Source organism: Esox lucius, chromosome 13, assembly GCF_011004845.1.
Source record: "Esox lucius isolate fEsoLuc1 chromosome 13, fEsoLuc1.pri, whole genome shotgun sequence".
NCBI classification, from domain to species: Eukaryota; Metazoa; Chordata; class Actinopteri; order Esociformes; family Esocidae; genus Esox; species Esox lucius.
The window spans coordinates 29,326,157-29,463,664 of NC_047581.1; the positions used below are offsets into that span (position 1 = coordinate 29,326,157).

At 43.9% G+C, this 137,508-nt stretch overlaps 4 protein-coding genes across 6 annotated transcripts; 1 reads left to right on the forward strand and 3 right to left on the reverse strand.

The window, feature by feature from the left end:
- Nucleotides 1-4,139: 4,139 nt before the first annotated feature.
- On the reverse strand, nucleotides 4,140-17,202 carry snx18a (sorting nexin 18a). Of its 2 annotated transcripts, none has more exons than XM_010876974.5 (3): nucleotides 15,660-17,202; nucleotides 14,986-15,455; nucleotides 4,140-6,076 (listed from the first exon to the last, which is right to left on the reverse strand). In XM_010876974.5, the coding sequence occupies exons 1-3, from the start codon at nucleotides 16,715-16,717 to the stop codon at nucleotides 5,823-5,825; spliced, it is 1,782 nt and encodes a 593-aa protein (XP_010875276.2). In that variant the 5' UTR covers nucleotides 16,718-17,202; the 3' UTR covers nucleotides 4,140-5,822. The 2 variants fall into 2 exon arrangements, with proteins under 2 accessions (XP_010875276.2, XP_019908418.2); XM_020052859.3 differs by lacking the exon at nucleotides 4,140-6,076 and adding an exon at nucleotides 12,821-13,777.
- An 84-nt stretch (nucleotides 17,203-17,286) lies between these two features.
- hspb3 (heat shock protein, alpha-crystallin-related, b3) lies at nucleotides 17,287-18,187 on the reverse strand. Its single transcript, XM_034296715.1, has one exon. The coding sequence runs from the start codon at nucleotides 18,185-18,187 to the stop codon at nucleotides 17,744-17,746; it is 444 nt and encodes a 147-aa protein (XP_034152606.1). The 3' UTR covers nucleotides 17,287-17,743.
- A 387-nt stretch (nucleotides 18,188-18,574) lies between these two features.
- Nucleotides 18,575-27,561, reverse strand: LOC105014559 (heat shock protein, alpha-crystallin-related, b3). Its single transcript, XM_034296716.1, has 3 exons — nucleotides 26,767-27,561; nucleotides 26,433-26,647; nucleotides 18,575-18,633 (listed from the first exon to the last, which is right to left on the reverse strand). The coding sequence occupies exons 1-3, from the start codon at nucleotides 26,844-26,846 to the stop codon at nucleotides 18,575-18,577; spliced, it is 354 nt and encodes a 117-aa protein (XP_034152607.1). The 5' UTR covers nucleotides 26,847-27,561.
- A 1,553-nt stretch (nucleotides 27,562-29,114) lies between these two features.
- arl15a (ADP-ribosylation factor-like 15a) lies at nucleotides 29,115-120,030 on the forward strand. 2 transcript variants are annotated; one of them, XM_010876971.5, is made up of 5 exons: nucleotides 29,115-29,385; nucleotides 57,020-57,164; nucleotides 58,653-58,712; nucleotides 70,677-70,909; nucleotides 119,486-120,030. In XM_010876971.5, the coding sequence occupies exons 1-5, from the start codon at nucleotides 29,332-29,334 to the stop codon at nucleotides 119,639-119,641; spliced, it is 648 nt and encodes a 215-aa protein (XP_010875273.2). In that variant the 5' UTR covers nucleotides 29,115-29,331; the 3' UTR covers nucleotides 119,642-120,030. The 2 variants fall into 2 exon arrangements, with proteins under 2 accessions (XP_010875273.2, XP_010875274.2); XM_010876972.5 differs by having other exon boundaries at nucleotides 29,116-29,385; nucleotides 70,677-70,885.
- The last annotated feature ends 17,478 nt before the right edge of the window (nucleotides 120,031-137,508 follow it).

The window sequence follows — 137,508 nt, forward strand, 5'->3', positions numbered from 1 at the left end:
TTAGGCAGCCAATCAGCTTCAGGATATGGGTGTTCCCATTTTCACACCATTGTTGTGTTGTTGTGGAATTTCCTCAGCTAACAAAATATTAATATAGCCTAGCTCTGCTTTTTATTCACCTAATTCATAGATATGGCATGCTGATATGAAGAATGTAGCCTGATGAACCTTTGAAACCTGTTACAAGGATGGGAATGTCATTGGTGTGAGTGTCGTTAGGTGATATATTGAAAGAGACAGGGTTCACCCACAGTAAAACAGTCCAGATGTCGAAGATTTCATGCCTTATCTGATGAATAGGAAACCATGTGGGTTAAGCCAGTGTTTTCCTTCAATGACTAGAACCTGGGACCACAGGGACACTAGCGACTGCCTCTAATGGCAGTTCTAATGCTAGGATTCTGGGGCTAATAAGACCATTGTGCTTTCAAGACCAGGATTGTGGATTTGATTTCTATGGGGCAGCAGTATGAGAAATGGAGAAAAAAGTAGTTTTGGGTAAGAGCGTCTGTTAAATAATATGAAAATACCTATCTTGTACAAGAGCAACATTTTCTTTCCCGTTGTTGTGCAATAGTTTTTGCCTCTCTGCCATGTCCTTATCTCTGCCTTTACAACAGATGAGAAAGGAAACAACCGAGTTGAACGTGTGACAGGACATTGTCAGGAGCCAGCTGACCCCATTCCACAGGACCAGAGGTAGAAAGTGTGTCAGAATGTCAGCCTCCAGGGCATTCAAGGAAATGGCTTCCAGATGCTTTCCAACAGCAGGAAAACAAATGTGACACAATACAACTGTATATGAGCTAGAGCCACAGAAAGAAAGATGAAGCGACTGAAACAAAAGTGTTATTCTATGTCAAAGACAGTTTACAGTAATTTAACATTAATTACAGGGTTCGTATACAATTCAAACAAGACTGAGCTGTTTAAACATACTTTTTACTTTTCATGTCATCTGTTAAGATGGCTGCTTAGTTCCTAAGTCTTTACTTTTGGGCTGCTTCTCTGTTGTAAGAGTATCGATGTCCTATGAATGTCTCACGAAACCCTTGGTGCAAATTCATTACATGTTGGTGTTGTCATTTTGTTATTTGGAAGCGACAGTCTAGACTCTAACGCTGTGTCACTTCAAATACATTTTTCATATGCACAGCAGACACAAACTACCAGTGCAAGTAAATACTTGCAAGTTGATCTCACCAACAAAAAAAATAAAAGCTCAATGGAATACATATATACAAGAAATTACAGAAGTGAATGGTTATAGATTGGTGTAATGGAGAAGTATTCAACCCCGTTTTGAACTTTTCATGTTAGAAACAACATTGGCAGCAACTGAACCTGTGAGTCTGTTTCGGTAAATCTCTAAGAATGTACTACTTCTACCACAGAGGTGCAAATCTGTGGCACATTGTTGACCATACTGAGAGATGCGGGTCCAGCTGGACCAGGGAAATTGCGGACCTGGCTCAGGTCTGGACATCAAATGTATTCTGGATCAAGAAGACAACACAAAAACAAGTCAGCTCCCAGGCTAGAGCTTGGTTAACGAGGAACTGTGTCCCGATGATGACTGTGTGGGAACGGAGAGTGCAGTGAGCGGACATGGAGAGTGCAGTGAGCGGGCACGGAAAGTGCATTGAGCAGGCACGGAATGCTGTGAGCGGGCATGGAGAGTGCATTCTGCCGCTGATCGGCTCACATGTTGACCAAATCAGTCTTGAGATCCTTCCTTAGATTACTGAATTCCTGCCCCACCCCACCGAGATGAAGACAGGGACATAGCCTGAGAACAGGAGCTTAGCTTTGATCTGGTTGCTTATAATGTTGCAGGTCAATCACTGGATATTATTACTGGATATAATCACTGGATATTAGACCAAACACCTGTGTGTCATGGAGTTGACCAAGAAATAGCATTATAAAACTGGAGTACATATGCTATGCAGGTGTGTGTTGTATGAGCTCGTTTTGTCTCGGCTATTTGCATCTAACCCTAATCCCTCACCACAAACAAAAATGAATTTGTGCTGCAAACACTTCTCACCAGAACAGGTTTCATAATCTCCACAGATCTCTGAGAATGTCCTCAAAACATTTTAAGCTAAATTCCATTGTCACATTGTTATGGTCATTTCCTACCATCACCAGAGTTGATAAAGGCCTCCCTACACTCTGATTTGATTCAGGAAGTCGCAATAGGAAGTGAACACTCCACACACCAAGTAATGCCCTACTCCCCATGTAGCGAATCATTCTGACAAACCCCTAAATAGGGAATAGTATACCATTCAGAACACCGATCTCAGATTTCCTCACCCTCAACCGAATGTTTTGGCTTCACTAACAGGAAGTAGTGGCACGAAACACAGGGGTTTCTTTGGAAGGAATTCCTCTGATGTTTTACAGAAGTACTGCTTTTTTACCTTCTCAATGAGGTGTGAAGGATTTGAATCCATATGGAGAGACAAACGACATGTAAGGGAGCAACAGGTGCCTTCCCGAATGACACCCTGCTCCCTTTGTAGTGAGCTGTTTTCTGACCAGTCCCGTGGGTAAATCGGGTGCAATTTCTTTTTCAAGTGCCGAATGTTATGATCCCACATCCTCTGGACAAGCACTCAGAGGAATCTAATATTTTTCTTATAAACTACTCTGTCAGTCTTGCACTGTCTGGCAGAAGGGAACCAAAGGGAAACTGCTGCTAGTCAGGGTTGAATGTGTATACACGGAACCCTTCAATGGGCGGAGCCATACTGGAATCCTCTCAAGAGACTTATGACATGTTCAGGCGCTAATAATTAAAAACAAACCTTAAAGACAATCTGAGTAGTGGGGATTTCTTACTGTATGTTTTTTCTAACTGTACACACTGTATATGCTACAATACAACTCTTCACAGCCTCTGATGTGGATAACATCTTACAATACCAACGAAGAAAAGGTCAGTGAAACAAAAAACCCCACTAGGCTTTGTGTGCCTTAATACTGGAGACATTCAGCAAGAGCGGATTCATTTGTTTGTTTTTCTGTGGAGTTCATTGTTCTAGAATGTGAGGAGTTTGTCCGCACTCAGCAGATTCCATCTGGAAACAGGCTCTGGTCTGTTTTCAATTTCTGTCCATCTTTTGGGCCTCGGCCAGCCTTTGATACTCCCTGCGCCCCACGAGGAACCCTGGACACAGTTAGCAGACCTACAGGCAGCATGGGAGCCACTTCTAGTAGAAGTGAAGGAGCCGACCTGGTGACAGTTAGCAGGCTGAGCTAGGCTGTTTTCATTAGTGCAGGGTGCTATAGTGCTGCAGAACCCATGTTTTTTTAATATATCGACCCTAGATAAAACCTACTACAACCATGGCAATACTATTCAAAAACCTACCACTACTACCAGGCTGGACTCGATACAGTATTAAAACTTTCAACAACAACAACAACCACGCTGGTACTGCACAAAAACCTACTACTACTGTCAGGGAACCCATATTTCACATATCCCACTGAATTAGAAGTGTATATCTCTTATGAAACTGATTAGGGCAGCTCGTTTTGGTCTTTAAACGTTTTGCACACTTACACACTTATTTTCTCCAATTCTCTAAACACACAAGATGTTTAAACAATCCTGCCAACGGATAACCAATGAATAACATACCATGTACACTGCAAATATTTCTGAATATCAACAACTTTCAGAAATTATACAGAGAAATGATTCACAGAACATACCAACACATTCATTGAAAAGATTTTGGCTAAAGCCGTGTTCCAGACATGTTGGACGATGTGTGCTTGGCAGGTCCGTCTTGTCATCATCGCTGGCATCGAGAAACACTGGGCAGATGCCGAAGTTGGCCACCATGATCCTGAGCCAGGCAGCCAGCAGGTCTGTGGGCCTAGCTAGATTACGTGATCCCGAACCAGGCAGAAGGTCTGTGGGCCTAGGTAGATTATGTGATGCCGAGAAGGGGAGCAGGTCGGTGGGCCCTGCTAGATTTCATGATCCCAAGCCAGGCAGCAAGTCTGTGAGCCCTGCCAGATTACGTGATGCAGAACCAGGGTGCAGGTCTGCGGGTCTAGTTAGATTACATGTGAATGAATTTGGATTCCCGTGAAGAACAACACAAACAGGCAGAAACAACAGTGATCTGTGAATACTTTATTTAGGTGCCTCTGCCTCCAGACTAAACGGTTTGTGACGCCACCACCGGCACATTTAAGTTAAACAAGCAGCGAGGCCTGCTGAGGTGTCCCGATCTGCAACCTAAATGTCACCCGAATCCCTATTTAGTGCATCACATTTGATCTGATCTATTTGGGCTCCAGCCAAATGTAGTGCAAAAAATAGCTTGTGATTTGAGCAGGATTAACGATCTGCACTCGATAGAAAGACTGCATTCAACACAGGTAAGGAAGGATCTCCCTAGTGCATTCTCCCAAACTCAGTCCCGGTGACACAAAAGCATGCATATCCTGGAGAACGGTCTGTCAACAAACTGAACCCAACCTAAAAAAAAAAAAGAAGATATATACATTTCTGAGCATTTTGAATAGTTTTAAAATAAGCTTAAAACGTCATTTCAGGGTGGGCTAAAATGCCCGGTCCGTTTCAGTTGTGAGTCAGGCCATTTCCATTTGAGAGTCCTGTTGCGCTCCAGGGCTCAGCGGAGTTCTCCAGTTGGTGTCGACGCCTTGCGGTCCACAGTATGGACCCCAAAACTGCAGCAAGACCATATAAATGAAAGCTGTCCGTGTAGCATTAATCCTCGCCGTAAGATGCCCGCGAGCCCCATCAGGGTGAACCACTGGACAACAGCCCGCTGGGCTCCACGAGGAGCCCCAAATCAGGCTTCAGCGAGGCACTTGGTCCAATGACGGACCACGTCCCTCTAATCAGACAAACACAGGAGCTCGTCCAAAAGCGTCTCACGATTCAAGAGAATCTTTTGATCAATAAGATAGCGAAAAACCAGAGTGTAGCAAAAACAAAATAAGACAAATATATTTATGTAATTATATAAACCTTTAAAATGGAAGTTAAAGTTACAACCCAAGAAAGACAATCAAGAAAAGGCACAGGTGAAGACAGTGGTGACACCTGACTGGTTGTCGTGCCAAAGAGGGTTCTGCTCAGGTTAGGAATAGCCGCACTGATTACAGGCCAAATAGCATCCTATTCTCAACACAGTGAGAACAGGCTGCCATTTAGAACACACGCTATGAAGGTCTGAAGTGTTACTAGAAGGCAGTGTTTAAACTGTTTACCAGGGTAGAGCACACCAACAACCACTCTTATGTTAACAGGCCACTTCGACGGAAATAAGTCACTGTCAGTTTATGTTGAAAGTTAACTTATTGACACTTCGTTAAAACCACTGGATTTAGGCTTCACAGTGAGATTTATAAGGCTAAAAACACCATTCCTTCAATGCGTTGCATGACAGCAGCAGTAGATAAACAAATGTACATACTGTATATAACCCTTGTCCTTCTGTCAAGTAGTGACCTAAATAATAGCACCCACCCACAGGACTATGACACAAACCAACCACCATCACCCCCTGTTATTCAATACATAGCAAACAGCCAGCCACTTTTTCCCTTGTCGTTAACCAACATGTACAGAAGCCAAAGACTTGGTGATCTTTCAACTTTCCTGAGCAGGAAATGTTCACCTGGGGTTTCCACGACTGGCTGGCTGAGGGATGTCAAGGGATAGATCCGGACCTATATTAGACCATCAGGAAGGTTTGAGCTGAGATATCAACCAATCAGTTTGTGGTTGCTCAGCTCTAGGCCAATAAGGGATGTCCCTCTCTCCTCTAGGCATTATCGTACTTCTGCAGGGCTTCCTCGAGTTTGCCGGTGATCTTCTGGAAGAATCCGATCTGCTCCGTCAGATACTGCTGCATCTGGGCCTTGAAGTCCCTCACACGGATCTGGTGAAAGTGCTGGATCTCTGCCAGTGTGGCAAAGGAGATAATGTTGCAGCGCTCTTTCACTCCTTCGGCCTGTGGCGTGTCCATCTTGCCTTCCTCCACGTGTTTCTGTGACTCCTTCACCTTGGTTAGTGCACCTGGAGTGGGGAGGAGAGGACAGAATCATGGTTTACAGGAGGAAATGTAACGACAGTTTGCTGCAGGGTCAAAGATTAACACCTGCTAAACGCCAAATGCGGGTAGATTTTCCGTTTGACGAGTAAATCTCAGAAGGCTTTCCACGACACTGGCAGGTAAATATTTGTACCAAAATAGTCATGTATTTACATGGCATGATGGCTTGGAGGAAATTACGCTTGCCAGCCACAGACAGTCTCCAGTGCTCCTAGCTTCACAGCACTATTTACGTACGGAACAAGCTACTCGATGGTGCTCACTTGCCACCCGAACGGCGGTTTACTGGGGGGAAACGGAACGGCGGTTTACTGGGGGGAAACGGAACGGCGGTTTACTGGGGGGAAACGGAACGGCGGTTTACTGGGGGGAAACGGAACGGCGGTTTACTGGGGGGAAACGGAACGGCGGTTTACTGGGGGGAAACGGAACGGCGGTTTACTGGGGGGAAACGGAACGGCGGTTTACTGGGGGGAAACGGAACGGCGGTTTACAGGATGACATGGAACAATGGTTTACTGTAGGAAATAGAAGCATGACAATCGCAACCACTTAACATCTGTAGGGTCGGCAGGTAGCCTGCTTAGAGCACAGGGACAGTAATTAAAAGGATACTACATCAAATCCCAGATAAATGTGTTCCTCCCTTGGGCAAAGCAATTAACTATAATTAACACAAACAGTTAAATAAGGGAAATTGCATTTCATCAAGAGAACAGTCTGACAGCAAGTCAAAGTTACGTAAGTGATACTACAACTTTTCAACGACAGTGTATAACATTAACAATGTGTAAAAATGTAAAGATGCATTCCACAACTTTTGGCCAAAACGTGTTGAGCCAAAAATAATCCCTGAAAATGTATCCCCGATATATGCACTGCATCATCAAAACTTCAAGGCTTACTGAGGTATGATAGTGATTCTGCTATATGTATTATGCACATAAAAACAACATATTACACATCCAGGCCAAAATGGGCGGTTTAAAAAAAATATTTTATACTGGAACCAAAAATAATCCCCAGATTCCTGGCATGAACTAAGTGTTCCCATCTGCCAGAGAAATCTTGACTGGGCCTCATTGGGCATTGTTACAGCCCATGAGAATGAGCTGAAAGGGGAACTACAGCTAAAAATACCAGTGTATTACATGAAGGCCTGGGGTGGATTCTGGAGACTGGAGTGCAGGTCCATTTTAGGGGTTTAAAAACCCAAGAGACAGTTTGAGCCATTGCATGGCTCAATGGTAATGCTTTGATAACACTAAATATAGCGGAGTCTTGGCCACTGCCAGAAGTGTAATAGAACAAAAAAGGTTTCTGCTGGTCCACTAGTCTACCGCTGTCCGTCTGTGTTCCGGTCCACTAGTCTACCGCTGTCCGTCTGTGTTCCGGTCCACTAGTCTACCGCTGTCCGTCTGTGTTCCGGTCCACTAGTCTACCCCTGTCCGTCTGTGTTCCGGTCCACTAGTCTACCGCTGTCCGTCTGTGTGCCGGTCCGTTAGTAGTAGAAACACAAAACTGAATATGATGGAGCAAAACATTTCACATCTGAACCAATGGCCTGGTCTCCCTCCAGTCTACTTATCTTACTCAGATTAGGCTAGGCAAAGAGGTTTCCAAACCTTTTCCGCTTGAGACTGACAGTTTTCCCATGATGACGCAAACCACCCTGCAACATCCTGATTACGAAGAAATAGGATCCATTGAACAAATATGGTGAAATTGACAATGTACTGTCCCCTAATTTAGCAGCCAATCTGGTAGTAGTAGCTACAAGATACATTTCAAAAAAGGCCAATAACAGTGACCCAGGTCCAACTGTAGGTTCATTGCACACTTAGCCGTCTTTGCCCTTTACATATTTGGCGATACTATTTACAGAAAGGTTACCAAAGTGATCAAATGACACAAAGATTAGATTTTGCAAAGATTTATTATTCAGAAATGCATGTTCAAAGTGTGAAAAACACTACAATGCTGTCTATAATAGCGGGTGTCGCCCCCTGTAGGCTGAAATAAATTAGACTTTTCTTGAAACAGTCTATCAGTCTCTTACATAAACTGGGAGGAATATCTTAACATCACTGCTTCAACTGTATGACGTTTGGGGGCTATCTTGCGTGCATGGCCCGCTTCAAGTCCCCGCACAAAATTTGGATAGGATTGAGATCTGGGCTTTGACTCTGCCATTCCAAAACCCTCCATCTCCATTCTGTTGTAACTTTGCTGGTTTGTTTTGGGTCATTGTCCTGTTGCAAGACCCACGTTCGGTTCAGCTTCAGGTTTTGGACAGACGGCCTCAAATTCTCCTAGAGAATTCTCTGGTACAATATGGAATTCGTGGTTGAATCAATGATGGCAAGTCAACAAGGCAGAGGTGGAAAAGCAGCCCAAAACCATAATGCCACCACCATGATGCTTTGTATTTGGTATGAGGTTCTTCTGTTCTAAAGGCATTCATTGTGTCAGACATGGCGTCTGGCACTACAGCCATAGATCTTTTTTTTTTTTTTTAATAGTTGACATATGCACTTGGACACTGACGGCAGCAAGAGAGGCCTGAAGAAGCCTTGATATCATCCTGGGGTTCTTCGAGACTTCTATAAGCTTGATTCGGTTAGCTGCTGGGGTAAATTAAAATACAGCAACCACACCAGACTGATAGACCAGAACACGAAGACAGTGACCAACAAATTCCTCGAAAGAAAGCCACCCTTTCCTCCCATCTCTTTCTCATGTCAAGCTGACCACAGAAACTACAGACACTTCTCTCACTCAGGACAGCCTTCAGGGTCATGTGATGTATTTCAATCCTATTGGTTTATTCAAGCAACATCCAAGCAGGGTCGCCTGTAGCTAAGTGAGTGGACCATAAAGCTTGCAATGCTGGGTTTCAATTCCCACAGGGGGATGGGTGTCTGCTAAATGGAGATTAATGGTCAAGGTAATGAAAACACAGTGGTTGGTTCAAAAAGGGAGTAAAATACCCAGATAATTTCCTGAAGAGCAAATGTTCTGTAGGTTCTAATGTAGCAAACTATTCTATTCTGATAATTAGCTGGACGGAACGCTAAATCAGTTTAGTAACAACTAGGGTTGGACCTTCAGGAACTGGGTTGGGTAGCCCGGTACCAAACTACCCAAACATTGTCAGAGAACTAAATAACACTACTTCCTCTTAGTATGAAGATCCCACAAGATCCTACATGAAAATGAACAGTGGTGTTACAAACTGAATTTGCCTTTGTAGGCAGGGTTTGACCTTTACAGACCAGTGTTTTAATTGGCTGGGTTAATTATTTTGACACCAGTGTTCTAATTGTCAGAATTTGACATTTACAAGACCATGATTTTAAAACTAAACTAAAATAGTTAGTTGACTGACCTACCGCTAGCAGCTATGTTCTAGTTCCCTTTTCTCTTTTGGGGTGGAAGCATCAACCAAGACCTACAATAAAACAGACTATGATAGCTTTGGTCAACAAAACAGCGACTATGATAGCTTAGGTCAACAAAACAGGGACTATGATAGCTTAAGGCAATACAGCTCGGGCTACAATATTTGTTGACAAAGGTCAAGGGTAGCTCATTTCTGAAAACCAGGTCAGTGTGTATCTGCCCTCAAATTTCATACAATGACATTGTGCAACAATTGTTGAGGATGTGTTGTAATTCAGTGAAGTCGTTCACCATACGTAATGTCCTATGTCGAAATGGAGAGACGTGGTTGATCAGTTATTGACAGGATGAGTATTTATCGGTCAATCGTCAGTTGAAAGAAAGTAAACATGATGACACTGCACTATTACATCTGCCCACCCGCTAAGACATCATAAGGAACAGGAAATAGCTGTTCTTGGACTAGGTCCTTATTTCTTTCTCAATGTCATGAGCAACAAAGTGACCACTTGGCACGACATGTGGATTTGGTCAAGCTTACAACAAATTTTTAGCACTATGGATCTCTTTTTGTATCCAGACTTAAAACTACACAAACAAACCAAAAGAAACGCTGAACAAAAGAATGAATATCTACACCTATTCTGTTTCCTGGCACGGTCTCTGTGTCACTGCTAGATTTTACAGAGAAGCAGTACATTCCTCTAATGACAGAAAGAGACAAAGGGCCAGAGAGCGAGAGGGATCCATTTCCTGATCAGTTCATTCTGAAAATGGACCAAAGTGGAAACTGTATCTTCAACCAACACAGGGCAGGTAACCAAGGTCTGTCATCATTCCCCCAAACCATTTCAGGTTTGACAAAATGTATTTCAATATGCCACCACAAAGCGTGTGCGCGCACATGCACACACCTGCACGCACAGCACAGGGTTTGGCATAGCTGCACCACAACAGAGGCGGAACTAGATTCTATAGCCTTCCTCAACAACAGTATTCCTTCACAACAGAGACAGAGCTATGCTGAAAACAAAGAGAAGGTGGTTCGCAAGTGCCCCATTTTAGCCATCAGTCAACACAAGTGATGAAGGACCTACCGTCTTGGCGGATCAATAGTGTTCTGCAGCCTGCAGGGAGGCTCACACGACCCTGGTTATCTCCAGTAGGACCGAGAGATAAGGGGCTGTCAGATCCCAGGCTAGAATCAAAGATATTGTCCAGTAGTTCTAAAACAGGAAAGCCAAATGATTCTTGGATGTGAATTCCTATATCTATGCATTTGGTGAAGGGTTTTAATCTTGTGTGTGTCAGTCAGTCTATGCATCCTGACAGTCAGTCGTCCAGTCTATGTAGCCTGACAGACAGTCTATGCATCCTGACAGTCAGTCGTCCAGTCTATGTAGCCTGACAGACAGTCTATGCATCCTGACAGTCAGTCGTCCAGTCTATGTAGCCTGACAGTCGATCGTTCAGTCTATGTAGCCTGACAGTCGATGCTGCCTGACAGTCATTCGTTCAGTCTATGTAGCCTGACAGTCGATGCTGCCTGACAGTCATTCGTTCAGTCTATGTAGCCTGACAGTCAATGCTGCCTGACAGTCAATCGTTCAGTCTATGCATCCTGACAGTCAATCGTTCAGTCTATGTAGCCTGACAGTCGATGCTGCCTGACAGTCATTCGTTCAGTCTGTGCAGTGTGGCAGACAGTCAGTCTATGCGGTTAGTCAGTTTGATGCCCTGTTCAGAATGACAAATGAACACTGTCTCATGGTTCTAAAACAGTACACCCAAATGATTCCTCTATTCATGCATCATGTGAAGGCTGACACAACCCCAGCCCAGCCAAACATGGAGAAGAGCACTGAGTCAGCCAACACACACCGTTCCCCTTGTCCATTTAGCGGCCTTATCCCTGGGTGGAACTGTGGCACTGCAACGGGGCAGATGGAGCAGAACACAAACAGAACCCACAGAACCTGTTTGAGGCATTCTGTGTTCTACACATAGGGACCGTCTGGACTAGGCTGCTTCCCCAGGCTGAGGCTTCATAGAGTCCGTCCTAGTTCTAGAACAGGAAAGCACAGGAGCAGCAGTGTTCTAGAATACTGGACTGCTGCCTTTCATGCTTTTTCAAATTGTCAGCACGGCTGAAGCTGTCAACCCATTCAAATTGATGGAGGACACACAGCAGAGCCCTGCCGGATGGGAAATGTGGCGATGTGCGCAAATGTGGACCGCGATTTGATCACCTGACCAGAGAAGTAAATTTGTGAATGTAATTAGCAAACTGGAGATAGACTAAGCATTTTTTTACACCCCTTACCCAATATGATGTAGAGTTAAGTTAGTATGGCATGAAGTATGGTAGATTCGGCCATCACCACAGAAGGAACAAACCCATAAGGTCAGTTTTGAATTTCCTTAAAAACACCTAAATCACTACAACTCTGGAAGGGAATGACCGATCCGCATGTAACCAGGCATGCGGCACCATTGGTTGAGGTACCACAACATGATATTTTCCAGACTACGTAATTAAAAAAACCTGGCCACTGCTAACCAATTGCTTAGCGTGGGCGGGATTTAACACACAACGGCCAATAAATCAGGCACTAATAATCAGATGTTAACGGAATTTGGTGAAACGGTTCCTAAAAATGTTAGGACACGACATGCACAAGCACATTCGGATCCACCACACAGTGGCACAATGAAGACCATGTGTTCATATCTTCTAGACTATTTGATGGAGGGAGTGAACTCTGTGTGCAAGCTCAGGGATATACGTCTCATTAAACTGTAAAGTGTGATTCTATCTGACCCAGTGGTGGCGCCTTCAATGCAAACCCATGGGCTCCTCACGGACATACTGTTTCAGAGTGCAAAATATAGCATTGCAAGACATGGGCATGTGGACACAGCACACAAACTCACGCAAATCGGTTCTGGAGGAGTAGCATTGTATCATTTCAGAACGGCATGGAAAAAGTAAACACAACAGCCAGTCAGTCAGAGATTATTATTATTACTATTATAACAGTGTCCATGTGTGATCCGCCCCCTCTCTTAAAGGGGAAGTTATCAGCTAGTGCTGAGAAGGCCACTTCTATAGCGGAAACATCTGCTCTTTGAAATGTTAACGGATGTTGACTGGTCAGTGATTCTGCTCTAACACACACAGCCAGACAGGGACCACACACACCCAGACAAGACACAGACCCCCCCCCCCCCAGACAGAGACAAGATGCATGTACCCCCCCACCCAGAGACAACACACCCACCCAGACAGAGACAAGACACACACCCAACCAGACAGAGACAAGACACAGGGTTATTCCCATGGAAGGTAGCAGGCTGTTCCCATGGAAGGTAGCAGGCTGTTCCCATGGAAGGTAGCAGGCTGTTCCCATGGAAGGTAGCAGGCTGTTCCCATGGAAGGTAGCAGGCTGTTCCCATGGAAGGTCCCTGCAGTCATCTTTTCATACCACCCCGCGAAGCTACTCCGTGTGTCCGCCCTTACGACTTTGTCTCTAACATCTTTCTGCAATGCAGTTTGAGCAAAGTTTTCACAAAATTGTATCGTCAGGTGACACAATTGTCAGGCTGGCTCGAGGAGGAGCTGGAAATAGACCAGAAGGTTATGTCTAGAAGATAGCAGACTACTGTGACATTGAGATAAGACAGCTAATGCCTGGTAAGGAATTTTAACGGCCAATCCTGATTTCGGCTAAACCCCACTCAGTAGCTTCTGACACAGCAAGGTTAGGCCACAAGTCCCTCATTAGTGGACACAATAACAGGGAAACATTTCTGAACCGGTTTGGTTCAAGACAGTGGTTCCACCTCCACATTGTAACAAGCTAATAAAACAAAAAAAAACCCAACAACAACGACCATGAACTCTGAAAACAGAGAAACAGGTTTTACAACCTTTCGATGTTTGGCTGGGCGAATGCGCTCCGATTGTAAATTAACATCTGATAAAAAAAGTTACTGAACAAGTCACGTAATTGGTTTTGCAGCAGGCCGTCTGTCTACCTTTAATCCTAAACCTTGGTGAATCGAAGTAGTGGCAATGTAAGCGGGTCACTAGGTCTGTTGCATATAGTTATTTGCTGGTTGCCAGCAGTTTATGGGCCTTGAGTCCTTGAGGCACCGGGTTCTGGACTGGACTTAGCCCGTCTTTCACACTCCGGCCATTCTACTGTGTGGTGCTTCATGTCCTCCGTGTGAAGGTCAACCCGGACTCCAGCGCTGCAGGTCTTGGATAAAATAATATGGATTAAACATTGGAACCAGGTTTAATCCACATTATCCTCTAATCCTATCTAACTCCAGTGACGTGTAGCAGGGTATAATAATTTATTACATTACACCCAAGGGGACCGGCTGAAGCACAGCCCCCCATCAGACCTGGAACACAGGTAAGACGGACATCAGCTTACAGCAGCAGGAACACACAATTACAGCGACTGACTAATGTTTAAACAGAAAGTGTGTGTGTGTGTGTTTCTGTTTTAGTAATGTGTGGGAGTGTGATTGTGTGTGAAAGAGAGACAGACAAAAATGGGGGAGATGCTGTCTTTTCTAACTACCAGACATTTTTCGTTATTTAGGGTTTTAAAAGGTGTGTCATCCAAAAAGGGGTGTGCTACACACACACACACACACACAGAAAAACCCACCTGTACCATACCATGCACCATGCAGACCACGTCAGGATAACCAAAGGCTGGCTCCCATGTGATTTAAATAAAACCTTTGTGTTTGGGAGTCAATATCTCAATGCAAACATTTCCTACTCTCATGCAAACTAAGTCCAGCCCCTTGGCTGCCCTGGAGCAGATGCCAGCCCCCAATCAGTTGTTCCGACCCATCCAAACGTCAGATAATGTTGGTTCTGTGTAACCCAGGTCACGTGACACAACACTGCGTCATGGGTTGAATTCCCACTGTGGACAAGTAACAAAAATATTTGAAATGTATTCTAGATAATAGAATACATTTCAAAGATAAATAAATGTTTCTAGATAATAATGTCCGCTAATGAATGAAATGTACAACAGAGATAGATCAATGATTGACAGCCCACGCATCACATTTAATCACACCTCGATGAATCTCATGACAAATCTACACCCATTCAACTGTGCGCGCACACCTACACCTGCATTCAGCTAAACCGACAAAAGATGGATCTGTTGTTGTCACCATGTGACCACACAGCAACACCCATTCAACTGCGATCGCGCACGTCGAATGTGTCAGACAACAATGTGACGACACGGGAATTTGGTGCGGGATGATCTAGATATGCTGCAGCAAACCAGCACGAAGCACAGAGACAGACAGCACGAGACTCAGGAGACGGATAGCAACATGGCCGAACACAGCCGTCGCGACCTGAGCGCGATCGTATGTTTTGTTGGTTATATTCCCATGCAGACGGGCTATGTGTCGGCATGTTTACCTTTCTGCACGTGGATGATGTCCGGGTAGTTAGCCAGGTGGCCCTGGTACAGCTGGAGCAAATCCATCAGGGGATCCACATCCTGCTTCGGCTGCTCCGCAAAGTACTCCCCGACGGCGTCGTACGCCTCCCCGGTGAAGGCGATCGCCTGGTTCAGGCCCAGAGAGTACGCCTGCTGGTCCAGCTCGAAGGCCTGGCCCAGGACCCTGAAGGCCTGGCCCACCTTCTGGTACTCCTTCTTGAACCACGTGATCTGTTTGCGGGCGAACTCGTTGGTGGTGGCGTTCACCTGCACCACGCTTTCGTCCATCTTTTTCGTGAAGGCCCTGAAGCCGTCGATCTTGGACTCGACTTCGATCAGGTCGAGTGAGGGTCCGGAGGGCGTGGAGATGGTGAGGAAGAAGTTGGCCCCCACCATCTCATCCCTCTCGGCCTTCCTCTTCCCCTGCTTCCAGGCCTTCTCATCTGTGCTGATTGATAGAACACAGCAACAAAAGATCAGTGCTATCCGGCAGTTGAATCACAACATTCCAGGTTTCATATAGGTTTTACATAGTTCTACACGTTTTTACATGGCCCCTTTTAATGACCCAAGAACACGGTACTATTCGAAGTCCATCAGGACAACAGAGAGAGAAACATAAAGGGAGAGGACAGAAAAGCGGAGGGGCTACCTGTTGCAGGTGAGAAAGTGCTGAAAAACGTCACACTTGGAGAGGACTGGATGGCTGGTCATGTGATTCATCCACCATATCAAGCCCTTTCTCCTTTTGGAGATGAAGTCCTCCTCGAACCGTCCCGTGGCCTGCTTTTCCGGGATGTGGGGCACCGAGATGACAGGGAACTTCTCCACCAGCCGGGCATAGAGCCAGTCAAAGTGTTTATATCTCCGGTTCACTTGCGTCTGTGTGTGAGTGGGCGTCAGCTTGTACGCAATGTAGCTCTTCATTCCCTTGAACTTGGTCTGTTTAGTGGGGTCGTCGATGGTACAGGCAAAGGGGTACGGGTTCTCCTGCCACTCCGGGCCGTATTGTCCCATGACGACACAGATTTTATCCCCGTCTTTCACAAACCCGGCAGCCTCACCCAACACAAACGCCTCCCCTCCGGACTTCACAAATGTTGAAAACCTATTGAGGTTTCTACTGACCGTGGCGGAACTCTTCGCCTGCTGGGCATTGCTGCCTCTGGACACCGAGGAAGTCGACACTCTGTAGGTAGCCGGTCCGTTGGAGTCCAAGTCCCCGGAGTATCTACCTCCAACAACCCCGGGTTCGTCCGCCACCGTCGAGCTGTCGTCCCAGTCATCGTCCCAGTCATCATCGCTGCCTTGGCTGGCTTGATAAACGTGCTGCTGTTGTACCGGGATAGGCGGCGAAAATGCAGTAAAACCAGGAGAAGTTGCTGGTGTTTTGGTCAAGTTGTCAGTTTGATTCTGGATTTTATAGGAAGTGGGTTCTGCGAAGCCCCCGGCTGGAATATTGCTGTATCGTGATCCTTGGTACGTGTCGCCAGATGTGCTGTTGTTATTCAACGTGGTGCCAGTATCGCTCTTCACAACCTCGACGTAGGACGCTGGGAAGAGACCCCTCTCACCTTTGGTGTTGGATCCTTCTAGCCAGCCTTCAATGTCCTGCTCGCTGTACAGAGTCACTATTTCATTTTCCTTTACTGAAATCTCGCCGGGGTTTTCGGAATTGAAGTCGTATAAAACTCTCGCCTTGAGCGCCATAGTTCAACAGCTGGAGCGCTTAGCGCACAACAAAATACCCAGCTAGCCAGAAAACTCTCGCGGGCGAGCTATCCAAACTAGCGGCGTAGTGCGTTTTGAAGGTACATTGCTTGAAAATTCCTTCTGAAATGTCCCCTTTTCAGCCGACAAACTTCCAATCCAATGCTGCTTTGAAACTGTTGAACCGGGCAGTAAAATCTCGTTATTTCGTACAAGTTCCACTGTTCAAAATTGAAGTACTTGGTGTGTGTGTGTACACTACTGCTCTTGCTCTCTCATCGCACTCACTTCTCCCACTCGCAACAACCACACGTAACCAGTCTGAGTAATCGAGGGAGGAGCTATAGTTGGGCGGTGAACATTTTATCAGGCAACACCAATGAAACCCTAACTGTTGTAGTTGATGGGGGTGGAATTCAAGTGGAGTGATTTGATTTTCAGCACGAGATTTTAAGACGGCATTCAGTTTTTAAAATAGCCGACGTCTATATTTGAGCAATAAATTATAAACGAACAACGGTTAATTCATATTTAAACATGATCATACTTGTAATAATGTATAATGTTGATTTGCATGTTCACCTTTGCACTCTTTATTAGATTGTCAGTGTATTCATTTTACAACAACTGTCTTTCATGTGTTTGATGGTTCAAAGCTACATGTCTAACATAGAAATGCGATTCAGCTATAAATTAGCTCTCAGCTTTCTCACAAAACAGTGTAAGGACAGTGTTTAACACTTAAAAACACGATTTAGATATGAGTAAGCAAATATGCAATGGTTGAATAAATATTTCAGTAATATAATTCATTTCACAAAGTTACCCAAATCCCCCATGTTAATGACGGGTAATACTGTGGCATCAGATCAGGTCAGGCCAAACCAATTGAAAAATATTAAATTGCACATTCATTGTCAATTTCTCTCTTCCTCCTACACAGGTCTCCACTGAAGCAACCGGTCAAGTTTGTGAGTAACTCACATCCTTACCTAATCAATAACCTTCATTATCAATAGTCACTAATCAGCAGGGTTCCTCCTCTGCATCACTGGGCGTACCAACAGGTCTCCTGTTCTTTGATTCCACCACCAGTATTCCATCGTGACACAGCAGAGCCCTCAAATCCCCCGCCAGTTGCAGTTTCTCAGGCAGTGGATACTGCCTGATGAAGCTGCGGGAAACTGATCCATGTTCATCCATTCTGGCTCCATGTTGAGCCCTGATCAGGAGCCAGCCCTCGAACACCTGGATCAGGATTTCCTCAGGTCTGAACTGGGTAACGTCTAAAAGCACCTGGTAAACAGGCTCTGTCCGCAGTCCAAGCTCTACTCCTGGGTCTGCTATGGCAGGGCCAGGCAGTGCGAACAGGTCGTGGTCCTCAGCACAGGCGTCCAAATCCCTTCCTTGGAACAGGGCCTGGTGGCGAACAGGGATGTTCACCCAGTGGGTTATGCAGACCGTATCCATGGTTCTGTGTCCCCGAAACCCTCTCTCGTGTCGCTGCGGAATGACCAGGGCGAACTTGGCGGTCAGCTAAAAAATAAAAAACGAGACAAACCATTTTTCTCTAAAACCAGTGTCCGGGCTACAAACCAGGGAGACAACGGAAGACAGAGAAGATACCGGTAAAGAACACTGAAAGCTGTCTTTAAACGCTTCTATTCAAACCCACCGGTCTCCCACTGCTGGTCGGTCACACATCCACATCCACCCGTTGTGTCCCCAGAGCAGGGCAGAGTACTGGGTCTAGCGTCGGGCAGAGGGAAGCGTTTCATGCAGCTTCTCTGTCTGAAATCCTCTCACTCTGTCGCTGTGGCAGGAGTCCCTGGGAATTGATGGACAGTCAGATCACATTCAGGCGATCATGCAGGGGCCTATAATAAGGAACGCCTGTGGTGACCTCGCATGCTGCTCTGTGAGGGTAGAGGAGGGAACATACAGTCACTCTGCAAGTCTAGTCTGTCTATATTAAGGTCAGTCTGTGATCCAAAGGAACCCCTGACTGCTGGGTCCTGATGGGGGCGGGTCTCCACCCATAACAGGGTAAGGATTGGACCCGGGCTCAAATATCTCTTCACCCTTTTTTAAACCCCTTTGAAGTTCTCTTTAACCAGCCAGGAGTAAATGAAGCAGCGGGGTTTGTACTTATGCAATGGTTCAATTTGTTTATTGTGCCAGGCAAGCTCCATGAAGCCTAGTATTCTAAATGATTTTGAATGGTATTTGAGGCCAGGTCAGATGGGAAGGGGAGAAGGTTGTTTTTAGAGCTGGCAGATACTGTATGTAGCAAGGGCAGATAAGATTCCATATGGGTGCCGGTTTGGACTATTCCCATAGAGAGATTCAATTATATTTATCTTGTTTATTCTGTGAGAATGCTCAGTCCTCGTGACAGGTTGTTGTGACGGGCGAGTCATGGTTCTTGTGACTTTGTGTGTACTGATTACGTCGTGTTTGATACTGTTAAGCAACAACGTCACAGTCTAAACTGCCCCAAGACAGAGTCACTGTACCATTTCATGAATTTGTACAAAGAGAATGTAAAATATTAACTAGCCTAAAATACAAAATTAAATACATGAATAAAAACCAATTAAAACCTAGTTATTTAAATTGTCACTGACTTGGTTCTCTGAAGGTTTTACATTAAGTTTTATATCCAAAAAGCATTTTATTGTATTGCCAAGTGAATTATTTAAAGAGTTGTTTTGAGGATAAATCCGTTAACACTGTTGTCATACTGACAGTTGAATACTGCCTCCTAGTGGTCATGGTTAGTCATTACTTATTGCCAACTAATTTGCCAGGGATAAAAGAGTATTGAAGCTCATAAAATGTTGATGACATTAATAGACATACTCCTTGTTACATTTAGATTAAAACTTCTATTCAAACCCACTGGCCTCCCATTGCTGGTCAGTCACACATCCGCCTGTTCTGTCACCAGAGCAGTGCAGAAGGAAACGTTTCATGCAGCTCCTCTGTCTTAAATCCTTTCCTTATGTCGCTGTGGCAGGAGTCCCAGGGATTGATGGACGGTCAGATCACATTCAGGCGGCCACGCAGGGGCCTATATTAAGGAAGGCCTGTGACGACCTTGCATGCTGCTTCGTTAGGACAGAGGAGGGAACATACAGTCACTAGGCAGGCCTAGTCTATATTAAGATCAGTCTGTGATCCAGAGGAACCCCTGACTGAGTCACATAACGAGGCCAATGCATCATTATGCCTTACTGATATTGGAGGGAATTTGCTGGAGAAGCTCTGGACTAACAGCAGACTAACAGGCTGCCTCAGAGGCAGTGGTTTTGAACACTCGGGCCCTTTAAGCCACCTCCTTGTTCAGTTTGATGTGTAATAGTAATGTCTGCTTCTTCATTATTTTATAACATAGGGAATAATATATTTTATTATTTGTATTTGTAGGCCAGCACTAATGGGTGACATTGATTTACCTTAGTCCTACACTTTGAAACACATCACAGTCCAACCGATGCATCCAGCCCTTTTCCCAACATCATCCTTAGAGCAGGAGGATTTCATTTATAGAACAGCGTCATCAGACTACAGCAGCACATTAAATATTGAACAGGAGGACGGCAGAGCTCTCCACTGGGAGAAGGAGTAGAGAGTGATGAGAGGGAGGGAGAAAGGGAGGGAGGGAGAACTTAGAGAGAGATTGTGAGTGAGAGAGATTGTGAGTGGACAGAGATTTGGAGAGAGAGGTGGATTTAGAGAGAAATTTGGAGGTAGAGATAATTACTTCAGCCTGCTGTATCAGTCTGCATCACATTATAAAACGTGATTTATTTTTCTCTTTGATGTTGGTTGATAACAGTCTGGTTAAACCAGACTTTATGTTGGTCTCGCCATTAAGACAGCTTTGAATTACTACTGAAGAAACACTGAAACACCATTTAATAACTACATAAACTCCATTAAAATCAACAAAACACAACTGTAACACCATGGAACCATTATTAAACCACAACTGTAACACCATGGAATTATTATTAAACCACAACTGTAACACCATGGAACCATTATTAAACCACAACTGTAACACCATGGAACCATTATTAAACCACAACTGTAACACCATGGAATTATTATTAAACCACAACTGTAACACCATGGAACCATTATTAAACCACAACTGTAACACCATGGAACCATTATTAAACCACAACTGTAACACCATGGAATTATTATTAAACCACAACTGTAACACCATGGAACCATTATTAAACCACAACTGTAACACCATGGAATTATTATTAAACCACAACTGTAACACCATGGAACCATTATTAAAACACAACTGTAACACCATGGAACCATTATTGAACCACAACTGTAACACCATGGAATTATTATTAAACCACAACTGTAACACTATGGTACCATTATTAAAACACAACTGTAACACCATGGAACCATTATTAAACCACAACTGTAACACCATGGAATTATTATTAAACCACAACTGTAACACTATGGTACCATTATTAAAACACAACTGTAACACCATGGAACCATTATTAAAACACAAATGTAACACCATGTAACCATTATTGAACCACAACTGTAACACCATGGAACCATTATTAAACCACAACTGTAACACCATGGAACCATTATTAAAACACAACTGTAACACCATGGAACCATTATTAAAACACAACTGTAACACCATGTAACCATTATTAAACCACAACTGTAACACCATGGAACCATTATTAAAACACAACTGTAACACCATGGAACCATTATTAAAACACAACTGTAACACCATGACACCATTATTAAAACACAACTGAAACAGATTTGAACAGAATTGAAAAAACCTTGAAACACAATTGCATTATTAATCATTTAGCAGACATTTTTATCAAACGAGCAACTTCCCTAACAAAAACCACTGAAACACTATTCAAATACCAATTCAACACCACGGAATATGGCTAAAATACAGCTGAGACATAAGCAAATTACGCATCCTGACATTCCCTGCAGGACCCTGAACAGCATGCTACGTAAAGCCATGGCAACAGCCACCCACTGTTCCTCTGGTGTTCATCAGATTGTAGCTAGTGTATGTCAAAGGTGATGTGTTGTCCTGGCCACTGTGCATCAACTCTGTTGTCACTTGCTCTTTTTCAGGATTCAGGCTGGGTGTCTGTAAAAGCACATCGGTGTACAACTGCTGATGTAAAAATGGCTTTGTCAAATACATTTGATTGGTTGATTTGATTGTGTGGACCAGTTGTTTTATTACAAAGCATGACCAAGTAATTAGCCAGCAACAGCAATTTAGAGAAGAAATTAGGAAGAATTGCATACATTATTTTACAAACACACACACACACACACACATTCACTTTGCTAGCTAACACTTAAAGATACAGGCTGTGGCTTTTGATATTAATTAAATAATGTTTTAATTAAACATTCCATTTTGGTCTAGATGTGTAGTATGTGGTTTATGTGTTCATCATATGTAAGTACAATCTCATTTCAATCATTCAAGTTCAAGTTTAATCATTCATGCGGTTTTGAGGATATGAGGCACACATTGGCCGAGAAATAGTACCCAATTTTGGCTCCACAGCTTGACTTAAACACCTACTTAATTCAGAAACACTTTGGGTTATAGGCCGCTTCCAGCGTAATCACAGGCGTTAGGTACAGTATATAGGTAGTTGTTTTCTAGACCCAGTTGTTTTAACTCAATCAGAAAACGTTATCTACACATCGACAAAAAATGACTATCGTGGTAGGAATCGATATTGCTCCAGTTTATTCTGAAACTAGTTCAACAGGTCCTTGGATTCGACGCTGTTTTACGTGATACAGGCTATGTGTTGTGTTAGATAATTTTTCCTAATCTGATAAGTGTGCCTCTAAGGGCGCTGTTGAGTCATTAACCGACTGCTCTGCTAAACCGTTCTTGATGTCAGTGCACATTACATTAATCTACGGGTCGCTGTACCGCCCAGAAAGTCTAATTTCTAGTGTTTCCGTCAAGTGTATTGTTTGCTTATCCTCTTTCTAACGTAGTTTCGAGTTGTTTTTTAACATTGCCAAGTGAGCAAAGTTTCAGTGTCCTCTTTATGTAAGGCTCACTGAAAATGATTTTATGTCATTTCATCAATAAAAGACACTGGGTTTATTTCTATATGGCTTGATCAAGTCGAATGCTGATGAACCATCATATCGTTTTTGTACGGACGGTGAAACTGTAATGTACATGAAAACAGTGGTTTTTGTATGCGTTTTACAGGCTTGCATGACCATAGGTTATCGCCATTAAATGATAACGACACAATAATTGTAAACCTTCAGAATTGCAATAACCCGACGACCGCGGTTGCCAACCCAGGACCAAACTCGCACTCACAAATATGGGTAAATAATCACCGAAAAAAGTTATTATTTCTCATTTCGAATTTATTAATTTGAACATATCGAAATAGCCTACACATATTATTTGCGGTAGTTTTTTAGTCATTATCACATGTGGTTTTGTTAGTTTCACTCATTCACGCCAAATCCCACTGAGCAGTTAGTCTACTAATAACGAACCTACAGCAAGAAAATAGCTACAATAAGTAATAAACTGCAAAGTGCGCTGGATGCACGTGAACCTTTGCGTAACCATGGTTGCATGTATTTTACATACATTTGAATATGGGTTCCGAGTGTCTGACGTGAGGTAGATGCATTGATATCCTGTTTAATCCAATATCCTAGTGTTGTGTCATGTATTGTAAATAATTTACACTGGAACCTGCAGCGCCAAATCTTTGTAAAATAAACTTAAAGGCTGATTTGACTTGCAGATATTTCTTATATTTCCCATCGTCCAGGCATATTCAATGAAAACTATTGATTTGAACAAACTGTAGCCTACAGTGGCATAACGGCATCAGCTTCGTCCAGCCCCCTTCCCTGTTGATAATGTTTATATAATAAAATAGCGATATCTTTTCGATGCATGACGGATATCTACGACATGCAATTTGAGCACAGCGGCCGGTAGTCGTGGACAATCTTGCTTGCTGCTTTCGCCTTTCTACCACAATAGCATAACAAAAACGCGGTAGCCTACCCATTCATGTAATTAAACAGTAACTGACAATAAGCAGCAGTATTTTAACCATATTCCAAGCGGTTGGATGAAATTTTGTCCGTTGTTAAGGCGGGGAATATAAAGCTTTCCGGGCAGAATCAACATTAAGAAGACGACTAATCAGAAATCGTGAATTAATTTAGAGTTCATGGATTATCAGGTAAAATGTTAAGGTATTGTCTCTGTTATTGTATAGCTGAGTCGCGGTTGAATAGTTAATAATACTGTCCTGTTCTCCTGTTGAATATTTAATAATACACTGTACCTCCAGTTAAACACACTGAACAAAATTATAAAGGTAACACTTTTGTTTTTGCCCAAATTTATCATGAGCTGAACTCAAAAAAGATCTAAGACTTTCTCTATGTACACAAAAGGCCTATTTCTCTCAAATATTGTTCACAAGTCTGTCTAAATCTGTGTTTGTGAGCACTTCTCCTTTGCCGAGATAATCCATCCACCTCACAGGTGTGGCATATCAACATGCTGATTAGACAGCATAATTATTTCACAGGTGTAACTTAGCCTGGCCACAATAAAAGGCCTCTCTAAAATGTGTAGTTTCACTCTATTGGGGGGGTCCGCGGGGGTCTGAAAACCAGTCAGTATTTGGTGTGACCAACATTTGCCCCAAGCTGTGCAACAAATCTCCTTCACATAGAGTTGATCAGGTTGTTGATTGTGGCCTGTGGGATGTTGATCCACTCCTCTTCAATGGCTGTGCGAAGTTGCTGGATATTGGCAGGACCTGGAACACGCTGTCGTAAACGCCGATCCTGGGCATCCCAAACATGTTCAATGGGTGACATGTCCGGTGAGTATGCTGACCATGCAAGAACTCGGATGTTTTCAGCTTCCAGGAATTGTGTACAGATCCTTGCAACATGGGGCCGTCCATAACACACACCTGCCCATACCATAACCCCACCGCCACCATGGGCCTCTCGATCCACAACGTTGACATCAGCAAACCGCTCACCCACACGATGCCATACACGTTGTCTGCCGTCTGCCCTGTACAGTGAAAACTGGGATTAATCCGTGAAGAGAACCCCTCTCCAAAGTGCCAGATGCATGTGAGCATTTGCCCACTCAAGTCAGTTACGACGATGATCTGCAGTCAGGTTGAGACCCCGATGAGGATGACGAGTATGCAGATGAGCTTCCCTGAGATGGTTTCTGACAGTTTGTGCAGAAATTCTTTGGTTATGCAAACCGATTGTTGCAGCAGCTGTCCGGGTGGTTGGTCTCAGATCTTGGAGGTGAAAATGCTGTATGTGGAGATCCTGGGATGGTGTGGTTACATGTGGTCTGCGGTTGTGAGGCCAGTTGGATGTACTGCCAAATTCTCTGAAAAGCCTTTGGAGATGGCTTATGGTAGAGAAATGAACATTCAATTCACGGGCAACAGCTCTGGTGGACATTCCTGCAGTCAGCATGCCAATTGCATGCCCCCTCAAAACTTGCAACATCTGTGGCATTTTCCTGTGTGATGGAACTGCACATTCTAGAGTGGCCTTTTATTGTGGCCAGCCTAAGGCACACCTGTGCAATAATCATGTTGTCTAATGAGAATGTTGATATGCCACACCTGTGAGGTGGATGGATTATCTCGGCAAAGGATAAGTGCTCACTAACACAGATTTTGACAGATTTGTGAACAATATGAGAGAAATAGGCCTTTTGTGTACATAGAGAAAGTCTTAGATCTTTTTTTAGTTCAGCTCATGATAATTGTGGGCAAAAACAAAAGTGTTGCCTTTATAATTTTTTTCAGTGTAGTTAATAATAGACTGTCCTGTTCTCCATGTGAATAGTTAATAATACATTGTCCTGACCTCCAGTTAAGTAGTTAATAATGCTCTGTCATTTCCTCCAGTTGAAGAGTTAATAAAACTCTGTCATTTCCTGCAGTCAAATAGTTAATAATTTTCTGTCACGTCCTGGTTATGCCCCTAGCCATCTCTGTGCCGGGCTGGGGCCATAGCCAGGACCGGACAGAAGGTGGTGCCTCTAGGCACCTCTACTCAGTTTGGTCTCCCCAATTGGAGGCAGGTGTAGATTGTTGCCTCCAATTGGGGAACCTATTTATGTTCTATGTTTGGCCACACCCGATGTGGTTCACTTTGGTTTTATTTGTACTTAATGCCCTATGTCACTGCTATTGTTTTGTTTCTTTTTGATGAAACTATGGATTACTACCACATTTTCGTCTCTGCGCCTGTGTCCTACCACCACAACCGTGACAGAATTAACCACCGACAAGAGACACAGTAGAGATGGACGGTAGGGGAACGTCTTGGTTGGCCCGACAGTGATACAGAGGAGGACGACCCCTACCGTCCCCTGCTGCAAACCTGGCCAGCCCAGCACCGACCGCGGAGGAGACCCACCGTGTAAAATATCTTTTTTGGGGGGTTCTATGGGGGCAGGCGGAGGACCCTGAGGCTCGGCTGCCACCCCGGAGGGGGATGACGAGCCCTTGCCGCTCACGTGGGGGGAGATCTAGTGGGGCCGGTGGAGGCCTTCCCGGATGTTGGAAGGAGTGAGGACTGGTGGGGCTTCAAGGATCCGCCGTACCTGTTCTCACCACCAGTGGCAGAGCCCCCGGCCAGCCTGGAGCAGCCAACTCCTTGTGTACGGCCAGTGCCATCTCCAAGGTGCCGAGCGCCCCCTGCTGCCCGGGTCTGGCCGTTGCCACCACCGCCCGGGGACTCGCGGCCGCCTCTGCCTGTTCCGGCCGCTCCGGGTGCTGAGCCTCCGCCTGTCCGGGTGCCGTCGTCCCACCCTCCCCCCTGGGTTGTTTTGATCCAAGAGTAAACAAAGGATATAAAACAGTGATGAACGTCTCCTCTCATCTGGGAATAGGAGATGAGCAGAATGACAGATTTACATTTGCTAAAAGATGGTTTACAATATGTTCTGCTTTGTTCTTCGGTTATCTCGGTTAAGTCCTGGCAATGACAGTGAATTGAAGTAACCTGTTCTGCTCATTTGGTCCAGCTGTCACATTTCAGGGAATGCAGGATGCATGGAGCAGAGCGAACATGGAAACTTTCTTTATTAGTTATACTATCAATTGATTGCAAAATAATAAAGAAGAGATGCAAACATGAACTGAATCAAAACAGCATACATTGAACCACAAAACAGAAGGCAAACCAGGGTAACTTAAATAGGGTCCCCAATTAGAGGCAACGAGGGGCATGCTGCCTCTAATTGGGGACAATCAAAAACATCAGCACAGAGATGCCTAGAGGCACCTCTGCGGGCAGGCCCTGGTGCATAGAGATGACCAGAGGCCCCCAGTCAGGACCTGACACCAGCTGTTCATGACCAATGCACACTTTAGAAGTGCCCGGAGAGTCTACCCATCCTCACACCCGTGTCTGTCTGTCTGTTAGTGCTTGTATGTTTGTGTGGTGAGTAAAGACACAGCTGTATCTCTGAGCGCTTTGCTGTCATGAGAAGATTAGCCAGTCGGATCTCTGGGCCTGGTTCCATGCTGGTGACGCTCCTGCTACCATGTTCCGCTGGAGAACAGGCATTCTCCCCAGGCAGCAACATCCTCTGATGTTTTTTTTGTCTCAACACCATCAGAAAAACCTCTTTGAACACACAGTTATCTGAAATCACCCCAAGGAAGATGGTAGACTCAGACCTACAACACTGGTCTAAAAAGTCTATAATGCACCATCATCAGAATGCATCTAACCACAGTATACATTATGAATGCACAATAAAGCTTTATAACAACACAATACATTTTAACTCTTGAATGCGTTATAACACATTATAACCACATAACACAGTATAAACATATAGTAATGCATTATAATGCATTGTAGTACATTATAACAACATAAGAATGTGTTATAACCACTAATTTCTATTCCATTGATGAAGCGTGCATATTAAAAATATGTATTAATATGCTCATTTGCAATGCTTTTTAGGAAATCGATTGATGTTTGTCTGAAGAACTCCACAAGCTGCTCATTAATCTGAATCCACCTCTGAAGTCATAATGTATGAGAACGCAAGCATTGGGGTTCGACAGTGTGTATCTTGCCATCCACCACATTTAAAGTAAAATATCCAAAGTACATATATCTAAGCTTGCTGCCCCGACCTCATCACATTCTCTCTTAGTCAGCATTAGCTGGCTAGCTAACCAGTTAGATGGGTGAATGAGTGAATTATTTCCAAGTTATTTTCTTTGAGGGTCCCCTCATCTGAGCTGGGGCTTATTAATCTGGGTATACAGTGTACTTGGTGTGGAATTCAAAGTATGATTTTCTGGCTGGTGTTCAACAATAACATCCGGCCCTCAGTGAACCCAGACTGTTGCAGAGGGCGAGACATAACCACACCACTCTCTCCCCATTGTATGAGACATTCTGGTGGTGAACTGTATGAACTGGCCTCCCAGATATCAGACATTAAAAGATCTGAGGTTCTTAAAAAATAACTGGGGGTCCCTGAGCTGTTCCGTGAATTACAACTGAGTCACTGTGCCAAGGGGTTTGAATCCTCGTCTTGGCATACCAATGATCCCCTGAGGACCCGCAGAGGGTGGAAAGTCGGTCAGGGCTGCCTTGTCATGTCACGCTACAGTGACTCCTTGTGGTAAAGATGGTCTCCTGCAGTCTCAGTCATGGTTGTGAAGCAGGGGAACATGTGTGCCAGCTAAACACTTCCTGGTTGAGCATGCGATGGGTTGTGGTGTCTTACATGACCATTGTAGCATTCCCGTTCATGGCCGTGTGAAGCAGCCAGGGTTTGAGCCTTAGCACGCTGCACCCTGATGTAACTTCCTATTCATGAAAAAACAGTAATTTTTTTAATGTGCAAATCAGATGTCTCTCGACAAAAAGTCTACCATTTCTTTCAGAGCATTGCAGCTCTCCTTGAAAAACATAGCAACTTGCCAATACCAAGCAGACAGATGGACCGACAGAAAGACAGTGGTGTCAATCCATCTCCTGTGTTCACTGGTGTGTTTACAGTGTGTAGCTGTGTGGAACTGTCTCTAATCCTATTTGTAGTCTAAATTTGGTCCACGCCTTAATCTCCACACAGAGATGCTCCTCCCCCTCGTGTTTTCTGTGTAACAGATTATAGTCATCCTCTCTCACTACAGCTTTTTATGAATGAAAATGAGAACTCCCTCCTCCAGCTCCTCCTCCTATTTCTCCTCCATTTCCCCACCTCTTCTCCTCCTGCTTTCAGTTGGTTTTTAAAGGAGGACACCGTTTCTGTTAGCAGTCGGCCGGTTCTCCTGACTGACCACTAAGTGTCTGCTTGCACTCTGAAACTGAAGTGCGATTTTCTCGCACCGCTGCTCCCGAGCGCTCGTCCCTCCCTTTTTCCCTCCCCCCCCCCCCTCTCCCTCCCTCCTGCCTGGCCTCATTCAGTTTCCTCGCTACAAGCTTGGCTTGTTGTGTTGTCGGGGGGAACGCTGTTGCTGGGGACGATCATGTCTGAGCACATGCAGCTCTCGTTGGCTTTGTGCCGGATCGGCATCTACACGGTAAGGCATGGAAACGCCCCGCGGTTGTCTGTTGTGGTCGCTGGACCGGTTGGTGTGGTGAATGACGGGGGGAGACGTTTGTTAACCACGGTGGGAGGGAGGTGGTGCTGACATGTATGACCAGCTCTCTGTCTCTCTCCGGTCCCTTGCTCTCTCCTCTGTCAATGGGAATAGTGCAGAAATTCTGCGACGGTGGTGGATTGTCTCAGTGACAGTCACCCAAACTGGAAAATGCGTTCTCAAACTTCCCACACATGGCTCTAGTATATACACTCATAACAGTGTTAGAGGTAGTGACAGGTTGGTATGGTGCCTGTTAATAGTTATCAGTTTCCAAGCTTTTTTTTTTGTGTGTGTGTATGTGATGAGGCTATACTCTCTCTCTCCCTGTGATACTTGTTGTGGTGAAGATGTGCTGATATAAAGCCCGGGAACAAGGCAGTCATGCCTGGTCTGATTCAGCTGAGGCACCTTATACAGAATATAGTCTTCATATTTATCTAGTCTCTCTCTATATATCTTCCCTCTTCTTCACCACCTGTACCTTCTCCATTTATCTCCCTATCTCTGCCTGCACATCTCTGTCTCTCATTTATCTCCCTATCTCTGCCTGCACATCTCTGTCTCTCATTTATCTCCCTATCTCTGCCTGCACATCTCTGTCTCTCATTTACTCCATTTCTGTCCGTCCCTCTCTCCTTCCCCCTGGTGTGGTTCTGAATACACCCTGAACAGTGTCTTTTATCATGAGAGAGGCTAAGACCTATTTTAGAATGGTTGCTGTACTATACATTTTATAATGCACGTAGTGACAAGCAACAGTGTCAGGCTGGATTTCTCTAGTTGTTTTGGTTTTGAGGAGGCTTAAGAGGTCAGAGGCCATTCTACTCTGTCCAGGATATGGAGGCTAGCCTGGGTCCAACTGGGGCCACATCTACTCTGTTTTGTCCAGGCCACATCTTTGTTTTGAGTGATTGTGTTTTTGAAACATACACTCACCTACCAACAGCTCTGTTCTATAACACCTCACACCCTGTAAGCAAGAAAAATCTGACCGGTTTTAGGTCCAAAGACTCTACTGAGTTAATCTGAGACATCTATTAGTTTGTAGCTGTAATTATTCTTGTTTTTGCCATAGATCCATGTACAGATTGGACTGTCGATCTGTCTGTATACTCTGTAATGCAACTGAACAACTAAACATGAGACGGTTGTTTACAGTATATTAAACACCTTGAAATCAAAGGGTATATCTAAAAACCAGGGGGTTTTTCAACTGAAAAACTAACCGCTGTCCCCTAAACTAAACTGTTCCCTAGGTAACTGAAGTGATATATCCCCTATGTAACAGAAGTGATGTCCCCTAGGCAACAAATGTGATATGTCCCCTAGGTAACACAAGTGATGGGTCCCCTAGGTAACAGGAGGGATGTGTCCCCTGGGAAAAAATTGTGATATGTCCCCTAGGTAACAAGGTAACAGGAGTAATGTGTTCCCTGGGTACAAACATGATATGTCCCCTAGGTAACAAGGTAACAGGAGTGATGTGTTCCCTGGGTAACAAACATGATATGTCCCCTAGGTAACAAGGTAACAGGAATAATTTGTGTGTCCTCTAGACATTTTTGGTAAAATAGAATATGCCCTAAATCAAACAAACAAGAAAAGAAAGAGAAGAAATATGTATTATATCCTGTGTCTATGTGCCTGTTACTGAAGGGTTCTAGTGTACTCCATCAGTCACTGTTCTTTCCTCTCTTACATCCTTCCTGTCGAATTTGTCCCTTCTCGCCAAACACACACACAATTAAATAAACTCATACACAAACACACAAATGTCTTCTCCCATCATGGGCCTGACATGGGCCTCTTCTCTCCTTTTCCTAGACTAATATCCTGTCAGAATACTTTCCCTCGGTCACACACTCTCTCTCTCTCTCTCTCTCTCTCTCTCTCTCTCTCTCTGTCTGTCTTCCGTCCTCTTCCTCCTGTAGCCTAAAATCCTGTCAGAATACCCCCCCCCCCACGTCCTCTTCCTCCTCTAGCCTAATATCCTGTCAGAAACCCCCTGTCCCTCTCCCTCCCTCTCTCTCTCTTTTCTCTCTCATTCCACCTCAGTATCCCGTTCTTTTTCTTCCTCTTCTTGCTCCCTCGTCTGTTTCTCTTGAATCCTTCTCCTTTTTTCACTCCCTTTCTCTCCCTGTATTGTCTGTGTGTTTGTGGGGTGAATGGTGAGAGAGCACCTTCTCCACTAGAATACCAATGATGCTATCAATTCTGCCTTTTGTTCAGTTATTCAGCAACTCTATTGTATCAGTCTATCTGCCTCCTGATCCTCTGAGGATCTCTCTGTGATGGTCTCCCTTACCTGATCCTCTGAGGATCTCTCTGTGATGGTCTCCCTTACCTGATCCTCTGAGAATCTCTATGTGATGTTCTCCCTTACCTGATCCTCTGGGGATCTTTCTGTGATGTTCTGCCTTACCTGATCCTCTGGGGATCTTTCTGTGATGTTCTGCCTTACCTGATCCTCTGAGGATTGCTCTCTGATCGTCTACTTCACCTGATCCTGACCACAGTGATCTCACATGATGACAACTGTCTGTGAGTGGGCAAACTGATCTCTGACCGGAAATGACAGGTATTAGGCTAATTTATGCCTGTGACCTTTTCAGTCTCACCTCCATAGCATTACTCAGATTGTATTATTTGATCCCCTGAGGCCCACAGCTTCATGAAATAGTCAAATGTTGGTTTTCCAAAGCAAACTTAAGAGGAATGCACTTATTGTAAGTCACTCCGGATAAGAGCATCTCCTAATTGACTAAAATGTCAAATGTAAATGTAAAGCTACATGCCCACTGATCACAGCCGGAACCTGGCTTATATTCAGTTGTTTTAGGCTAATTGGAATGCAGCATGGCTCACCCCAACCACACTAGTTTCATGTATGTATTTATTGGGCCTATATTCATAGTGTCTGATATCAGCTCACTTAAATGAAGTCTTTTAAATTAGTTCTATATGGCCAAACTAATCATAGATCAGTTCTCTTATTTCAAGACTGTTAGACTTTGTTTTTCCACATGCTGGCCAAACTAATCATAGATCAGTTCTCTTATTTCAAGACTGTTGTTTTTCCACATGCTGTGTCATTGTTTAGCGTAAGCTCTTTTCCGGAGTGACAAAGTAGTGCATAAATACATTTTCATAGATTGTTGTGCGGAAGCTCACAACCCTGGCATTGCAGTACGCTCTAAGAACTGAACTTAACGGGACAGGGAACACTTCACAGCCCATACATTTAGAGGGAGGATGTCACCACTTTGTCGATGGACTGACTACTGTACCATCATTTATTGTTTTGTGATTTATCGGTTGTGAGGCAAAGCTTAGCAAGGTCAGGTATTTGTGGGTTCCAGTGCATGAGAATTTAGAAATCCATAATATTTTATGAACACATTCAGTTCTCTGGGGTCTGTCCTGTTTCTAAGTTATATCTGAAGCCCATTTGAGAGCTTTTTGCAGCAGAGTGAATCCACAGAAAGCCTTTGTCATTTACAATAGCTTTGTTGTGTCCAGCATGACAAGGGAAGAGTGCATCCTCACATTGAGCAGTGCGTTAGCTCACACATTATAATGTGGATACCCAGCATGCATTGTTGCACTGGAGTGGACACCCGAGGAAATGGGAACATGTTGAAAGTAACAGATGTTGATGGTTACTGCCTGCTGAATGTAGGATATAACTGACCTGCTTAATGTAGAAGGTAACTGACCTGCTTAATATAGGATATAACTGACCTGCTTAATGTAGGACATAACTGACCTGCTATTGCAAGATATAACTGACTTTAATGATTTGCACTGGCGTTCCACCCCTTTTAAACGCGTCTGTTAATGTGTGGGGAATACAGTGAACTAGAAAAGGTGTGCACTGCCTCCTACTGCTGGGTTGGAGTACTGGATGCAAGATGAGTCGGTGTCCTGTAGATGCCAGAAACCATGCAAATCAAAAACATGTTTCAGAGCACTGAAAAAGGATGTCTTTTACCAGATCAAAACAGCACATCTCCACCTGTGGTCCTGGATGTATCGTACCAGATCAAAACAGCACATCTCCATCTGTAGTCCTGGATGTATTACACCAGGTCAGAACAGCTCATCTCCAGCTGGGAGGAGTGTGTGTATGACTGATTGATGTGATTGATTGATTGAAGTTGGGGATGAGATCCTTTTTAGGTTGAGCGTGGGGATGAGATACTGTTTGGGTGGAGTGGGGGATGAGGTTCTGTTTGGATGGAGGGTAGGAATGAGGTCCTTTGTGGGTGTAGTGTGGGGATGATTGATTTGGTAAATTGAGGCTGGGGAGGAGGCTGTTTGCGTGTGGATGGTGGGAAAATGTCCTTTGTGGTTGGAGCATGGGGATGATTGATTGGTTGAGGGTGGGCGTGAGATCTTTAGTGGGTGGAGGTTGGTGATGAGGTATTTTATGGGTGGAGGGTAGGAATGTAAAAGGTCAAAAATAATTGAAGAGAGGCAACAAGGATCATGGACAGTAGATGTTCTGTTTGTTTCTTGTCTTAAAAACAGTTACAATGGAAATGTGAACTTCTTCCAGATGTCTAGTTTAATGAGAGGATAAGAGCAAACGCAGTGAATCCAAACAGGATTACACAACCCTTTACCAAACACACCGACCATGCATCTGTCGGTCTCCACTCTCTGTCTGTGTGTTCTCTGGCTCAGCTCAATACTCTTTGAAAGCCCTGAGGTAACAGTTTGGAAATGAAATACAGACTTTTCTGTAAAGTTTCCATGACAGCTCATTCATAGGGTTCTTTCAGGGTAATGTGAATCAGACTAATATGATTGCTAATATGAATTATACCACTTAATGTGTACCAGAAACGCAGAATGGTTTTGTGGCAGCTATTTAACCCAGAACAGGTGGCAGATAACCCAGTGAATAAAGCGTTGAGGCGGAAACTGAAATTTGGCGGGAAGATTCAATCATTGAGCCACAAAGCTGAAACAAATCTGGAAGTGCCCTTAAGCAAGGAAACTTTTTCTCTGGAGTCACTCTGGATAACAACAACATTTATTAAAGGACTATAGTGTAAATATCCCGACACTACTGATTGACAAAATCATTGCAAGCCATTCCAAATCATTTGAGCTGCTCAGTATTGCCTGCTTTATGAAGTCTTCCTGGTCCTGTGAGATTTAGACACAAATGACTGGCTGATAACAACAGATCGGTTGCTGTTGACAGCCGGTCAGCTTCATCAGTGTTGCCGGACCTTGGGACCATGTGGGTGCAGTTGGGGTAGTTGGACAGTAGGGGGCAGTGTTGTCCCAGACATCCAAACAGTGCTGCGTTGTGGATGTCGTCCAGTCTGTCCTGCTGAGCGCCATAAGCCTTGTGACAGTATCTGTTTGTTCCAGCCGGCCAGCTGACATTGTCAACCCTGCAATCACCAAGTACTGATCCAGTGTTCAGTCATTAGTTACTTGAAAGCCAATATTAGCCCCCAATATTAAGAACGTGAGTGAGAAACAGAGAGCATGAGAGAGAGAGAGAGAGAGAGTGAGAGACAGAGAGAGAGAGAGAGAGAGAGACAAAGTGATTATCAAGAAACACTAAAATGGTGCAGAAATACAGTAAAGAAAAAAGGAAAGGACAGCATGCCTGAAAACTGCTCAATGTGATTTAATTAACTATACAATCAAATCACTTCTGAGAAAACTTTAAAATAACAACAACATGAAGGTCTAACTATCCAAATGGACAACAGAAAAATCACATATCCTACCTCATTTGTAATATAATGAATACAGAGCAAAACAAAACATACTTCACAATTTACAAAACTCAGATTTAGCTTGAATTCGCCAATTAAATTGAATGAACTACAGGACAAAATACAATATTTCTAAGCCAAAGAGACCTGTTCTATGGGCAGTGTCCTAAATGCATTTCTGAAATAGACAAACAAATTTAAGTTGCCTGAGCTCAAACTCTCAGTATTATTATCCTCAACTTGGCATCTTCCCCAAATATCTGGACCCAACCAGTTCAATCCACCGAAGAGGAGACAAATTGTACCCCAATAATTGAAAAGGGAACGGTAATCTCTAAAGTATCCTGCTGTATCATGGACAGCAGACTCCAACTCTTCCTTTCTGAAAACGATATCCTGACCAAATGTCAATTTGGCTTCTTCCCAGAATGCCTTACGCCCCTGTCACACTGGAAAAACCCCAAACCAAAAACAGTCTGATCATGTTTTGGTGATGTATAAAAAAACTATTTTGGGCATGAAAGTATGCTGTATACTGCTGGAAACTGTTGATGGGTGAAAAAAAACATTATACAATCTTAATATACAAACAACTTGTATTCATTAATAATTTACAATTAAAACAATGAATCAAGACCTGGGGAGAGACAAGGATGTAGCTTGAGCTCCAGCCTCTTCAACATTGATATTAATGAATTAGCGAGGACACTAGAATTATCCGCAGCACCAGACCTCATCCTAGTAAACTCAGTCCTCATCCTAGTAAACCCAGACCTCATCCTAGTAAACTCAGTCCTCATCCTAATAAACCCAGACCTCATCCTAGTAAACTCAGACCTCATCCTTGTAAACTCAGACCGCGTCCTATTAAACTAAAATGTTTACTATTTTATGATCTGTTACCAAGGAGGGCCTACAGCTGCTTCCTCGATGCACAGTGCAAAGCCCCAAATAGTTAATGCAAAGCAGAATCTGGTGCTATACATTTTGTTCGGCATTCAGAAAAGAGTCTTTAAATTCCATAACCACTTAAAGAAAAGTGATTCTCAAACCCTCCATAAAAAAAACGGTCCTGTACAGAGAGTTGGAACAGGACAAGTGATTCTCAAACCCCCCATAACAAAGAGGTCCCATACAGAGAGATACAACGAGACCAGAGTTTCCTAAGCCAGCTGGTTTTAGGGATCTGTTCACAAAAACAAACAGAACCACAGAGCCCCAGGACACCAACACAATTAGACCCAACCAAATCATGAACAAAAAGAAGTACACTATGTGATTCATTGGAAAGAATCAACACCAATTGGAGTGTTATCTTGCTATAAAAAGAGTGTCCACAGAATATCTGAACATGGAGAGAATTGCTGGCCTCTCCTTCCCTCGGTTATGCCTCTCCTTCCCTCGGTTATGCCTCTCCTTCCCTCGGTTATGCCTCTCCTTGCCTCCTGTTATGCCTCTCCTTCCCTCGGTTTTGCCTCTCCTTCCCTCCTGTTATGCCTCTCCTTCCCTCCTGTTATGCCTCTCCTTCCCTCTGCTATGCTTGCCAATAGACATGCGTCCCAGACACCCATTGTTAAACAGCACGGTCAAGACTCAAACCTAGAAGGTTGTAGTCAGCTTGATGCTGAGATCTCAATGCCACCTGAGAGGCTCAAGCTGACTTTCAAATAGCTAGTTTTTATAACTATCAATATAATACATTATACTTTGTTATTTTTTTTATTATTGTGTGTCAGGTCTCTGTTAACTTTTCTCCCTTTCTCGTTTTTGTTGCATTTTCTTTTTGCTTGTTTATTGTTGTTGCTATTCAATTAAAAAAATGTTTTACTGGTCTTGGCAATATTAACACTATTCCCATGACAGTAAAGTATCTTTGAATTTATTGAGAGAAACAGAGACTAAAAGACAGATTAAAAGATGAGACTGAAAGAGATTAAACGACAGAGAAGATAAACTTAAAGACAGAGAGTGAGGGAGGGACAGAGAGACTAAGACAGAGCGAGTGATAGAGAGACAGAGAGAGACAGACAGAGAGAGAGACCGGTGTGTTAGCAAGATGCACCTCCTTCTATACAGCTCTCCGTCCTTCAGTTGGGTGGGCTTGGCATTCGAGAGGCAGAAATCTGGTTCTTATTTACCATTACACAAGCATTTTAGACATTGTTGTTTCTGGCATGTCAGGCTCTAGCATCAACAAAAAAGTAAAGAAAAATAAAATAACAAACAAAAAAAGTTCCAACAACAAATGTGGCGTGTAAATAATGGATTACATTATCTCTCTCCCTCTGAGTCTCCCTGTCTTAGTCTCTCTGTCCCTCTTTCTCTCTCTCTCTCTGGGTCTCTCTGTCTTAGTCTCTCTATCACTCTTTCTCTCTCTCTCTCTGAGTCTCTCTGTCTTAGTCTCTCTGTCTCTCTCTCCAAGTCTCTCTGTCTTAGTCTCTCTGTCCCTCTCTCTTTCTGAGTCATTCTCTGTTGACTGGCTGCTTGGGACCACCTCACGGTCACTCCCTCTGTGATAGATGAAGGTTTAGAGGGAGGAGGACAAAAACAATCTCTCCCACATTAATGTAAAACAGTGATAGTGGGAGGGGGTTACTGTAGTATTAGTATTGGTGGTAGTAGTAGTAGTACTAGTGGTGGTAGTAGTAGTAGCTGTGGTGGTGTAGTGGTAGTAGTAGCAGTAGTAGTAGTGATAGTAGTAGTTTTAGTGGTGGTAGTAGTAGTGGTAGTGGTGGTGTAGTACTGGTAGTAGGAGTGGTGGTGGTAGTAGTAGTAATGGTGTTTTAGTAGTAGTAGTAGTAGTGATATTAGTAGTTGTAGTACTGTAGTATTAGTGGTAGTAGTAGTAGTGGTAGTTGTAGTAATGGTGTTTTAGTAGTAGTAGTAGTAATAGTAGTAGTGATAGTAGTAGTTGTAGTACTGTAGTAGTAGTAGGAGTAGTAGTGGTGGTAGTAGTAGTGGAGGTGGTAGTAGTAGTAATGGTGTAGTAGTGGTAGTAGAAGTGGTGGTACTACTACTAGTGATAGTAGTAGTTGGAGTACTGTAGTAGTAGTAGTGGTGGTGGTAGTTGTAATAGTAATGGTGTAGCAGTGATAGTAGTAGTTGTGGAACTGTAGCAGTTGTAATAGTAGGAGTGATAGTAGTAGTAATAGTGGTGGTGGTGGTAGTAGTACTTGTGGTAGTAGTTGTGGTGGTAGTAGTAGTGGTGGTAGTGGTGATGAATCTGATTAGTTAGACATGATCCACTGGGGATGAATGTTTACTATAAGAGTTGTTCTAAAATGTCAACTTACTATTTAATGAATGACTCGTTCAAATACATTTGTAGCTTCATCTCTTCTGAAGAGAACAATAAGTTGATTAACAGTTGAATTTTCTGATGTATATAGTCTTACAATAGTGAGTCTAAGATATAAAATCCAGATACTGTACAAAGGCAAAATAATGGCCAGACATTCTGAAAATGTATTTAAGCATTTTGTCATCGTTGTTTTGGTACTTTGAATGACAGTTCTCATAAAAATGCTTGTACAAGATTGATTTATTTTTAATTACCAATGTAAGTTTTCCCTCTCTGCCCTTTCAATCGGGCCCTTCAGGGGCCACCACTCTTTAAATGTGTGGCAGGGTTGTAAAGGGCCTGTCATTACCTTCACTGAAACAATGAACACATCAAGCTGTCATTACCATCACTGAAACAATGAACACATCAAGCTGTCATGCATTTCTGCCTAATTGACTGTGTTGATGCAGGTTTTTTTTTTTTTGTGGGGGCCACTGGGGGCCGAGTGGTGGCCCCTTCATTCCTCGTCTGTCTGGTCGGTGGGTATAGATGAGGTGGGTATTCAGCTGCAGCACAGCAAGAGCCTTCCGGAGGGACTTTGATGGTTAGAGAAAGCTGTGGAGTAGCAGGGGCCACAATGCCCCCCATTTATACTGTAGGAGCCACCCTTGAAAGACACACGCAAGTGGGAACACACACACACTCACCTCTGAAGCACGGCACGGTGATGAAGAGTGGAATATCCCTGGTGTGTGTGTGTGTGTGTTTGTGTGTGTGTTTGTGTGTGTTGTTTTTGTGTGGCAGACATCAGTGAAGTGTGATGAAAGGGGGGCGGTCCGGAAGCCACTCTCAAACCACATGAAGGGGCTCTGGAGGTAATTTGCATAATTAACTATTGACACTAACGGAGCTTAATGAAGCCCTATTGAAGTCCCTGACCCTTTTACACAGCCACCCATGGGAATGAGACACGGAGACACAGCCTCCCAGCGCCTGGAAAGGTTAAAATAATGTGTCTGGATAACTTCCTACAAACGTGCCGAAACGCCCCAACGTCTCTTGTCAGTTTTGTTCTATGGCGGCGGGGTTGGGGGTTACGGCTACGGAACGACCTGTGATTTCTCAGGCAATCCCGAACAAGGCGACCGTTTGCGCTCTCTGAAAGCAGATGGTTAATCACAGCCCCCTCCTTATGATGCATGGGACATGGTGGTCATGATGGTCATGGTGGTGGCCTTGATGGTGGTAATGATAGTGGTAATTATGGTCATGGTGGTGGTCATGATGGTGGTAATTATGGTGGTAACTATGGTCATGGTGATGGTCATGATGGTGGTAATTATGGTGGTAATTATGGTCATGGTGGTGGTCATGATGGTGGTAATTATGGTGGTAACTATGGTCATGGTGGTGGTCATGATGGTGATTATTATGGTCATGGTGGTGGTTATGATGGTGGGAATGATGGTAGTAATGATGATAATGGTGGTGATCATGATGTAAATGATGGTTGTCATGGTGGTGATCATGATGGTTGTCGAGGTGGTGGTAATGGTGGTGATCATGATGGTAATGATGGTGGTCATGATGGGTGTCATGATGGTGGTAATGGTGTTGATCATGATGGTCATGATGGTGGTCATGGTGTTGATCATGATGGTCATGATGGTGGTCATGGTGGTGGATATGGTGATGATATTGGTGGACATGATGTTCTTGGTGGTCATGATGGTGGACATGATGGTCAATATATTTAGTTATTATTATTATTATTATAGTATATTTGTTACTATTTGGAACCATTTTAAGATTACATTTTTTAAATTTTACATTAAGCCCTTTTTCATCAACAGTTGTCACACAATGCTTATAACGGTACCCAGCTTGAAACCCCAAAGAGCAAGCAACAACACAAATTGATGCACAGTGGCTAGGAAAAACATAGTAGTAGGGTTGGAACCCAAGAAGAAACCTAGACAGGAGCTGGCCTACGAATAGTTCCTTGAAATTCATAGGTTTTTGCTCTGACCTCTGACCTTTCTACATCATGTCCCAACATTTGACCTTTCTACATCATGTCCCAACATTTGAGTTTACCGCAGGTGTATTCCAGTCAAATTCGGTAGATGTCTCGAGGAAGATCAGAGGACACAAAATGCATCTGAGCTATTGGGAGTGTCACATTATATATGATGTGTCATTTCTTTTATTTTCAATAATCTAGCAGATATTTCTAAAAGTGTGTTTTCGCTTTTATGTCATTGTGGGCCATTGTGTGTATGTTGATGGCAAAAATATATGCAATTAATATTAAGTTAAGTCTATAACAGAAAGTCTGAACACTTTCTGAAGCCACTATGTAACACAAGCAAGACATCCACCACTGGAGGATTTTAAACTGTAGTGATTTGATCATTGATGTTTTAACGTGTTTTGAAACTGTGTTCTCCTATGTCAGGCAGGACTGTCCTGAGATATCAATTCTGACTAACCTGGAAAAATGTATTGAATCTGTTTGCTCCAGATAACATTTCCATGAAGAGAAACACGTTTTTGCCTGGCTTGTGTGCCTGCTTTCTGTTGCCGTACTAGTCTCTTGGTCTCTCTGAACAATATAAGTCCTTAAAAAAAAGTATTGCAATGCTCTCTGGACCCTGTTCTTCAGATGAAACTTTCAACTCGACTTGCACAAAACGTGTCTGGTTGTCGCACCACACTGGCAGGAACAGGAGGATAATCAGGTTTTAATGAAACATTCGAGGAGAGGGCCCCTGTGGTGTCTGAGGCTGTGTCCTGGTGAGGTTCAAACCAGAACTATTGTGTTGTGGTATAATGAACTTTGAATCAGGTCTTTGGGTGATTGGCGTAGCTAGCAGGATCTCTGATATGGATTCTTGGAAGTTATATAAGGAGAAAAAAAAAGAGGCGCACCCAAATATTATCTGGCTAAAGAGAGGATTGGGATCTAGGCTGGGAGTAAAATCCCTTTCACATATGATTTGTGTTGTTTTTTCTGAAAAGTAATTATGCAATATTAATATTTTCCCTTTTATACAGACAGATGTTTACCCCAATCTTATCACCATGTCCCCCAAAACGAACTATTGACAGTGTTAAGGGAACCTAGCTCGCATGATAATGTTAGCTAAGCCAGAAACTCACACAGTCATTTAGTGCCTTTGGAAAGTATTAAAACCCTTCACTTTCTCCACATTCTGTTGTATTATAGAATTCCTTTATAATTCATAGCATTTTTTTTTATTTTATCATCAATCTACACACAATAACAATGACAATGTGAAAACCCATTTTTAGACAGAAACACATAAGGGTTAGGCCTGAATGCCGAGCACTATGTCAGGCAAAATCAATGTACTTCTCATGCTTCATCGTAAGGGAGGGCTACTATCATCCCTGTCATGAATCATGGTGGTGGGAGCCACTGGTTGAGGGAAGTATGAACAAAACACAATGCTTTGAGTACAGGACTTCAGACCACGAGTGATGATTCATCTTTCAGCACGACCAACCCAAAGCAAACAGCCAAGACAACAGTGGAGAGACCTGAAGATTGCAATTCACCAATGCTACCTAACCAATCGGACAGAATTTACAGGATCTACAAGGAAGTATAGGAAAAACTGTTTGAATTCAGGTGTGCAAAGCTGGTAGAGGCATACCCAAGAAGACTGAAAAGCAAACCTAAGAGCAAGCTGTTTATTTCAGAAGGTGTACAGTTAGCTAACAAGTCTGGGTTAGTAGCTTGCTATAGTAACTGGTTTTGTTATCGTTGTTGCCATCACACTGCAGTTAACATTACAAGCTAGCTAAACATAAGTGTGCTAGCTAATGCACGTGGTAGTTCAGAGATGTAAATGTGCATATTTCACCATACAGAGCCGACACACATGATCCATAGGCCTACACTGAACGAATACGGGGGGCAAAACAGAAAGCAGCGAGTGCGACGTGTTAGTGTTACTCTACAGAGTTGTAAATGCTCTCATTTAGCAAGAGGCGTTGTCCTGATAGGAGCTGAGCAGTGAGAGGAAGCAGGAAGGAGCCGTCCAGGAGGCAGGTCTTGTGCTGACCCTGTAACACAACGGCAGCCTAAGAAAAGAGCAGGTCGCCCACCTGTCGGAGCTTGAGGTGTGGGGTCGTGGGGGGGTTGACGCACTCTTTCACACGGTATAGCTCTATACCGAATGGTTAATGGGCTCATTCACCACTGACGGAAAATTCCTGTTGGAAGTGGGGGGGGCTGGTGTCGGTGGACTTATAATAAACGAGGTCGCTGTTGATCAGAAGGTTTTAAGCATGCGTCAAAAATATTTCGGTTCAAGCGAACCCAAGTAACTGTTTGGAACAGACTGTAGTAGGAGGAAAGTTCAGTTTTTTTTAGGCCTGTGACGATACCTGCCAATGTTACAGTATTTTCTTTGTGGCAAAAATTTAAACACGAAGCAGACTAAACTTAAATATAATGCTATGTAAAATATTGTTACCTAGCATGATACAGCATCATGACATACTGATCAATCAGTATTATTGAATGTTTTATACAGCACCATAACTTATTGATCAGTCAGTATTACTGAACATGGTATTCAACACTATAACTTATTCATCAATCAATATTACAGTATTATTGAACATTCTATACAGCACCGTGACTTATTGATCCACCATTATTATTAAACCCTTGTCCTTCTCGTCCCTGTAGTACATTCTTTGAGCCCAGGCCAAAAGTTGCCCCTGGCAGCTGTCCTTCAGGGAAGTATCAGGCTAGCGACTGTTCATCTGTTTCTGTTTGCTCTGAAAGATGAATCCATTGTGAAGGTGATCTGCTTGGACTGTCGGTGTGAGATTAAAACCTCCGTCTGTCACTGATCCCTGCCATGTACAGTTGTCCCAGTCCAAAACGGCACCCTATTTCCTGTAGAGGCTAGATTGCACTACTTTTGACCAGGGTCTATAGAGAAAAGTGTTGATACAAAAAGCAGAAGTAATCCAAACTCATAACGCTGTTAAAGGGTCATCTTGAAGGACACCCAATCTAACTGAGACTGCTTCCTGTCAGGAGATGTCATGGGTTTCCATACACACACACACACACACACACACCTCTCGTTGTTCTTTCACAGTTGATGGCAGGTGGTGTAGATGCCTGGTATGTCAACAGGTTTAAACGGATGTTACTCACGTAATGAGGGCAAATCGGGGCTCCCTTTAGATATCCTGTCACCACTGGAAAGCCATGCATCTTCACCAGTGCGAGAATTCTCTCTGTTTTTCTCTCCCTCGAAACCTTCTCAGTTTCCTCTTCCTGACTGTTTCTATCTGCCTGCCTGCCTGCCTGCCTGTCTGTCTGTCTGTGTCTGTCTGTCTGTCTGCTTACTTGCTTGACCTGCTTCCTGTGTCTTTTGTCTGACTGCCCTGTCTGTCAGTCTGTCTGCCATGTCAGTGACTTTGCCAAAGTTAGAAGAAATTAACAAAGCTAAGTTAAAGTCAAAACAAAAGCAAGTCTAAGTAAAATTTCTGATGTTTTCAGAAGTTTTGTAAGGATAAGGTCCTTTTCCTTCCCCCTGTTATCTTCTCTTTCTCTCACTGTGTCTCTTATCCACTCCAGCTTTCTCTCAGTGTCTCTTATCCACTCCAGCTTTCTCTCACTGTGTCTCTTATCCACTCCAGCTTTCTCTCACTGTGTCTCTTATCCACTCCAGCTTTCTCTCACTGTGTCTCTTATCCACTCCAGCTTTCTCTCACTGTGTCTCTTATCTACACAAGATTTCTCTCACTGTGTCTCTTATCCACTCCAGCTTTCTCTCACTGTGTCTCTTATCTACACAAGATTTCTCTCACTGTGTCTCTTATCCACTCCAGCTTTCTCTCACTGTGTCTCTTATCCACTCCAGCTTTCTCTCACTGTGTCTCTTATCCACTCCAGCTTTCTCTCACTGTGTCTCTTATCCACTCCAGCTTTCTCTCACTGTGTCTCTTATCCACTCCAGCTTTCTCTCACTGTGTCTCTTATCTACACAAGCTTTCTCTCACTGTGTCTCTTATCCACTCCAGCTTTCTCTCACTGTGTCTCTTATCCACTCCAACTTTCTCTCACTGTGTCTCTTATCCACTCCAGCTTTCTCTCACTGTGTCTCTTATCCACTCCAGCTTTCTCTCACTGTGTCTCTTATCTACACAAGATTTCTCTCACTGTGTCTCTTATCCACTCCAGCTTTCTCTCACTGTGTCTCTTATCTACACAAGATTTCTCTCACTGTGTCTCTTATCCACTCCAGCTTTCTCTCACTGTGTCTCTTATCCACTCCAGCTTTCTCTCACTGTGTCTCTTATCCACTCCAGCTTTCTCTCACTGTGTCTCTTATCCACTCCAGCTTTCTCTCACTGTGTCTCTTATCCACTCCAGCTTTCTCTCACTGTGTCTCTTATCCACTCCAGCTTTCTCTCACTGTGTCTCTTATCTACACAAGATTTCTCTCACTGTGTCTCTTATCCACTCCAGCTTTCTCTCACTGTGTCTCTTATCCACTCCAGCTTTCTCTCACTGTGTCTCTTATCCACTCCAGCTTTCTCTCACTCCCTCTCATTCACCGCTTCTTTCTCTCTTATCCTTGCTGTCTGTCTGACAGTCTTTATCTGTCTTTCTCTCTTGCCCCGAATCCAAGCACACGTTTAGGTTACCAGGGGTGCTTTTGGTGAACCCCAGAGCTGTTTGCATTAATGCTGAAGTGAGGAATCCTATCCACCAGTATCAAAGCTTTGACATATCCGTCCTGTGAGAAACCATCTGCATTAAAATAGGGTTTTTCCAGGGCATTCAAAGTAATGTCAATGTAATGTCACACAGTGTAGAAAAACAGATGCATTGTTCTGTGTTTTAGGTTCAGTCCTGTTGGCTTGTTAAGTAGGTGCTTCTTTAACATGTAACAGAATTGTGATGATGCTCAGAATGTTTCCCACAATTGCTCGAAAACAAAGCTTGAAGATGAGTTCTTATAAAAAAAGAAAAATCTGGACCACCTCAGATTCAGAAATAGATTCTGTGTTAACTGATGTTGGGTGTGCTGAGTAGGGTAATGGGGCACTTCGCCTTTCATGTGTGTGGGATGGGATACCCCTTCACCCCCCGCATCCCTTGAGTTTTTGCACATTCGCTTCATGGCCTTCAAAAGGGGGCCCCTCCGGCTTTGATCCTCTGTACCGGTACAGAAAAAACATCTTTTGGGCCGACATTGCATGTCAGAAAACATTTTTTGTCGGCGTATGCTAATACCACCAAGCTAATAACCCTTCAGCAATTACAACGTTTATATTCCTTAATGGAACCTGCATGAATGCTCCCTCTCCCAACTCCTCCTCTCCTCCCTCCTTCTCTGGCCCCTTATCTACCCCTCTCTCCCCCATGGAGCAAGGTGCAGCTGCCTGGAGGAGTAGAGGAGAGCAGGAGAGGAGAGTGGCCTCCTCGTAATCATCATCTTCTTCCTACTCTTCCGACTCCTCTCCGACTAACGGTCTCCTCTCTAACCGAGGTTCTGAAATGTGCGGATAGATGAATGTGCAGTCATTTTTGAGGTTCTCTCTACTCCATTTCATGTTGTTCCTGTCCACATGCTTGACCTCCATGACCTCTTCTCCTTTACATCCAGAGTTGGGGAGTAACGGATTACAGAAAAACAGTAACTTTAATCCGTAAAATTACTAACTAAAACATTGTAATTGGATTACAGATACTTTTGAAAAACAGTGATTACTTTTGGATTACTTCAATTGAAAAATAATATTTGCCTAAATAATTCTGACACTTTGCATGTTACATTTTTTATATAATGGTTTAAAAACATAGTTATTTGAACCAAAATAACAATAGCGCTCCTCAGTTGTTGGGTGTGATCATCATGCGCACAAAAGTGGGCGCGCGTAACCGGATTAGTGACCGATGAAGCGCTAGTTTTATTGGTAAAAACAGTGTATCTACGATAATGTAAGCCTAACCATATAAAATGTGATTTAGTTATCCACTCGACGCATCTTTCTCAGAAAAATTATAGGCTATAGGCCTACCTGGTGTTATATATTTTTCAAGTTTCATGGTCTATTTGTCAAATGCACCGAACAATACAGCCAGGAAGAGTTTAGAAGATTCGGCAACTATTTGTTTTATAGCTGTAACATGGTGCTACCTTCAAGATAAAACATTATAAGGAATTTATAAAGAAATTTGAGGAGAACATGTGTTGGGAAGCACTTTGCCAAAGATTGATGATTTGCATTTGACGCAGCAACATCAACTCCGTCCATACAGGTAGGCCATGTGGTCCTGCTTTTGCTTTGCATCTCAGAAATGTGTGGTTATCATTGGCTGCTGACCACATTGAATTTAAGCTAAGAGTGCAGGTCTATAATAACAAATGTATTTATTTCATTTGCGTTTTGAAAATCCATCGCTGGTGGCCCTAAAAATCACAGGTTACGTTCACGCGGGTAAAATGTGCAAATGTGCTTTTCCGTGCCTGGGGCTTTTGCAATGTTTTGACAACATTTGTGGTTGTGGAGCAAAACATCAGACTACTGCAGATTTAATGTACGCAAGTATATCCAAATTCCATTTTTGGTCAGCTATGTAAACTCTAACATTGATTGATCCCTCAAAATGTGTTCAATTGGTTATAGGCTATTCCTATTTGTTTTCTAATGCCTCTTAATACTAAAGTAATCTAAAAGTAATTCAAAGTAATCGGATTAAGTTACTGAGTTTGAGAAATCAAAAAGTTACGGTACTGATTACAAATGTGGACAGGTAACTTGTAACTGTAATGGATTACATTTAAAATGTAACCTACCCAACCCTGCCCACATCATATTGAAAACAACACTTCTCATCACTCGATAGTGAGACTACCCATGTTTCCTTTGTATTTCTGTTGAGTTAATTGATAACATCAGAAGATTATGTTATGTGAGTTATGCATGTGTGTAAGCTGTGTGTGTGTGTGTGTGTGTGTCTTCATCGAGATTTAAGGCACTCAGATTAACGCTAGGAAAGAACAACCAATGAGAGTTGAGGGAGAAAGAGACAATGAGTTAGAGTTGGGCTTCCGGGAGAGGGCGTTGTTGACCCCCCTGAGCAGTGTGGAGAGGAGGTTCTGCCCGTGGTGATGCTGGCAGGAAGCTACACTCTTGGATCACTCCCCGGTTCTCCTTGGATGAACTCTCCTTCTCTCTGCCTTGTCAACAGACACAGTCAGTGAAGAGGAGAACCTTTGTGGAGAGCAGGGCCTTGCCGATCATGCAGTTCACGTTGTGAGGTCTGGTCTTCTTGGGAGGGGAGAGGAGACGGCCTTGGACCAGGGTGAGGAGACGGTCTTGGACCAGGTTGAGGAGACGGTCTTGGACCAGGGTGAGGAGACGGTCTTGGACCATGGAGAGGAGATGGTTGTCTCCTCTCCCTGGTCCAAGGCTGTCTCCTCTCCGTGATCCAAGGCTGTCTCATCTCCCTGGTCCAAGGCTGTCACATCTCCCTGGTCCAAGGCCTCCTCATCTCCCTGGTCCAAGACTGTGTCCTCTCCCTGATCCAAGGCTGTCTCTTCTCCCTGGTCCAATGCCGTCTCCTCTACTTGGTCCAAGGCCGTCTCCTCTACTTGGTCCAAGGCTGTCTCCTCTCCTTGTAATTACTGTAGACTAAATAATCATTATGACCAGTATTCCCTGCCCTATCCATTTCTAAAATGTATGGTATCTTTAATCAGACAGCTAGTCATATATCTAAACCTATCCTAAACCAGACAGCTAGTCTTATATCTAAACCTATCCTTAACCAGACAGCTAGTCTTATATCTAAACCTATCCTTAACCAGACAGCTAGTCTTATATCTAAACCTATCCTTAACCAGACAGCTAGTCCTATATCTAACCTTATCCTTAACCAGATAGCTAGTCTTATATCTATCCTTAACCAAATCATGTTATAACTAACCTTAACCAGACCGCTAATGTTATACCTAAACTTAACCATGTTATACTTAACCTAACCTTAACCAGACAGCTAAAGTTATACCTAAACCTAAACTTTTCAAGACAGCTTAGCTAAGCCTAACACTAACCTTAAACAGATAGGTCATTTTAAGCCTAACCCTGACCTCAACCAGACGGCTAATTTGACTCTGTGGCTGTTTAAACCATGCACTATACAAAATACATGCAGTGCTGCAAGTTTAAAAGTGGGTGGAGCCGAGATCCTTGACAGTTCCAATTGGCCCAGTTTGTGGTGTGTGTGAGTGGCCAGGCCGAGGCTGTCCGTCTCCAGATGGTACTGGGAACACAGACAATGGCCCAGCTAGAGCAGTAGTAGGACTCCTCAATAGAGCTGTCTAGACTGGACCCTCCCCCCAGCATGCTGACACACACACACACACACACACACACAGACACCCACAGACAGACACACACGAACACAGACAGGACACACACACACACACTCAGACAGTCAGACACACACAGACACACACACACTCAGACAGACAGACATTCAGACAGACACACACAGATAGACAGATCTGGTCAAATTAGTATTGGCCAGGTTTATAGTAATGTTCCAGCATTCCTGACACTGCCACTGAGATTTAAAGCACAGCTGACCTACACCCACACACGTGCACACACACCCACACACGTGCACACACACACACACACACACACACACAGACACACGCACACACACAGACACATGCACACACAGACACACACTACACGCATGCACATATGCACGTACATACGCACACACATGCCTGCACACACGTGCACACATGCACACAAACACACACACACACAGACAGGAGTTTCAGAGATGACCCATACTCACTGTTACAACTAAGACACAAACACATAAACACAAACATACACACACATACAAAGACACATGCACACACACAGGCTCACACATGTGTATGCACACTTACATGCACACATGCAACATGCACAGACACACGCAAAACACAGGCAGGCATGGACTGACACAAAAACACTCACATGTGCGCAGGACCGTTTAGGAGGCCGTTACAATGTGTAAGGGGTACAGGAGATTTGAGGGTGGGGGAGCAAGTTTGAGGGGCGTAGTAGGATTTTGGAAGTGTGGAGGTCTGAGGGGTGGAGGAGGAGGTTTGAATGGTCTGGGTCTAGGGGAGGTAGAGATCCTACAGTCAGGCTGGCAGCTGAAGGAACCAAGGAACCCCTATCTAAAACAATGGTGAAGGAACCAAGGTACCCTGTCTAGAATAATGATGAAGGAACCAAGGAACCCTGTCTAGAATAATGGTGAAGAAACCAAGGTACCCCTATCTAAAACAATGGTGAAGGAACCAAGGTACCCTGTCTAGAATAATGGTGAAGGAACCAAGGTACCCTGTCTAGAACAGCGGTGAAGGAACCAAGGTACCCTGTCTAGAACAATGGTGAAGAAACCAAGGTACCCTGTCTAGAACAGTGGTAAAGGAACCAAGGTACCCTGTCTAGAACAATGGTGAAGGAACCAAGGTACCCTGTCTAGAACAGTGGTGAAGGAACCAAGGTACCCTGTCTAGAACAATGGTGAAGGAACCAAGGTACCCTGTCTAGAACAGTGGTGAAGGAACCAAGGTACCCTGTCTAGAACAATGGTGAAGGAACCAAGGTACCCTGTCTAGAACAGTGGTGAAGGAACCAAAGTACCCTGTCTAGAACAGTGGCTGTGTCACAGTTTGCTTAATCTCCTGTGATGAAGCTGAAGTTTTTGTGGGGTGATGGAGGAGGGGCCAGGGGCGGTATATTGTCCTGTCTGCTCCTTTTTAGGTTAAGAGGAGAAGGGGCAAGGAGAGGTAAAAAGGAGGTGGGGAAGTGGAGAGGTGAAGAGGAGCTGGGGTGAAGGGAGGAGGGTGAACATAGGGTTGGGGGTGATGGGAGTAGGGGGGAGGGTAACCCGATCGTCCCGACCCCAGTGGGACTTGCCCCTCCTGACAGACACCCCGTTCATTCTCAGCACAAATGTTTTTCCAAGGCTGCCCCTTTGGCTCTTTGATCTGCCCTCCTTTCAGACCCCGGGTCACAGCCACCATGTTGGACCTGGGGCACAGGAGTGTATGGAGGTTATCCTGGTTGTCTTTTGTAATTTTGTCCAGCGGCTTCTGCTGTCTGGAAACGTTCTGTCTCAGTGTTCATATGTAACAAGCTGGCCTGTCACCTTGGGTTTTCTAGATATACAGTGAAATAAATGTCTACGCTAGGGCTTTTCAGGGCTTCCAGCTAATGAAGAGATGTCAATGTCTGCTTGGAAAGCTAGGGGGTGCTGTCGCTTCACTCAGTGCCACACCTAAGTCAGCCCAGACTCCTAAAAGCCACAGCGCTGGGTTGATTTGATCAACTTCTGATAGACGACGGGTTTCTGAGGACCAGGGCACCAACACACATATAGACAGACAGATAGATAGTTAGACAGATAGAAGAAACAGACAGACAGATAGATAGTTAGACATATAGAAGAAACAGACAGACAGATAGATAGTTAGACAGATAGAAGAAACAGACAGACAGATAGATAGATAAATAGTTAAACAGATAGATGAAACAGACACAGATAGATAGTTAGACAGATAGAAAAAAACAGACAGATAGACTGACTGACAGACAGACAGGAACACTGATGGCTGGACGGAGAAACAAACAGACAGACAGATAGACAGATAGGCAATCAAATAGTTAAACAGACAGACAGACAGATCGAGATGTTGTACAGTAAAGGAACCCAACCTACATTACGACAACATTGTGTGTGTGTGTGTGTGCGCCTTGGGGGGGCTGTCTACGTCAGTCAGGGTTTTAATAGTGCTACAAATCTTGTGTTTCATCAGTCAGTTCAAACATTGTCACAGTCTGCATTCCAAATGCCACCCTTCTCCCTGCTGCGTCACATTTGACCAGGCTCTGCAAGGTTAGGGGACCATGGACCCGGGGTGTGTGTTCACTGGCAAACACTTGCCTTCATCTACCAATGAAATTGCTACCTCAGGACCTGGAGCAACAATCTTAAATTTACTCACCTACCATATCGCCCTTCATTAACTCTGATGAACAACATTCTGGAGCAGTGTGTGTGTGTGTTCGTGTGTTCCTGTCTGCGCGTGAGCATGCATGTGTGTGTGTGTGCACGTGTGTCTCTGTGGGTGTGTGTGCGCGCGCGTGTGTCTGTTTGTGTGTGTGTTGGGTTGTCATGATACAGCTATGGCAGGAAAACAAAACAACAACTTGTGTCCCCTGAGGGGGTAATCTGGTTGGCGTAGGAACAGCTGATGATGTCACGTTACACCAGCCCGTTGGCACAGGGTGGGTGTTTAGCCTGTGTTATGCCTGTGTTATGCCTGTGTTATGCCTGTGTTATGGCGCTGTTATGATTGTGTTATGCCTGTGTTATGCTCTATTATGACTGTGGTAAGACATTGTTTCGATTGTGTTATGGCTCTGTTATGACTGTGTTATGTCTGTGTTATGCTCTATTATGACTGTGGTAAGACATTGTTTCGATTGTGTTATGGCTCTGTTATGACTGTGTTATGACAGTGCTTTGAATTTGTTATGCTTGTGTTATGATAGTGTCAATAATGTGTCATCTCTGTGCTACGACTCTATTATGACTGTTATATTTGTGTTATATCTGTGTTACAGTTGTGTTCTGACTGTGAGCTGTGTGTATAACACATCTACCTGTTACTCCAAACCTAACATCTAATGCCTAAACTTAAACCTAAATTTAACCTCAAGTAAGATTAAGCTTCATGTCCAAACATTAATATTCAGACACTCATATTCAAGCAGTCATATTCAGAGACTCATATCTAGTGACTCACATCCAAACCCTCATGACCGGAGATTCATGTCCAAACCCTCATGACTTGAGAATCATATCCAAACACTCAAAGAGTACGTGCACTCATCCTAACCCTAACCAACTCAACCCCTAAAACCCCATTATAAACCTAACCATTATCCTCAACCCCTAAAGCCCCATTATAACCCTAACCATTACCCTCAACTCAACCCCTAAAACCCCATTATAACCCTAACCATTACCCTCAACTCAACCCCCAAAGCCCCATTATAACCCTAACCATTACCCTCAACTCAACCCCCAAAGCCCCATTATAACCCTAACCATTACCCTCAACTCAACCCCCAAAGCCCCATTATAACCCTAACCATTACCCTCAACTCAACCCCCAAAGCCCCATTATAACCCTAACCATTACCCTCAACTCAACCCCCAAAACCCCATTATAAACCTAACCTTAACTCCAAACCTAAAAAAGCAAATCATAAGTGAAGAGCGGCAAAATATCCTCACCAGTCATGATTTACCATGCCAATTATAGTGAAGATGTCTGGGCCTCACAAGTATAGTATTATAGTAGCACGCACACACACACACACACACACACCTCTCCTGGGTCCCCACAACAGTGAGGTAACGTCTCGCCGGGCCTTTCAGGGGAAACCCGCACGTCCCAAATGACACCCTGTTCCCTGGGTAGTGCCCTGCTGTAGACCTGGGCCCACAGAAGACGGGGAGCCACTGGGGACAAAGCCGTCTCCCAATCTATTAAGAGGCAGCCCATCAATTATCCAGCACAGAGTTGGGCTGACTGCTATACCGTTTAGAGAGAGGCATTGGCAAGGTTTTCCCCCATTGCCAGAAGGCTGTACCGTACATCAAAGCCTTAAACAAGAAGGAACAGAAGCTGACCGTCCAGCCTGTGTGTGTGTGTCTGTCTATGTGTGTCTGTCTGTCTACGTGTGTCTGTGTATCTGTCTATGTGTGTGTGTGTGTGTGTGTGTGTGTGTGTGTGTGCGTGCGTCTGTGTATGTGAGTGTGTGTACGTGCGTGTCTGTGTGTGTGTGTAGTATTAGTTTCATGGTACTACATGGTGTGTTCATATCCTATCATATGTTGCGCAAAGCCACAGGAAGTCCCAGGTGTACTTTCTCAACCAGAGGAGTTGGCAGAGATTGCTGATGTGCTTATTAGTCTCTTGGTTACCCAGTCAGTGATTGTAGCTGGGCTTTTCGCAGAAATCGTCACCCTTCATTTTCCGGAAACAGACACCCTGCGATTTGTGACCGTAAATGTTTATGTAAAGTCTGAAATCATATAAGACCTTTGGTCTCACACCTTTAGTAAGATTTTGTAACTAAAGGTATTTAGGTTAAATTTAAATGGTTGATTTTCTCAGAGAGTGATTTTTTGTATTATTTTTCAGAGAATTATTTTTCTCTGTTTGCATTGGTTTGAGTCGATCTTGTAACCAAGATTTTGCCATTTTGTCCCACTCTCCTTTGCAGAAGAGTTTAAATTGTGAGGGGATCTTCCACAGCCTTTTAGGTCAGTCCACATATTTTCTATAATATTGAGGTCTGGCCTCTGACTGGGCCATTCCAGTACATTGATCTTCTTTGGTAGCTTTTGGCTGTGCTCTATGGATCATTGTTGTGCTAACAGTTGAACTTCTTCAACTAAAGCTTTCTGGCAGAGGGCAGCAGGGTTTGTGCCAAAATATGTTGATATTTGTAGCTGTTTATTGTACCCTCTATTCTGACCAGAGCCCATGTCCCTCCTGAAGAGAAGCAGCCCCATAGCTTGTGGCTTGATAGAAGACTGTGGACTTTGGGTGCTGAGTTATGTTACCTTTGCACAAATCAAATATTTTGGAAGGAATTTTGGAGAAACATTCTGATCTTTGCAGTGTACTGGTAGTGCCCGCTTGACTCCACTTCTTCATAATGGCCTTTACAGTGTTCTATGATATGTAAAATACCTTAAAAATGCAGTTATATCGCTCTCCTGATGGGGTCCTTACTTTTGTTAGCTTCTTGTTGGCCATGGTTATCTCTGCACTATGCAAGCGGGTAACCTTGAAGGGAATCTTGAATTCTCATCACTGTGAGTATGTGCGAGGGAGAACCATGCATTACAATTGCTTTTATTTGGTTTTCATCCGTTTCATCAGGCACTGTGTTTAATGTCTCTCTTTTCCGTTTCAGGAAGATTTCAGTGTTCAGATGCAAACACACTGTGTTGATTACCACAAAGACCTTCTGGCTTATATAATAAAGCTTTGTGTGTACGAATCATATTTTCATCTGTAAGAAGAAGTTATCAGGCAACAGCTCATCAAATATACTCCAAGCGGCAAAACATGTACAGTGTTCCAAGAACAATGTTTAAAATGAATATGATGACTCATCATTGATGAACTTTCATAACAGCAGCAACGTTTTTGAACTGGTGCCAATAAAAGAAAGGCAAGCTCTGAAGTACACTTCAACAATATTTATTTATTTGCTCTTTCTAGTGTTTCAATTTTCTAGATGCACAGCCCTGTTTCCAATGATGTTGGGACGCTGTGTAAAACGTAAAGAAAAACAGAATGCAATGATGTGAAAAAAATGTAAACCCTATATTCAGAGAATATAACAGAAAATAGTACAAAGACAACATATCAAATGTTCAAACTCAGAAATTCTATTGTTTCTTGGGAAATACATGCTCACTTTGAATTTGATGTCAGCAACATGTTTCAAAAAAGCTGGGATGGTGGCACCAAAAGACTGGAAACATTGTGTAATACTAAAAAACTAAACCTGGTGGAACTTCACGGAACTAATTAGGTCCATTGGCAACGGCCGGTAACATGAGTGGGTATTAAAAGGTCATTCCAGAGAGGATGGGCGTGTCAGAAATGAGGATGGGAGGAGTTCTTCACTGTTAAAGACTGCATAAGTAAATAGTGCCACAATTCATGAATAACAGAGTTTGGGGATCTCATAATCTATGGTACACAATATCATTAAAAGATTCAGAGAATTTGGAGTAATCTCTGTACGCAAGGGACAAGGCCGAAAACCAATATTGGATGGCCGTGATCTTTGGGCCCTCAGGTGACACTGCATTAAAAACAGAGATGATTCTGTAGTGGACATCACTGCATGGGCCCAGGAACACTTCCCAAAACCATTGTCTGTGAACACAGTATGTTGCTGCATCCACAAATGCAAGTTAAAACTACCAAGCAAAGGAAACAACATACATAAACAATATCCCGATATACCAGTGCCTTCTCTGGGCCCGAGCTCATTTTGGATGGACTGAGGCGAAGTGGAAAACTGTCCTGTGGTCTGGCGAAGATTTTTTTAGGTAATCATGTATGCCGTGTCTTCCAGGCTAAAGAGGAGAACCATCCGGAACCATCCGGCTTGTAATCAGCCCACAGTTCAAAAGCCAGCATCTGTGATGGTATGGGGGTGTATTAGTGCACATGGTATGGGTGACTTGCACATCTGTGAAGGCAACATTAATGCTGAATAATATATACAGGTTTTAGAGCAACATATACTGCCGTCCAGACCTTTTTCAGGGAAGGCCTTGATTATTTGACAATGCCAAAACACATTCTGCACATATTTCAACAACATGGCTCCATAGTAAGAGTCCGGGTGCTAAACTGGCCTGCCTGCAGTCCAGACCTGTCCCCTATTGACGAAATGTGGTACAATATGAAATGAAAAATTTCAGAACTACAACATTTGGTCTCCTCAGTTCCCAAATGCTTACAGAGTATTATTAAAAGAAGAGGTGATGCCACAGAGTGGTTTTTACAGATGTGTAGGGTAGGAAGTAGTTGCCGGAGGCACAGAGACTCTCAAAGAGGTAACAACATAAGTAACGTACAAACCAACTTTGTCTACGAACAAGCAATTACCGACAGGGTCTTGGAGGAACAGACTGCACTAAATACACAGGAAAAAATTAGCAAACAGGACACAGGTGAGTACAAACTGATGAATAGAGCCCGGGGGGGAGGATAGGAAGACAGGGCCAAATTAGGACATACCAAAACAAGGACTGGATCCCAGATCCCATTAGGCTTTGATCATTACATTGGTAAACATGCCCTTGTCCCACCTTTTCTGAAATGTGTTTTTACAAAAACAATGACATTTCAAGAAAACTTTTGATATGTTGTCTTTGTACTATTTTCAATCAAATATAGGGATTCATGAGCTGCACGTTTTATATATATATATATATATATATATATACTGTCAGGTTTGTCCAGAGTGAAGGACATCCCTTCAGAAAGCACAGTGAAATGGAATAGTCCCCTACCCTGCCATGGCCTAATGTAAAGCTACAGTAATACAGATGTTCCTTTAGTGTGACAGTGAGTCAGTTTATTATTTAAAGTCTGAGCCTGTTACAGTAATAATGATGGTCCTTTAGTGTGACAGTGAGTCAGTTTATTATTTAAAGTCTGAGCCTGTTACAGTAATAATGATGGTCCTTTAGTGTGACAGTGAGTCAGTTTATTCTGTAAAGTCAGAGCCTGTTACAGTAATAAAGATGGTCCTCTAGTGTTACAGTGAGTCAGTTTATTATGTAAAGTCAGAGCCTGTTACAGTAATAAAGAGCCTGTTACATGTGTGCGCATGTATGTGTGTATGTGTTTAGTGTTTCCGGGCGCTGTGCTGTAAAGGACCCCCCCCACCCAGAACAGAGTATGATCTCGTCTGCATCGGGCTGAGTGGCGCTGGGAAGAGCAGCCTTTTGGAACGGCTATGTAATGAATCCAGCGACGGCATCAGTCCGACAACAGGTAAATCCTCCCTCTCTTCCTCATAAGGGAGGCATTGCGTTCTTCACCTGAACCAATAGGGAGAAATGGACAGAAAGCCCTGTCTTTTAAGGAAAGTAAAAAAGGCTCCTGGAATGTCCATCGCCTCCTTGCCCTCGTCATCCACTGTTCCCATCCCTCTCCTCACTACTACTCCGTTCTCCTATTCCTGCATCTCCCCTCTGTCCTCTTCAGTGCTCCTGACCCTCTGGGAGAGGGCTGTGTTTCTCTCCTCGCTGTGCCAACAGACCAGTGTGTTTCCCAGAGAGCCTACATGTTCGTCACTCAGCGACACCTCATCATCAAAGCGCACGGCTAAACAGAAAGACATCCCCGGTGTGCTGACTACTGCTGGTGTGGAAAGGGAATACACACCTGTTCTGTTGGGTCGTTAGCACCTACAATAAAGCCATTAATTACCTGCGCGGGGAGTCGTCCTGGCTGCCCTTCTGAAGAGAGGGATAAAATGAAGTTGTCATATAGGACTGTCTTCCAGGAGCTATAGACTCCTGGAAGACAGACAGACAGACCGGCGGACAGACAGACAGACAGAAACACAGGCAGACAGGCGGACTAGCAGACAGACTAGCAGGCTGGCAGACAGACAGACAGACTAGCAGACAGACAGACAGACGCACCGACAGACAGACAGAATAGCAGACAGACAGTATAGGAGACGGACGAGCAGGCGGACAGACAGACCGACAGTATTAGCCTCTCTTGTACAACACTGGTACTGTCAATTTCCTGGGAGAGTATTCATGACGAAGGATCTTCTCAGCAATGTTGAGCGTTGCATTGAGGGTTTAGGGCCATGTGGTTTGAGCTGTTGATAATCAAGAGCACACAGCTCAGCCCTCCTACAGCCACTCCCCCTCCCATGTGTGAAAGCTTGGCAGGATGTATGGAGAAGGCTTCCAAGATAAATCATTTGAAATATATTTTGTATTCACTTTTCTTTCTTTGGTTTAGTCGGGGCATTACTATCTTTCCCGGTAACGACCGGCTATTAGCAACAACACAAAATGCACAAGCCAAACCACCCTTCTCTGTTGTGCTAACCCCGGTGAAATTATGGCAAAAACTGTTTTATGTTGTTAAATCAATGTGTTTGTGGTTTTGAAATGACTTGCTAAACATTGTGTTGGAACATTGTGTTGGAACATTCTTGGAATTCTTAACAAAACATTATTTTCAAGGGATTTTCATAAGGAAGACCACACACCAGACGCTTAATACTTTTAATTCCAGACCCTTCTAGAAATGTATTGGATTTCCACTGACCTGGTGCCAGTTACAAAAATGTCATCCAGTTGGGTCTAAAAAACACTGTTTTCCTCGAATCACCTGAGTGTGTTTACCATAATGTATTTACACTAAATATGACATATTGCTTTTCACAGTAAATAGTAAAAATGATTACTAATTAGTCTGACCCTGTATGTCTCTCTCTCCTCTCTCTTGTTTCAGGCTTCTGTATTAAAGCAGTGCCGTTTCCAAATGCCATCTTGAATGTTAAGGAACTCGGAGGTAATGTTAAAAAAATAATTTTACTAAGAATGGCAGCTACAGTGACAGTGTGTTTATTCCCAACTTTAGTCATAAGGAAGTAAAATTCCAGAAGCCTATTGCAGATTTTCCAGGATACCTTAAGAAGAATGCACTTATTGTAAGTCGCTGTGGATAAGAGCATCTGATAAATGACTAAAATGTAAATGTAATCTAACACCATGATAAGACCATCACAACACTATTACAACAACAGGACACTATCACAACACCATGGTAATACAATCACAACACCATAATAATACCATCACAAAACCATAATAATATTATCACAACACCAGGATAACACCATCACAGCACCATGATAATACCATCATAACACCATAATAATATTATCACAACACCATGATATTATTATCACAACACCATGATAACACCATCACAACACCATAGTATTATCACAACACCATGATAACACCATGATAACACCTTGATAATACCATCACAGCACCATGACAAGATTATGACAACACCAATGATAACACCTTCACAACACCATGATAATACCATCACAACACCTTGATATCACCATCACAACACCATGATAATACCATCACAACACCATGACTAAAGTATCACAACACCATGATAACACCATCACAACACCATGATAATACCATCACAAAACCATGATAAGATTATCACAACACCATGATAACACCATCACAACACCATGATAACACCATCACAACACCATGATAATACCAGGAAAGGAGAGAAGAGAAGATAGGAAAGGAGAGAAGATAGGAAAGGAGAGAGGAGAAGATAGGAAAGGAGAGAAGTGAAGAAAGGAAAGGAGTCTGATGGACTGAATACATCTGTTTTGACCATAACATTTCTGAATGTTTGAGATTTCATGAGAACTGATCACGACACTGGAGGTGAGGAACGAGAGTGGAAGCATTAAACAGGGTGATACATCTAAAACCGACAGATACTCCTCCCTCCTCCAGAGGGGTAATTTGTGGCCACTGGTCACATGACAGGTGTCCTGTGTATCTAGGCTGTCTGGGAGAGACAACGTCAAAGCAAGCCCCCCCGTCATAACAAGCCCCCCCCCCTTGTCATAACATGCCCCCCACTGTCATAACACGCCCCCCTCCCCAAAATAACAAAAACACAACACTTAGAAGAGTGAGAGAGACCACCAATGAGGCCAAAACAAATATGGTCAGACAAATGAGGATGACAGGGAGCCAAACAGGAGGACATATATACAGTTATATATACAGTATGTTACCAGTCATAAGTATTTATTCACTGGTACTGTATGAATGTACAGGTGCTGGTCATAAAATTTGAATTTCCTCAAAAAGTTTAATTATTTCAGTTATTCCATTCAAAAAGTGAAACTTGCATAACGTATACATTCATTCCACACAGACTGATATATTTCAAGTGTTTATTTCTTTACATTTTGATGATTATAACTGACAACTAATGAAAACCCCAAATTCAGTATCTCAGAGAATTAGAATATTGTGGAAAGGTTCAATATTGAAATCACCTAGTGCCACACTCTAATCAGCTAATTAATCCAAAACACCTGCAAAGGCCTTTAAATGGTTTCTCAGTCTAGTTCTGTAGGCAACACAATCATGGGGAAGACTGCTGACTTGATAGCTGTCCAAAAGACGACCATTGACACTTTGCACAACGAGGGCAAGACACAAAAGGTCATAGCTAAAGAGGCTGGCTTTTCACAGAGCTCTGTGTCCAAGCACATTAATAGAGAGGCGAAGGGTAGGAAAAGATGTGATAGAAAAAAGTGTACAAGCAATAGGGATACCGCACCCTGGAGAGGATTGTGAAACAAAACCCCTTCAAAAATGTGGGGAAGATTCATAAAGAGTGGACTGCAGCTGGAGTCAGTGCTTCAAGAACCCCCACGCACAGACTTATGCAAGACATGGGTTTCAGTTGTCGCATTCCGTGTCAAGCCACTCCTGAACAAGACACAGCATCAGAAGCGTCTCGCCTGGGCTAAAGACAAAAAGGACTGGACTGCTGCTGAGTTATGTTCTCTGACGAAAGTAAGTTTTGCATTTCTTTGGAAATCAAGGTCCCAGAATCTAGAGGAAGAGAGGAGAGGCACAGAATCCAAGTTGCTTGAAGGCCAGTGTAAAGTTTCCACAGTCAGTGATGGTTTGGGGTGCCATGTCATCTGCTGGTGTTGGTCCACTGTGTTTTCTGAGGTCCAAGGTCAACGCAACTGTCTACCAGGAAGTTTTAGAGCACTTCATGCTTCCTGCTGCTGACCAACTTTATGGAGATGCAGATTTCATTTTCCAACAGGACTTGGCACCTGCACACAGTGCCAAAGCTACCAGTACCTGGTTTAAGGACCATGGTATCCCTGTTCTTTATTGGCCAGTAAACTCGCCTGACCTTAACCCTATAGAAAATCTATGGGGTATTGTGAAGATGAAGATGCGATACGCTAGACCCAACAATGCAGAAGAGCTGAAGGCCACTATCAGAGCAACCTGGGCTCTCATAACACCTGAGCAGTGCCACAGACTGATCGACTCCATGCCACGCCCCTTTGCTGCAGTAATTTAGGCAAAAGGAGGCCCAACTAAGTATTGAGTGCTGTACATGCTCATACTTTTCATGTTCATACTTTCCAGTTGTCCAACATTTCCAAAAAAAAAATTTTTGTATTGATCTTAAGTAATATTCAAATTTTCCGAGATACTGAATTTGGGATTTTCATTAGTTGTCAGTTATAATCATCACAATTAAAAGAAATAAACATTTGAAATATATCAGTCTGTGTGTAATATACAAGTTTCACTTTTTGAATGGAATTACTGAAATAAATCAACTTTTTGATGATATTCAAATTTCATGACCAGCACCTGTATATATACACTCACCTAAAGGATTATTAGGAACACCTGTTCAATTTCTCTTTAATGCAATTATCTTATCAACAAATCACATGGCAGTTGCTTCAGTGCATTTAGGGGTGTGGTCCTGGTCAAGACAATCTCCTGAACTCCAAACTGAATGTCAGAATGGGAAAGAAAGGTGATGTAAGCAATTTTGAGCGTGGCATGGTTGTTGGTGCTAGAGGTCAGAGGAGAATGGGCCGACTGATTCAAAGTGATAGAAGAGCAACTTTGACTGAAATAACCACTCGTTACAACCAAGGTATGCAGCAAAGCATTTGTGAAGCCACAACACGCACAACCTTGAGGCGGATGGGCTACAACAGTGGAAGACCCCACAGGGTACCACTCATCTCCACTACAAATAGGAAAAAGAGGCTACAATTTGCACAAGCTCACCAAAATTGGACAGTTGAAGACTGGAAGAATGTTGCCTGGTCTGATGAGTCTCGATTTCTGTTGAGACATTCAGATGGTAGAGTCAGAATTTGGCGTAAAAAGAATGAGAACATGGATCCATCATGCCTTGTTACCACTGTGCAGGCTGGTGGTGGTGGTGTAATGGTGTGGGGGATGTTTTCTTGGCACACTTTAGGCCCCTTAGTGCCAATTGGGCATTGTTTAAATGCCACGGCCTACCTGAGCATTGTTTCTGACCATGTCCATCCCTTTATGACCACCATGTACCCATCCTCTGATGGCTACTTCCAGCAGGATAATGCACCATGTCACAAAGCTCGAATCATTTCAAATTGGTTTCTTGAACATGACAATGAGTTCACTGTACTGAAATGGCCCCCACAGTCACCAGATCTCAACCCAATAGAGCATCTTTGGGATGTGGTGGAACGGGAGCTTTGTGCCCTGGATGTGCATCCCACAAATCTCCATCAACTGCAAGATGCTATCCTATCAATATGGGCCAACATTTCTAAAGAATGCTTTCAGCACCTTGTTGAATCAATGTCACGTAGAATTAAGGCAGTTCTGAAGGCGAAAGGGGGTCAAACACAGTATTAGTATGGTGTTCCTAATAATCCTTTAGGTGAGTGTATGTTTATGTATGTGAGAGGGTGAGAGAGAGAGGGAATAGAGAGAGGAGAGAGATGGGGAAGGAAAGTAAAAAAGCATTGTCTCTGTTTGGGTCAAGGCTGTCTCTGGAGTGTTACTCAGGTCTGGTTGGGGAAGAGCACATCCACCATGGCCTACAGGAGATCTGAAATTGCCTCCCCCCCAGTTTCCTCTCCCCATCCACTCCTCTGCCCTCCTGTTTTCTCATCTCCTGTTGACAGGGCAGAGCCCCTGCTTCTGTTTCATCTCCTCATATTAGGAGCTGACAGGCAGTGCGGATGATCTCAGGTCTGTTTGTCTGGAACGCCTGGCCTTTACACGGGATAGTCAGGGTTAATATGGATCAAAGTGTGTGTGTGATTCTTTGTGTGAGTGTGTTTGAGTGTATGTGTATGTGTTTTTTTGTGTGTGAGCACTAATTTACTTCTAAGAATCTCAGGTCTTTATTGGTTTTTAGCAGGGAGGATCCATCTATTTCACCTATAAATATATCACCTTTATCTGAACAGGTTACATCCTTTACCAACAGAGAGATCACCTTTATCTGAACAGGTTACATCCTTTACCAACAGAGAGATCACCTTTATCTGAACAGGTTAGATCCTTTACCAACAGAGAGATCACCTTTATCTGAACAGGTTAGATCCTTTACCAACAGAGATATCACCTTTATCTGAACAGGTTAGATCCTTTACCAACAGAGAGATCACCTTTATCTGAACAGCTTACATCCTTTACCAACAGAGAGATCACCTTTATCTGAACAGGTTAGATCCTTTACCAACAGAGATATTGCCTCTATTTTAACAGGTTAGATCCTTTATTTACAGAGATATCACCTATATTTTAACAGGCTAGATCCTTTACCAACAGAGATATCACCTATATTTTAACAGGCTAGATCCTTTACCAACAGAGATATCACCTATATTTTAACAGGCTAGATCCTTTACCAACAGAGATATCACTTATATTTTAACAGGCTAGATCCTTTACCAACAGAGATATCACATGTCCTAACAGGGAAAATCCAAAACCTCCTCCACACCACAAAATAGGAAAAAACTGCAATATTTGAATTTATCTTTCTATTTGAGGAGGAGAGGAAGTGAGGAAGGAAGTGGAGGAGAGGAAGTGTGTGTGTGTGCATGGGCGTGTGTGTGTGAGAGAGAGAGATCTAGGTCTATGTCTACATGGAAAATGATAGACCTGACAAATGGTTCCCCGCCAGGGTTTGAATCAGTCCTGTGCACTGGCTTGGTCTAAGTCTCCCTGAGAGCCACTACCTCTCCACTGTGCCACAGGCATTCAGACGAGCCCCGTCTCCTTTCAAACAGCAGCTAAGCGGGTTAATATTTAACAGCCATTCCTTGTCCCAGGCTGGAGGATGCGCAGAACGGATGGGGCAGGTCACTGAGCCTGTTATGTATTACACACCCCCTCCTGCCGGAAGGAAACAGGAACTTTCATTCAGAATTCACTTCCACCCGTTCCTTCTGGCTCATGGGTTTTTTATTGAGGAATTTTCCCTGACCTTATTGTTCTTTCATGGCGTATTCGAGGGAATAGCCTCACTTCTTGTTGCGTTCCCATTGGCTCCTGTGTAGCTTACTTGATAACATTATGGCACTTGTAGTGGCATGGTTATGGGTTTAATTCCCACAGGGGACAGGATGAACATATACACTACTGTGAGTTGCTCTGGATAAGATTACATTAATGTGCCAAATTACATATGTGTGAGTTATCTTTTAGGATAACAGTTCGGCCTGTCTGTTTCTCTTTGACTGTTCCTTAGGTTCTAGGGGGGCTGCATGATCAAATAACAAGAACACTTGCCAGCTGCTTTCAATGGTACATTCATTTTTAGACTTTAAAGTTTGTGAAATTTTTCAATTCATTTTAAACAATATCACAATCAAAAAATAATAATGTTTAAACGCACTGCAACCTCGAGACATGGTTGCATATAGTTGGGATTTCATTGGCTCTGTCCAGGGTGGAGGCTCTGTCTGAAGGCTGGGTACAGCCCACCAGGGTGGAGGCTCTGTCTGACGGCTGGGTACAGCCCACCAGGGTGGAGGCTCTGTCTGACGGCTGGGGACAGCCCACCAGGGTGGAGGCTCTGCCTGATGACTGGGGACAGCCCACCAGGGTGGAGGCTCTGTCTGACGGCTGGGGACAGCCCACCAGGGTGGAGGCTCTGCCTGATGACTGGGGACAGCCCACCAGGGTGGAGGCTCTGTCTGACGGCTGGGGACAGCCCACTAGGGTGGAGGCTCTGTCTGACGGCTGGGGACAGCCCACCTGGGTGGAGGCTCTGTGTTAACGTTGTGTGTGTGTGCCCACTGATCGGGGGTTGGCGTACAGGCTGCACGTTCCACTCATTCTGTTGCCATGTGTTGTGGTCGGTGACAGCTGACGCACTGGTAGTCATAATAAACACTTGTATTGTAACATTAGCCAATGACCGAGGACCCAGCGGTAGAATTGCTGATTGGACGAACAAAATGAGTCATAGATATATTTGGATTTATATTGATGTTTATATTTGTCTCTATTATGCACACACACACACACACACACACATGCACATACACACACACACATACACACAGACAGGAGTTTCAGAGATGAACGTGTTGGTAGCCTAGTTGTTAGAGTAATAGGCCATAAACCAAATGATCGCTAGGTTGAATCTTCAAACTTTCAAGGTAAAAAAAAATCTGTTGTTATGCCCTTGAGCAAGGCAGTTAACCCTAATTGCTCCAGGGTTGATCCCCTGGCCCAGGCCCCATTCTGAGGGTATGCAAAAACACTGACCAGTCTCTGTTTGGAACACTGATCAGTCTATGTTTAGAACAACGACTGGTCTCTGTTTAGAACGATGACCAGTCTCAGTTTAGAACAATGATCAGTCTCTGTTTAGAAAATGTACCAGTCCCTTCACTGGCCTTTGATTAGTATAGTTTGACACTGCCAGTAGTCTAGCAGTAAGGTATCCTGATTAGGTTGTTTAGTTAGTTAAATAGACTGCAGGGTAAAATCTACTGTGAGTTGATCTGGGTTAAAATCTGCATGGCTCATGGTTAAAAAATCCCAGCAATCCTGTTGACATTCCATTTGCGGACGACTCAGTCTTGACAAGGATCTAAGCTGATTTCAGACAATATATCCAGATCACTGCAATGATGCAAAGCAGATAGGTTCCCAAGTCCATTTACCTTAACATTTAATCTCCCTGTGCTTATTGCATCATGATTCACACAAATGCCCATAACATGTATCTGTAGGAGAAACAGGGCTAATGTTGCTAATTAATTTCCTGTTACTATGTATTCTCATTATGTAAATTGTGGTTTGGTATTTAGTGGTCCGGTTTGTAATAACTGGTTGCTTAGGTATAATATTTGTAAAGGGCTTGGATTTATGCATCTGAACATATGAAGCCTACTGCAAAAGCTGGACTTCATCAATATTTGGGATCCTTAGACAAATGCAGTCATGTCCATCCTCTTTGAAATATGGTTATTTGTCAAATTTTCTGGATCAATGCATTGGAATTTGAAATTCTGATGTGTATATCATCCACCTTCTGCCTCATTGAACTCATTGCACTCAATGACTTAATTTTGTACAAAATCGGTGATGATCCTGGGAGATTTCTGATTGTGGAACACATGATTTAGACAGTATAAGGAATTTCTCTCTGCTGATCAAAACATGACCCAGTTGATTACCAATCCTAACCCCTAACCTTCAGTCAGCTCTGATTTTATACTAAATAACACACCAGGGAGGTACAGTCATGTAGAAAAGGAAGTACACCCGCTGAAAAGTTGTGTTTTGAATGTATTTGGACACATGGATTTCTGAGCTAATTCTTACCACATTCAGTGGTGAATGAAACCCCACTTACAAGTTACACAAAACAGGTGCAAATTATTAAAACATCATTAAAGAATAACTTGGGAGGGTCCAGCATTTCATAAATATTAGAACTTGGTGTGGTTTGGTCTTAACTATATGGGTGTGTGGTAATATAAAATGCCAAGATCAAAAGACCAATGCACATAAGAAAGGTCAGTGATTATTGAAGACCTGCCCTCAGACGAAAGATTATTGATGATTATGTGTCTGAGAGGGGTTACAAAACTATTAAAAATACAAAATCCCACTGTCAGATGAATAATCTACGAATGGGGAAATGTCAAGACCACTAGAAATCTACATAAGACAGTTTGTCCCACCAAATTCAGCCCTAGAGCTGATTGAAAGATGCGCAAAGAAGTCTATAGAAACCCCAGGTTAACATGAAGGGATCTGCAGCCTTCTCTTACCACAACCAATTTCTCACAGTTTCTGAGTTAACTGTTAGAAAGAGACTACATGAACTCGGCCTATACATGGGAGGTCAGGATGGGAAGAAGCCTCTGCTCTCAAAAAGTAATTAACAAAGATTCTCTGATCACTTGTAAATATGCAGCTATGCTAAGTTCTGACTGAATAGGTTCATTTTAATATGCACTAATTAGGGTTTAGACCAGTGTTGTATGTGTGTTCAATGTGTGACTGAATGATGTGGCCTGACCCTTGAACTGTTCCGCTTTGTTTATAAACCTGTTAAAGGCCTTTGAAGGGTCAGTGGGAGAGGATTTAGGTTTCAGAGCTGGGGCAGACTGATGGAGCAGAGAGGAGAGGGAAGAGAGAGATGGAGAGGAGGGAAAAATATAGAGGGGAGAGGAAGGAGAGAGAGAGGGAAGAGGAAGGAGAGATATGGAGGGGAGATAAGGAGGGGAGATGAGGAGGGGAGACAAGGAGGGGAGATAAGGAGGGGAGATGAGGGGAGGAGATAAGGAGGGGAGATGCAGAGAGATATGGAGGGGACATAAGGAGAGATATGGAGGGGAGATAAGGAGAGATATGGAGGGGAGATGAGGGGAGATAGGGAGAGATATGGAGGGGAGATGAGGAGGGGAAATATGGAGGGGAGATATGGAGGTGAGATGAGGGGAGATATGGAGGGGAGGGGAGATATGGAGGGGAGATGAGGGGAGATATGGAGGGGAGATGAGGGGAGATATGGAGGGGAGATGAGGAGGGGAGACAAGGAGGGGAGATAAGGAGGGGAGATGAGGGGAGATAAGGAGGGGAGATGAGGGGAGATATGGAGGGGAGATGAGGAGGGGAGACAAGGAGGGGAGATAAGGAGGGGAGATGAGGGGAGATGAGGGACAGCAGATGGTTTGAGTACTGGGCCACTAACCAACATTTTGTACGGTATTTCGTTGTTGTTCTGTGACAATAAAGTTGAATCTAATCTAATCTAACATGTTACTGTTTTGATGCTCCAAGCTGACATGGAGAACTGTCTTGTCAGGAACTGATTACGTATAGCAGGCCGTGGGATGTGGACAATAGGGCACTATATAGGAAGCAGGGTAGCATTTGGGACACATCTCTGTCACTGTAACGAAACGGAACAGTACAGTGTTTCTTAGTCTTCTTTTGCCTCCTGGGAGAAGAAACGAAAATGCAGTCTGTTTTGTGTTAGGGAGAACATCAAAAGGGTTCTGCTTTGACTGGAATTCAGCTTTCAAGAGCAAAACGTTAGATTAGCAACATGTTTGCCTTTTGTTCAAGGTAAAAGTTGAAGAAGTGCTAGGGGTGGAATCAGGCATGGGACATTTTTTTTCAAGTTGACCGTAGCGGGAGTCAGTCAGTATCTGACAGACTTGTTTTAAAAACTCTCCTCAAAGGTCAAAAGGTGGACCTGACTTGTGTGACTGTTGTCTGAACATATTTACATTAAAGTCCTTACATAGAGCAACATACAGTAGTGCATGCGTTTTCATATTGGTCCCCAGTGGGAATCAAACCCACAGCCTTTTCATTGCAAGCACCATGCTCATACCAAGGCAGCCAAAGTGGACTGATGTTCCATCCAGATGTTGGCAACAACAGAAAACTTAGGCATTTTCTCGAGGCATTTTATCATTGACTGATAACTTTCTACCACAGTAGGAGGCAATATTGGAATGGGCAGGAAAGGGAGGGATATGGGGCAGGATAGCAGGGGAAGAGAGAGTTGGACAGATGGAAGAAAGAGAGATAGTCATGGAGGGGAGAGAGACGGGTATGGAGGTAGAGAGAGTTAGAAATGGAGGAAAGAGGGGTGGAGAGGGAGAGAGGGAGAGAAAGAGAGAGAGGGATGTGATGGAAAAGAAAGATGGAGGGTGAAGGGTCAAAGGGGGACTATGACATCACTGAAAGCTTTTCATGAACACTTGTGAAACCGGGTTTCACCCCATCACACTAACTTCCTGTTTGAGCCAGCCAGGTGAGGAAGTTACATTCAGAAAGAAAATGAAATGAAAAAGATGAAGCCCTTCCACCCCCCCCCCCCCCCCCCCCACAATAACCCCCCTGTCAGAGAGAAGAAAAAAGAGGGGGTAAGGATAGGGCTGAGGAGAATTACAGTGTGTCATGTAAGATATTGTAGTTTTCCTTCTCAGATGAGTTTCACAAATAAGTTGTGGCCCACTGAACCTTGGTGTTGCACAGACATTAAACCATACAGTACAGTACAGTACAGTAGTTCAAACAATTATGGTCACTATTTTTGGGGGGTGGGGGTTGCGTTTAATAATGCTGAGGTTCTGTGTGTACTCAAAAGGAAAGTGTGTTTGTGTGTGTGTGTGTGTGTGTGTTTATGTATTTGTGTCTTAGTTGTAACAATGAGTATGGGTCATCTCTGAAACTCGTGTTGATTACGGAGAAATGGGGAGCTGACGTTCATTCTGATGGGATGATTCCAAGAGTGGCTTCATAAGGTGGTCAAGATGAACATGCACGGAAACATTGATGACCTTGCTTTTAGTTACATAATAATGCTATAATAATTACATAATAATTATTATAGCATTATTGGACGTAAAAACAAATCCATAATACGTGCATTTTTTTAAATATCTACATCAATGTTTTCTTATGAAATATTTCTCTGTAAAAAAGTTTGCTTTCGTCTGAATGTTGAGTGAAGAGTGCCGTTGTCGTTTTAGATTACTGATGTCATGTAATCAGATGAAGTACGGGCTGACTGCGACTATGAAGGCTCTATATCAAAGAGAAAGGATAGGGTGACTGTGTTCATCCTGTGGTACATGTATCTTGGTGTGAAATGGAAATGTGGTTTCATTCATCCCACCTCCTCAGAGAGTTGTGTCACGACCAGGGATATCATACCGAATTTTCCAATTTACATTATAAAGAATTTTCCAATTTATCTTATGCAGTATATTACAAGATATAGTATACAGTATATTTCAAGATATATTATAGAGTATATTACAATATATAGTATACAGTATATTTCAGGATATATTATAGAGAACATTACAAGATATAGTGTACAATATATTACAAAATATAGTATACAGTATATTGGACATTGTAAGTGATGAGACAACAGCTGGTCTTTATCTTCTGCTGGAAGTACTAACTCTTTCTTCTTATTCCCATTGTCTCTCTCTCTTCATATTCCTTCTCTCTTTTTATTCCCTCTGTCTCTTGTCATATTCTCTCTCTTCTTATTCCCTCTTTTTTATTCCATCTGTCTCTTGTCATATTTTCTCTCTTCTTACTCCCTCTTTCTTATTCCATCTGTCTCTTGTCATATTCTCTCTCTTCATATTCCCTCTCTCTCTTCATAATCCCACTCTTTTCAAATTCCCTCTCTCTTGTTATTCCCTCTGTCTCTCTCTCTTCATAATCCCTCTCTCTTCTTATTCCATCTGTCTCTTTCTTCATATTCCCTCTCTCTTGTTATTCCCTGTCTCTCCCTCTCTTCATATTCCCTTTCTCTTCTTATTCCATCTGTCTCTCTTCATATTCTCTCTCTTCTTATTCCCTCTGTCTTTCGTCTCTTCTTCTCTCCTCTCACCCTCCCATGTGTCTGTAGGAGCGGAGTGCATTAAGAAGTACTGGTCTCGTTACTATCAGGGTTCTCAGGGCGTGGTGTTTGTCCTGAACAGCGCGTCGTCAGACGAGGATTTGGAGTCGGCCCGTAACGAGCTGCACTCGGCCCTGCAGCACCCCCAGCTGTGCACCCTGCCCTTCCTCATCCTGGCCCACCACCAAGACAGACCAGAAGCACGCCCGCCCAGCCAGGTACACGCACGCCCGCCCAGCCAGGTACACACATGCCTGCCTAGCCAGGTACACGCGCACACACACACACACACACACACACACAGAGATACAGACATATGGCCAGGTATTCACAGACACACACACAGCCAGGTACACACACACTCACACACACAGCCAGGTACACACACACACACAAACACACACAGACATATGGCCAGGTATTTACAGACAAACACACAGCCAGGTACATACACACAGACACACAGACATATGGCCAGGTATTCACAGACACACACACAGCCAGTTACACACATGCATCTAGCCAGGTATACACACACACACACACACACCTGGCCAGGTACACACAGACACACAAAGATATCTTGCCAGGTACAGACAGACCCACACACAGCTAGGTACACACACCCACACACACATATAGCCAGGTACACACAGACACACACACAGCTATACTCGGGCGACCGGAAAACAAACATTTTTAACCCTGACCTTAACCTTACCCGAACCTTAACCTAACCCCTAATCTTAAAGTAACCTAAATTATAACACTGTCCCTAATTGGGACATTGACCTTACACCTAGGTCACCCAATCGAGGCAGTTCTTTCATGTTTTACAATCCTTGTGAGAACTTCTGGTCCTAATTCGATCTGTCAAACCAAACCAGAGACATACATGCACAGAAACACACACACCAAGACACACACAGAGAAACACAGACACAGAGACAAACATTCTCTTCTTTGTCTATTTCTTTATCCTGTTCCTGTTCGACTTCTGTCCAGCATCACTTCAGAACAGTCTTTGATATGATATGTGATGATGGTAGCATGTCTTAATTTAAAGCTCTCCCACGGTCCCTGGGAACATTTAAATGTTCTCATTAATAATTGACCCTGGCTTGTTGAAAACCTGTCCTGCAGGACGTTCTACAACATCCCAGTGCTTGTCAGGAACAGCTGGTGAGCAGCCCTCTCTTCCTTTGTCCCTCTCCTCCCTCTGTCTTTATTAAATCACTCACATTCAGTGTAATGGCATGGCTGACAAGGTTGCTGTTGCCAAATTAAAGTCATAAGTATCAAAATAGCTACATTATTTTATTTTGTAGGTATAATAATATCAAACAATAGGATTAGTAGGTATAATAATATCAAAAATTAGGAGTAACTAATAATAATATGAAATATAAGAATAATTGATATAAACAATATTAAACAATACAAAACAATTATACTGGGCTACCAACTGAATACAATCAGACCCAACACCCTGTCAGACCAAACCCCCTGTCAGACCGAACCCCCAATCAGAAAGAACCCCCATTAGACCGAACCCCCAAACGACCAAACCCCCAATCAGACCGAACCCCTAATCAGACCAAACCACCTATCAGAGCCAACCCCTATCAGACCCAACCCCCTATTGGACTGAGCCCCCATCAGACCAAACCCCCACCTAGACTGGACCCCCCATCAGCCCGAACCCCCAACCAGACTGGACCCCCAATCAGACCAAACCCCTTATCAGACCCAACCCCCTATCAGACCCAACCCACAATCAGACTGAGCCCCCATCAGAACAAACCCCCAACCAGACCGGACTCCCTGTGAGACAAACCCCCATCAGACCGAACCCCCAACCAGACTGGACCTCCTGTCAGACTGAACCCCCAATCAGTACTAAACCCCATCAGACCAAACCCCCAACCAGACTGTACCCCCGATCAGACCGAACCCTCTGTCAGACCGAACCCCCAATCAGACTAGGGTTGCACGATATTGGAAATAACTGACATTGCAATATTTAGTTTTTCTGCGATATATATATATTGCAAAATGAAAATACAGAGGATGTCTTCAGAAAGAGCTTTGGCTATCAACCTGACAGTCTGTATCCTTCATTCTTCACCAGCCCCATCCTCTACAATTAAAATGTATGACACTTGTTTTATATTTCCGAACAGGAAAATATAATAGTATAGCAATAGCAACAGTAGTAAAATAGAATGCTCAATTGGGCATCATTTATCAACTGCAAGTTGCAGTCTGTGGCCAAAGCACTGCAATCTGGTCCACTTGTTCAGGTGCAGCCTTCACCATGTTCGCGGCATTGTCTGTTGTTATACAGACTAGACGACTCTCATCTAGGCCCCAATCAGCTAAAGCTTCTCTCATCCCTGTTGCGATGTTCTCTCATGTATGATCCTCTGGGAAAAATGCAGTTTGCAAACAGCGACTTTTCAGGTGGAAGTCCTCATTAATAAGTGTACGGTCAGACTTATGTAGGGCTCCATTGTCCGGCTGGACCTCAAGTCTGTTGTTGCTGTATAATATTCCACTTGTGACAGCTCTGTTTCAACTTGTGTCTTGCATTTCTCATACAGCTCTGGGATGGCAGCTTGCGAAAGATTGTTTAAATTGAAATAGTTTAAATATGTAAACAACAGCAGATATTATAGAGGGCATGACAGAACAAAAAAAGACACACACGAGCATGCGCCCACGTACACACAGACGAATGCAAACTTTGTCAGTCATTTAAATCGACTGTGTTCTGACAGAGCCAACTCACGTAGTTTCCTTTTTCCTTTACTTCACTCGTATCTAATCCTGGAAGGGAATGCTGGACAATTTCTACAGAAATGTTTCTCCTTTCAATGCTGAAGTTCCTCATTTTCCTGTGAGTAATTTTAGGCTGTTGTTGAATGTTGTTGACACAATCCCATTCTTAATTTGGTATAAACATCACTCAACCTTTTGCCCATCGGGCCAGGATAAACAATGCTCCAGTCTTCGTGTGATGGGCCGGAATTAACATCACTCCACTGTTTGCCCGTTGGGCCGGCATAAACATCTCTCCACTGTTTGCCCGCCGGGCCGGCATAAACATCTCTCCACAAACAGAGTTTGCACTGCGTTTGCCTAGAGGCACAGAGTTTGCACTGCGTTTGATATCAGTTATTAATGATGATTCCCTGGCTAACGACTTTCAGCTCTCCTCTCCTGATCTTCAACTTACTATGCTCTGCCCAAGGTTTCTGATCTTCACCTGTCTGCCCAAGTCCAAGATGTTAACCATGGGGGTTATTTTTGGACGTTTTCAAAGCAGCGTGGTGAGGTGGGTTACAGACCCGGGAGGTGAAAAGCTCCAGGCCCATCAGGCATCTAAGGGATAGAAAGGTCACTGGACCCCCTTGTCTCAGCCCCAAGGTCTTACGCTGCTATGCCGGGAGAGTAGGGTCAGTTCTCTTTCTCCACTATGCATTTTCTACATGTTCCCTGTCTCCTGCCCTGTTTTTAACTTAGGAGGACATGAGGTCTTGGCCCACCCCTCCAGAGTACAAGGCTTGAAAGACTCGTAGCTATCATTGTCCAAAGTCCTCCTGGTTGTGTTGCAGATCAAGACGATACCTGACGATTTCTGCTGCCACTCTGCTGACATACATATTATAACAATGAGCTGGGCTGAGAGTCCAGTCAAATGGTCCAGACTTAAAGACAATAGATTACATACTGTAAACGTCCCTGCCTACTGTACTGACTACCTTGTTTTCTGTACTCAGGACAAAACAGGAAAATGACATGAACTTGAGACTTCTTTTCATATTTTCTAAGATTTATGTAAATGTATATATATTGGTCAAAAAAATTAAGGAAACACTTAAATCACACATCGGGTCTCAATGAACTAAATATATTAATTATCAAAATCTTTAATCTCATTGTTTAATTTGTTGAGAACAGAATTACATAACAGCAGTCAAAATCACCAACCGACTGAGGGCTGGATTCAAACTATCATTATCTACTATCATTACCAAAAATCTAAGTAAACAATTGAAATCACAGGCTGTTCCAACGTGCGTGAATTTCATCATGACAATTCAAAATGTGACTCAGTAGTGTGTTCCATGCGCCTGTATGCACTCCCAAAAATCTCTGGGCATGCTCCTGATGAGACGGAGGATGGTGTCCTGGGGGATCTCCTCCCAGACCTGGATCAGGGCATCAATGAGATCCTGGACAGTCTGTGGCGCTACTTGGTGGCGTTGGTTGCACCGATACACAGCATCCTGGAGGTTCTCAATTGAATTCAGGTCTGGGGAACGTGAGGGCCAGTCAATGGCATCGATGCCTTCGTCATCCAGGAACTGCCTACACGCTCCGGCCATATGAGGCCAGGCATTGTCCTGCACCATGAGGAACCCAGATCACACTGCAAGGATTTCATCCTGGTACCTAACAGCAGTCAGGGTACCATTGGCCAGCACGTGGAGGTCTGTGAGACCGTCCAATGATATGCCTCTCCAGACCATCACTGACCCATTGCTAAACCGGTCATGCTGGATGATGTTGCAGGCAACATAATGTTCAGCATGATGTCTACAGGCTCTTTCACGTCTGTCACATGTGCTCAGTGTGAACCTGCTCTCACCTGTGAAGGGAACGGGGTGCCAACGGCGACCTGCCAATTCTGGTGTCTCTGGCGAGAGCTGAAAGTTGTTAGCTGGAGAATCTTCATTAACAACAGATATCAAACTCTGTGGAATGTAAACTCTTGAACACATTGTTTATTAATTTGTGAATACCTTTTATAGTGGTGTTTTAAATTCCTCACCAGTGTGCAATTGGCATTCAGTGGCGTCACTGTGATTTACACTTTTCCGTGGCATCTGAAATTTAGGTTGTATTCAATGTGTTGTGAATTTTGAGAAATGTGTTTTCAGTTTTTTGAGAAACTGTAGCACACATTCAAGAAATGCATGTTAGCATTCGTGGAAAAACTGCAATAAAAAATACTACACAAAATACAGCCAGACCCTCACAGAGAAGGGACTTGTGATTTATTCTGAAGAAACAAATGCGTGATCCATTTAGCTTGCGTGAACCATTTAGTTCGCGTGATCCATTTAGCTCGCGTGATCCATTTAGCTCGCGTGATCTGGTAAATCTACCAGGGTGTTCCAATTTTCACTTAATAGAGATCTCTTCCCCTGGTGTGCTGCCCATCATCACTGGGCCCCATCGCTCACTTGGTTCCAAGCATTGTGTTTGCAACACCAGTTTTGAGGTTTGATTCCCACGGGGTCCAATATGAAAAGGTCTGTACGTGTTTGCAGTCGCTGTAAATGGCCCTGGATAGGAGCCGCGAAATGAAAGGCTCGTTTTTTTCTTTCTCCCACTTTCTCTCACCCTCCCCGCTCTTTCTCGTGTGAAGTGGGGGGTGAAGGCCGGGTGAGTGGGTGATGTTAGACTTAGGGAAGTGAGAGGTGGAGATGTGGGTGGAGTCAAGCTGGACGTTTTGTCTTCATTAAGGTGATGTTGTCTGCTGACTGGTCCCTATTAGGGGCTCTGTGGGGTGGGCGGGGCCTCTGTTTGATCACTGACCCCTGTGACCCCATGTAACGAGGTTTTAATCTCCCTGTTGACCTGGTCAAGGGGCGGAGAAGAGGAGGCGTATCTCTCTCGCTCTCTCTCTCTCTCTCTCTCTCTCTCTCTCACAAACACACATGCACATTATGACACCAGGTTCCATTTCTACCATCAGTCTTAGAGTGTTTGTCTGTCTGGCTGTCGGTGTGTCTGTCTGTCTCTTGGTGTGTGTTTTTATCTGAGTGTGTGTGTGTGTGTGCGTGGATCTTGGGGTGTGTGTGTGTTTGTCTCTTGGTGTGTGTTTTTGTCTGTGTGTTTGTGTGTGTGTACGTGGATCTCAGGTTGTGTGTGTCTGTCTCTTGGTGTGTGTGTGTCAGTCTCTCGGTGTGTGTGTGTCTCTCGGTGTGTGTGTGTGTCTGCGTGAGGTCATTCTGTTTGGGGGTTTGGACGCGAGGTTTAAAAGCTCCTCATGTAGATTGATAATCATTTTAAAAACGGCACGTCACCATATTGATTCACATCCCCTGGTCTGGCCGTCTGGGCGGGCTGGACTCACGCCAACACGCGACGCAATGATACATTGTTCACGTCTGGCTCAAACGGTACCCTAGTCCCTTGCTAGGCAGACTCAGCCTGTTAGGATTGATGCAGATGGAGTGCATGTCCAACAGTCTCAGTTGGGAGCCTGTCATTCATCACCAGGCTAGTTATTTCGTGGGTATTATTCCAACACTTAAATCCAGGGCAATATCCAAATCCACTGACGTTGCAGCGACGGGTTGGTTTTGCAGATGGGGATTTGGTCATCCCAGTGCAGGAGACATTTGCTGCAGTGCAGAAAATGTGAAATGCTCTAATGTGTTTGGAAATGTATAACAGTGCAGTGCGTTTGAGTTTGACATGGTTTGTGGTCCTGATTTTTTTTAACATAGACTACATAATAATCCACTTTACCTCTGGCAGCAGGATAAAACATCCGGCAGTTTCAATCTTGATCAAATTCAGATCGTGAAGTCTGTGTTGGAGATCTTGGTGGGGTCTGAACACACATCCTGCTGCACAAATAGGGGAAACCTGCATGTGACAAAGAATGGTCTGCAGAGATAATTCATTTTGCTTTTGATTTGTGATGCAGAGGAAGAGTCTCCCCTCCATGTCTGTTTGCATCTGTAATTAAACGGAAATAGTCCTGCCAATAAGAGCCACACCTTTTATGACATCACAATGTTTGTTTTCCATATTATTCTGTTGTAGTTACCCAGGAAGTGTGCTACTTTATTCAGGTTCTTTGACATACACTTTTATTTTCCTTCCTTCCGCTGACGGGGCTTTCCTTCGACTGTGCTGAATGAGACAGGCGTGCCGCAACAGGAATGGGAAAGAGAGAGAGAGAAATGAAGGGAGGGAGAGAGGTAGAGAGAGGGGAAATACAGGGAGAGAGGGCAACAGAGGGTTAGAGAGGTAGAGAGTGATAACACAAATCTGTTGCGTTGCCCTTGAGCAGCTAAAATTCTGATATGTATCACGTTTTGGGGCACACAGGTTGCTTGCCTGCGTGCGCTCCACACACTCAGTGGGGTTTCCTGATTGTGGTCAGCTGGTTTCTAACAGCTGAAACCACTGTGCTGATTTTATGAGAAGAGGAAAACCACAGTGTCACTGTGTGTGTGTGTGTGTGTGTGTGTGATGTTATGCCACGGGCACCTTTGTTTCCTACCTAGTCCACTGACCCTTAGTAGAAGGAGAATTTGACCCAGGGTAGAATGAGAATTTGACCCTGTGTAGAAGGAGAATTTGACCCTGCGTAGAAGGAGAATTTGACCCTGGGTAGAAGGAGAATTTGACCTTGGGTAGGAGAATTTGACCCTGGGTAGAAGAGGAATTTGACCCTGGGTAGAAGGGGAATTTGACCTTGGGAAAAAGGGAGAATTTGACCCTGGGAAGGAGAATTTGACCCTGCATAGAGGGAGAATTTGACCCTGGGTAGAAGGAGAATTTGACCATGGGTGGAAGGAGAATTTGACCCTGGGTAGAAGAGGAATTTGATCCTGGGTAGAAGAGGAATTTGACCCTGGGAAGAAGGGAGAATTTGAACCTGGGTAGAGGGAGCTATTGAACCTGGGTAGAGGGATAATTTGAACCTTGGTAGAGGGATAATTTGACCCTGGATTGAGGGATAATTTGACCCTGGGCAGAAGGAGAATTTGACCCTGGGTAGAAGGTGATTTTGACCCTGGGTAAAAGGATAATTTGACATTGGGTAGAATGATAATTTGACCCTGGGAAGAAGGAGAATTTGACACTGGGTAGAAGGATTATTTAACACTGGGTAGAAGGATTATTTGACCCTGGGTAGAAGGAGAATTTGACCCTGGGTAGAAGGAGAATTTGACCCTGGGTAGAAGGAGAATTTGACACTGGGTAGAAGGAGAATTTGACACTGGGTAGAACGAGAATTTGACCCTGGGTAGAAGGAGAATTTTCTAACACTGGCTACACCAAAGTGGTCTCCGAGAACCACCTGACAATCGACAAAAGAATAGTATTTTCTTTGCAATATGACTCACCTAACCCACCAGACCCATCTGACCCACCCGATCCATCTGACACACCTTACCCATCTGACCCACCCGACCCATCTGACACACCCGACCCATCTGACACACCTTACCCATCTGACCCACCCGACCCATCTGACCCACCCGATCCATCTGACACACCTTACCCATCTGACCCACCCGACCCATCTGACACACCTTACCCATCTGACCCACCCGACCCATCTGACACACCTTACCCATCTGACCCACCCGACCCATCCGAAACACCTTACCCATCTGACCCACCCGACCCATCTGACCCATCTGACCCACCCGACCCATCTGACCCACCCGACCCATCTGACCCACCCGACCCATCTGACACACCTTACCCATCTGACCCACCCGACCCATCTGACACACCTTACCCATCTGACCCACCCGACCCATCCGACACACCTTACCCATCTGACCCACCCGACCCATCTGACCCATCTGACCCACCCGACCCATCTGACCCACCCGACCCATCTGACCCACCCGACCCATCTGACACACCTTACCCATCTGACCCACCCGACCCATCTGACCCTCCCTACCCACCGGACACATCTGATTCACCCAAATCCCCGGACCCATCTGACCCATTTGAATCACTCAAACCTGTTTGACCCACCGGACCCGTCTGACCCACCCAAACCACCATAATTGTCTCATCCATCTGAATGACCAGACCTGTCTGACCCACCCAAACCACCGGACCCATTTGACCCCCCGCATCACTGGACCCAACGGACCCATCAGACCTACTTTTTTTCGGGAAAGCTACAAATTCATATCATTATACAAAATTATGGAAAATTAATTTGAAAACAATTATAATTGTTTACTTTCCACTCACGGAATGTATTGGACCTGTCTGTGGCGATGTTCATCATCTTCACTGTCAAGTACACCCTTCATGGTGTGTATGAAAACAGTGGCTGCAATTCTTCAACAGAAAATGTTACATTGACATGTGACCACTGAAGTCAATCTAAAGTATTTTTTGGTTTACTTTGGTGTTTCCACGGTGACAGGCACTACGTCCGTAGCATGGTAGCCAGCTGTGTTCTAGAAAAGGAAGTCCAGACGGAAAACACAAAGAATGTTTCCAGAAGCTGGTGGGAAACACTACACCTCTGTTTCCTGTGGAGAGGGGCTTTGTTTCTCCTTATCTAAAATAACTAACCGTATTTGGGTGTGCAATTTGTGTATTGTTAATGTTGATATGAGAAGGTGTGCACTATTTTAATCAGTCTAACTGTTATATTATTATTTTCTTAAGGTAACTATTATATTACAGGAATGTATTTAAAAAGGGTTTTAGGTTGGAAATATTCCCTCTGATGCTCGAGAGTACAGCTGGCCACCTCTAATATAATCTCTGTGAGGCACCATTTCAAGAAGAGGGTCATGGATGTGTATGTTTAGGTTCTACCTTTATTTTGAGACTTTTTTGAGTCCGTTTTTCAGTTGAGGCATTATTTGTGGGACAGTCAGACACTTTCGGTATGTTTGCAAATTTTTGGTAATTTTGTATTTTATAATTTTGAGTAATAACATACTTGACCACTTACCCCCTACTGAGTGTCTCTGGTTGCCTGCTTGGTCAGTTCCCTACACCCACAAAAAGACATACATTTATTGATGCTTCAAGACAAAGGCTGTCATAATCATAAACTTCATATTGCTACATTTGAGGTCCTGCGAGGATGAATAAGACAACAATAACAAACTATTTATGAAGAACTCATCTTTCTCCCTAATAGCCATTGAAATATGATTATCACTTTTCTGCTTTTTCATGGTGGAAATCTTATAAATGCATCATATAGGGCCAGTTTTGTGGGCATAGTTAAATCTAACTGTCTTCTAAAGAAAAATCAAGCTTCATGGAAATCTCCATTTAGCTAGATGTTTAGTCCATGACTGGGTTTAAAGTCCCTGTTAAACCGTCCCTTAAGGTTAGGGTTACTGTAAGGTTCGAAGTTAGTGGTTTTTTGAATAATCATTTTAAAAAGTTTACTTCTGTTTACTTCAGAGTCATTAAAACAAGAGGTGTGTGTGTGTGTGTGTGTGTGTGTGTGTGTCAGCGGGTGTAGGTGTCAGTGTTGGTGTGTTTTCCAGACATCTCTTCTGATGGGTCTGTCTGTCTGATCCGCCAGTCAACCTGTCTGTCTGATCCGCCTGTCGGCCTGTCTGTCTGATCCGCCTGTCGGCCTGTCTGTCTGTCAGGTAGCATCAGTCAGGAGCAGTCGGTCCCCCCCACCCCCCAGGTGGCCTGCCAAAAGCTACTTGACTCTGAGCCCCGCTAATTGGTGAGCAGAGAATCCCTTAACGAGGCTTGGAGGGGTGACCCACCCACCAGCAGGGATGAAAGCGCTCAGCTTTGCCCAGCCGTGACAAGGTCTCCTGGGTAATCAGACCGTCCGCTGACCAGGGCCCTGGGGGCAAGGCCACAGTGAAGAGTTAATTCTGGCCTGATGGCCTGGAGACAAAAAAGAACAAATAAAGAGAAAAGGTTATTTCCTCACACTTTACAGCAGGTGGAAAAACTGTGTGTGTGTGTGTGTGTGTGTGCGTGTTTGGTTTGGCTGGGGTTAGAGTCTCACTCAAATCAAATTTAATGGAAATCAAACTGGTCGCACACACAGACTAGCAGATGTTGCGTCATGCCTAGCGAAGCGACCGTCATCCGGGTGCCACTCTGGAGAATGCTTGAGTAACTGGATATCGAAATCCCCTACGATTGAGGCTGTGTACGTTTACAAATAAATAACTCACTGACCAGTTAAGCCCATAGCCAAACAGCAATGTCACCATTAGTTTGACTGTGGCTAGCATTGGCCAGTCTGGACATGGAATCCCAGGGCTAAATGATACCCTATTTCCTACAGTGTGCACTATTACTGACTGAAACCCATTGACTTCAGGTCAAATGTAATGCAGTATACAGGGCGTAGTGTGCCACTTCTCCTCCTGGACACTTAGACAGACAGGACCAATCACCCTCTATGGGGTTTTAACTGTTGCTTGTTTTACTCCCCTAGTATTAGTGCTCTGAGTTGTTAGCATTAGCTATCATTAGCCTAAGTGTCTGTTTCGTCCTGTCTACCAGTCTGCTTTGTCTTCTTCTCATCGGCCTCGTAAAATCGGTTTAATACACAGGTCAACATATGCTTCGGTTTGTCATTGCATTAGTAGATAGAGACTGTAGTTAGCTGTTTCAAGCTAATTTTCCCAATGCAGCCGACAGCTGAATTCTCACAAATCCTTTAACATGGAGAATTAATTCGCTACACCTGCCACAACATCTGCTAATCTGTGAATGCGAACGGTAAACCTTGATGCCATTTGATTATAATTTGATTTGAGTGACATCTCAGAGCGATGCTCAGCATAGCTTAACTTCTCTATCTAGGTTCAGACACAAAACCCTGTCCTGTTCCATCCTGTTATGTCCTGTCTCAGATTTTATCTTTATCTTAAAAACAATTTTAATCTTTAACTTCTTCACCAACTCAGTGATGTGTGTTTGAAAATACACATTGTCTCTAATCTATCTATCCAACCAAATTCCACAACATTCGTTGGAAAGAACATGTTCTATAACAGAACCATTTAGGGTGGTGATTTCAGGGACAGGCAAAATATGATTTTGTCATTTAGAAAATAGCACATACTTAGTTTTATTTTTTACATTATTTTTGTAATTATTTGTAATTATTATTTAGTACAAACCTTCCATCCATGTGTGAATGTTGTAATAGTTGGAAATCAGACTGCAGGTGTTTAACAGCTTGTGCAAGAGAGGGAGCTGCAGCCCTCCAGCACCAACAAAGATTCTGCGTCAGTAGTCAAATAACATTACCTATCAGCCGGGACGAGGAAGGGGGGCTGAAGCTAGAGTGGGGGGGGGGGGTGTTCTATTCGCCTCATTGGTTTTAGACTCCTGGCCTTCATGACATGAATCTGTGGATTAGTCATTCACTTTCCCAAGAGAGGGGCACCTCATGAACTCAGTTTCTGATCTCAGATTTAAGGGGGAAATAACTGTTGGCTTGAAGTTCTTAACAACTTTTTACGGTTTTGAATAAACTGCCACACCCAGCCAAGTCAAACCATACTTAACACCTTAGTTATCTGGCTGTGCATTATTTTTAAAATGCCACTCTTGGCACTGTCCATTTCTTGGATTTACAGTCCCTTCAACCTAATGTCCCTTTCCTTTGAAAAACCTGCAGGTAATGAGCTGCTCTTCTCCCTGGATATTGAGGTCAGGATTCATTCTGAGGTGCGTTATATAGCGCTGTTGACAATATGCTTCTTTACATTGTATCCGCGTTGCTTGGATCACATTCAAAGAAAACTCTGTGGATAAATTACAGATCACCTTTAATTGTCGAGCGTGCTACAACAAGCCTATATTTTTAGAGCTCACCACTGAAATTCTTGAGGTTCCAGGCTACATTTGAACATCGAACCAAGGTGGAGGTCGTCATTTGCGTAAATCGCCCCGTCGGCAATTATTTCAAATCAAGTGTCAATCATGGTGGCGTGGAATTGTTCCGGAAAGATTCGGCATTCCTGAACGGATTAGTAATGTCTGGGTTATGACACCTCTTCATTGCACTGATGAGATCTGGTCAGGTATCCCAACTGGCAGCCTATTCCCTATGCAGAGCACTACTTTGACTGGGGTCCATGGGGAAGTTGTTAGAAATGGGGCACATCATGGGGAATGTCGTGCGATTTGTGAAGCCGTCTAGCCCCTTTGATGTGATGTATTCATGCATTCTCATATCTTCTACATGTCGACACCGCTATATATGGAAACACTGGAGCCTAGCCCCAACCTATGAAAACATAAATCATAATTTAGAATGATTGGGTGGTGGTCGAGGATTAATAGTTCACACTTATTATTTTTAACACAGTCTTTGGGTAAAAGCTAATCTCCACCTTCAATCTTTAGATTTACCTGCTCCTTACCTGGATTTATTAAACTATGAATCTGTATGACGGTCTTTTCCACAGTGGCATCTATACTTGTTTTCCATCCTTCTCCTGATATTTTGAGAGATAGAGAGAGAGAGAGAGAGAGAGAGAGGGAGAGAGTAATCAGATTAATTTACAAATATTTGTCATCTCTCCTCCCCCAGCTAGTCTGATCTATCTACATGTAAAGTGTCTGGGTTTCGAAGACATGGCCACAGGGGTTGAAAAAAAGGGAGGTGCACTCACACAGAGAGGATATGGAGCTCAGCCTGTCTGTGTGTTGTGAGTGTGGACCGAAGTTGAATTAACATGGACCAGAGAGGCACTCCTACATAGTAAAACATGGACAATTGCCTGGTTCTCACTTAAACAAGAAGCTTTAAATGACATGGAATTATGTGTTGGGTTAGAATTAGGCTTGGAGCTTAGTTTAGGCATTATGGAATAGGTTTAGAACTTAGGGTTAGGTTATGGTTAGGTGTAAATGTTACGGGACTAGGGGTTAGGGTTGAGGAGTAACAGCAGGGTGCAAATGCTGTGAATACACTTGAAATGAGTCAGAATTGGGTAGACGACCAAACTGATATACATGTATTGGAAATGTGTGTGTTGGCTGAAAATGAGGGGGGCTGCCAAAGGTTAGGTAAAATAGTTTTTTTTTAATGGTATTAAATTGCCCGGTCCTCTCATTGATAATAAAACCTGTGTGTGTGTGTGTGTGGGTTGTGCTGGCCTAGAGCCTGACATCCCCTACAGGCTTCGATAACATAGTTGGTGCCCATCCAACTGGAAATTACACATACAGACCCACACACATGCACATAGACATAGACACACACAGACAGACATAGACACACACACACACACATACACACATACACACACACACATGAACAAAGACAGAGGCACATGAACACAAATAAACACGGCACAAAAAGAGTTTCTATCATTGCGGTAATCCAGGGCTGTAAAAAAGACCTAGGTCTCAGCTTTTAATCATAAAATTAAAATACATTAATAATAGAAAAAGTCTACAGTAAGTCAACAAATACCATAGTCAACAAAGATCAATTTGCTGTAATTTTTGTAATACATTACTGTAAAAAGAAGATGCTTCCTTTTCAGGCCTGGGCTAGCTTCATATTGGTTGTTTTCTCTCCTCTACGTAAACTAATTCAACTAGGCTATTGCATGTACTGGGAATTGGAGCAAGGAGACAGGGAAATAAATAGATTACTTAGTCAAGACACTATCAAACAAAAGCTCTTTGTGGCCTTTAGAGTTAACCCAAACACAACAAAATTATTCTAACAGTGGTTAACTAGCTATTATTCCAACTATGGTTACCTAGCTATTATTTCAAGCCACAGAAGTTGGTGCAAATAATCCAACTTGTCATTTTGACATCTGTATTGTGACTGAAGAGGCAATATAAGATACAGGTTTTAACCCCCATTAGGTGGGCGGCTGTATGCAGCTACCATTGACCCCAGCTAATTTGCTCATTGTGTAAACATTTTGTGTGACAACTGACAAGACTTATGTGTGACTGTCAATATTACACTACACTACCCCTTCAAGCCGAATTACTGTTTCAACTTAATAGCCAATCACAAACCATCTAAGTCTAATAATGGCTACCAACTTTATCCTCCGTGATTATCATTGTCTTTCTCATGGTGCTACGGGTCCATATATTTACAATACCAAGCCCATGATGGACAGGTGTTGAGGTTGAGTCCAGAAGTTAGGATTGCTATAAGGCTTATTTATTTGGGAATGTCTAGCATCTGTTAGTTTCCAGGGAGGGGACTGTTGAAAATGCTGGTTATAGGGAGAACGTTGGTCCGTGTGTTGTGATCTTGACGTTTTTGCTTGTGGATGTGTTGTGGTGAAAGGCCATAAAAGGCTATTGTAGATGTATAACCTCTACCTTTCTGTCTGTCTGTCTAGCTGCGTGTCTGTCTATTTACTGCAAATATCTCCCTTTCTCTTTTCTTCTGTTATTCTCTCTACACAACCTTCTCTCTCTTTCTCTTCCTCTCTCCCTCTCTTTTCGTGGAACACGGCCTGTTACAGAACAGTGGATTTAATGATGTATAAAACTGTGACCCATGTCCAAGCACTCCTGCTTTTGCATTTGGAACTACCTCTGTGCCGTTGGGAAAACCCAAACCATTCAAACCCCCCTGTACATCCTGTTCTGTCCCACATCCAGTTCAGGCATATAAAACCACCATGGCCTCCCTGTCTGGTCTGAGGTATTTATAAACACAGAAAACACGACTGCATCTCTGGGCCTTTATCAACAAAGGGTCGGAGCACTGGTCTTGGATCAGTGATGCTCTTTAGAGAGGCAAACATTTTGACCAGCTGCCCACACCGCTAATTTCAGAACCTCGGGTCGAAGCTAATCGAGTTCTTGTAGTCCAAACTCCTACTTTGCATCAGAATCATCTTTGGTTCAGATATGTACAACATGAAAAAACAGCGGAATAATCTGCCTTGTCGAATATCAACACCTAGTCTACTGCTTTTTCCTCGTGATTTATTTCTTCACACGCTCCAGGATCGACTGTTCCTTAATAGTTGTTTGAATTACGGAAAACCAGATGCATCTCAGCTAACCTTTTGACTCAACCGACCCCAGTCTCCTATAATGACTGACGTAACAAGGAGATAGCGTGTACATCATCAACTTGACTGGTCTCTACCGCCCGTTCTCTGTGAGCTGCGTACGATGAGAGCGTCTGCAAAGGCAATAGAACGTGCAAAGTAATTTAGCAGGTGCTTCTATCTGAACAGGTAACGCCGCAGTTTGTTGGTGCTGCTAAACATGCACATCCACTGGGATGGTAACTTGGCGCTGCCAAATTCCTGAGGCTGAGCCAAATGGAGCGTTTCAGTCTGTGCTGGAGTTTAGAGATGGTAGCTGTTGTGGAGTTCCTCCCATCCTCCCCTCCTCCCATGTGCCACTCCCTCATTTCAAGGCAGAATTTTACTGAACCATAGTGGTTAATCAGCATTTTAGTTTTTAGACACTCCAATTTGTGAGAGATAAGAGACAGTAGTGAGTGAAAGAGAGAGTGACAATCGGAGTGAGGTAGAGAGGGACTCATGCCACCTGAACACCTCCTACCCCCATAAAGCCCATCTGTCGCCATGATAAATCAAAGACCTGTAGGCCCCTGATTTTCTGTGTGCTGCCCACCTCCATACTGTCTCTTTAGCTCTCCAGTACAATGATAATGCTTATGGTTCTCCAGTACATAAGTAGTGTATATGGTTCTCCAGGACAAAGGAAATGTATGCGGATTACCATTACAGAGGTAATGTATATGGCTCTCCAGTATATAGGTATTGTATATGGTTTTCCACTACAGAGGTAATGTATATGGCTGTCCAGAATGTAGGTATTGTATATGGTTCTCCACTACCGAGGTAATGTATATGGCTGTCCAGCCACATGCTTATTGACTATTAGTGCTAAACAGTGTTTGGACTTGACCTTAACGCATCATTACCTAACGTTCTTCACCCTCTCATTTCTTACTCCTCCTCTCCTTTACCTCTTCTGACGCCGTGGTGGCCAGGGCCAGGAGGCTGATTGTAAACGTCACGGCTCCTAGCATGTCAGAGAAGCAGCCAGAGAAGGGGAAGGAATGGACAGAGAGGGAAGGATGAGGGGGATGGAATTGAAAGAGAGGGGGAGGGATGAGTGGGAAATGGATACAGAGGGAGGGATGAGGCAGAGGAATGTATAGAGAGATGACAGGGAAGAATGGACAGAGAGTGGGAGAGATTGGGGGAGGAATGGACAGAGAGGGGGAGGGATTGGGGGAGGAATGGACAGAGAGTGGGAGGGATTGGGGGAGGAATGGACAGAGAGTGGGAGAGATTGGGGGAGGAATTGACAGAGAGAGAGGGATTGGGTGAGGAATGGACAGAGGTAGGGATTGGGGGAGGAATGGACAGAGGGAGGGATTGGGGGAGGAATGGACAGAGGGAGGGATTGGGGGAGGAATGGACAGAGGGAGGGATTGGGGGAGGAAAGGACAGAGGGAGGGATTGGGGGAGGAATGGACAGAGGGAGGGATTGGGGGAGGAATGGACAGAGGGAGGGATTGGGGGAGGAATGGACAGAGGGAGGGATTGGGGGAGGAAAGGACAGAGGGAGGGATTGAGTGGGTACTTCAGAGGAATCAGATGGTGCTGCTAAGTGTCTCTTAGTCGCTGAAGATCCTGTTCTCCAGAACCACAGATCCAATTGTCCAGAACCACTTGTAACACTATGAAAACTCCCACAGCTGGAGTGTTGCCTCTCGCTCGCTCTCAATCCGAGGTGCTGCTTTTCTTTCCAGACCTGACTGATGATGTGCCAAGTAGGAAGAGTGGAGGTGGGTGGATCTTCCTGCTCAGCTGAAGATGTAGGGTTCTGAAGGTGCGAGGGTTTCAACAATCCCTTTTCTTTGTTTTTCATATCCCAGGGAAAGAATTCCAGGTAGGAATGAGTCTCAGGCAGTTTGATCCCCTGGCCCTAGTCATCCTCCAAACGGGGAAAAGTTGCCTTCCTTACTGGCTTCTTGAGTTTGTGGTTTACGCGTGCTCAATGAGTATATTTACATGATGACTATTACATGCCAAACTCTCTCTTTGCATTCAAGAGTGAGCAAGGGGGGGCAAGTGTTTTTTTCGGGTGAACATAAAGAATGAAAACACAGGAGTAATTAGGCCTGCCTGTCTGCTACATTACCTCTGAATCAGGCCTGCCTGTCTGCTACATTACCTCTGAATCAGGCCTGCCTGTCTGCTACATTACCTCTGAATGAGGCCTGTTTGAGGGAGTCTGGAGATGACATCCCCAACTGCCGATGTGAACCCTACTCCTGATGTGGCGCACTACTTTTGATCACAACCCTATGGCCTTCAATGGAAAGTAGTGCACTACATAGTGAACAGGAAGCCTGTTGAGACGAGTCCCTAGAGGATGCACTCGTGGCCCCAGGACAGTAGGGTAGGGGTCAAGCAGGGTCAGGGGTCGGACACGGAAAGTCTGCCTTTCAGTCTGTCGCATGTCAACGCACCTCTCCATCCTTCTCTCTCTCTCTCCGCCTCTATCCTGCCACCCTCCTCCTTCCTGTTCTCCTTCCTCTCTTCCCCTTCTCCTTCTTCTCTTCTACTGTTTTCCCTCTATCACCTTTCAGTCCGGTGGCGTTTCTCTCCGGTGTGTGTTGGTTGGGTGTGAGCGTCGAGTGACTGACGCTTGATATCTCCATAGTCTTCATCTCCTCAGGCCCTCCCTTTCCTCCTCCATGCTGCCTCCACCTCCTCATGTCTTCTGCTGCTGTTCTCCAGGTGTCACTCTGAGACAGAGAAAACTGGTTTTCATATTCCGCTTGTCTTACTCTCCTCCACTCCTCCTCTGCTATCCTTCTCCTCTCCTCCTCATCAACATCTCTACTCTTTTCTTCTGTTTATTCCTCCTCCTCTGCTCCCCTCTCCTCCACCAATCCCCCTGTCCCGTCGCGTCCTGTCTCCTCCCCTCCTCTCCTTCTTATCGTCTGAGTGTGCGGCGACAACACAGCGAGTGACAGATGGCTATTTGATCCGTGCGGCCTCTCTCTCCATCCACTTTTAGAAGTCTTCAGGGTGGCCTGGACATGCCTGAATGTGCCTGGACATGCCTGGACCTGCCCCTCTGTTCCTCAGCCCTGCAAGCCCCCTGATGACAGGGACGTTCTCCATGTCAGACGGCCAGATGTCTTATGGAGAAAACACGACTCACTCCCCAGGAAATAAGCCAAGATGGGTGCCCCAAATGGCCCCCTATTCCCTCCAGTCCACTGTGTTGGTCCCACTGGGATCTTCTTGTCAGCACTGAGCCATGAAGACAACAGGGTGTCATTTGGAACACGGGGGGGGGGGGGTGGGGGGTGGGGGGGGTTCAGCCAGGTCTTATTCCGACCAGTGGTTACCAGGCTGCTGTCTGATTTTAGCTCCTCGGACTGTTGTACTGTGTCTCCATGAACCGTGCTGTTTCCGCTGCGGTGATGTCATTGCCTTAAATAAGTTGCGGTCATGTTGGAGGTTATTTCCGAGAGCTGCGTAGCTAGGTGTAAACACGTGTCGGGTTGGGGGTGAGTGGGGGAGTGTGTTTGACCCGCTTGTGTGAGACCTTCCTTGCCTCCCTCCCCCTGACCCTCTGTCTATCCCTCCCTCATTCCCTTTCTATCCTGCTCGACTCCCCCTCCCTCTCTTCATGCCTCCCTCTCTTTCCCTCTGTGCCTCTCCCAGCCCCAGCAGGTTGCTCGATCAGACAACAGGTAGGCACTCAGCCAGACGTGGAACAGATGGTTACAGTATGAAAGCAGTAGTACATACCTGACTCCTGGGCCGACCGAGGCAAGAGAACTATTTTATTATACCAGTCAGAGATGGTGGCCTGGGGAAACACACCTCACTGGGAGTGGGCCCTGTAGGACCGACAGACAGGGGCTGTCTGCCAAACCTGTAGCTGAACGTGTGGCTCAACCTATGGCTAAATCTGTGCCACCAATGCAATACACAGTGACAGCCAGTTAGGGAGATGGAGAGACTGAGAAGGAGAGAAAGGGAGGGAGACAGAGGAAGAGAGAGAAAGAGAGAGATGGGGGAAAGACAGTGAGAGAGAGTGATGGAGAGAGGGGGAGAGATAAAATTAGCCTTTTTTAATTATTGTAACATTCCACTTGCTTTGGCAACATAAACAATTGTTTCCCATGCCAATAAAGCCTTTGAAATGAATTGAATTGAGAGAGAGGGAAACAGAGGGGGAGAGAGTGAGAGGGAGTAAGAGGGAGTGAGAGAGAGTGAGTGAGTGAGTGAGTGAGTGAGAGGGAGATGCAGTAAGAGGGGGAGGGAGTGAGGGATTGAGTGAAAGAGTGGGTGAGAGAGAGGGACTAAGTCAGGATGGATTGAAGGAGGAGTGAGATAAAGGAAGATCGAGGGGGAGGGATTCAGGCATAGAATGCGTCTTGGCTGTGGACATTGTGAGACTCCAGGCAGTGCTGGGGCAGCATACACCTCTGTGGGACTCCCAGCCACAGCCGGTATCATGCAGTCACAGAATGAACCCGGGTCGCGGTGTTACAGCTTCTATGGGACTCGGCTTTCTGAGAGCTCAGAGACGGAAGTAGGGGACCTTTTTTTGGGAATGAGAGGAGTAACTGTATCAGCTTTCAGCTTCAGAGTGTCTCCGGTTTTATAATGACCCTATCTGCCGTGTGTGACATCATTTATCTGACGTCTCTGTAACTGTAGCCTTTGTAACGCAGCCCTGTGAAAATGATCCTGGTCGCTGCAGCTCCCTTAAAGAACGACTGTCCCCCATCATACAATGGCGTTTGAAACCTCATACATCCTGATGATGGCATGTTTGGCGGAAACATTTATGTGTAATAATCGTTTAATTGGGGCCTCTTGGAAGGAATACACAGTTGATAGGCCCCAGTCTTTGTGCTCGTCTGACATTCCCACCCTTCTCTTGTAGTGAAGGCCGCATTTGGGTGAGACCGCAGCACCCAGGTGGGAGTAGCGCTCAGAGGGACAGAAACCAGGCTGAGATAGTGGCTGACTCTGGGGCAGATGGACTGAAACCAGGCTGAGATAGTGGCTGACTCTGAGGCAGATGGACTGAAACCAGGCTGAGATAGTGGCTGACTCTGAGGCAGATGGATTGAAACCAGGCTGAGATAGTGGCTGACTCTGGGGCAGATGGACTGAAACCAGGCTGAGATAGTGGCTGACTCTGGGGCAGATGGACTGAAACCAGGCCGAGATAGTGGCTGACTCTGGGGCAGATGGACTGAAACCAGGCTGAGATAGTGGCTGACTCTTGGGCAGATGTGAGATAGTGGGTGACTCTCAGATTTGGGTACAACAGCACTGGGTTGCACTTCAGGGGGAAACTCACTGCTCTGGAAAGGGGAAAAAGCCCCCTGTCTTTCATTCAATGTAGAAGAACGTTGCTATTGGCAAGGACATTCAACTTCTTACCTGTACTGTTTGGTTACAGATTATACCAGCAAAATACTGTCCAGCCCTCTGTTACCCCCTAAGCCATGATCTGTTGATCTGTATTCAACACAATGAAGTAATAAAGGGCTCTGTTTAACATTCTGTTGACGGTCATCCAAGGAAGTGTTCCCGACTTGAAAGTGTGTCATTGCTGCCACTAATCATCCTGTGTTCCACACGGAACACAACAAATAACCTAAAATACTGATATAGACAAGAAAAGTTATGCACATTTAAAACTAAATCTCCCCATTATCTCGGTCATTAGAAGTGGGTTGGATTCAATTGTTTTTTTCTACTCAAATGGGTATCAGCCAATTCAGTTCTTTTATTTACTTGCACGCAAAAAAGGGGTTAACCAATTCAAACTGTTGACGTAGTTGGAGACGATCCAACACTTGTTCGTCCAATTTCTTCCTCTCTGTAAAAGCTGTGGACGAATAGCACATTCTGATAAACAAAGAAACTACTTCACTTCTGCTTGACTAAGTTTGGTCTGGCATTTAGCACACCGCCAAACCCCTCATAACTGAGGCAAATTCTGCATCGGTGCCCTAGAGGGTTTCTCCACCTTGAAATGTAGGAACAAGTGTGTTCACGGGGTAAATGCAGCACTGAAAATGAAGATTACGATTAATTTAATGATTATTTTTTTTGCTTTGTAGACAAACACAGGTTTACTTCCTGAAAGGTCATTTTTCGTAAGTTCATACTGTACATGAAGTTGTACACATAAATCTCATATGTCTCCCCACTGTGTTTTACAGGATATACATCCTGCCTTCAGTACTCTAGCCTGATTGCAACATTGGCAAACAACATTAGTTATGGATCAAAGGAAACCTTGAATTTGTACAATTAAAATATCCTGTGGCCAGAGTTGACCTATTTCACAAAATGCCATTAGTCGGGGATACAATGTCTGAGATCTTTGATAGGCCAATCCAGAATTCATTCCAGGATGTAATCACTACCACCTGGTCACATTAGCATAGAGCTAAAATGTGGCAGGTAATCTGATGGGACCAGCTACAATCTATCTTTTATTCACATGAGAGTCAGTCTAAGATTTTAATTGTCAGATATGTATTTCAAGATGAAAATGCTGTATACTTTGGAATTGTTCTAATATGGCATACGTGCATTTTCTCACACACCTACAAGCCTGATATTGATTTATTGGGGGAGGTTTGAAGGAGGTGCTAATTTGATAGAAATGGGCTACCCATTAAACTATTACGGTGGATATAAAAAGCCTACACACCCCTGTTAAAATGTCAGGTTTTTGTGATGTAAAAGCATGAGACAAATCATGTCAGAACTGTTTCCACTTTTAATGGGACCTATAATGTGAACAATTCAATTGAAAAACCAACTGAAATCTTCAAGAGGGAAACATAGAAAAGTAAAAACCTTACAATAAACTGGTTGCATAAGTGTGCACACCCTCTTATAACTGGGGATGTGGCTGTGTTCAGAATTAACCAATCACATTCAAACTCATGTTAAATAGAAGTCATTTCACACCTGCTATCATTTAAAGTGACTCTGATTAATCACAAATAATGTTCAGCTGTTCTAGTAGGATTTTCCTGACATTTTCTTAGTTGCATCTCATAGCAAAAGCCATGTACTGCAGAAAGCTTCCACACCGTCTGCAGGATCTCATTGTTAAAAGATATCAGTCATTAGAAGGGTACAAAATAATTTCCAAAGCATTAGATATACCATGGAACACAGTGAAGACAGTCATGCAAAAACAAACATCAACTCTCCCAAAAGCACGTGGGAAAATGTGTTATGGTCGGTTGAAACCAAGGTTTAACTTTTTGGCCATAATTCCAAAATCTTTGGCGCAAAAACAACACTGCATATCACCCAAAGAACAGCATACCCTTAGTGAAGCACGGTTTTTATTCAGCTGGAACCGGGTCCTTAGTCAGTTCTTAGTCAGTCCTTAGTCAGTTCCAAATACCAGGCAAATTTGGCACAAAACTTTCAGGCATCCGTTAGAAAGCTGAAGATGAAGAGGAAGTTCACCTTTCAGGACGACAATGACCCAAAGCCCACATCCAAATCCACAAAAGCATGGCTTGACGAGAAGAAGACTAACGTTTTGGAATGGTCCAGCCAGAGCCCAGACCTGAATCCAATTAAACATCTGTGGGGCTCTGCACAGGAAATGTCCTCACAACCTGACAGATTGTAAGCGCTTTTGCAAAGAAGAGTGAATATTGCCACATCAAAATGTGCCCTGCTAATAGACTCCTACCCAAATAGACTGAGTGCTGTAATAAAATCAAAAGGTGCTTCAACAAAGTATTAGTTTAAGGGTGTGCACACTTATGCAACCAGGTTATTGTGAGTTTTATTTGTATTTTTTCTCAAATATTTCAGTTTGTTTTTCAATTGTATTGTTCCCGTTATAAGTTCTGAAATGATTTATTTTTTTCCTCATTCTTTTACATCACAAAAACCTGTTATTTTAACAGGGGTGTGTAGACTTTTTATATCTACTGTATATGGGAAGCTTCTGAAACACTAGCCCTCATATGATGTCCTTAACACCAGCCCTCATATGATGTCCTTAATACTAGCCCTCATATGATGTCCTTAACACCAGCCCTCATATAATATCCTTAACACCAGCCCTCATATAATGTCCTTAACACCAGCCCTCATATAATGTCCTTAACACCAGCCCTCATATAATGTCCTTAACTCCAGCCCCTCATATCATTCCTTAAAGGTATCATTCCCCTCATCTCATTCCCCTCATATCATTCCCCCTCATGCCACTTTTTAGAAACCAGCCTCTCCTACCATTTCTGAAGAGCCAGGAATAGAAATGCATTGATACCTCTGCACTTTTATGATAAAGACTTAGAAAATTGAGAAACGAAGAGGAAGAGTAGGAGAGTGATGGAGAGATATTTTCTTTTTCTTCTCTCTCCCATCTCTCTCTTTCTCTTCCCTTCCTCCCACTATCTGTCAAGTTTTCCAGTATTATCCAAATGTGTGCTTAAACAGTAGCTCTGAAACCTGTTCTGTGATCCTATAATTGATACACTATCTCCTCTCGCGTCAGGTATCCATTTCAACCTCTTTCCATCCCTCCTCTTTCTCCCCCTTCATCTCTTGCTCCCTCTCTCTCCCTTCTTTCTATTGCCCTCCATCACTCCCTCTCTCTCCCTCTTCTCTGTCTCCACTCCCCCTGTCTCTGAGGTTCCGTGTTCACTGTCACTGAAAAGACAGAATATGATATTCTAGACTCTGGATTTAGCCCAGAGAAATGTATTTATTATTCCAATTGGACTCTTAATATCTCACCCGGCACAGCCAGAAGAGGACTGGTCACCCCTCTGAGCCTGGGTCCTCTCTAGGTTTCTTCCTAAAATTCGACCTTCTTAGGGAGTTTTTCCTAGCCACTGAAATTTCAACACTACTGTTGTTTGCTCCTTGGGGTTTAAGGCCGGGTGTCTCTGTAAAGCACTTTGTGACAACTGCTGTTGTAAAAAGGGCTTTATAAATACATTTGATTGATATGATTAAACTTTCTCACTAGACTGCATGGTGTGGTGGAACACACCTAGAGTACATAGTCATTGAAAAGGAAATTCTTTCTGTTTAATTTAATAAACCGATTTAATAAAACAGAACATTCGTTTTGAAGTGTTTTCGAGGAACTGCTGGTGTGGTATGTGATGGTAGTGATTTTATCGTCATTTCTGAACAGGGACGTAGTACTGTGGAACACACAGACTGCTAGTAGAGCGTTTAATGTAATTCTTTATATTAATGTGACAGCATTAAATGATCACGTTCCTCATGTCTCATGTCTCTTCCCATCCTGTTTCACAGACTGTTTCCATGCTTACTGTGATTATTCAGGACATTATCAGAAGTAACATTAAATACTGAACACACTGCTCAGTACTATTTTGTCTCCTGTGTCTTGTCATCTGAGCGTATATATTTTAGTGCATCAGAGCTGGGTTCAAATCCTATTTAAAATAAGTACATAAATGTTTGACAATGCCTGATGCTATGGAACTAGTGGAAACTAATAGAACTAATAGGAATAAATAGGAACTAATAAAACTAATGGAAGAATCCCAATTGATGCAGACCTGCTTATCTTACATCTCCAGACTGACATAAGAAAACAGAAGTGTTTTGAAGGATGTCCAGTACTGTTTGAGCCCTAGTAGTGCGTACATTACATGAATGTACTCCTGATGTGAGCAGAGCTGGCTGTCTAATTGCTGGCATGTGATCTGGCTGTCTGGATCAAAGCAGGTCATTTGTTAAAACTGAAGCTGTAGTCTGTGATTAATAGAGAGCTCGCACAGGGAGATATGCAGATCGTTAATCATCGCCGGGGGTTTGCCTGGAGTCTGTTGTTAGGATCGTTGCAATTTTAGCGAAGGTTCGGGTAATTCGCTAGGATGTGTCTGTCTAGGGTTTATAGCATGTTGGTCAAAAGTAGTGCAGTACTTTTACTCTGGGAATAGTGTGTTACCTGGGATGCATGTTTAGTGATGGTTGATTACGAACCAAACCTGATGTGATTGAAGGTTGCTGTTAGCCCTTATACACTTAAAATATGTGTTGTTGTTTTTAATTACACTCAAAAGGGAAATTGTAAAGAGTTTTTTTCTGCTCTACAACGGCGAAGATGGATTGTGACGTCCAATAAAATTGGTCGCTTGCGAAGTTTGGGTAAGAAGGTGTGTGTGTGTGGGTGTGTGTCTGTGTTTCTGGGGGGAGGAGTAATATAGTTTAATGACCCATCTGACTAACAGCCTCTGAGAGTTCCACAAGTGTCTGTGGCTTGTGGCAGTGTGCCTGAGAATTCCCATCGTTCCGTGTTCCGCCTGGCACCCGAGAGTTCCGCATGATGACTGTCGCTGTGTCTGTTGCCCCCCGCAACTGCTACTGACAGACGTCAACGATGACCAAAAGTGCAATGTGAGTGTCCCTGTTAGTGTTACTGGCAACTGGACTTGCTGTTTCATAGGAACACTTAGTGGAACTGATAGGCGGTGCTACTGACGCCATTATAAAGCAGACATTTTCCCCACACCGGCACCCGTCAAATAAATAGGACTATCACTATGAAGTCGTATTCGGACTGATTTGGCAGAACCAGGGGCCAGTTCTCATCACAGCTACCCCCCCTCCCGCACACACAGAGACATGTGATGCTGTGGCGCGGTGTGTTTGTGTTGTTTCAGAGATGTAATGAAGAGTAATTCTTAGAGGTGCTAGCGGATGTTTGTGCGTGCGTGTGTATGAGTGTGTGGGCATGTGTGTACATGCGTGTGTGTGTGCATGTTTGTGTTCTTGTGTTTGTGTGTGTGTGTGTGTGTGTGTGTGTTTGTGTTAGTTTTTGTGCATGCGTGTGTGTCGACACAGATGTCGAACACCAGACAGGACGTGTCGACTGATTCACAGGCCACTCATCAAGCACCACAACAACATCATGGACAACAACATGTGGTATCAAAAGACCAGCGGTCTCCTGTGTCTGTAGAACATTGATGTTCCTCCTCAGCTCAGATTTAGTTTGGTTCCCAGGGGGAGCCATGGCAAACAGAAAACGATGTGTATTAACTCAGTACTGTAAGTTTCTTCTGACTACGGCGTCTGCTAAATGACTTGGATTTAAATGATGTTTTCACGATGGATTGTCCGCCAGACGAATCCTTCAGACAGCTGCACATCCAAGCCAAACACTTGTCGACATGATTCACAGCAGTATGCTCAAAAGCCCTCAGTGAATTGAGTATGACGTAAGGTTGAGAGGTGGGGGGGGATGTCGCAACACTATCTTTAGAATTAATGTGGTCTCTCTGAAGAGCCAATCAGAAGATGGATTCATTTTCCAGGACCAATTAATTTCATGTAGCTACACTCTAACACACTGAAATCAGCATTTTAGAAAATAACCTCTAAGTCTGCGATTACATATCACCATGCTTCTCTCTTTCCTGTTTCTCTCCATCTCTCTCTCCTCTCTCTCCTGTCTCTCTCCTCCTATGACTCTCTCACTTCCTCTCCCTCCCTCTTTCTTTCTTTCCAAACATTCAAATTAAGATGTTGTGAGGGTGATAGGCCTCCTCATCTGGCTGAATGTTTGTTACCAACATGACTGAGAGATTGTTACATAAAGAGAGAGATTCTAAGAGAACAATGTTAATGGAGGTAATCAGGGGGGAATTAAGGGAAAATGTGTTTCTTTCAGACATAAAACCTCAGATTTAACCAATGAAAAAAATACTATTTGGCCCTATTCGTTAATGTACTTTTTCACTCAGTTTACTCAGTTGTGGATCATTATCTACCTCCCTCATCAGAGGCCTCCCCCCCTCAACTACCTCCCCCCCTCAACTATCTCCCCCACTCAACTACCTCCCCCACTCAACTACCTGCCCCCCTCAACTACCTGTCCCATGATACACTTCCTAGGCTTAACTAATAATAGTAATAATAATAATGCATCATATTTATATAGCACTTTTCAAGGACCCAAAGACGTGTTACAAAATGAACATGGAACAGAAACAAACAAAATACCATGAGAAAACATAAAGAAAACGAAGAGTGTGAGATTGGGCATGGCGATTTTGAACTGATGAGTCTTGAGGCGTTGCTGGAAGGTGGGGATTGTCTCAGAGTCACGGATGGTTTTGGGGAGAGAGTTCCAGAGCCTGGTAGCAACCCTTGAGAGTGCCCGGTCACCACAGAGAGAGTGTGTCGGTTGATATGGAAGGACGTTGGCAGGGGTGTTATTGTGCAGGGCTTTATATGTCAACAGGAGGATCTTGTCAATGCGTTGGGAAATAGGAAGCCAGTGTAACTCACAGAGGATAGGGGTGATATGCTTGCCGGGACTTGGCGTGAGTCAGTAGTCTGGCCACAGAGTTTGAACCATTTGGAGCTTATGGAGGGATGTAGAGTTGATGCTGGTGAGTAGGGAGTTGCAGTAGTCAAGATGGGAGTTTATGAATGCATGTATTAGGTTTTCAGCAGCAGGACGGGAGAGGGAAGGTCTGAGTTTGGCATTGTTGCGGAGATGTCTGTTCAATGTTCTGATCAGAGGAGAGTGTAGAGTCCAGAATGACGCCAAGGTTATGTGTGTGGGGGGATTGAGAAACAATGGTGTCATCGATGCTGAGAGTGAAAAAGACAGTTTTGGTGAGGATGGTTTTGGTTCCAATGAGTTTGAGTTCTGTTTTGTAACTGTTTAGTTTGAGAAATTTTCCTTTATCCATGCTTTTATTGCAGTCAGGCAGGATTCAATATGGGTCAGAGGTGTGTTGGTGAGAGATCTGTTGGCTAGATATATTTGTGTATCCTCAGCATGGCAGTGGAAATTAAGATTGAAGGGACAGTGGATTTGACCAAACAGAAGGATGTAGATGATTAAGAGTTGGGAACCAAGTACTGATCCGTGGGGGACACCTTGAGTAACTGTGGCTGAGTTTGAGTTTAGGCCTTTGAGTGAAATTGAATGGGTTCAGTTAGGGAGATAGAAGAAACTGGCACTTACCACAATTCTGCAATATCAAAACTATATTTCAGATAACCAGGTCTGTCTGTTCCTCTGTCTGCCTGTCTGTTTTTCTGTGTATCTGTATCTCTGTCTGTCTTCCTGTCTGTCTGCCTCCCCAGCCCGAGTGCATGTCTGTTTAATTGTCTCACTGCCTGTCTGTCTCTCTGCTTGCATGTCTGTCTGTCTGTCCGTCTGCAGTAAGTTCTCTGATCCGTGGTCCCTCCAGAATGTGACGTTTCAGCATTGTGTTGTAAGACGTGTCTCAGCCAACCAGTGACCCCCCACTATGTAGCTAGGATGCTTTATGTTCTTCTGGTGTAGACAAGTGGCCTTGCCTCCACCCACCTCCTCCACCTCTGCATAACATTTAAAAGTTGTCCCTTTTACAAAAGAATTTTACAACAGCTTCCCAGCTACTTCTAAGAAATGTTGTATTTACTGCTGTTGTCTACAAGCTATTGTTATACAATTTATTTTGCTGGGTTCGGATAGTTTTTAGGTAGTGGACATGTTTTATTAAAGTCAAGGAGCACTCAAGGCCACCTATCCCAGGTTACTTGCAGTGAGTTAAATTTACAACAAAAGCAGTAGTGATGTAATAATGATGGTAGTAACATAAACATCACATATATGGAATCTCGTAGTAACCAAAATGTGTTTAACAGATCAAAAATACTTTTTTAGTCTTTGAAGTAGCCACCCTTTGCTTTGATGACAGCTTTGCACGCTCTTGGCATTCTCTCAACTACCTTCATTAGGTAGTCACCTGGAAGGCATTTCAATTAACTAATTGAGGTGTGAACATATTTCACCAGATATAACCACTGTCTGTCTGTCCGTCCGTCTGTCACATGTTCCCTTACTTTGAACTGTCTGGTCAGGTTGTTTTTATGAGGACAGGATGTTGTCTGATTAATCTGTCAAAGACACTTTCACTGCTGCTTGATCTCCCACTAGATGGGTCGGAGAGGAGGGAGGGAGGAGGGGAGAGTGGGACAAGAGGGCTGAAAACCAGCCGAGCGTCACATATTGATTACCCCTGGAGATGAGGGGTAAGACCTTCAATATGTGAAGTCACTTAGAAGCTTTTGTTTTTCTTTGTTGTTTTTTTCTTTTTGGTATGTCCTCCCCTCTTCTACTTCCACGTCACCTCTGCCCCTCTTCACCCCTCAACCCTCCCCCCTCCCTGTCCTCCTTCCCCTCCCCGGTGGTCCGCGGAGTTCTGCAGGCAGCATACCGCCGCTGTCTTTTCCCACAAGGCCTGCCGTCAAATGTGACTGAACTCTGACCTCCGACGAGACACAATTCAGTCCTGCCAGACCGTATTCACCTCCCGCCCTTTCTTCTTTCCTTCCTTGCTTCCTTCCATCCCTGTGGTCAGTGGTCAGTTATTTCTCCATTAGATCCCCCCCCCTCCTGCACCAGTTAGAAGAACGGGGGCCCCCCTGATTTGGTCACTGCCTCCCCTTTGTCCAGCGGTCAACTGGGGTCGGGCTGCCCGGCCGCCACGGCGAGGCTTCAGGACATCCGAAAGCCTATTCACCGTCCGCTCTGACCCCCGCACCGACCCCCCACCCGACTCCTGCTGACATGAGTCATGAGATCAAACGTTGCCTGGGAACGTCTTTGGCGGAGCACAAGGCCTTTCTCCATCCTCCATGGAAACTTCACCGTTCACACGTACAGCTTGGCTCGCTCGCTGACCTGCATTAGCAAATGTGATGCTTTATCCCCCCGCGCGACACGATTGGATAATGAGAACGATTTTAACTTTTCACAACTGATGTTTCTAAGCTTTATAATCCCTTGGGAGTTGCATGGTTACGGAGAGAGAGAACAAGACAACAAGGGAGAGGAGAAAGAGAGAAGAGAAGAGGGAAAGAGGCAGATATAGTACAGTGTGACATCTATGTGTGTATGTGTGTGTGTGTGTTTGTGTGTGTTTGGGTGTGTGTGAGTCAAGTTCTTGCTAGTGATTAGAAGCAGCCAACATTTTTAGAGTGGACGGGCTCAACAGTCTTAAAATACTTTCTTAAAGGGCTATGCTTGTCTCATACAATGCATAATTTCTAAATCAATTGCATATACCCAGTATATTAATTATATATACCCAGCAAATTAATTACATATAAATAATAATAGTAATTATATTTCTATAGTGCTTTTCAAGGACCCAAATACGCTTTACAAAATGAACATGGCACAGAAACAAACAAAAAATACCATGAGAAAACAGAAAGAAAATTGAGAGAGTGGGATTGGGCATGGCTATGGGTAGGCGATTTTGACCAGATGAGTTTTGAGGCGTTGCTGGAAGAGGGGGATTGAGTCTCAGAGTCCATGGTAGGTTGTGGGGAGAGAGTTCCAGAACCTGGAAGAAACCCTTGAGAATGCCGTCAACCAATTAACTATATATACCCAGTATAATAATTATATATACCCAGTATATTAATGACATATACCCATTGTATTAATTACATATACCCAGTATTTTAACAATAAATACACTGTATATTAATTATATATACCCAGTATATTAACTATATATACCCAGTATATTAATTACATATACCCAGTATATTAATTACATATACCCAGTATATTAATTACCTATACACAGTATATTAACTATATATACACAGTATATTAATTATATAAACCCAGTATATTCATTACATTTACCCAGTATATTAACTATATATACCCAGTATATTCATTACATATACCCATGATATTAATTACATATACCCAGGATATTAATTATATATACCCAGTATATTAATTAAGTATACCCAGTATTGTAATCTAATCATAACAAAAAAGTCTATAATGTAATAGTGAAAAATAAATACATAATATATATATAAATATATATATATATATATACAAAAATACAAATTGTTCCAAACAGGAAATTGTTGATTGGAATACGTATTCACATTCTTTAGTTAGTATTTTGTATTGGCACCTTTTCAGCCATGTTTCTGGGTTTTGACTGGTTCACTCCAGGACGTTGACCTTTTCGGTTGTTAGACCATCCAGTGTGGCTTTGGCTGTAGGTTTTAGGGTCATTGTCCTGCTTAAACAGGTATTTTCTGATGTGATTTTTTTTTTCTCCACTCCCTCATAAAGGTCACGTTTGACCAAAACTGTTGCATTGGTTACGCAGGTTCTCCCCACCTCAGCCGTAGAAGACTGTAACTCCTTAAGTTGCCATTGGCCTCTTGGTGGGCTAACCTGACCAGTTTAAGTTGGAGGTTTATATATACCTTAGCCAATTACATTTAAACTCATTTGTTCACAATTCCTGACATTTAGTCCTAATAAAAAATCCCTGTTTAAAAGTCAGTTAGGATTACCACTTTATTTTAAGAATGTGAATAATTCCCAGTGGGCCAGAAGTCTACATACACTAAGTTTGTATTTGGTGGCATTGCCTTTAAACTGTTTAACTTGGGTCAAACTTTTCAGGTAGCCTTCTATAAGCTTCCCACAATAAGTTGGATGATTTTGGGCCTATACCTCCTGACAAAAGTGGTTAGGGTTAGGGTTAGGGTTAGGTTAGGGTTAGCCCTAACCCTAACCCTAACCCTAAGTCAGGTTTGTAGGCATCCTTGCTCGCACATGCTTTTTCAGTTCTGGACAAAACATTTCTACAGGATTGAGGTGAGGGCATTGTGATGGCCATTCCAATAGCTTGACTTTGTTGTCCTTAAGCCATTTTGCCACAACTTTGGAAGAATGCTTGGGGTCATTGACCATTTGGAAGATCCATTTACGACCAAGCTTTAACTTCCTGACTGATGTCTTGAGATGTTGCTTCAAAATATCCACATAATTTTCCTTGCTCATGATGTCATCTATTTTGTGAAGTGCACCAGTCCCTCCTGCAGCAAAACACCCTCACAACATGATGCTGCCACCCCCGTGCTTCACGGAAGGGATGGTGATTTTAGGCTTGCAAACCTCCTCCAACTATAACAATGGTCATTATGGCCAAACAGTTACATTTTTGTTACATGAGACCAAAGGACATTTTCCAAAAAGTATAATCTTTGTCTCCATGAGCATTTGCAACCTGCAGTCTGGCTTTTTTAATGGTGGTTTTGGAGCAGTGGCATCTTCCTTGCTGAGCAACATTTCAGTTTATGGCATTATAAGACTTGTTTTACTGTGAAAATAGATACTTTTGTACCTGTTTCCACAAGCATCTTCACAAGGTCCTTTGCTGTTCTTCTGGGATTGATTTGCACTTTTTGCACCAAAGTACGTTCATCTTTAGGAGACAGAATGTGTCTCCTACCCGAGCGGTATGATGGCTACGTGGTAAATGGTGTTTATACTTGCGTACTATTGTTTGTACCAATGAATGTGGTACCTTAAGGAGTTTGGAAATTGCTCCCAAGTATGAACCCAACTTGTGGAGGTCTACAATTTCTTTTCTGAGGTCTTGGCTTTAAAGGAAGGCCTTGAAATACATCCAAAGGTGCACCTCCAATTGCCTCAAAAAAAAAGTATGTCTGTTAGTTGTGATATAGTGAATTGGTGGACTCACACAGTGAATGTTTCTACACACAGTGAATGTTGAAAGTGTTGAAATTCCAAGGATTCTGATTCCATTACTCTGTCCCTAGATGAGAACCATCATCCTCTGCCAGTGGAACTACAATGCCAGACCGGTCCATGCCATGAAATACAAATCGAAATGAACGACAACCAGCAGAAGAGTAGGTTTTAGGAGGAAATGGAGTGAGATTACTGTTAGAGTAGCAGATGTTAAGTGAGAAGTGAGATGGGGCATTTATCCAAAAGGGATGAAACAAATTGGTACCTGTGAGTCTGGTGTTGGGTATGTAGCGAGGGCCAGTTATTCACAGCAGTGAAAGTTGAAGGGGACCCTGCAAACAAAGCCGATGGCAAAGAGAGAGAGAGAGAGAGAGGGAGATGAAGAGAGGGTGGCTGTTGCTCTAGGGGAAAAGTGCTATGTGCTTTGTATAAGTCTGTTCCCCATTTCTCACTCTTTTTTTGCCTCACTTCATGTCTGGCTGGTTGGTCACCACAGCAACAGAGTTGTTACAATTGTGTACAAGACCAGGGTTTGAATCCAGCTTGCAGATTAGCTCCTGGGGTCCCTGGGATTAGTAATTTACATCTGGGACTGGGAGGTTAGTAATTTACAGTTTTTCCCCGATTGCTAACAAGCATTGATCAATACTGAATTACATTAACGAAACTCTTCACACAGTCAGCAAAACGGAAGTGTATGTGGATCAAAATGTGAATAATTTTTTACCTTCACACAAAATGCATTCAATTAACTCATTCCCCAAAATCCATTAACTATTTTCTCATTGATACTCCACCACCTACAAAACAATATATTCACAGCACATGCATCCTCAAATGCTTACACACTGTTCTCAAAACTGTTAAAAACATTCAAAACAGAATGATGGCAACTGTTGCGCATTTCTTCAGTAACCAGATTGAAAGATAAAGAAAATGTTTAATATTTGTTAGAATTTTTTTATAATGTTAGAATATTTAGTCAGTCCAAACACAGTTGATTGCAGTTTAGACTGAAATCTGACCCATGTGTTGTACACTGTACCATTTGAGAGAAACGGTGAATAGGTGAAAGTATAAATATATCCAGGTGTCTGTTCAATAACCAAATAGGGTATATTGTTTGGCCTGTTTGGCCAAGCCACATGTTAGAAATCCAGACTGTGTGAAGAGTTTTGTTATTGTGGTTTCAGTATTGACCGATGCTTGTTAGCAATTGAGAAAAACTGTAATGTGGTTGACTTTTCTCATTGTGCTTTAGCTAGGGCATCTTAGAGCTCTGTTCAAAGTAAAAGGCCTCAAAGTACTTTCCTTCCGGGATGTGAGGATTCCTGTCTCCTGGTTGAGCGAGCAAATGGGACCTCATAGTAGGTTTTTGCTGCTTGATACCATCAAGGTTTTCTGTGTGTGGAAGCGCAGTTCACCTACAAACCAGACAGAGACAGATGTTTAGAAAGCTCAGGGCTAAGGGATTAGAACCGATGACCTTTTTAATTACGGGCCCAATGCTCTTGACCAATAGGCTACTCTTCCTCCCCAACTGTTTTTGTCTCTTTCTCCATGGACATGGTAGGTTCATTATCGCGGACTGAGGCCATAAGTGTTGTAGCATTGTTCCACGCCTCCAGGCCGTCCTCAGTAGAACGCTCCCTGTGCCGTCTACTAGCGATTTATGATGCTCTGGAGCCTGGACTTTGATCTGGCCAGCACTCTGTCGGCTGGCTTTGAGAAGAGGAGGACAGCAGAGTATGTTGCGGTTCACTTTGAACCGGCACACAGAGCTGGGAATTGGGGAGCTCCATGGTCCCCTCTGAGGCGGAGCAGGACAGTAAATCTGACGTTGTCATGCAGAGACAACGGCTTTGGGGCTTAGATTTGGGACGGGGAGGAAGGGTGGCTCGAAAGTCTTAATTTGTTGGACAGCCCAGGTTTGGCTCTGGGCTGGACTTCAGCTGGGATCAGGCTTAGACCCGATGATGTTGATGTTGGACAGCCCAGGTTTGGCTCTGGGCTGGACTTCAGCTGGGTTCAGGCTTAGACCCGATGATGTTGATGTTGGCCATCCCAGGTTTGGCTCTGGGCTGGACTTCAGCTGGGTTCAGGCTTAGACCCGGTGTTGTTGATGTTGGCCAACACAGGTTTGGCTCTGGGCTGGATTTCAGCTAGGTTCAGGCTTAAACCGGTGTTGGGCTGGACATCAGCTGGGTTCAGGCTAGGGCTGCACAATATATAGTTTCAGCATTGACATTGCGATGTACAAATCCGCTATAGTCACATCGCAGAACATGCGATTTAGCAAGCTAAACATATATCAGTCTACAGTATATTTTTTTTCAAATGGAAAACTAGCATTATATCTGTCTGATATAACATAATTTACTCAGATTTATGGGTTATTGGATACACAGTTAATTATAATAATTATTATTATTATTTTAAACACGGAGTTCGTTGCTGCACGTGGTTGACATGCAGGCTCTGCTTGTGCGTGACAAAATGATGAGCGAGGAACAGGCCAAAAAGACTGAAATTGAGAATTTGGTTGCAAAAAGAAATGCATCGTCAATTATATGGAAATATTTCGGCTACAGACAGGATGATGTTGACCAAAAACAGGTACTTTGTCGAGAGTGCCTTGCAATTGTTGCCACAACACGAGGCAACACAACCAATTTGTTTGATAATTTAAGGCGGCACCACAAATCTTCGTATGACTTCGTATGAGTTCAAAGCATCTCACAGCCGTCCAAAGCAAAAACACCATACAAGAAAGGTTCCAAACGGCAGAGAAAAATCACATATTCAATAATATTTCACATCGCCAAAGACATGGTACCAATTAACACGGTTACCAAAGAGGGTTTTAAAAACATGATCCATTTGCTTGACAAGCGGTATGTAATGCCATCACACAACTATTTCTTCTCAAGTTGCCATCCCAGTGCTGTATGAGAAATGCAAGACACAAGCATAAACAGAGCTGTCACAAGTGGAATATTATACAGCAACAACAGTTTGTGGTCCAGCCGGACAACGGAGCCCTACATAAGTCTGACCGTACACTTTCTTAATGAGGACTTCCACCTGAAAAGTTGCAGTTTGCAAACTGCATTTTCCCCAGAGGATCATACAAGAGAGAACATCGCAACAGGGATGAGAGAGTCATCAACAGGGGCCTAGAGAGTCGTCTAGTCTGTATTACAACAGACAATGCCGTGAACATCGTGAAGGCTGCTGCCCTGAACAAGTGGAACAGATTGCAGTGCTTTGGCCACAGACGGCATCTTGCAGTTGGTAAGTTATGCCCAATTGCGCATTCTATTTTACTACTGTTGCTATTGCTATACTATTACTGTTACATATTATTACCAAGCAACCTGTTCTGAAATATAACAATATTCATGAGTTTCATACATTTTTAGGATGGGGCTGGGGAAGAATGAAGGATACATACTGTCAGGTTGATAGCCAAAGCTCTTTCTGAAGACATCTTCTGTTTTTTCATATCGCAATATATCCATCCATCTTCTTCCGCTTATCCGGGGCCGGGTCGCGGGGGCAGCAGTCTAAGCAGAGATGCCCAGACTTCCCTCTCCCTAGATACTTCCTCCAGCTCTTCCCGGGGGACACCGAGGTGTTCCCAGGCCAGCCGGGAGACATAGTCCCTCCAGCGTGTCCTAGGTCTTCCCCGGGGTCTCCTCCCGGTGGGACGGGCCCGGAACACCTTCCCGGGAAGGCGTTCAGGAGGTATCCGGAACAGATGCCCAAGCCACCTCAGCTGACCCCTCTCGATGTGGAGGAGCAGCGGCTCTACTCTGAGCTACTCCCGGGTGACCGAGCTTTTCACCCTATCTCTAAGGGATCGCCCAGTCACCCTGCGGGGAAAGCTCATTTCGGCCGCCTGTATCCGGGATCTTGTCCTTTCGGTCATGACCCAAAGCTCATGACCATAGGTGAGAGTAGGAACGTAGATTGACCGGTAAATCTTCACCAAGACAGACCAATACATTGACCGCATTACTGCAGAAGCTGCACCAATCCGTCTGTCAATCTCCCGTTCCGTCCTTCCCTCACTCGTGAACAAGACCCCTAGATACTTAAACTCCTCCACTTGAGGCAGGCACTCTCCACCAACCTGAAGTGGGCAAGCCACCCTTTTCCGACTGAGGACCATGGCCTCGGATTTGGAGGTACTGATTTTCATCCCCACCGCTTCACACTCGGATGCAAACTGTCTAAGTGCATGCTGAAGGTCAAAGAGCAGAGACGAAATCGTGTGGTCCCCAAACCTGACACACTCCAGCCCCTGGCTGCGCCTAGAAATTCTGTCCATAAAAATTACGAACAGAACCAGCGACAAAGGGCAGCCCTGCCGGAGTCCAACATGCACTGGGAACAAGTCTGACTTACTGCCGGCAATGTGGGCCAAGCTCCTGCTTTGGTCGTACAGGGACCTGACAGCCCTTAGCAAAGGACCCAGGACCCCATATTCCCGAAGCACCCTCCACAGGTTGCCACGAGGGACACAGTTGAATGCCTTCTCCAAATCCACAAAACACATGTGGATTGGTTGGTCAAACTCCCATGAACCCTCCAGCACAGAAAAACAACATATCGCAATGTCGGTTATTTCCAATATCGTGCAACCCTAGATCAGGCTTAGACCCAGTGTTGGGCTGGACTTGAGCTGGGTTCAGGCTTAGACCCGGTGTTGGGCTGGACTTCAGCTGGATTCAGGTTTAGACCCGGTGTTGGGCTGGACTTCAGCTGGGTTCAGGCTTAGACCCAGTGTTGAACTGGACTTCAGCTGGGTTCAGGCTTAGACCCGGTGTTGATGATGTTGGCCAAAGTTTTGAGAGTCAGAGAGAGATGCATAGTTGGGGGGTCCATCCAAATCTTTTCCCTCACCTCTCTCTTCAGCTTTCTCTCTATCTGTCTCTTTCCTCTAATGTGGTCCTCCAGCTCTCTGTTCTTTGACTGTTCTTCCCTCTCCCACTCTCCCTCTCTCTCCACCTGTACCTGCCCTGGGCCTCTCCTTGTCCTTTCCTGTCCTTTCCTGTTCCTCTCCTGGTCCTATCCTTGTCCTCTTCTACTCAGGATCTGCCTGGGTGTTCCCCTGCTCTGAACTAGGTCCTCTCTGGTCCTCTCCTGCCCTTGTCCTTTCCTAGCATCAGCAATGATTGTGTCTACTGCTATGTATGCTGCTTAGCAGGTGATGATATCCATACTGGGATCTAAAGAAAAAAGAAAACCTCAGTTGTTTGAGGAACAAAGTATCGTAAAAAGAGTTTATTTTTTCCCCCTGAATGTGGGAACTTTGCTCAAGCATATCTTTTACGCCTGCTATGCTATGTTATGTTGCAGGTGGTGATATCCATTAACTGGCTGCCCAAAGAAAGGCTTCAGTGCAATAAGCTGATTAACAAACAAAGTGTTATAATAATGTTCTAATTTCTGTTGTAAAACATTGAACATACCCATCAAATATTGTTACCTGAAGGGGGTGGTGTGTAGCATTATTTTATGGTACAGAAAATCAGTTATTTAGCTGGTGTTTACATTAAGGTATCAATGACTAGTTTGATTTTCAGCAACCTCCATTAAAGGGATACTCACCATTTGTGTTCTGTAGCTGGATGAACTTGAGAACACATTTTCTAGATTTGCATCCACTATGAAGGAAGCTTAGAGGTTGTTTTGCAAGCCAGTGCAAATTAACAATAGCAATTAGCTAGAGGTCAAACATAACATCTAGCATTACAGCACAAGCTGGCTGTTCCCCAAGGCATTCAGCCACAAGCTAGTTAGCAATATTGTGCACACTTTAGATAGCAACCTCCTTCAGACTGCTAAAACATTGTTTCCACCACCTCATCTGTTCGCCCAGGAGAGTAGGTAATGCCAATATCCCAAACTATCCCTTTAAACATTCCTCTCCCAGGACCTCCAGGTCAGATCTTCTCATATCCTCTCAAATCTTCATGGGTCCTTAGCCAAACAAAACAATAACAACCGAAGACGTTTCTGTGATGGGTGAACGGTTCTCCTCTTACCCTGGTGCTGTGAGGGCCGCTCCACAGGTGACGCCTATGTTCTCAGGGCTGTCCGGTCAGACATGGACCCGTAATAGGGGGGATATTTGAGGAGATGACTTTCCCTCATTAGCTGACCTTAAAGCCTTAATGCTTCCTTCCAGGGGGCTGTGGGGTGCTCCGGCGCCCCCTGAACCCCAGCCCCTCTCCCTCTATGCCTTGTGAGTGCATTGAGGGGGGGGAGCGTGACAACCTCAAATGGGATAAGAGACTGTGGCTGTGTTGGGTCATAAGATTGGGGTTAAAGAGAGTGAAAGGGTGAGAGACAGAAAGAGAGATATATAGAGGGGGAATGAAACAAAGTAGTATTTGGTATTTTACTATTATAACATTAGCTGTTGTGAAAAAGAAAGTTACAAATACATAAAATCTCTCACTGGTTTATTAATTTCAGGGTCTCTGTGAAGATCTAAATGTATGTTGTGTGACATTTCAGACCAGAAGTGAAGGGAAGATCCCTCCTGTGGGTTGCTTCTAGACTGGTCCCAGGTCAGTTCCTGCAGACTTAAACTTAACAACAACTCTTTCTAATCTTTTTTTAATTCTAACTTTCCCGGCAAAAATAAGAATAGTGTGCATGGAAGCCACGAAGGAAATCGAGAAACCTTTAGCTTTTTGTCAGATTATTTGATTGAATAAAGATGTCACCATTCTACCTTTAACGCTAGCCTGTGGGAGGAGGGTGGTGGTGTTAGTTTGTATATTTGTGCCTGCCTGTGTGCATACGTGTGCCTGTGTGTGTGTGCGCGCGCGCGTGATGCTTGCCTGTGTGTGTGACAATGAGAGACTGCCTTACGCTGATTTTCTGAGTGTTTTGGCTTGACTTCCTGTCTGAGGCACTCAGCGTTTCCTTCCCTCACATTTACTTCTCTTGTGTCCCAAATGTCACCCTACTTCTGATCTAGTGCACTACTGTTGACAAGGGCACATAGGGCTGCAGTGCACTATGAAGGATGTAGGGAGCTATTTTGGAAGAATACTGAGAAAAAAAAGCCGGAAGAGATTATTAGCCTTCTTTGATATTATTGAATCTAGCTTGGGATGCTTTTCAGACACTTCAAACCCAGAGGCGTTTTTGTAAGCGCTCCAACCTGACAAAGAACTGTACATTATAACGGAACCTGAGAGTTGACAGCTCGGGTCATTGAACATGTTCTGTTGCGATAGTGATCTGCCATTGGAACGGATCTGATATTGGCAGCTCGGGTCTCTGCGCTCATCTGGCTTTGCTGTTAACCTCCTGAAAGAAAGAAAGAAAGAAAGAAGAAAGAAAGACAGAGTCCCAGTTGAAATAACTTTTATTTCACAGAACATAGAACAGCACTGTTGGTCCGAAGCCTCAAATCTGTATTTGTGTGATTGTCTACAGTCTTTATCAGTCAGATTCTCAAGGAAAGGGCCTAGCAGCATGTTGACCATGCTGTTGTCTGCTTCAGCATTCTGGCACTCAGGCACGCACAAACACACACACACGCCTAACTGCCCAGGGACAGGGATTGCGGGAACGGCGGTTGTCACTGCAGCTAATGCCATCTGTTTAGTACATAAATAACTTAAACGATGTGTTGTACATCCATCATCTTCATCATCATCATCAATGCATGCCTGTAATCTGTCCGAGGTCTGGACCCAGCACCAATCCACAAGACACACACACAGAGTCAAACGGACACACTCACACACACAGCCACAAGGACACACACACACAGACACAGACACAGACACACACACACACACACACACACACACACACACATAGTAGCACCTGGAAAGAGTACATGAATTCTTCATCTGACACCTTCCTCTCGTAGTCTTCATCTCCCCCATCCTGAATGCATGTCTTCATCTCCCCCATCCTGAATGCATGTCTTCATCTCCCCCATCCTGAATGCATGTCTTTATCTCCCCCATCCTGAATGCATGTCTTCATCTCCCCCATCCTGAATGCATGTCTTCATCTCCCCCATCCTGAATGCATGTCTTCATCTCCCCCATCCTGAATGCATGTCTTTATCTCCCCCATCCTGAATGCATGTCTTCATCTCCCCCATCCTGAATGCATGTCTTTATCTCCCCCATCCTGAATGCATGTCTTTATCTCCCCCATCCTGGCCTCCGAGTGTCCCTCTCCCTCCACTCCTCCACTCCTGTCCCACCTCTCCCTTCACATCATCACTCCTCTCCCTCCTTTCCCTTCACTCTTCCACTCCTCTCCCACCTCTCCCTTAACTACTCCTCTCCTCCACTCCTCTCCCTCCTCTCCTCCACTCCTCTCCCTCCTCTCCTCCACTGGGTTTCAGCTCAGCTTGGTAACCCTGCAGGTAACCCTGCTAATAGACTTAATGGTCACCTGTTACTTGGGGTCACGGAGCACCGTGACAGATCCTGACACCAGATCATGTATGGTACACCAGGTCATGCATGGTACTGCCACAGAGCCTGACACTTGGTCATGCATGGTACACCAGGTCATGCATGGTACACCAGGTCATGCATGGTACACCAGGTCATGCATGGTACTGCCACAGAGCCTGACACTTGGTCATGCATGGTACTGCCACAGAGCCTGACACCAGATCATGTATGGTACACCAGGTCATGCATGGTACTGCCACAGAGCCTGACACTTGGTCATGCATGGTACACCAGGTCATGCATGGTACACCAGGTCATGCATGGCACACCAGGTCATGCATGGTACACCAGGTCATGCATGGTACACCAGGTCATGCATGGTACTGCCACAGAGCCTGACACTTGGTCATGCATGGTACACCAGGTCATGCATGGTACACCAGGTCATGCATGGTACACCAGGTCATGCATGGTACACCAGGTCATGCATGGTACACCAGGTCATGCATGGTACTGCCACAGAGCCTGACACTTGGTCATGCATGGTACTGCCACAGAGCCTGACACTTGGTCATGCATGGTACTGCCACAGAGCCTGACACCAGATCATGCATGGTACACCAGGTCATGTATGGTACAGCCACAGAGCGTGACACAAGGTCATGCGTGGTACTCCCACAGAACCTGACACCAGGTCATGCATGGTACTGCCACAAAGCCTGATGCCAGGTCATGCGTGGTACTGACACAGAGCGTGACACCAGGTCATGCGTGGTACTGCCACAAAGCCTGACACCAGGTCATGCGTGGTACTGACACAGAGCGTGACAGCAGGTCATGCGTGGTACTGACACAGAGCGTGACACCAGGTCATGCGTGGTACTGACACAGAGCGTGACACCAGGTCATGCGTGGTACTGACACAGAGCAGACTGAGGCCTGGCAGGTTGAAAGCGAGGGCATGGCCCTCCCACAGAAATTTCAGTAGTATGGAGTAGAGACCGTGGTAGTATAGAGTTGAGATTTCAGCAGTATTAAGTAGAGAATGTGGTAGTATAGAGTTGAGATTTCAGCAGTATGGAGTAGAGACTGTGGTAGCATAGAGTTGAGATTTCAGCATTATTAAGTAGAGAATGTGGTAGTATAGAGTTGAGATTTCAGCAGTATGGAGTAGAGACTGTGATAGTATAGAGTTGAGATTTCAGCAGTATGGAGTAGAGACTGTGGTAGCATAGAGTTGAGATTTCAGCAGTATTAAGTAGAGACTGTGGTAGCATAGAGTTGAGATTTCAGCAGTATTAAGTAGAGACTGTGGCAGCATAGAGTTGAGATTTCAGCAGTATTAAGTAGAGACTGTGGTAGCATAGAGTTGAGATTTCAGCAGTATTAAGTAGAGACTGTGGTAGCATAGAGTTGAGATTTCAGCAGTATTAAGTAGAGACTGTGGCAGCATAGAGTTGAGATTTCAGCAGTATTAAGTAGAGACTGTGGCAGCATAGAGTTGAGATTTCAGCAGTATTAAGTAGAGACTGTGGTAGCATAGAGTTGAGATTTCAGCAGTATTAAGTAGAGACTGTGGTAGCATAGAGTTGAGATTTCAGCAGTATTAAGTAGAGACTGTGGCAGCATAGAGTTGAGATTTCAGCAGTATTAAGTAGAGACTGTGGTAGCATAGAGTTGAGATTTCAGCAGTATTAAGTAGAGACTGTGGTAGCATAAAGTTGAGATTTCAGCAGTATTAAGTAGAGACTGTGGTAGCATAGAGTTGAGATTTCAGCAGTATTAAGTAGAGACTGTGGTAGCATAGAGTTGAGATTTCAGCAGTATGGAGTAGAGACTTCCTGGTCAGATGTTGTTGCCGTGGGCTCTCGGTTTCAAGCTGATTATGGTGGTCTTCCTCACTCCAGGATTACAACCTGACATTTCAATCTTCATCCCTCCTTATCTCCATGTGTTGTCAAAAACAGACACTGCAGGGAATTCTAATGTTATCAGAAAACATTAGAATTAAAATCTCAATTTGCATAAATAATACATAAACACAATAAAACACAGGTTTCTTTCTCTCACTAGAATGCCCACTATGAATTCACCCATCGAAATAAATCCCTGCTTTAAAATATTTTTATTGTTTTAGTCTGCAGAACTGGTCAAAAGAAGATATTATGTCGCTACAGGTGTTATTCAGTTGATTTAAACATCCTGCTAGAAACTGTTTCTTTTACTCGTGCAACAGAACTGGTCCAATTGAGATACTTTATTACTGCAAGTGTTGATAGGTTGATTCTTTGCTCCGACAGTGCGGAGGTCAGGGTGAGGAGATTGCTCTTCCAGTTATGTCACACCCTCCCTGTGCTGACAGACACTGAGCTAAAGCTTAGGTTTCAGGAAGCTGTTCTGTTCTGGTCGTCTGGAGCTAAACAGCTTTACTATCGGGGTCAGGTCAGCAACAGAACAACCATTTAGGTGGTGGTTGAACGGTGAAAGGGCTTCTGTTTTGTAATACTTTACTTTATTTCCCCTTTACAATGTTGGCAAACAGGGACATTTCATCAACATACTTCCTTGAGTGCACTTTGCTCAGGGAATCCTACCCGGGCTCGATTTTCAAAGGCAGAATTTGAAACTCTGACGACTTGACAGTTTAACACCAACACACAGGTGTTAAAAGGGAAACCGCTTTAAAAAAAGGTGGGAATGACAGCAGCGGGAAAAATGGTGGATGTGCTCACTCTGTTGGTGGCCAGTCATGGCCTTTGGCTCCCCTATACTTGGCCCCAAAACCTCCGGTTTTACGAACACCTTTGCGGGAAGAGACATGCATTTAGACCAAATGAAGCATGCTACAAGAGGCTAACGATGCAAAGTATTGAGTTGTTTTGTAATGATTTACATTTGTATGTTCAGTTCATGAAGAATATCACCCATCTCAAGTGACATTATAACAGGGAACATTATTAATAGCGTACTAATTGTTTTAAAACAAAACATCCCAGTCCGTCGGACCCAAGCTGCCCCAAGACAAGCCGCTGCCTCCCAGATGGCCCATCATTCAAAGGCTGCTTGGCAGCACCAAGCTGACCTCTGATGTCTAGTCTGGACTGACGTGTCTGGGAAGCCCCATGGATGGTGCAAATTGGCATCACCACAAGGATTTTCTGGTTTCACTGTGCTCTAGCTACTCCCTTAAGCAGTTCCGGTAAAACTAGCTGAGGTCATTGTGTTAGTGATCAGGTCCTAACACACATTTTCTAGGTGGCTTCCTGGTTGGAATATCAGTGTGGAAATAAGCAGAATGGCTTGGCCTGAAAGCTTATAATACAATCGGGATGCATTGAGACAATGCCGGACATACAATGAGAAATGACAACAAAAAGGAACTGTGAGACAGCTTGTGAGTTTAGGAAAAGCCACTGTTCATCCAGAGCAAGACAAGCCACTGTAAAGCCACTGTAAGACAAGCCACGGTAAAACCACTGTAAGACAAGCCACTGTAAAGCCACTGTATGACAAGCCACTGTAAAGCCACGTTAAAGCCACTGTTTGATTAGCAACTTTAATATTAGCTACAGTAATGTTCTCCACTGTAAGAGATGCCACTGTGAAACTACTGTAACATTAGCCACTGTTAGACAAAAAACTGTAAACCCATTGTAAGGTGAGCCACTGTAAGACCAGCCTTTTATCAGACTTACAGCATCATTGCACAATATTGTATGCCTGTACCAAATATTAAACTAGCCATCTATGCTCCACAAAGAACACAATGCCACTCAATTTTATTTGGATCTAAGGCAACCTGCAATTAGGGCCAAGTCAGGGCCAATGTTTGGGTCATCTAACGCAACCAGAAGTTAGGGTCAAGTCAGGGCCAATGTTTGGGTCATCTAAAGCAACCAGCAGTTAGGGTCAAGTCAGGGCCAATGTTTGGGTCATCTAACGCAACCAGAAGTTAGGGTCAAGTCAGGGCCAATGTTTGGGTCATCTAAGGCAACCAGCAGTTAGGGTCAAGTCAGGGCCAATGTTTGGGTCATCTAAGGCAACCAGCAGTTAGGGTCAAGTCAGGGCCAATGTTTGGGTCATCTAACGCAACCAGAAGTTAGGGTCAAGTCAGGGCCAATGTTTGGGTCATCTAATGCAACCAGCTGTTAGGGCCAAGTCAGGGCCAATGTTTGGGTCATCTAATGCAACCAGCTGTTAGGGCCAAGTCAGGGCCAATATTTGGGTCATCTAAGGCAATCTGTAGTCAGGGCCAATCCTTTGGTCATCCTGCATGCCCGGACCCTGGTTGCTCTTTTCTTTATGAACACACCGTACTGTACCCTGTTTAACCCATAGTGGTGGACACACTTGAGTTAGCTAATCTCAGAAGAGTTCCTTACATTAGATTTAAGTAGACTACTCCCCACCCACAGACTAGCTAACAGAGAGACCAACAGACAGGCAGGTAGGCAGGTAGGCAGACGTGTCGACAGGTAGGGATGGTGTTATGTTGGGGTTAATAGAACGACATACCTGAGTGGCCCGATGCAGGTCTGGTTACTCCAGACACTGGTTATGATTGTTTGGGTCCTCTCGGTTTCCCAGGCAGGCTGCGGGCCAACCTGCCAGACACGCTGAGAGGAGACTTAATCTGCCCTAAAACTGATGTTCCATCTAGACAGACAGACACATTTATAAACAATATACTGTAACCAGACCTGGGGATTTTAATCCTAAATTCTGATTGCCGGATAGTTGTGCTATGTAAGACTGTTACTTTTAATTGTTCTTATTGTGTTAGTAACCCATTTATAATAACAATAAAGCACCTCCGCGATGCGTTGTGCCTAAGAACTGCTCCTAGCCGTGGTGCATTGGCTATATTCCACACCCACCGTGCCTTATTGATTAAATGTTGACATACATTAATACAAACACACATATACTTCACAGTGTTGATTAGATTTTTTTTCTGCATGACCATGGCAAATTTTATGCCAAACACACCTGTTAATTTTTTTTTGCCAAGAAGCTCAATTTGTCAAATGTCTATTCGTAGTTTTGGTGACTTGGTAACTCCAAGATTTAATCAACTTCTGCAATTCTCCAACTGTAATCATTTTGCCACTTACACCATCCTTCTCAGTGTGCATGGGGGATATGGCGTATGTAGGATGTTAGTGGCAATGGCAACAATGTGACCGATTGACTGGGATACAATACATGAGTAGTATTTTACTATTGTGATAACTTTCCCCCAGATTCCTGGTTTTCCAGAAATCCGGTTTTGAAAGAGATTTCAGGAATTGTGCAAATCAAGTGCAGAATGCCATCACTTATTCAGCAGCTGCCTGCTACAAATGTAATTAAAGGCCTGCTTTGTAAGGTCCTAGACCAGAGGTGTCAAACCGGTTCCATGGAGGGCCAAGGGTCTGCAGGTTTTCGCTCTCACCTTGTACTTGATTGATTAATTAGGTCATTAATTGGTTGGTCTCTACCCTCACCTGGTTGTTTAGTTCTGAACTGGGGGCCAATTTAAAGGAAAAAACTAAGACCTGCAGACACTAGACGCTCCATGGAATCGGTTTGACACCCCTGTCCTAGACAAAGACAGGTGATGATTTGGTTAGACTGAAATAGATACAATTTGATATCTAATCTTTTAAGCTTTCCATTTTTTACAGACATGATAAGAAGAGTGGACCGCATGTCAAATCATATTTCATACAAATGATTTATTTACACACGTTGGTCCCACTGAGATAAAAATCTGTTTCGCTGAGATATACTATAACTAGTCAGATAGCAACAGTCTGCCTGCAGGTAACGGCTGAATGTCTGTTGTGAACAACCAGAATGGTTTCCATGTGTTTGATGTCATTGTTACTGCTCAACCTCCTGTGGAGCTGGTTTCTTGCTATTTTAAGCGATCTTTATCGCCGACGTGCTTATATCTCCTTGTGGTACCATCAAGGAACACTTCCCTTTGGAGATAGATAGCTTTTTTACTGTTGACAGACAGGGAACTGTTTCACTCTTGCACCGTTCATGCCACTCAGGTCTGTCGTTCTATCAAGAGGCACGGCCACCGGTCCACCAGCCCAAAGTGGTGTGGTACCAAAGGGCAGACCAGGTGGTGGGATTGCAGGAGGACATGGATCTAACTTCAGAAATCACCTTTACTGATTCGAAATGCCCAGTGATAATGCAATTCTCAGTGTCTTCAGAGGAGGTCCAGACAATGTTCCGGCATATCCCTGCATATGTACACACACATACATGCATGCACACACATGCGCATGCACACACATCTTCCCAGATGTATTTTAGTGTTAACAGCTGTTTTTCCCCCTCGTTCCCATCGTTGTGAACTGCCAAAATATCAATAGGAATCAACTGGGAAGCACAACAGGCCTGCATATGAATCTGATAATGAACTGTTACAAACTGCCAACTGTCCATATTAGCTGAGTACTTTAAAGACACACTTCCCTGGGGAGTCTGAGAGGGGGTAGCCTTGTGGATGATCCTAGCCAGGTTTGGAGCTGTTTGACTTGGCTCGGGTTTAATGAAGATGCCCCATGGCTTTCTGAGTAAAAACATGAGGAGTTTAGTTGTTATAAACTAATTGATGCAGTGTCTTTCTCGCTCCTGACCCCACATTTGGAGGTTCTCAGATGCAGGAGTCTGACTGAGGTCTGTGTCCGTTGGCCTGCCAGGGCCAAGCCATGTACTAGCAGACTCCTACCAAGTAAAATTAAGATTCAGTCACTTGTCAGTCAGAACAACACAATTTGCAAAACACACAACTTGCCATGGCAAACGCTTCCAGACCAAAGACTTCTATATCTCCACCGCAGCCCAAAAATTGATAGGGCGGGACTAGAATGTTCTAGTTCAAAATGTTTCTCTTTAAAGGTCTTAACTATCTTTGGGCCAAATGGTGTCAGCTATTTTTTTTACATTTTTTATTCTTTTCAACTTTACAACATAAAATGAGGTTTTTATTTTCTTTCTCATTCTCTTTCTACCTTCCAGATAAAGAAATACTTTGAGCTGGAGCCTTTAGCAAGGGGGAAGCGGTGGATTCTGGAAGGCAGTACAACAGACAACATGCCGGCCATGAAAGAGAGCTTCATCCAGCTGATTGGACTATTGGAGGAAAAAGACAAAGAGCCACAAGCGAGGATATGATGCCAGTGCTGTGTTGTCATGTTAAGGCAAAGGACATGAGTATGATGTTGACCATGCTAACAGTAGTGCTACCTTAGCAGGACAAGGGACATCATGATGAATTCAGATACAAATGTTAGCTTGTTAAGACAACAGATGGTATGATGTCAGTGCTAATTTTAATGTTTAAGACAAATGTAAATGCTTAATTTAGCATGTTGAAACAAAATGGTTAATGTAAATGCTAACATTAGTATTTTGAGGTAAAGGACAGTAGGATGTTATTGGTACTGTTAGTAGGTTTACCACATCGATGAAAGATGGATGACGTCGATGCTAACGCTAGCATGTTGAAGGGCAACCAACACCTGCCGGATTCCACAGTTATACATAAACATGGCAAAATGTTACACATCTTTTGTACTCTTTGTATCCATGTAGTTGATTGTGGACTTTTGTTTAAATCTCTGTTCTGGAAGCAGGAGAAAGTTAGCAAACGTTAGTGACAAGGATCTAATCTGTTGAGCATTGAGCTAAACAGCCGTTCTCCTAATAGAAACATGTAGCTATTCAAACTGCCCGGAATGGATGCAGATGTTTTGTAAATGAAGAAAATTAATGGAAGTCATTATGCTGATACATTACGTGTGCCATGTCAATGAAACGCCATTCACATCGTATGGTATGCATCAAGATGTCACCGGGAAGCCATGGCAGCACACTACAGCTTAAGTGTAAACATGCGTAACATTTGGGCATAATTGCTTTGCCGTATGTCCATCCAAGCAGTCCATCCAAACGCCTGCAATTAACCACACTGGAAAGAAAGACAAAATGAAGTGCTGTTAGGTAATTCATAATTCATAGTCTGAACCCTTATACAATTTGGTGTGTTACACGTACCATTGTTTAAACCACAGACAGTAAGACAGATGAGCAGAATGACAGACAGGCTAACAGATAGACAGTCTGCAGTAATTGTAATGTGTAAACAGGAAGGCATTCAGACAGGCAGGCCAGAACACAGACAGACAGAAAGACAGACAACCAGAATAAACCTTTGAGGCAAATGCGGCCATTTCTGTTTGAATATAAAACAATTTCAGGGTTACAACAATGTATACTATACCGGTTTATTTATATTACCATTGACAAACATTGCTTTTCAGCAAATAACTATTTCTTATGCATTGAACTGGGAGTGGGGGACATAAAATGTTAAATCGGCTGCTATTGACAAAGAGGTTAGGAACTATTGTTTATTGGTCTAATACTAATTTAAAATGGTGACGTCATCATGGAACTTAACCCCATGCAAACCTGTTTAGAAGGTTCTGTATGGACGGCATTTGCAATTAACAACTATCCGTAAACCAGACCGATAATTCATTTGTTTAACAGTTTTAGTCTTGTCTACTTTCCTAAAATATGAGTTTTAACTGAGCTGAGGTAGGACAGGATAGTCTTTAATTTTGATGCTGAACACTTTCAAGACAGAAGCACTACAGAACACAGGACGGGGGTGGGTCGGAATACAAACTCTATCAATCACCGCCGGCGACAGCTGTGTCTGACACGGTTCTGTCCCGCCTGCCAGCTTAATGTCTTCCAACTGTCTGTCTGTCAGTGCAGACCCCTCCTTATCTGACACCCCAGGACCCCTCAGACCCCACATCTTACCCCACCACGTCCCAGAACCCCCTAAACAACAATGTCTGGGTACCCCTGCATTCCTCTGTGAGGTTCCCAGGAATGTTCCCATGATACAGTGCATTCAGAAAGTATTCAGACCCCTTCACTTTACAGCCTTATTCTAAAAAGGATTACATTGATTTGTTTCTCAGCAATCTTCACACAATACCCCATGATGACCGAACCAAGACTAGGTTTTAGAATTTATTGTGAAGTTTATGAAAACATATTTTTTTTACATTTAAATTAGTATTCAGACCCCTTCTTTCAGTACCATGTTGTACCTATAGCACCAACATCCCGACAGCATGATGCTGCCACCACCACCATGCTTCACCGTAGGGGTGGTTTTGCCCAGGCGATGACGAGGCCAGGTTTCTTCCAGATGTGATGATTAGCATTCAGGCCAAAGCATTCAATCTTAGTTATTTAATTCCCATCCCCAAATCTGTGCCTTGGCGCAATCCTGCCTCATTGCTCAATGGACAATTCCTGTGATTCCTTTGATAACCCAGATCAGCTCATTATTCCCCTTCCCAACTGTAACCCAGACCAGCTCATTACTCCCCATCCCAACTGTAGTCCAGGTCATTGGTCCTCATCCCAAATGTAACCCAGCTCATTGCTCCTCATCCCAACTGTAGCCCAGCTCATTGTTCCTCATCCCAACTGTAGCCCAGCTCATTGCTCCTCATCCCAACTGTAGCCTAGCTCATTACTCCTCATCCCAATTGTAGCCCAGCTCATTACTCCTCATCCCAACAGAAGCCCAGCTCATTACTCATCATCCCAACTGTATTCTAGCTCATTACTCCCCTTTTCTAACCCCCAACCCTAGCCCAGCTTCCTATCTACTTGTCCTGCCCCCATCTCATTCTGTGTCCTCCTGCGCCTTCCTGTCTCCTTCTGTGTCTTCCTGTCGCCTCCTTTGTCTTCCTGTCTCCTTCTGTTTTATCCTGTCTCCTTCTGTGTCTTCCTGTCTCCTTGTGTCTCTTACTGTCTCTCCTTAGGTTCTGTATTTTGGCAGTAGTCTGCTGTCAGTATGTGGTTCTTTATCTTAATGGATCTCCTACTCTGCTGCTTTATTTTATTTTTTTATTGCTGGATTACAAAAACAATCCATTTGAAAAGTCACAGCATTTCAATGTGAGAATAATTTAGATCATCTAATGCAATTGGAATACTGACAACTTGTGACTGATTATCTCTGTGACTAACTTCATCCACTTATTAACTTTAATTCCACATATGGAATGTTTTCTAAAGATTTTTTATGAAGTGTAAATCATTCACATAGATCTCTAACTATTTAATACACTTTTACTAGTTTTTTACTAGACACAATTATGTGTCATTAACCTACAATGTAAGTGAATAAAAAGTTTCTAGGAATGTATTTTGTATTGCTTATTGAAATGAATGATTCCATAATGTGTTGTATTTTTCATTCAATCATCAACTGGAGAGAGAAAGAGAGATTGATGGAGGGAAAGACAGAGAGAAAAAGTTTGAGAGAGGGAAAGACAGAGACCGAGCGATGGAGAGAGAGGCAGAGAGAGAAAGATGGATAGAGGGAAAGACAAAAAGGGAGAGAAGTCTGGAGATCAGCTGGATACCGTTTAAGCTGTTTGTCAACAGAGAGTTGATTACTATATTTCAGAATGCCTCCCTCCTCAATCTCCCTCTCTTCCTCGCTTACTCCTCCCTCATTTTCCTCTCTCCTTCCTCCCTTTCTCCTTCCCCCTCCTTTTACCTCTGTCTTCCTTCCCTCTCTTCTTCTCCCTCTCTCCCTATCTGCTCTCATCTTCTAAATCTCCTCCCTCCTTCTCCTCCCCCACAATAAACCTTTGAAATCAGCCGTGTTGCTTTAATACATTGTGTGTCCGTCAGGTTTCTTACGCTACTCTTTCATCCGGTTTTCCAGTTTGTGAGTCGTGGGCAGAGGAGACCCTGTCTCCCCCTCCCTCTCTCTCTCTCTCCAGTCTGCTGCACACCCCCCATTTAAACCCTAACTGACCCCCCCCCATTCTGATTGTCTGTCTGTCTGTCTCGCTCTTTCTTCCTTGGTCTCCATCGTTCTGCTTCCCATTGGTCACGCTGAAAGCGCCCTACCTCAGTCAGGGTGGCGGAAAGGAGAGGATAGAGGCCATGGACCCCAACAGTGGAATTAGAGAGGAGGCCTCTCTCTCTCCTCTCTCTACATCTCCTTCTCTCTCTCTCTCTAAGCGACAAACAAACCAGCAAAGCAAGTGTAAATGCTGAACCCAAACTCCCCGGAACATAATCTAAATCTCAAACTCCTGGGGGTTAATTTCACAATATTGAGTAGAATCATCACTTAACCTATACTTAAGAATGTTTGTATGCATAGAAAAGTGAGGTTTAATCCTATGAGCATCATATATATACATTTATATATTAGTGTTGTTAAATAATAGGGAGTTTGTTGAATAATTGTTCTTAGCCTTAGTGTTTGTGCCCACCCTTGGCTGTTTACATTTTGAAGCGCCTCTAATCAAGCATACTGTATTGACCAAGACGTTCCATTTAGTGCCCTAATGGGGGTCAAGTGGTCAAAAACTAGAACTAGACTCTAACCAGTTCCGTGATGGAGCTAGCCTCTAACCAGTTCCGTGATGGAACTAGACTCTAACCAGTTCCGTGATGGAGCTAGCCTCTAACCAGTTCTGTGATGGAACTAGACTCTAACCAGTTCCGTAATGGAACTAGACTCTAACCAGTTTCATGATGGAGCTAGACTCTAACCAGTTCTGTGATGGAACTAGCCTCTAACCAGTTCCGTGATGGAACTAGCCTTTAACCAGTTCCGTAATGGAACTAGACTCTAACCAGTTTCATGATGGAGCTAGACTCTAACCAGTTCTGTGATGGAACTAGCCTCTAACCAGTTCCGTGATGGAGCCAGCCTCGAACCAGTTTCGTGATGGAACTAGACTCTAACCAGTTTCATGATGGAGCTAGACTCTAACCAGTTCTGTGATGGAACTAGCCTCTAACCAGTTCCGTGATGGAGCTAGCCTCTAACCAGTTTCGTGATGGAACTAGACTCTAACCAGTTTCATGATGGAGCTAGACTCTAACCAGTTATGTGATGGAACTAGCCTCTAACCAGTTCCGTGAGGGAGCTAGCCTCTAACCAGTTTCGTGATGGAACTAGACTCTAACCAGTTTCATGATGGAACTAGCCTCTAACCAGTTCCGTGATGGAGCTAGCCTCTAACCAGTTTCGTGATGGAACTAGACTCTAACCAGTTTCATGATGGAGCTAGACTCTAACCAGTTCTGTGATGGTGTGTTGAAAGTGTATGAAACTGTTATTTAGTTGATGGTCAAACCATTAATTGGCCAGCTCATTTATGTTGTTTGCATGGAGTTGGTTTTAAAGTCTCGCCAGAGTAATATTTGTACCTTCTCAAAAATGCCCGATCTATGTAAACAATGACATAACATCCAGCAACATTTTCTTCTATGCCATTTTCCGTTATCTCATTGTGATATTTTACTTGTTTAATACACGGCTATAAATTATTAAATTACGTGCTCTGTATGGATTTTTGTCACAACGAATTGCACCGTCATTGTCAAATTATTTGAAAATCTGGTAAGAAACACAACCAAGACACACGTCAACAAAACTATGTAAATATTCTTCACTTGATGAGCAGTTCCCCTATTGCACCATTGTGCCTATGCATGGTCACGGCCATACCAAAAATGAACCAACCTTTTCATATAGATGAACTCACACTTTTCATTTAAATGATTATTTGCATGGTTTATGAAAAATGTTCTTACTCATTATTGGTAATAACTGGTTCTACAGTACAATACTAACCTGTGGTACAGCAGGTCAGTCATAGACTGATTAAAATAATCTGAACAATTTCCCAGTTTTCTCTCTCTCAGCATGTCTCACAGAGACTAACAAATTTACGCTCACCACATCAAGCCAGCTAAAACTGTTAACTGTTTACTAAATGGCTGCACTGTTCTCATCCACATAAAATCTGTGAATGTGTCCCCAATTGAATCTGAACGTTGTGATTTAACGTTGAGTGACTCTGGCTGTGTTCACATCACCACCTTCCCTACACAGGGCACAAGGTTGACTAGACAGTCCAAGTTAGTTATTGGAAGTGGCCTCAACTGTAGAGCACATCCTCACCTCTTCCATTTCCATCTGGTTTGGGCCGTCAGGTTTGGGCCGTCAGGTTTGGGCCGTTTGGTTTGGGCCAGCCCACTGCAGGGGCAAACTGCCACGCATCATATATTCCATGGGAATGTCTGCCTCCTGCACTCCTTGAAGGCTCTGCCAGACTCCACGGGCAGGGAAGGCCCCCCCACCACCACCTCAGTCACCCACTGTTTCAGACATGTACCACCGGCAGGCCGAGGACAGGTGGGCTGTACAGACCAGTCAGGACCAGTCAGGATCACCTCTCTCCGTGCTGCGGCCCACAGCAACAAGTCACCCAGCTCACTGGCTGACTTGTTGGCTGTGGTGGGCAAACTGACTGGTCGGCTGCCTTATAAGCTGGGTAGTTTCTGCCAAACTTGAAGATCCTCTCAATCTCTGCCAGACTGTATGGGGAACATCGAGGAACTGATACAGGATGAATCAAAACTCGATTTGGAGTGTCCCGGCATAGGGTCTGAATGCTTACAAGCATGAAATATTTCTCAATCTCAATAAATTGTCACACATTGAAATGTACAGAGTAAATACATTTAATCAAGTCTTAATTAAGTCCGTAACACAGCAAAATGTGAAAATAGTGAATGGGTCTGAATACTTTCCGATGGCACAGAATAAAAAGATTATATCTTGATTAATTCTTGCCTGATACTATATTTAATCACAGAGGTCACTGCAATTAGCATCGTTAAGCCGTGTTTTAGCCCTTACTTTGATTTAGCCCTTACTTTGTGAAGGAGGGAGGCAAGAAGAGAGGGAGGGTGTGAAGAAGAAATGGAGGGATAGCATTGTGGTTCCACAAACTCCCACAGTACGCTGGCATTAATGACAATCCCAGAGGCTGCGGGAGGACAGAACAGCGTGTCAGTGTTGAAACAACAGGACATGGTGGTCTAGCCAATCTACCACTCTGAGCCGTCCATCGGACCCATCCATCCACCCTATCTCCCAGTGGTGTTGTGATTGTGAAATGCTAATGCGCAACTCGACAGGGAAGCCCCAACGCTCGTTTAAAAGGCAAACAAAAAGCCACATTCATTCGTTCTCCGACCAAAACCGCCATGTTTTCTTAAGCCCAGGGAGGAAGGAGGCATTTGTTTTGTTTGTTGTTGATCCAGGGAAGGTTTAGCCTGGAATCCAAACTGATACGCTTCTTTTCAAGTAGAGAAGAGTGATCTCACTCTCTCTCTCTTTTATGCTGACCTGTTGACCTCAGGGGAGGAGCAACAGATGTTCTCCTGTTGGTTATCAACAGTCTGGGCACTTCCCAAAATTACATGCTGGAGGGTTCCTTTCCAGCTTCTTCCTACCTGATCCCTGGGATCATCCAGGGAATTTGGGAGAAAGTTCTCCAGAAGTTTACATTTTAGTTTCATTTACCAGACAGTCTGGTCTGGTCTGGCCTGGTCTGGTTTAGCCTGGTCTGGTCTGGGCTGATCTGGTCAGGCCTGGTCTGGTCTAGTCGGGCCTGGTCTCGTCTTGCCTGGCCTTGTCTGGTCGGGCCTGATCTGGTCTAGTCTGGTTGGACCTGGTCTGGTCTGGTCGGGCCTGGTCTGGTCTGGTCGGGCCTGGTCTGGTCGGGCCTGGTCTGGTCTGGTCGGGCCTGGTCTGGTCTGGTCTGGGGCTCTCTAGTGTATTGCATCCCTTCGTCAGTCTCTTCCTCCTCCACCCAGTCTCTCATTACCCCCGACATTCTCTTACTCCTCCACCCAGTCTCTTACTCCTCCATCTACTCTCTTACTCCTCCACCTAGTCTCTTACTCCTCCATCTACTCTCTTACTCCTCTACCCAGTCTCTTACTCCTCCATCTACTCTCTTACTCCTCCACCCAGTCTCTTACTCCTGCATCTACTCTCTTCCTCCTCCACCCAGTCTCTTACTCCTCCATCTACTCTCTTACTCCTCCACCCAGTCTCTTACTCTTCCATCTACTCTCTTCCTCCTCCACCCAGTCTCTTACTCCTCCATCTACTCTCTTACTCCTCCACCCAGTCTCTTACTTCTCCATCTACTCTCTTCCTCCTCCACCCAGTCTCTTACTCCTCCATCTACTCTCTTCCTCCTCCACCCAGTCTCTTACTCCTCCATCTACTCTCTTACTCCTCCACCCAGTCTCTTACTTCTCCACCCAGTCTCTCTCCCCTCCACCCAATCCCCCTCCCCTCCACCCAGTCTCAGTGTAATGCACCCCCATGGTTCCCTCTCTCGGGCCATGATGTCCCATAAGGACGTGCTCTCGGCGTGTGTCGGGATTAAAGATAAACATGGTGTCCATCCTTCCCAGGAGGATCCCACTGCTCTGGTGACGCACCACAAAGCCCGACTGTGAAACACAGCAGTGACGCCCTCCAGCCGGCCGGCAGCCAGAGCTCCACATCACATCCATCAGTGACGGCTGTTCTGTTCCTGTTTGGCTGGGGTGATACCAGGAAACCAAGACCAAGACGAGATCCAGGGTTAATATGAAGCGGTTTTCTCTGTCTACATGTCAACACCAACCACCAGATCAACATGCAGTCAGACACACGCATACACCGAAATACACAGACACACACAAACACAGTCACACACACACACACATTCTGGGTAAAACAAACACAGCAGGCTTTGTGGCAAAGCTACAGACTGATGTCAGGACCAAATAATAACAATCAGAGGAACATTTCAGCCTAACGACTCTTCAAACGCTTCTCCGCCGACGATAGAGAGGATTAGACCTTCAATTCCACTTTTATATTGTTTCACTGTTTCTTCTTTACTTTTGAAATCAGTCTGGGCCAAGCATAACAAAACATTTCTGTCACTGTTTATAGAGTCCCTAAATACAAGATCATTGCAAGAAGAGAAATTAGTTGGTTGCTGACGGTCCCCAGTTTCTGAGCTATGATGTCTAATGAGATATTTACTATATTTATATCATTGTTAATATACACCACACAAACAAATATATATATATACACACAGAATTACTTTCAATTGCTAAGTGCATTTACACATCCTCAGAATTGTCCATGGTTTAATGGAGCTGCCAGTGGCAGACAATGTACATCACAGAATACATTGAATCCATTGGAGATCACTTGCAATGCCATGTTGTGGGTTTGGGTTTAATAATATTTTTAATATTATATGATATACTTTGGTTTGACCATACAATCAGGTTGTTTCATAACACATCATTTCTATGTATTCTGGTCACACGAGATGAAGGAAAACACAACCAAATTTCATAATGCCATTTATATTGTCATGACAAAGTATATATTTATTTAACTTTTTTGTCAGTGTGCCTTCAGATTTATATATTGTTTTTCCTCCAACCAATATGGGCTTGTTTACAGGGCCGTGGCAAGGAATCCTGGGCCCCCAATAAAGATATATGCTTGGGCCCCCTCACTAGACGACACTGACATTATTACGACCAGTGGGCCCCTCCAAGCCACGGGCCCCGTGAATCACATCCACCTTTCCCTGTGTTAGTTACGGCCCTGCTTGTTTACATTACAAGAGAGAGAATAAAAAGCTAGAAAAACTTATCTTGGTTTGCATAATAATTTCCACAGCTTTTGAATTTACACCAGTGTGTTTGAGGCGTACTAGCAGGACCTTGGCCATCAATCGTGGGAAAATATAGCAACATGCATCCGCACTTCACAGAAACAAAATTCTCTTCACACTTGCAAAACTCCAGTGGGGCTCTATTGAACATGTAGCACAAGCTACCTCGGAAGGTGGCGTCTTGGGCTATAGAGCTATAGATATCTGAGTTTGCACAACAAAATAATCCAGCCTCTCGGGTCTTCTCCGATACGTCTGGGAAAATGAAGCGTAATGTAAACAAACCCTGTGACACAGAACAGTTCTCACCATGTCCTTGCTAGCAGTCGCATTGCCCGTTGCAACAGCAACCTCAAGAACACAGTTTTGAGCCAGAAGCTCACCAAGTTGAATATGTATGTTTTAACTCCTTAGCCTGTCACACATTGTACATGTTGTTTGGTAACTTACAGAAACTTTGAATCGCAGAAAAATTCAAGAAATATGTTGTTTACATAATTTAGCATAATTTAACACTGTATCATAGAAATGCACGGTTTGGGGTAGATTAGCCCTTCAATGAATTTGACTCGTCTAAACTGTAAGTGCTGGCATCACTTTGTGATGTGCCAAATTATCTTGCTAATGCTGTGTCTGCAGTTGTTCTTTGATTTCTCATTCCTTATAAACTTTTAAACTGATAACGTTTTTTACTTTTAGAAGAAGATCTTTGGCATTCATAGGCTTTTTTGTCTGAATGAATCATGTACTTGATTTGCCGGGTCAAGAAATTATAAAAACATGGTGCTTTTTCTAATCCTCAAAATGACTCATTAAAGATTAAAACACTAATTAAAAGTCCACGTCTCTCAGAATTCCACTGACTCTTCACACTTTTGCAATGATTGCATTGGCTATGCATATTTTCACATGTTAAACTGGTGAAAATTGAAACTGTCAAATTCCGCCACCTTTTGCCACAGATACCCGCATGGATCGTTCCCAGTCAGAGGTCAACAATTTATTCAATATAGAGGGGTTTACTTGACATGAAAAACAGGTGTTTACATAATAATAACATTTTACAAAACTGAAAAAAAAAACTAAGAATATTAGTTAGACATAAGATTAGACATGAATAAAAAAACAACATTTGGAATGTTTTATTATAATTTATTTATATTTTTGTAAAAATTTGCATATAACTAAGGTAAGAACAACGAGAAGGATAAATAAAAAAAATTATATGTTGGTTATGTGTATAATGCTGCTTTGGCTCCGCTGCTTGCTCTTTGCTCATGGCAACGGGTCAAAAATATTATTTTGTGTAACAATCTGTAGGACATGTGTCTCCAGTGTAGCTGTTGGCAGGATTTAAGGAGTTTGTATAAAGTCAAGCCATTTCTTCATTTTGGGTCAATCACAGTGGTCAGGTATTCTGCCACTGTGTACTCTGTTTAGCATTCCAGTTTTCTCTGCTTTTCTTCCTCTTTCTTTCACCCACCCCATCTCCCTCTATATTCTGTCTCACTCGTTTTCTCTTTCCCTTTCTCTCGCTCCTCTACCATAACTCTTTCTCTTTTCCTCCCTTATCTCTCTCTCCACTCCCTCTCTCTTTCTCCCACTTCTCTATTTCTCCTGTCCCTCGTTTCTCTCTCTTTCTTCTCTTTCTCCCTCGTTTCTGCATTTCTCACCCCCTCTCTATTTTTCCTCTCACCCTCGTTTCTCTCTTTCCACTCTCTCCCCCCTTTCTCTCTTTTTCTCCTTTCTCTCCTCCCTTTCTCTATTTCTTAATGTCTTTCTCTCCTTCTCCTCTCTCTCTACATCTCTCTCTCTCTCCTCTCTTACTCCCGTCACACCACACTGAGCTCCTCCCAGGTGGTCAACAGCCCTGTTTCAGACAAACATCACCCACTGTCTTTGTTGTCTGTGGGGCCAGAGAAACGGGGGTGGGGGGTAAGGGGTGAAGACTGGGGTGGTGTGGGGGGGTTATCTTTCGAGAATCTCATCTGCTCCCTCCCACGGCAACCACAACAGAACATGTCAATCAAAACAAAGTCACTGCATTCTTTGAAAAGGTCAATTCGTAGGTTCGATGGATGTCAAATCTATTGATAGTAATTTTTGAAGCACCTTAACTTGAGGCAAAATAGTTTTCTAATCTTTGGGAGAAAAAACTATTACATTAATATATGATGTAGTTAGTTACAACTTCGTTTTCAGTTAGTTATTCAAATGCATTTTATAAACAATGTCACAAAGGGCTTATACTGATACCCACTTTAAATGTCCTAAGAGCAAGCAAACAACAAGTAACTGATGCACAGTGGCTAGGAAGTCCTCCCTAGCAGGGTCGTAACCTAGGAAGTCCTCCCTAGCAGGGTCGTAACCTAGGAAGTAAACTAGAGAGGAGCTGTACTATGAGTGGTGGTTAGTTTTCTTCTGGCTGTGCCCAGGGAATATTCGAGAAATAAATGTTAGTCAGTTTTTGATTAGCTATTTGTTGTTTAGTTATATTAGCGAGTTATTGGAAGTGGCCCAAGTCCACATCAATATTGTCATTGGTCAGTAATCAGTTAGTACTTATTTTGTTAGTCATTTGAAGTGGCCCCTAATTTACAGAGTGACGCACATTGAATGAAAACAACCTGGAGCTGAACATAGGCAGAACAGATGTCTCACTTCCATAAATGCCCCCTACATTCACCCCTTCGAGGGTTCAGCTGTCAGTTCACCCGAATCATTCAAATTCTTAAAAAACATAATTTGTCTCAGGACAACCTCAGAGTGAGCAGCATAAAGGCACACTGGGCAACTTTCTGCAGCCATTAAAAAAGTCCCAGCGTCAGTCTTTCATGTTAACAATCCTTTTAGCTGAGTGGTGATGGGTCAGCGATGTATCAGCTGACATCGGATTGCTCCTGTCAGATTTAGAGTGGTATATTTAATCGTCCAGTCATTCACTCAGTCTGATGTTTGCTGGTCTCACTAACATGCCGATGCAACCCCACTTTTGGGTGGGGGCAATCGGTACTGCATACATTGCTCATCTTCTTTGGATTGCTATTAATTATGTTATTGTGGTGATATTAGTATTAGTATTACTGTATACACAATCATGTGATGGCAGTGAGTTATCCCAGAAGAGCAGAACCTGACGCCAAGACGTGAAGTATTGTTGTGCATGTTTCTTACAAACGGTTCAACTTAAACATGCCGTTTTCTGTCTGAATTGCAAGTATTTGTAAAAATACAATAAAAGCTGATTCTGATACGATTCCTTTTGCTCTCTGCAACTAGTCTGAATTTACAAAAGAGAAAAGACTGAGACAGAGACATGACTGTGAAAAACATTTGTGTTAATTTTCCATTGAAAACGGTATTCTGTGCTGCAAGCTGCAGTTCTTCTAGCCAATGTCCTTAAGAGCCCCCAAGGCCCTAACAGAAGAATGTTATACCTAGGATGTAGGGTACTGTTTGGAACACAGCCATGGAAATCCATCTCATCCTCTGTCATGTGTGTGACACGGCTGGTGAGATCCATCTCATCCTCTGTCATGAGTGTGGATCCATCTCACCCTCTGTCATGAGTGTGGATCCATCTCACCCTTTGTCATGAATGTGATACGGTCGGTGAGATCCATCTCAACCTCTGTCATGAATGTGACATGTCTGGTGAGATCCATCTCATCCTCTGTCATGAGTGTGACACGGCCGGTAAGATCCATCTCATCCTCTGCCATGAGTGTGACCCAGCTGGGGAGATCCATCTCATCCTCTGTCATGAATGAGACACGGCTGGTATGATCCATCTCATCCTCTGTGATGAGTGTGACACAGCCGGGGAGATCCATCTCATCCTCTGTCATGAGTGTGACACAGCCGGGGAGATCCATCTCATCCTCTGTCATGAGTGTGACACGGCTGGTAAGATTAATCTCATCCTCTATCATGAGCGTGAGACTGTCGGGGAGATCCATCTCATCCTCTGTCATAAGTGTGACACTGCTGGTGCAATCCATCTCATCCTCTGTAATGAGTGTGACACAACCAGGGAGATCCATCTCATCCTCTGTCATGAGTGTGAGACTGCCATGGAGATCCATCTCATCCTCTGTCATGAGTGTGAGACTGTCAGGGAGATCCATCTCATCTTCTGTCATAAGTGTGACCATGCTGGTGCGATCCATCTCATCCTTTGTCATGAGTGTGGATCCATCTCACCCTCTGTCATGAATGTGATACAGTCGGTGAGATCCATCTCAACCTCCAGATGTTTACTTCCTATGCCAGTTGTTATTTTTCAGTTTCGTTGTGAAATGAGGTTACAGTAGTAAGATAAAAGAGGAGACCTGTTTTGGTGATTTTTTTGAGGCTATGGAATTTTAAGCTTCATTCAGGTTAGAAGAGGCTGAACGAAGGTTTGTTTTAATTCACTTGCTATGGAGCGTTCCAGCGTTCCAGCTCAGCCAGCGTTCTTTTGCAGTTTTTGAGACTAGGATGACTTTTTATGCGTTCTATTGTCCTGCCTAATACTACACTAAAAAGGAACACGTCGCTAAGCCGATAGCCGGGGGGTACACCACAGTAAACTACTTACCCTCGTAGTTGTGCAGATAACTGGATACGTAGAGTTTGAATCCCTTGTTCCGCTTGCTTGTTGGAGCAGGAGACCAGGCATCAACAATTCGATGGACATCACTAATGCTTATTTTAGGCAGGTCTTGGAGACATCTACTAAAAACTGAAATTTTGGGCGACGCGGGTGATCGCCTTAAGTAAACCGGAAACTGACATGCCGACTTCTAGCTAAAGCGGAAGTTCGTCACCACGCTTGTGCACAGAGCCTATTGGCTGAGAATGGATGGAGATAATGTATTCTAGGATGCAAAAAGACCGAACTTCAGTCCAGATGCCTCCACACAATTCTAAAGACATCAAAGATGTCAAAATGAAGCTCTAAAACATATTTCCATTTTGGTGGGTGGAAGGGCTGATCCAGTTGATGAATGGATGGTGCAGAATGGAGATGCCTGCAGCGGTGGTCTGTTAGGGAAAATCTCCAAGTCCTTTCAGGTAGAACCTGATCTGGGATCAGTTGATCCTATCAGATAGTACCTGATCAGTCGGCATGTGTCACTCTACGGTGCTGCCAGTCACATGACTGTAGTTGGTGGCGATGGCCTCGGCTTAAAAACAACTTCAGGATGAGCGTTCAGTTTCCTGGCTTGGCTCTTTCTCTGCCACATCCCCTCAGTGCTCCTCTCTCTCACCCCATTTTCCCCTCCCTACTTCTCTGGCTATCTCCCCCTCTGTCCTTGCCTCCCACTCTTCCCCTCATTCCCTCCGCATCAGTCTCTGTCCCTCTCTCCACAGTAACAATCTCTAATGAAGTGTGTGTGTGGTAACAAACCACATAATGAATCAATCGTTAATGTGGCTGTAAATATTTAATTGTCCTATTAAGACTTCTCCCCGAACTGGACTTGTGTGTTTGAAGTTTCAGCGTGGGCGCGTGGTCAGGCACTGTGGGTGGAGTCATTCATTGAATCCAAACAGTTTACAGCATGAAAACAGGGTTTGATGACGACACTGTGTGGGCAGCTTGGAGCTCTCACAACTCAACCTTTTCGTGTGAAAGAAAGAAAAAGCAACTGGTTCACAGTCACCATTCAGTAAACATAGATTCCCTTGGAGAGAAAACACCTGCGCAGTGCAAAAACACATTTCTGTTCAGCCACGAAATATCAATGGTTTGGTTTAGGAGACAAATGGATGTCTGGCCCATATTTGGGCACCAGCAGGAGTCAGTTACAGCTGAATGTTGAAATAATGAATCTCAACAGAATAATGAGTATATACCTGCTATTGTTGGTATGGCCAGGGCAGAATTAACTAGGAAAAGACCCATCAATACCATGTGACCTAATGATGAATACTTTCAAACTGAAATTGCAATTACTCACTTCACAAAACCAGTATGTATCAGTTCAACTGTACCGCAGGAATTACTGTTGTTTATGCTCACTAGGTGACATGGGGCACTCTACTAAAAATGAGGAACTCTACTCTACTGAACTGTACTATACTGAACTCCACTGCACTAAACTCTATTCCTCTGAACTCTTTTTTTACTCTTTTGAAATCTATTGAACTCCTCTGTTCCATAATGCATTCTACTGTACTGCACTCCACTGAGCTCTACTCTATTCTATGGTACTGTAATATACTCTACTAACATCTTATCTAACCCCCATACCAGTAGGGGTTAATTAATTGGAATTGGCTTAGTTAGGCCTTCCAGAAATAGACATTAAGGTGTTGGAGGATTAGTTTGAAGTCGTAGAGTGCTGCCTGAACATTAACCCGTAACTAAAGTCTTGCATTGTTAATGTTCACATAGTGCATGAATGTTCACATAGTGTATCCACGTGAGGTTTCACAGTAACAGTTGAGTAAATGCTTTATAACACTAACAAAATAAATTGACACAAAAATTTTGTAATACCTTTTTAAATATTTTAATTGCTTGATATCAAAACCTGGAGTTTGTTGACATCCAACCATGCTAACTCTGTAACTATTTTAGACAGTAATATGACATTAAAATGATTGAATAATAGTAGATACATTTTTAGCAGTTTCAGTTTGAGATTCACCACTGATGGAGTTTAATCACATCTCATTAATTACTAAATACATTTGTTACCAGAAATCGTTTTTTGTATTAATTGACATGCCTGGTTACATAAATCATGTGGGACAATCAATTCCAGTTCCAGTTTGTTGTCCTGTATGTAATTCCCTGTATGTAATTCCTTTGTATATCATTCCATGTATGTATTTTCCTATATGTAATTCCTTGCATGTAATTCCATATATACACTGAACATGGAAATGTCTCTCCCATTTCCACTCCATCTCTCCTCTGTCACTCCCATTTCCACTCCATCTCTCCTCTGTCTCTCTCCCATTTCCACTCCATCTCTCCTCTGTCTCTCCCATTTCCACTCCATCTCTCCTCTGTCACTCCCATTTCCACTCCATCTCTCCTCTGTCTCTCTCCCATTTCCACTCCATCTCTCCTCTGTCTCTCCCATTTCCACTCCATCTCTCCCCTGTCTCTCCCATTTCCACTCCATCTCTCCTCTGTCTCTCTCCCATTTCCACTCCATCTCTCCCCTGTCTCTCCCATTTCCACTCCATCTCTCCTCTGTCTCTCCCATTTCCACTCCATCTCTCCTCTGTCTCTCCCATTTCCACTCCATCTCTCCCCTGTCTCTCCCATTTCCACTCCATCTCTCCTCTGTCTCTCCCATTTCCACTCCATCTCTCCCCTGTCTCTCCCATTTCCACTCCATCTCTCCCCTGTCTCTCCCATTTCCACTCCATCTCTCCCCTGTCTCTCCCATTTCTACTCCATCTCTCCTCTGTCTCTCTCCCATTTCCACTCCATCTCTCCCATTTCCACTCCATCTCTCCTCTGTCTCTCTTCCATTACCACTCCATCCCTCCGGTCTCTCCCATTACCACTCTGTCTCTCCTCTGCCCTCCTTTCTCCTCCATCTATCCTCTGCCCTCCTTTCTCCTCCATCTCTCCTCTGCCTACCCCCCTCTCTCCTCCATCTCTCCTCTGCCTACTCTCCTCCAACTCTCCTCTGCCCTCCATCTCTCCTCTGCCTGCCCTCCTCTCTCCTCTGCCGACCTTCCTCTCTCCTCCTCTCTCCTCTGCTCTCTCTTTGTCCAGGCAATGGACAGACAGAAAGACTGGTTGGCCTCTCCCAATGCGGCTGTTTCACATACACAAGATTAAGTAGCAAAAGTGACATCCAAGACCAATCGGGCCACCCAGGAGAGGCCATGTGAAGACCAGAGGCCCCTCTCCTCTCCATTAATCTTCAAGCCAACTCACATCTCCTTCAAACGGGACAGCCAGGGAGAGGGAAGGGAAGTCCCGTTGTCTCTCGTTCTCTGTTTTTCTCCTCTTACAGTTCGTCCGATCCATCGACTAACTCTTTGGGGGACAATTCATCGTTGTGGCGTCACCTCTCGTTTGCCGGGACTGCTGCATCAAAGACGCAGTGTTTAGACATGTTAACGATCATCTCCTGTTTCTGTTATTGCAGGGAACGTCTGAAACCCTACGTATTTAAACCCTAAGTTTTTAAAACCCTACGTATCTAAAATAAGTTAAGATAAAACCTGCAACGTGCAATGCAACATACTTAGGTAATGAAGTAAGTTGTGCAACGCCATGACAAATGTGGTCTGCTGGAACACACCCATCTTGACGAATACCATCATCTGGAACATGGCCAGAGGGAACCTTTGGTCCTCGTTCTTCAGGAACTTCAGTCGCTTATTCATAAAAATAAAAATAAATCAATAGAAAGCTAATAGCAATTGCACTGTTATCCAGCAAAAAATACATTTGATAATTAA

Coding starts and splice junctions, on each gene's coding strand:
- snx18a (XM_010876974.5), bottom strand. CDS start 16,717: ATGGCGCTCAAGGCGAGAGTTTTATACGACTTCAATTCCGAAAACCCC. Junction 15,456..15,659: donor CACTTTCTCACCTGCAACAG/GTAGCCCCTCCG, acceptor TCTATCAATCAG/CACAGATGAGAAGGCCTGGA. Junction 6,077..14,985: donor CATCATCCACGTGCAGAAAG/GTAAACATGCCG, acceptor TCCCCACTCCAG/GTGCACTAACCAAGGTGAAG.
- hspb3 (XM_034296715.1), bottom strand. CDS start 18,187: ATGGATACGGTCTGCATAACCCACTGGGTGAACATCCCTGTTCGCCAC.
- LOC105014559 (XM_034296716.1), bottom strand. CDS start 26,846: ATGAGCAGAACAGGTTACTTCAATTCACTGTCATTGCCAGGACTTAAC. Junction 26,648..26,766: donor AGAACAAAGCAGAACATATT/GTAAACCATCTT, acceptor AAAACAACCCAG/GGGGGAGGGTGGGACGACGG. Junction 18,634..26,432: donor GCCACTGGTGGTGAGAACAG/GTACGGCGGATC, acceptor CTACCCTCACAG/AGCAGCATGCGAGGTCACCA.
- arl15a (XM_010876971.5), top strand. CDS start 29,332: ATGTCTGAGCACATGCAGCTCTCGTTGGCTTTGTGCCGGATCGGCATC. Junction 29,386..57,019: donor GCCGGATCGGCATCTACACG/GTAAGGCATGGA, acceptor GTATGTGTTTAG/TGTTTCCGGGCGCTGTGCTG. Junction 70,910..119,485: donor ACGCACGCCCGCCCAGCCAG/GTACACACATGC, acceptor TCTACCTTCCAG/ATAAAGAAATACTTTGAGCT.